Source organism: Sceloporus occidentalis, unplaced genomic scaffold (genome assembly GCF_023333645.1).
Source record: "Sceloporus occidentalis isolate IW3139 unplaced genomic scaffold, rSceOcc1.0.p SCAF_6, whole genome shotgun sequence".
Taxonomy (NCBI): Eukaryota; Metazoa; Chordata; class Lepidosauria; order Squamata; family Phrynosomatidae; genus Sceloporus; species Sceloporus occidentalis.
Genome location: NW_028316986.1, coordinates 69,620,573 through 69,764,751, shown reverse-complemented (window position 1 = coordinate 69,764,751; position 144,179 = coordinate 69,620,573). Strand labels below are relative to the sequence as shown.

The window sequence follows — 144,179 nt, the reverse complement described above, 5'->3', positions numbered from 1 at the left end:
AACTGCGTCCCTTCCTAGACCAAAAGGACCTTGAAGCAGTGGTATTCGCACTGGTAAGCTCTCATTTAGATTTCTGTAATGCGCTCTACATGGGGCTACCTTTGTATCAAGTTCAGAAGGTTCAATTGGTTCAAAATGCTGCAGCCAGATTGGTCACTGGAACATCTAAGTATGACCACATAACACCAATATTAAAAACTCTTCATTGGCTGCCAATCAGCTTCTGGGCCCAATACAAAGTGTTGATTATTACCTTTAAAGCCCTATATAGCTTGGGCCTGGGTTACTTGAGGGAATGCCTCTCCCTACACAATCCGCCCCGCACTCTCAGGACATCTGGGAAGAAATTATTAGACAGTGCAAAAACTAGGTTAACAACAACTTCCCACAGAGCATTTTCTGCCATAGCCCCCAAGTTATGGAACAACTTGCCGGAAGAGATCCGCCTTATTACCACCTTAGATGCCTTCAAGAAGGCACTCAAGGTAGATCTCTTCTGGCGAGCCTATCCACCTAATTTGCTGTAAAATATCCCACCTCCATTAGTTTTATGAAAGTTAATTGTATTTTATTAACCTTATTGTATTGATAATATGCTATTGTTTTTACTGAATGTATTTGATATGTTTTTATTGCTGGAATAATTTGTTTGTTGTAATCCCGCAGGGAGAGGGGCGGGAAATAGAAATAAAATATTATTATTATTATTATTATTATTATTATTATTATTATTATTATGGTTCAGGAAGCATGGAGTTCCTGACAGGCAAAATCTACCTTCTTTTTCAAGGTTTCAGGTCTGAAAATAGAAGCACTATCTATGGCAAGGATAGTCTATCCTTGAAGCCAGGTCAAAAAGATTTCTTCTCTGCACACTAGGAACTTTGTACCTTTTGAAAAGCAAAGCCTAAGTTTCCTCTTCAAGGGCAACAAAAGAGAGAGAGAGAGAGAGAGCATATAGGTTCATTTCAGCATGTAAACAAACTGCTGATGATATCATGTATAAGGTGCATGAAGAATCAGGATACAAAGCAGTTGTATGGCAGAGCAACAGTCCTGTCTAAAATCGCCTCTATATGAGCTAAACATGTGTCTCTAAGTAGTTGCATTGAATCAGATAATTCACCACACTGTACAGGCTATTTAACAGAACATCTTGATATTATTCTGGGTCACTAGTGACTAACTATTGGCCTGTACCTGATCTGAATCAAATGTTTTAATAATTAAAAAACTGACATCCAATCCTGAGAGCCAAAGATTTCCTCTCAAACCCATTCACTAACCACTTGTTGATTAATTGTCCTCCATTGCATTGCATTTCTTATGCTTCTCACAGTCACAACTTGTAAGAAGCAATAGTGTTAGCATGAGGATGACACATTTAAGTTCTGAAAAGGTCATTCTGCCAGCTATGTCTGACATTTGCAGATTCTTGGATCTTAATTTGATTACTCAAGCCTTTGTTCCCATAAAAAAAGAAGCATGTGCATAGAATGTTTTGCTGATTTTAAAAAACAGCAAGGAAACATATTTCTGGATTTGAAAACATCCAGCCATGTGGCATATCTTTTTAATGAGGCTCAGTTGAAAGAAATATCTGTCTTTCATGTGTGACATGTACCTAGAATGAGCAACTGTAGGAAAATATTTTGGAAACTTGTAGAGGAAAGGGGCACTTGGTGAACATACCAGATTCTCCTATACCTATAGACCAACAGGTATGGAATACTCAACTGGAATATATTTGGTGTGAGCCTTAGACCTGTTGGTATCACATTTTGCTTCCAATTATTATGCATATTCATTGGTATGTAAGTCCTTTTGCTTCTAATGGGACTTATTTCCATCGGTCCATTCTTAGGACTGTGGTCTTACTCTGTTTTATTCTACTGAAAAATAACATCCTCTCTTCCTATCAAAATGGGCTGTACACGCCACTGAAGAAAGAGCACATCTGCAGATCAAGGAGTATCCAATAAAGTGAGAGAGTGACAGGGGAAAAAAACACTCCTCTTTATATCCATTCCATATAGCAGCCTTCCCCAACCATGTGCCCTCCAGATGTGTCAGACTACAACTTCCAACATCACCAGAAAGAGTAGCCATGGCCAACTAACATATCTGGAAGGTAGCAGGTTGAAAAGGACTACCTTACCAAATTTCACAAGTTTCCCAAACTGCTGAGAACTGGTATCTTTTTGTGGGACAAATTCTAATGGGCTATTTCAAGTATACATCAGAGTTCATGCTGGTGGGCATTTTCTGGGAGTTAGAATCGAAAAAAGCAAGCTGTGTTTAAAGTTACCATGGGAAGAATTAAACCAGAGAACTACTCATCTGTGGTATTTTTAAGCTTTGAATGATTTCTGTGTTTGCTTGTTTGAGTTCCTGGGAAACAAAGCTTGGAATGTTGTTTTTAAGAACTAGTTACTTTATTTATTCTCATCACTTTACAGTTTATTACATGCTGTTACTGAAATCCAGAAGGGCAATTCATTGATATATCCATTACTGTTATTATAGTACTATTGGAAAATATAGGACAATATTCTCTCACTTCCCCAAGGGGCCAACTCAGACATTGCACATTGGAAATTCTAGTAAAAATGCAAAAAGATATCACAATGCAATCTTTCCTGGCTATAGCAGGAGGCAGACATCCATGCAATCTTTCCTTTTCCTTTTAAATTGTTCAGACTGATGGAGCACATACTCTTAGCACACACAGGCAGACAGCATTCTACTTCCAATTGAAAAATAGTGAATCACAGCCCTGATTATTATAAACAAGAAAAGTAACTGTTCCAGCTGATTATGGCAAAAATGGAACTAGTTACAAACCAGCTCATTAGATAAGTTACATTCTAGCTCTCCTGGGAGATTAGATTAAGGACGACTAAACTACCATTATTCATGCAACTTCACACGTAACTATATATAACTGCTACATATGGCGTCCACAGCTGACAAAATCAGCATGTGGCTTAAATCATGAGAGCAAAACAATAAAAGATGTTCTTTTTAAAGCAAACATGCATGTGCAACCAAGCAGCAATGTGACAAGAGAAGATGTCAGTGGAAGACAACTTGCAATGAAAAGAAACATTCCTGACAGGAAAAAAAAATATTTTATGTGTATGTCTCCAAGACTGAGAAGCCATGAAGCACTCCCAACTGTATAATAAAGAGAAATAACAAACATGGATGTTAGAAAGCAAAGTCCCCATCAAAACGTGACCGTGGTGTACTTCCAACTCACAATTGCAGTAGCCAATGAAACTAGAAGAAAGTCTGGAAAGTTACTCTTTAAAATAATAAATATAATGGCATACTAAAACCATCCATAACAAAGCAGTTCAATGATAATGCTTCAGGTCCTAGAGCATCATCCTGCCCTTGTCCAGTTAAGGATGGCCTCAACAAATAATTATATTCACTCTTCCTAGGGCTTAGCGACAGTACTAAAAGCACAAAGAATTCAGCATGAAAAGACCTGCGTAAATAAAATGGTGTTTGCTTGGCCCTAGGGATACAGTAAAGCAGGTACCAGGAATGTGTGTGTATGCGCCTTCAAGTCACTTGTCAGTTTATGGTGACCTCATGATTTTCATAGTTTTCTTAGCCAAGGAATACTCAGAGTTTGTTTTGTCAGTTCCTTCCTCTGAAATATTATTATTATTATTATTAACCTTTATTTATAAAGCGCTGTAAATTTACACAGCGCTGTACATACAATCTTTTTAATTGGACGGTTCCCTGCCCTCAGGCTTACAATCTAAAAGGACATGACACAGAAGGAGAAGGGAGTGGTGGTGGGGAAGGGGCCTGTCTAGTAAGATAATACATATAAAATACATAGCAATACAGGAAATGATTCAGTAAAACAGACAACAAAAGAATATCAAATAGCAAGTGACAATTATGCAATGCCTGGGAACGCTTCTCTGAACAGGATGGTCTTCAGCTCAGTTTGAAGCTGGCTAAGGAAGTGATGGCTCTTGCTCGTGGGAGAAGAAGGTTCCAGGAGTGAGGGGCAGCAAGTGAAAAGGGGTGAATCCGAGATGGGGCAGAGGAAATCCTGGGCTGGGACAGCAGACCTTGACTACCAGAATGGAGGGCCCTAATGGGAAGGTATGGGGAAATAAGGTCAGATAAGTAGGGAGGGACCAGCCCATGGAGGGCTTTAAATATAGCCTATAGCATCTGGTATTTGTTTGTGGTCTCCCATCCAGTTATTAACCAGGGCTGACCTTGCATTGTTTCCAAGCACATATGGGATCTGGTGCCTTTAGGGCATACATTTCTTCCATATGCCCTACTTCTTAGAGGCAACTGAACACAGCTTTGAGAGCACAGCATCTAGACAAGGCTTCTGAAGATGATATAACTATTCATGCATGTAGGGAGAGGAAAGCCTTTGGACACCCAGGTCTTAATATGTGCTTCCAAATGGGCAGTGATGCTGCCAGGACCAGACCAGGGATCTCAAGTCTAGGACCTGATGGTTTAGTGGCATGGACAACCCTTTGACAATGGTGCCATGACAATTGTGACCAAGATAACTCTCTTCTATGACCTGTCAAATAAAAACACAGCTGTGGCACCAGTTTGTAGAAGCCAGAGCCCCATATAGCACCATTTTCAATTAAAATATTTTTTGGCTAGGTTTGGCCAGTGTAATGAACCAATGGCAGTACCTGGCCCATGGATTGACTTCAACAAGAGAAGAGCATCTCATCATCACTCTGGTCCCTCCTCAGGTATGTGTGTGTATGTGTTGTGTACCTTTAAGTCCTTTCTGACTTATGGCAAACCTAAAATGACCCCATCATAGGGTGTTTTTTGGGTTTTTTTGGCAAAATTCTGTCAGAGGAAGTTTGCCTTTGCCATCCTCTGAGGCTGAGAGCATGTGACTTGCCCAAGCTATACATTTATACAATAGGACTTGTGCTCACAAAAAAGGGATTCATCTTCAACAACAATGTACAGATGGATTTTGAGTGGTAACAAAAAGAAATCACAGTGAAAGGACATCACTGCAATAAAAAAAAAACCTCATTTATTTCAGCTTAATCCATTTACAAAGCTAAGAGCAGTCTGACCCTAATAAAATTTCTAACATGGAAAACCAAGGAAATTCCAAATAGTTTTTTGAGATGCTTGCCTTAAAATAGAAGTTTCTATGAATCACCTTCAAAGTATCTCTTGATGGACTTACAGCTGAGGAGTCATTGCCAGACAACCATGAAGAAGGACTTTTGAGTCAGACATAATCACCTGACATATTTGGAGCATGATGCACAACGTGGTGGAAGACAAACTGAATACATAGGAAAATATTCCATGTAGCATCTATGTGTTTTTGAATGTTAAAACCTCATTATACTGATGTATGTTTAGAGTTTGCTGTGATGGATGAATTGGGTATTATCTGCATAATGATACATTACTGAATTTATATTCCATGGTGAGTGATAATGAAAGTTACTGTTGTGCTTAAGTTAATCCAAATAAATAAATAAAATTGGTAGGGCTATTTTCTTCCTATGCTTTATTTCCAATGGGTTTTTACTGAGCCAAGGCCTTAAAAATACATCTGTCTTTAAAAGGATTCCTGTGAGAGGTGTTTGTCAGCAAATAGTTTTCTCATAGTGTATCTTCTCCTTTTCATATGCCTATAAGTACTTTACAAGTTCATTTCCAAATTTCTTTCTACATTAAACATTCACTGTTTCCTAAAAGATGATTTCCCAAAAAAGGATATGTCACATAACTATTACAACAAACTTTCTAATAAGTCTTAATAATATCTCTATTTGATGAAGTACTTCACTGTGTTCAAATCACATTGCATAAATTATCTGTCTCTGCAGAAGGCTCAGTTAATCATTTGGCAGAAATAAGTCATGAGTCTGAAAGATTTCAACTGAACTTCCTTATTCATAGTTCAGGCTTCACCACTATACTGTATTGATTCTTAGAAATAGGACTAAAATGAAATAATAAGAAGCTTCAAAACATTTTTAGGGAAAAACTGTAAAAAGATCAGTAATGTGGAGAGATCTCCTACCACTTTTGAGACTAACTGAAAGAAAGAAATTGGCAGCATGAGCTTTCGTAGACCCCAGATGCATTTGGTGGCTTACCTCATAGATGATTTTCCTGATGTCTGAGAAATTATGTTCATTGATTTGCTTGAGAAGAAGACTGGTTCCTTACTCGTGCTTCTACACAGGATATTTCCCATTTGATCTTTTCTTGTTTACTGTACCTAATGCTTATCGGATGTTTAAGTAGTTTCCTGGAAAGGATTGTGCACAATTTGTTACTGTAGTCTGTGTGGTAGGTAGTCTGTAGAGTGTTCTTCACATGCATACATAATATGGATGTGTGAAGGAACGAAATGTCAAATTGCAAATAGATTTTTTTTTTTACAATGTGGCTAAGGATGTCTTACTTTTGTGTTTGATTGCTCTAATGTCTCATATATTTGGCTTTGCATCCCAGAAACAAAGCAAAATAAAAAGTGTTTGAATCAAGTGCAAAAAAAAAATTTAAAAAAAAATCAAATCCAGCTTAATTCTGCTTGCTGGGTGTTATTTTCAGCCACCCACCAAGTTATTGTCCACAGGAAAAGTGACTCTGTACCTTCGTGATGGTATGAGAAAAGATCTGGGCTGCTGTTTTGCTCTAATAAACTTCCTGCTTGTGTACTGTGACTCAGGCAAACCTAGCAGTTATATTCCAGTATGATCATAGCATTTCATTTTTAGTTTTAAGAAAGTTTTTAATGTGCAAATGCTAGGTACCTTTGACTTTATGTGCAGCTGCCTCTATCACTGTTCTGTCTCTTGCTTTCTATACCTTTTGTTTTCTGAAAGATGGAAAGACCCAAAAATGAACATGAGAAACATAGTTAAGGTTTCTTCTTCTTTTTAAGAATTCAGAGTCAACATGACAAAAGATTAAAGGTAATAAATACATTAAACTTAGTTTCACAGCCATGTAAGTGAAGTCTCAAATGGCAGCCAACCCTACTCTGGTGTTCAGTTGTAGTGATGGGCATTATATCAAACACTAACAAATCTTGTAAACACTTGCCATCGCCAGCCTTAGTGAATGGATCAGTTTCTCCCTGGCTATTAATTGAACTGGAAAACATAGCCAGTTATAAAGTGAGGGAGGGGTGGATGAAGAAATTTTGCAATAGCATTGTTGCATGTTCCCCACTTCCCCAAACAGTGGGATGTTCCAAGGGCAGTGCCTAAGGGACTTAAGTTTCCTTTTGGATGATAAATCAGAGACATTATTTTGCTGATTTACTGCAATTCTACCAGGCTAATAATAATAATAATAATAATAATAATAATAATAATAGGATTTTTTATATACCGCCCAATCACTGGGAATCTGAGCGGTTTACAACAGAGGGGATAATAGATGACGGTTCCCTGCCCTCAAGCTTACAATCTAAAAAGACATGACACAAAAGGAGAAGGGAAGGGTGAGGGGGGGAGGGGATCAGGTCCAGCATTCTTCTCTCCCTCTGAGGCCTGGATCAAGGCAGATGGACTGGAGGGAGGGCTCTTCTTCTTCTTCCAGGCAGGCCTGTTGGAGCTAGCCTACCTCTCTCCCCCTCAAGATGGTGGATGAAGGGAGGGCTTTCTATTATTAACACCATACAGTCTCAGCTTGCAGGATAATATTTAATATTTCTTAATTCATTTAAGAATACTGTCAATGGAGTGTTCAGGATGACCATACTGGATAGAGAGGTCACTTTTATTTTGAACAACTGAAGAAGGTAAAAATCAAAATATTTTGCTAATTCACTGATAAAGGTTTGGGTTGTTGTTTTTTAAAATACATCACAGGGAGGGAGGGAGGGAGGGAAGGAGCTACAGTATACAGGGGGCCCTTGGTATCTGGTTGGGTTTGTTTCCAGCCCCCCCCCCCCCCCCCCCATGGATACCAAAATCCATGGATGCTCAACTCCCATTAAATATAATGGCATAGTGCAATGGTATCCCTTGTATAAAGTGGCAAAAACAAGGTTTGTTTTTTGGAATTGATACTATGTTTGAATGTTTACAGGCCGTGAATTGTTGAATCCGTAGATTTCAAAAATCTGTGGATAGAGGGCCAACTGTACATATTATATACAAAACGCAAAGAGGTTGCTGAGATCACAACACATATTACTCCATATGCACATGCACACATGTACATACTCTAGTTAATACTGGAGGGGGAAAAGAAAAACTTAACATTTTCTAAGCTTAACTTCAGCAATGCAGGTGGATTTACTGTTGGGATGGAAAGGATTAGACCTCCTCCACCATATAGACTCGAGTCCTGACTCCCTCCTCCCCAGTGTAATAAAATGAGAAAGAATGATAGGAGCACAGTGCAATTAGTACCATTTCTAGTTAGACCCTGACTGTCTTTTGAGAAACAGTTTGCACAGCTTGAAAGTATGCACAAGACAGAGCATCTTCCAACTCATTTCATTTCCACAAATACATACATGCTGGCTTTTGGGAGTTGGCTATTGGTGAATTGATGAACTTTTATTTTCGAGAACTAATAGGAATGTTAGTTAATTCAGTATTAGTGTTTTATTGATTGTATTTTGTATTATTGTATCATTTTTACTGATGTAATCCTGCCTCGATCCTTGGGAGAGGTGGGAAATATAAATAAACTTTATTATTATTATTACTACTACTACTACTACTACTGACATTGCAGTAACCATTGGCAATAACTGGAACCATGTGTCCCTACTATCCCAGGTTTTCAAAATTGTAATAAGGGACAATCAAGACTGGTCAGGACATGTGGGGCAGGCCTATATAGGTCACCCGAAGTCCCATGAGAGTAAGGCCTCTTGTGAAGTGTTCCAGGCTCTTATGAGATCTTAAATCATGTAGGAAACCTAGGCTCGGTACAGACCAGTGGCATAGCACATCCTGGTGACTTGCTAGGGTTGCCTCAGGGCATCTCTTACAGATGCCCCACAACCCTAGTACAGTGGATCCTTGTTATACGCTGGGGTTTGGTTCCAAGATCCCCCGTGTATAACAAAATCCGTGTATGCTCAAGTCCCATTAAGTATAATGACATAGCAAAATGGTGTCCCTAATAAAAAATGGAACATAAGGTAAATTTATACTTTTTTGGAACATTTTCAAACCGTATATGCTTAAATCCGTGTATAAAAAATCAGTGTATAAGAAGGACCGACTGTACGTCTTCCATACGTCAAAATGGCGGTACCCTGTACAGATGGGCACCGCCATTTTGACATGACAGACACTTAGCGTCCGCACGTCGCGGCACCATAATGATGTCGTGAGTGCGCCATTGGCGCACTGTGGTGTCATTATGGTGTTGCAAGAAGAACCTGATTTTGGAGGGTTCTTTTTGCTCCACAGGGAAGTCCCGCAGTCTGGAGGCTGCAGCTTCCCCATGAAGCAAAACCAGGCACCAGCAGACCACCTTTTTTGGGTGGTCTGTACCAGGCCCTAGATAACTAGATTATCTTGTAATGACAGGATAACAGCCATAATGAGGGGTAATTTTATTATTGCAAATCTGAATGTGCCGCTTAGATTGAGGAAAAAAGAAGCACCAGCTATGCTTATAAAATTACAACATCAACAATAACAACAGCAACCTCCCACCCAATATTCAGGCTGATGCCTGAAAAAAAAGCTGATGTCTTATTTAAGGCTTATGTGGGACAAGGGTTTCCCGGTGGCAGTGGTTAAATGCCAGTACTGCAGCCACAATGTTTTGAGTCGATCCCAAGGCTCCAGATCCCAAGGCTTCAGCCTTCCATCCCTTTTGTAGGTCAGTATAATGAGTACCTACTGCAGTTTGTTGGGGCAATTGGCTTACAGACTGTAAACCACTTAGAGAGTGCAGCAATATAGAAATGTAAATGCTAAATAAGCGGCATCCTTTACAGTAAGGGACTCTTGATAATCCTAACTATGAGGTAATTGAACCTATTTCAGCCAGTGGAACAGTTCCTTTCCAAATGATTATTGACCTCTTAGGACAGAGTGTTCCACCTGTGGGCTCTTTTCATGTGGTTTCAACAGTTACCAGAGCAGCATGACCTGACTCCACAGATGTTGTGTCGTAATATTTAAATGAGGACATAAATGTGTTGGATAGGCCACACCTGGAAAAATTTCCCCGCTCCCAGAACCCCTCAGCTTAAATGAAGAATCTAAGAGTTACAGTCTGGAAAAGTTATGTTTCTATGCTCTGAACAGGTGCCTGGTGTTCTTTGGACTGCATATGACGTTGTGAGCACTAGTTCACATCTTTTCACAGTCATTTATTCTATTTGAAATATTGCCCAGGTTGCAGGTAGATGGATGTGTAATGCATAATAGTGACATGTGTGCAAATGTCTAAAATGTACAGAGTTTGCAGGTTTTCATCTGCTTTATTCCCCTTTGGTTTCATCTCATTACACAGATTTTTTGCTCCAAAAAGCTGCCTCCACCCAAAATATATGTTCTCATGACACATCACTGGAATGCATATAATCTTCTGTCCTGGTCCTAATTACAATGCTCAGGGCTCTACAAGAGCTAGGAACAGTGATTTTCAAGAGAATGGAAAATGGCTAGGAAGGGGAGAGTTCACTGTCCAAGTTATACAGAAATGACGAAGGCATCATTCCATATCTTAGTAGAGGCAGTGAGATCTTCATAGACCAAACCTGCAGAAGCAGTCACCCAAACCAAACCCATCCAAGTACAACTGCTTTTTTGGTTTTCCCTCAGCATGATACTGAGCATATGCCTGCTTTATTTTCATCAGTACAAGATAGCACCAAATTCTGTCCCTGTTGCTATGGTGTTTTCTGATAGTGTTGATTGCTGAGGGCGCTTAATCAAAATGGCCACAAACTGATGGAATGGTTTGGACTTGGAATTTGACAGACCATACCAACTTTACTAGTCCTATGACCAGAAATATGGCATTTGTTGTTGTTATGAACAACTATAAACAGCTATGAAGCAATTGGACAAGATCCTGAAGGATTAAAATATATCATTGAATACTAAATTTAGGATTGTCCATGCCATTCTGTTTCCAATTTCTATGTATGGTTGTGAAAGCTGGGAGAAAGAAAATAAACTCATCTGAAATGAGCTGGAGAAGACTTCTTTGGATATCATGGACTGCTAAAAAGACAAATGGCCTAGAACAAATCAAGTTTGAACTCTTCCTAGAAACCAAGATGACTAGACTGAGACTGTTGTACTTTAGCCATATTATGAGAAGACATGACTCTCTAGGAAAAACAATAATGCTCAGTAGGATAGGACGCAGTAGCAAATAAGGGAGACCACATTACAAGTGGAGATATAATCAAAGAAGTCATGGCCCTGAGTCTGCAAGACTTGAGCAGGGCTGTTGATCATAGAGTGACTTGGAGGTCTCTCATTTGTTCATGAGTTGATGTTCAAATCATTTGACAGACTATAGAGTTCCCATTCCTGCTGTAGAGTCACAATTCTTCAGAATCTTTTGTTTTACAAATATGATGCAACACGTTTATTATAGCCATTTGGAATGAATTGTCAAGTGGTGTCCCTGTCCTCCTGTAATATATTGACAGGACCTAAGCCTCATATGAGTATTGGTTTCTCATGATCAGAGGCCAAAATGCTCATAGCAATTTATTGAAATAGTAGAAACATACCCTACTAAGGGACTTGATAAGGAGTTATGATAAATTTGGCATTCAGGTCAGAGTAAAGGTTCCATCTAACAAGGCACTTGCTGGAGAGCACTTATAGGTTTGAACAAATTAATGTAGACTTGCATTTAGCAGTAATCCTTCCCCATACACAAACACACTGATATACAACTGTTGCTATTTATAAGGCCTGTAGGTCACAAAAACCAAATAAAAGTCCATCTGCTCCAACAGTGGGCTTACCATCTGTGGTTCTGAGCACCTCTGGATGGTCCAGTGCATTCACCCCAGTGGTGGCACATGTATGCCACTGCCATTAAAACTAATGGGACTTTAGAGAACAAAACATATAATAATAATAATAATAATAATAATAATAATAATAATAATAATAATAATGTTTATTTATATACCGCTTTTCCAAATTAGATCAAAGCGGTGTACAACAGGAAGTACAATACAAAGTCAAAATAAAACATAACAGGCCTCTCTCCCCCTCAAGATGGTGGTCAGAAGGAGGGCTCTTAGTCTTTCAGGGCAGGCCTCTCTCCCCCTCAAGATGTTGGTCGGAAGGAGGCCTTTTTCTTCTTTCAGGCAGGCAGTTGGAGCTAGCCTGCCTCTCCCCCCCCAAGATGGTGGCTGAAGGGAGGGCTTTTTTTCTTTCAGGCAGGCAGTTGAAATGAGGAAAGGTTGAAAATGCTGGGCATGTTCAGCCTAATGAAGAGAAGATTGAGGAGAGACATGACTACACTCTTTAAATACGAATGAGTTGCCACAGAGGAGAGAGTGTAGGTTTGTTCTCTGCTGCTCCATTGGATAGGATCAGGTCTAATGGTTTTAAGTTACAAGAGAGGAGATTTTGATTGAACATTAGAAGGAACCTTTTGACACTAAGATCTGTTCAACCAATTATGTAGAAAGGTGATGGGGTCTCCTATTCTGGAAGTCTTCAGAAAGAGGCTATGCAACTACACTCTGGAGATACTTGAGATGCAGATTGTGCATTGAGCAGCAGATGAGATCCCTTGCAACTCTACAGTTTTGTTATTCCAAAATTCTCAAACTAGGGATTGTGCACAAAAAAATGTATGCATGGCAAATGCTAAGACGACACCGGCTTCTTATTGCTTTAGTTAAGAATTCTAGGGAATATGTTTGAAGATAAGCTATATATCAGCCCTTTCTATTCTTTTTCTTTTCTTTTTCTTTTCATCAAGCAAAGAGGAGGCTGGAGGGTTTAACTTTTGACTAGATCCCTGAAACTTTCATAGTACGCTGATGACACCCAAATAGTCTTTTCTATGTCTCCGACTGATGCAGTGACCAAGGTTGGCATCTCTCCTCTCGTGGAATGCTTGGAATCGGTAATGGGCTGGATGAGGGAAAACAGACTCAGCCTGAATCCAGAGAAAACGGAAGTACTCGTGATAGGTTCTCCTTGCCCAGGGATGGCGGTGTTTCCACCTGTCCTGAACGGGATCACACTTCCTGTGAAGGACTCAGTACGCAGTCTGGGGGTGCTCCTTGACTCGTCGCTCCACCTTACATCTCAGGTGGATGCGACGGTCAGGAGCACCTGTTATCAGCTTCGGCTGATACGCCAGCTGCGTCCCTACCTGGGCCGGGGGGACCTTGAAACAGTAGTACATGCTCTGATAACCTCTCGTTTGGACTTCTGCAATGCGCTCTACATGGGGCAACCCTTGTACCATACCCAGAAGCTGCAACGGGTACAGAATATGGCGGCAAGACTGGTCACTGGTACATCCAGGGCCAGTCATATAACACCGGTCCTTAAGGACCTTCATTGGCTGCCTATTCGCTTCCGGGCGCAATACAAGGTGTTGGTTATTACCTATAAAGCCCTAAATGGCTTGGGCCCAGGGTACTTAGAGGACTGCATCTCCCCATACAATCCGCCCCGCACACTCAGATCTGCCGGGAAGCATTTGTTGAAGGTTCCAGAGGCCAGATTAGTCACCACCTCTCATAAGGCTTTTTCCATCTCAGCCCCTAAACTCTGGAAATCGCTTCCCGATGACCTCCGCTCGGCCACCTCCTTAGACCGCTTCAAGAAGGGTTTGAAAACACACCTTTTCGAGCAGGCATACCCTGACTCCTGACTCCTATAGACCTCCCCTTCTCCTCCAGACAGCATTGTTACGCTGTCATGAGTTTTTAATTGTATTTTATAGTTGTTGTAGTTGCTGATGGTTTTAATGTTATTGTTGTTATGTTATTGTATGTAATATATGATGTGAACCGCTTTGATTTTTTAAGAAAAGCGGTATATAAATAATTTTTTATTATTTATTATTATTTATAGTTTATTTGGATCCAGTATTACTTTTGACCTTACTGTTTAAAGACCAGCTCACAACAAGAACTAGGGATGCTCTGCTCTTGACAAATAGCAGTAAAATGTTTTGTTTTGCTTCCCACCATCACTTTATGAGGCCAGGCTACCAGTGTTCATTTTCCTTGTAAATGACAGATTGGCAAGGAATTAAAAATTAACCATGTCTGGAATTCAAATAATGTTCAGAATATGGAAGTTCTGTGCCATTTCAAAATTGAAACAAGGCTAATTCCCTCACACTTCTCTGTTATTGTTATTAAGTATCTGCAAAACAAGTTGAAACAATTTGCTCTCTGTAAATTGCTGCACACAGGAATTAAGCATTCCATTCCACTGAAAGTCTACAGCCTTTCTTCTGCTAATTCAGTTGTTCTGAAAAGCATTGTGCAAGAACTACTTGACTCATAATTAACTTGGCATTTTCTTAGATTTCCCAGAACCTAGAAAAAATCCAAGTCTTTAAAACAAACCCTTGGGAAGCTTGCCCCAGACTTTACTGCAGATTCTTCACCACCCAGGAAAGCTTATCCAGGAAAGGGGTGGGATGGAGAGAGGAGTGGCTATGTATGTCTTAACCTTGATGTAAGTGTATAGCCAAGTATGCTAAAAAGAAAAAGAAAAGATACTTACTATTAGGATGTATCATGCATAAGATAGATAAATTATCCAACATGTCCCTGTTCAATGAAGCACAAAATAGTAGACCAATACAACTTGGAAAGAAATGATGCCGTGTCCAAGATTTTGGGATGAAGCTTATCAAGCCTGTCCTATGTCTTGCCACCTCTCCCCAAATCTTCTCCCATCCCCAATTTGAAAAGAGAAAGGGATGGGGGAATTTCTGGGGAGGTTGGTGGGTGGCATAGTTAATTCACAAATTGCTCAACTTCAGAGAGGGTCCAAATTACATTTTTATAAAGAGTGTGGCTTCTGAAGCAAGAAAGTTCAGTATCTGAGTTATTTTTAGAAGTAGTGATCTTTGAAATGGAGCATTTCCCTCTCTTTTATAAATGAAAGGACACAGATATTCAGTAATGGAGAAATGCTTTATCTTGGAAGAACACTGTTGCCTATTTTTTCTACAGCCCTTTGAGAAATTGCAGCCCCCTGAAAAGTGCTACGTGCAAGACAGTACAGAATGATGTGTAGAGAACGTAATCACAGAAAGTTGCTGTTATTTTGTTCCACAAGAATACCCAATGAGTAATGTGTTAACTTTGCCTTAAATCAAGCTTTTGAGTTACCAGATCAACTTTTAGACTTACATAGTCTGAAAGGCAGCCTATGTAATCTTCATCCAAAGATCAGTTAGGGAAGCGCTTGGAAGTTACCTTGATTTTAGATACCTTCTTGTTGTACTGATATGAAGGAGCTTTCTCCTGTGTTGCACATATACATTTTCTGGAACTGTGATAGGTCACCACTCTCATTGGAGAGGAATTACTGCACTGCCCCTCCAAATTAGTATTTTGCCACTTCATGAAATTTTCCTTCCGTCCCCAAATTTCACAGAATCATAGAGTTGGAAGAGACCACAAGGGCCATCCAGTCCAGTCCCCTGACATGCAAGAATACACAGTCAAATCACTCCTAACAGATAGCCTCTGTTTAAAAACCTTCAAAGGAGAAGATTCCTCTACACTCCAAGGCAGTGTATTCCACTGTCAAACATCTTTTATCATCAGGAAGTTCTTCATAATGTTTAAGTGGAATCTCTTTTTCTGTAGTTTGACTCCACTGCCCCATGTTCTAGTCTCTAGAGCAGTAGAAAACAAATTTGCTCCATCTTCAGTACGATACCTTTCAAATACTTGAACTGCAATTTAGGAATTTGTTGGACCTTGAATTTTTGGCAACTTGACTTCCAACAAATATTAGGATAGTTGAAATTCCCAATTACTACTACATCTCTTCCTTCTGAATGTGTGGTTATCTGTTCCAGAAAACCATCTTCCAAGTCCTCAGTCTGGTTTGGAGATCTATAGTACAGCCCCACAATTGCATTACTGTTGTTTCTCTCCCTCTTAATTTTTACCTAGATATTCTCAACCTGGCCTCCAGAATTTAAGTCATGGATCTCTTCACAGGTGTAAACATTCCTGATATGTAATGCTACTCTTCCTCTTTTTCTGTTTGGTTTGTTTCTCTGAAATAGGCTTTACCCCACTATTAATACTATTAATAATCATGAAAAACATCCCACGAGATTTCAGTGTTGCCTATTATGTCATATTTGCATTGCTGGGTTAAGAGTTCCATTTCTACCACTGCAAAGAAAACCCTTCATACTTAGAACTCTCATATTTCTTTGTTTGCCTTCCCTTGATAACTTGGCTTGCCCTCCTTTTCTTTGGATGTCTAAACTGTATTTCTAAATACTCAACTAAGGGCCAAAACAGACGGCCCAATAAAGCCAGCTTCTAGCCAGCTGAGAGGCATGGTGTTTAGACATGCCATGCCTCCAAGTTTCTTGGAAGCCATGCCACTGATTACACACCAGCTGGCTTACGGGCAACTCAGGGGTGTGGCATTTAGATGCCACTTGCCCTGGAGCTGGCAAAAGGCCTCTTTGGGGCAGAAGCTGGTTGGATTGTGGCCATGGTGTTGCCATGGCCCCCATCCAATTTTCTCAGGGGCAGCTTCAAGCTGTCTCCTCAGGGCCGTTTGTTTCAGCCTTCAGTTTTTAAGTTACTGCAATGATAGAAACTTGAGAAGGGAAATTTTATGTGTGAAGGTAGAATTTTTATTTGGTGAGACAATGCCCTAATTCCCCTGGTAGTTACAGCCCGGGGGAAACATGCTCTTAACTTATCCACTCTCCCTCCAGAGGGAGCTGGTCATAAATGCATGGCTTTTGCCAAACAGATTTTTCCAGCAGGACAAAAGCCACACATTTACCATTGTCTCCCTTGGCAGTAGAGTAGAGGTGCATCGTAGGCATACAGGAAGGTACATAAGCCATAAACTGCTTCTGTCTCACTCACTGCTTTTCATCTTTCTTTTGAAATGCAATAAGGCCTTTTGACTTTTTAAAAATAATGTTATACTTTTAATTGATATTTATAGTTTATTATATATTTATATGATTGCTATTTTTAAAATGTTTCTTATATTTCTCCCTTCTATCTTTTCTCTGTTGTCACAAAAGTAAAACCAGTTTGTTGTCAAGTGCCTGGACACAGGAGATATAAGAAAATAAGCAGTTGGTGAAGTACTTCCTCTTGTTCTTAAAACTGGTCCCCCTACTCCATGTATGGGTTGGGTAACTATCATGTCTAGTTTGGTCTTGGAGCAATACAATGATTTTCAAGTTGGTTGTAGACCAGGAAAGGGAACATCAGCAGAAAAAACAAAATTCTAGCAATGGACATTTTTAACCAAAAGCTTGAAAGTCAGTTTGCTATAGCCATACTACCAGTGGCACTGAATAACTCTGGGAAAGACTGGAAATGTGAAACAAATAATTTATTAGAGCAACATACAAATCATCTCAAGCTTTCCCCTGAAAACATTTAATTACAGAACCACAGTGATTACTGCAAGTCTGCCTTACTGAAAAAAGAGCATACCAAGGAGCCAGAATAATAAACTGCTGTCAGTAAATTACCAGTTCTGTAATATATTCAGTTGACTCACGAAGACTGGGTACTTTCCCTAAAGTTTCCTATTTGTTCTTATGATCGCATAGACATACAAGGTTAGATGCATCTGTCTCTTAGATGGCACATGTTCCTGAGTAGCACATGTCAGAAGGGTTTTTTTTAAACCCAAGATGTGCTACACAGGAGAAAGAAACTGGGTGTCCCAATAGAGAACAAGTAACAGAGCAGAGCCTACATTTTTAATCTGAAATGGGGAATTAGCAGTGAAACAAGAGGCAAAGCTTGAAATGATCAAAGACTCATTCATTAAAGGAGATATAAAAATATTTATATAAAGATCACACACACACACACACGAATATTATATAAAGACATTATCATAGGCAATTTGCCTGCCATAAAGTGTTGGGAATTAGTGGTAATGTTGTGATGTTACTAAGTAGCTTTAATTTTAGACACAGGCACTGAGATAATACTAGAAAGGAGGCAAGCAGAAGCCAAGCCTATTCAAAGTCATTACTGTGAAAGAAACTGGTTGTAACAACAATGAATTGGATGGTAAGGGAAGAGAGAAGTGTGTTTATTAATTATAATGAATTAAACCAGCCTGAAACTTGAAATAGTGTGTAATTTAATTAGGCAGTCTTAACACTCATTGGTCAGTTCTGACAATGAACATCACTAAAATTTTAATGAAGGTTTTCTGAGTTTTAACCACTGAAGCCTGATTTTCTGAACTTGGAATCCTGCTGGACTTAACAGATATTTACAAGAGCAAAAGCTGGAAATAGCAAAAATGTTTTGTCAAGCCTACAGAAATAGCTGGTGAACAGATAGATGGACTGAGATAAGTAGAAAGATACTGAAGGCACAATCCCAAACTGTTCCAACAAGGAGGAAAAATGGGAGGTGTCTCAAGATGACTAAAGAAATTTCAACTGAACTAAGTTTTAAATGGGAGATGTATAAGAAATGGAAGGGGGGGGGGGAATACCAAAGAGGAATTCAAAGAAATAGCTAGCACATGTCAGAAAAGCTAAAGTGCAGCATGAACTCAGGATTGCTATAGAGGTTAAGAACAATAAAAGGGGCTTTTTTGGATATGCCCACAGCAAAAGGAAGAAGGAAATGGTAGGGCCACTGCACGGAGAAGGTGGAGAAATACTAACAGGAGACAGAGAAAAGGTAGAACTACTCAACACCTTCTTGGCCTCGGTCTTTCCTTTCTCACAAAAGGAAAAGGGTGTTCAACCTGAGGAAAATGGAGCAGAGGACACAATAGGGGAAATGCAGCACAGAATAAGTAAAGAGGTAGTACATGAATATCTGGTTAATCTAAATGAATTTTAGGGGCTGTATGCTGCCCCTTTCCTAGCCGGATCGGGGCCATGGCAACCTCACACTGCAGCCCCAATCTGGCCTTTCGAGGTGCAAAAAGGAGCTGGGAAAAGTGGCTCCTTTTTGCGCCCTCGAAAGGGCAAAATAGCCAAATTGCCATAGCTATACAGCACTCTTTTGGTGCCGTGTGGAACAGTGTGTGGCATCAGGGTGCCCTGGGGGGTGGAGTTGGGTGGGCGTCATGAGGATGCTATGCCCTGACTCCACCCCCATGCTGGCCTTTATGGCCAGTGTGTACAGCGCTAAGTCTCCGGGACCAGATGAACTACATCCAAGGGTATTAAAAAAAATGGCAAATGTAATCTCAGAGCCATTGGCAATAATCTTTGAGAACTCCTGGATAACATGAGAAGTCACAACAGACTGGAGGAGGGGAAACATTGTCCCCAGCTTCAAAAAGGGGAAGAAAGAGGATCCCAACAATTATCGTCCAGTTAGTCTGACATCAATACCAGGAAAGATTCTGGAACAAATATTAAATAAAGAGTCTGTGAACATTTAGAAGGGAATGCCATAATCACAAAAAGTCAATAGCGTTTTGTTAAAAAGACATCATGTCAGACTAATCGGATCTCCTTTTTTAAAAAATAAAATTGCATGCTTGGTAAATGAAAAGAATGTAGTAGACATAGCATATCTTGATTTCAGTAAGACCTTTGATAAGGTCCCCCATGGTATTCTTGCAAACGAAGTAGTAAAATGTGGGCTAGACAATACAACTGTTAGGTGGATTTGTAATCAGTTGATCGTCTGAACCCAAAGGGTGCTCAGGAATGGCTCCTCTTCATCCTGGAGAGAAGTGACCATTGGGATGCCACAGGGTTCTGTCCTGGGCCCAGTGCTGTTCAACATCTTTATCAATGATTTGGATGACAGAATAGGGGACCTGCTTATCAAATTTGTAGATGACACAAAATTAGGAGGAATAGCTAATACCCCAGGGGACAAGATGAAAATTCAAAATGACCTAAACAGATTAGAAAGCTGGGCCAAAGCTAACAAAGTAAGGTGCTGCACATAGGGCAAAATAAATAAATAAATAAATAAATAAATATGAAATGCATAGATATAGGATGGGGAACACCTGGCTTAATGAGACTGCATGTGAAAGGGATCTAGGAGTACTAGTAGACCACAAGTTGAACATGAGTCAACAGTGTGATGCATCAGCTAAAAAAGCCAATATGATTCTAGGCTGCATCAATAGAAGTATAGTGTCTAGATCAAGGGAAGTAATAATGCCACTCTATTCTGCTTTGGTCAGGTCTCATGTGGAATACTGTATCCAGTTCTGGGCACCACAGTTCAAAAAGGATGTTGACAAGCTGGAGCGTGTCCAGAGGAGGGCAACCACAGTGGTGAAGGGTCTCAAAACCATACTCTATGAAGACAGACTTAGAGAGCTGGGTATGTTTAGCCTGCAGAAGAGACAGTGAAGAAGTGATACGATAGCCCTGTTTAAATATTTGAAGGAGTGTCACATTGAGGATGGAGCAAGTTTGTTTTCTGCTGCTTCAGAGAATAGGACCAGGAACAATGGATGTAAGCTACAGGAAAAGAGACTCCACCTCAACATTAGGAGGAACTTCCTGACAGTGAGAGCTATTTGACAGTGGAACACACTCCCTCGGAAAGTGGTGGCTTCTCCTTCTTTGGAGGTTTTTAAGCAGAGGCTGGACAGTCATCTGTTGGGGATGCTTTGATTGCGAGTTCCTGTATGGAAGGGTTTGGACAAGATGGCCCTTGTGGTCTCTTCCAACTCTATGATTCTAGGGCTGCTCTGCATGTACTGTTAGTGCTGCTTCCTAATAACAAAAGAAGATGGTAGTAACAGCTAAATAGAGGTGGGTAAAGTGTGATCCTCCAGATATCACTAGACCTAGCTTTTAGCATTCCTCACTATGAGCTGTGATGTCTTGGACAGGAGGGAGCTGCAGTCCAACAATGTCAGGAGACAAGAAATCTGAGAAAACTGAAACTTTGCCTATCCCTCAGCTAAAAGGCCATGTGCAGAGGGGGGGAATTAGACTGAGAGTGAAGGTATGGGAGAAGTAAATACTTGCCCTGTGGAAACATGAGTAGTAGTTCTATAATGGAGCACTGACAGGAAGACAATTAGAGAGAAAGAGAGAGAATTAATGAGAAAAAGATTGATATTACTCCTTATGTATGGGAGGGACAGGTTCTCCAACTGAGGGATTGCATTGTTGTTGTATCCTGCATTTCTTACAAAATGGGCTCAAGGCAACTTGTATTTGGTGGTTCATCTAATTAATTAGGACACTAGGATTGTGGTTGGAGTTCCTTGTAAATCATGGATTTATTTTTGCTCCAACAGACTAATACAGATCCCCAATCTTTAAAGGTAACTCTTTACATTCTCATTTGTCAAAGGTGTTTTACAAAAAAAGTGCAGGCCAATTCTACAAGCCATTAGGCTTTGGTGCAATACACTCTCTTTTCAATCCACCTCCCTGTTGCTTCACCACCATAATAGAGCATGTGGAAGAAGCATGAAACATTGCTTGAACCAGCACTTGAACCATTGAATATTCCTGCTTCATTGTTTATTAAGGCCACATCCTGTATAAAATAAAAATAACCTAAAAGTTACAGTTATACTCCAAAAGGTGTGAAGCTATCCCTTATATCATTACATTTCTAAAATAATGTAGTTATTGCCTTTGGTTTCAGGAAAATGAACTTATTACTAGTAACTAGCTTTTTGTAACCAGTTACTTCCAGCTCTGGTTCTCAAAGTAAACATGAACAAGTAACATAATTGAATGTAATTAGTTAATTCCAAACTTTGGTTCTCAAAGTATACAAGTGGAGGCTCAAATATGTAATGATGGGCAAATACCTTGTTAGGACTTCTTGATTACTAAGCCCAGACCTGCCCTTTTTGGACGGTCTGTTTTGCCCCTAAATAGACGAATAGAACAGAACTGAAAATGAGGTTGACTGAGGGTGGTGATGCAAAGAAGGAAGCTTAAGTTTAGCAATGCGTCTCTGGTCAAAATCCAACTGGATACATCTGATGGCGGGACATCTTCTGTGAGCAGAATTGAAAGATGATCCCTTCTTTCCTGCAGCCCATATGCAGTTCTAAAACTATCCCCAATGTGCTGGGCAATCTTTGGAGTTGTTTTCCAGGTGGCACTGAGGCTTCCATGGGGGAGAAGAAGGAAGCTCCACAATGACGTTAGGCGTAGGCCTTACTTTTATTTCCCAAGCCTTGGCTTTGGGAGCAGATTTCACCCAGTGAGACAGGAGAAGGGAATTATAGGGTGTGGTGGTGTTTCTGTCCCCTTCCCTACCCATACAAGTATAGAATGCAAGGATTCTTATGTGTATACCTTGTGTGGAGCTTCCTAACATTTAGGAATTCTAATGAATGTTGATGTATATGCCAGAGTATTTCTCTTTACTAGGCTCTGGATAAGTCAATTAGTAAGGCATGCCTCACTGGATAGAGTAAGGCATGTCCCTTACATACCCAAAGATCTCACACCATCACAAATGAAGACAACCATGTACATCAGGCTTATTGCCTCATGTATTTTACCCTGGCAGAATAGATATTTCAGAGTCAAGGTATTTTTACAATCCTTGGCGGGATACATACCGCCATTTAGTACGTATAGAATACGTACTAGGGTTAGGAAGGGGCGGTGCTTCCGCACCCCCCTAACCCTAGTACGTATTCTATACGTACAAGATGGCGGTGCCCCTTCCACATGGGCGCCGCCATCTTTGCGTATCGGACGCTGAGCGTCCGTACGCGTCGCGCCGCTTGTGACGTAGCGAGCGCGCCCCTGGCGCCTCGCTACGTCGCAAACGTGACGGTAAAAGAAGCTCCATTTTGGAGCTTCTTTTTCGGTCCGCGCGGGAGTCGGGCCGTCTGAAGGCTCCGGCTCCCCTGCGGACCTACTGGCGGCGGCGGCAGACCGCCGCAAAGCGGCGGTATGTACCCCGCCCTTAAAATAGCAGAAAGGCTAATCTCTTTTTAAAAATATGTTTTCATACAAAATTTCACTGATGAAAACTAATTCATGCTTGTAACACCCCTACACTAACACCATGCAGCACTGATTACACAGAGAGATGTTCACACCCCTCCATACAGAGAGACCACCATTACAGTTCAGAGACATAGCTCTGGTGCCACAAACTATATTTCCCAGAATTCCATAGCATTGCGCCTTGGCAGTTAAAGTAGTGTCAAACTGGATTATTTCTGTAGTACAGGTGCAGCCATAGCTGTATTAGCCTGCAATATCTTGCTGTACCTTTGAGGTTAACTGTGCAAAGGAAATTGTAGCATGAGCTTTCTTAGACTCAGGCCCGTTACAAACGGGCGTAAAGTACGTCCTGGGGATGTACTAGGGTTAGGCAAAGTGCGTGCCTTAAGCACGCACCTAACCCTAGTACGTCCCCAGGATGTACAAAATGGTGGTGCCTGTTCCACATGGGAGCTGCCATTACAACGTCAAGAACGCGCCACCTCCAAACTGGGAGGCGCAGACATGACGTCTTTGCGCCACGCGAGGGCACATAGAGTGCCCTTTCCGCGGCGCACGAAGGAGCTCCGAAACGGAGCTCCTTCCGCAGTTTGTGTAGCTGGCGCAGCCTTTAGACGGCTGTGCCAGCGACACATTCTCCTCCTCCCCGCCGCCGTCGGGTGTCCTTGGGGCATGAAGCCCCAAGGACACCCCTTTCCAGGCTGCGGGGAAGCAGCCTTTTGCTGCTTCCCCGCAGCCTGGAAAGTGGCAGATCGGGGCCTCGGAGGCTGCCGTTCTGACAGCTGAGGCCCCGATCTGGCGGGGAAAGGAGCGCCTACAGGCCACCCCAAACGGGCGGTCTGTAACGCGCCCCAGTCTACTTCCTCAGATTCATGCAGATGTATGAAGTAGACTAAGAGGTGAAACAGATGGGCAGGAAGGAGCATCCAAAGGCCGCTCCCCAACCTGATCACACCAGGATCACGACAACCCCATGCTGCGGTCCCAAGGGCGCCTGCTGCAATGGTCCCAAATGGAACGTGTAAAGGAGTGGAAAATATCCGCTCCTTTTGGGGCAGTTTGGGGCTGCTTTAGGCACCCCGGCACAACCCTAGTGTGGCTTCCAGGGGCATTTGGTGTCTAAACGCCACACCTCCAGAACAGCCGGAGGTCACTCCTGTTTGCCCGTCTGTTTCAGGTCAAAGTCTATAAAAATTCATGCTAACACTTCTTTTGTACAGTGCTAACACTTCTTTTGCATATTTCTATTACAGACAGTGATACCTTCACTTCATTTTCACTTTGCTGTATTAATTTGTTGCAAAAAAAGGTCCAATGGGCAGTTTTAAAAGCAATGAAGTATGAGGTGTGTGTGTGTGCGCACGCATGCATGTATATGTGTGAGAGAGCGTGTGTTAAAATGATTTAGGGGGTCATTCACACATTGTTTTTAGCATAACTATGCAAATAATCTCACTTGCGTATTCCAGGTTTGTTGTTCACACTATGGAACTGCATCTCTGCACATCTCTCTCAGTTCTGTTACTCACACGTGTCACTCAAATGAGTGTCACTCAAATACATGCGAATGTATTCAAAGCATGTTCAAGGCATGTAGAGTTTTATCCCAGTTCAACCCGGGTCTATTCGCATTGATTATTCACACAGCCAAGAATGTAAATCTTTTAGAAAAACTTGGAAAAACCCCCAACATCAATCATCTGTATAGCCCCACAATTGCTATCACATCCATTGAAACCTAAAATATTTTAAACGTTTGCTAGTGTACCAAAGCAACATTGCAGATAGTTCATAAAGTGGAATTAACGGTCAAGAAAATAAATGACTAGAATATAATTTTATTATTGAGGATTGGGTGTTGTCAAAAGTGTTACAAAGTAAGCTGCTGTTCATGTGCCAAGTTTTTTGGTGCTCAAATATTGCATTTTTAAAGGACTGGTTGTGAAGGCAACCATCTCAAATCCCAAAAAAATATAACAGAATTGTAAACATGCTGCTAGCCATGAGCTTTCTTAAATATAATTTGATGTTCCCTGATATATTATAGATTGCTCTATCATAGCTAACGCTAATGAGATCCAATTGGATTTAACTGCCTAACTCATAGCACTGATGAAGTTAAATTTCAAGGTAATGTATGCTATAATGCTCTGCTATAGAAGAGGCACGAAGTGTTCACTATATTCACAAATGAAATTACTTGCCAAATAAGTTTACCAGCAATAAGCCTTTAAGACGACTTCCTGGGATAAACAGAAAACAGAAAGGATTTGGAAGACCAAATTTAACCAAATACATTGTAGCTTGCCCAGTAACCAATCTTCTCCTTTTTTCAGGGAGATCTGTTTTCAAATCAGCAGGGCAAGGATGTCAAAGCTGATGGTCTTCAGGGTAAGAACAAATGCAGTTTCCCATCCAAAGTGGCTGTGGTGAGCTGTAATATAAAACAGAGAGTATATGACTGACATATAATGAATTGTTCTTGACAGACTCTTGCTGTTTTCTTAAAATAAAATAACAAAAAACAAATCAATGACTTAAAGATGAATTGAATGTATTGATAATACAGTTGGCCCTTCGTTTTCGCAGGGATCCATTCCAGACACCCCCTTCCCACGAAAACGCAGGCTTGCACTTATTAAAGCCCCTTAGGCTTGAATGGAGTGCATGTGTGCGTGGCAAGGGCATGCACGCCATTGCAAATAGCAGAGGTTGCCCCTCCATGTATATTCAAGGGCGCGGATCCCAGATCCGTTCATTTAGAGGGGCAACTGTATATTAAATTTATTAGTACAAGTTTTCTTTTTTTTCTTTTCTTTTTATTCAGATTTTTGTTCAATGTAATTAGTTATTATTACAGTGGGCCCTTGATTCCAAGGCCCTTCATGGATACCAAAATCTGTGGGTGTTCACATCCTATTATATGTAGTGGCAAAATATTTTCAATTATTTTTCAAATATTCTCAAATATTCATTGCAGTCTTATATTGCCAAACTAGATCTACCATCTAGGACAGAGTAGTTAAAAAAACTTTGAGGAGCATTAAAGTGAATATCCTGACTCAAGATAAGGAAGGGAGACTGTTCAGAAACTGAGAAAATGTTAAAGTACACGATGAGGTCCACACATTGATATCATTAAACATTTTATGAACATAAAGTTGCAAATATTTCTCCCAACCTTTCTCTTTCTCTTTCAGTGAGCAATAGACAGCTGAAAGTTTCTTTTGTAGGAATCACATTCCCCCCCCCCCCAAAAAAAAAATTGTTAGAAAAGAGCAAAAGGGAAAAATCTTCTTGGTGAAGGTAGTTGATATATATTTGCATGCATTCCAGAAGCCACTAACTCATCAATTATGTACCCACCACATTTTTTTCACTCCAGACTTTGGCTCTTATCACTCTTATGGATTAGAAAATTAGTTCAAGTACATTTTGAATTAATTCACATTTCCGATTCTTGAAAAAAGGGGCAGTGTAATGTCTTTATGCTTATGTCTGTGACTGTGCTCTAGAGTTAGAAACATTGACAATAACAACTGGAAGCTAGCTTCTTATTGCTGAAAAGAATTATCCACATGGATTTTTCATTGTCTCATGGAGATAATAAAAAACAGAATACAAGGAACAGTGGAAACATCTACCACAAATAAAATAGCTAGACAAAGGGAAAGTGAAGTATATCAGGAGTGAGAATCATATGTCCAAGATATGCTATGTGGTCTAGGCTGTTTCTACAGCCATCAGACTCCTCCTGGAATGTCACAGAAATTCCCCCATTGATGTTTTTTCTAACCTCCAAATGAGAATTGATGCTGTTTGAAGCTTCAGAAGCAACAATTCCTCTTTAAAGCAAGACACAATCCTCCAGTACCTAATTCTATCTGAAAACGTTTCCAAAAATGGATTTTACAAACTTAAAATGAACTTCCAGCTGATATGGCCTTGGCAGGCCCAGGAGGCACAAAAATGACCCTCACAACTTGCTCATCTCTATCAAAGGCCCCATTACCACTGGGCTATAAAGCGACAAATCTTACTGCAAGACACACTCTCCCAGCCTCGCAGGGGAAGGTAAACACAACCTCCCCCTGAAGAAACTTGCCAGGGAAACTCTGCAGGGTTGCCATAAGTCTGAAAGGAGTTGAAGGCATACAACAACAACAACAACAACAGAAGAGGAAGAGGAGGCACAGGGGAGGAGAAAGGAGGAGGAGGAGAATAGGAGAAAGAAGATAAAGAAGAGGAGGAAGAAGACAGGAGGAAGAAGAGGAGGAGGAGGAAGAGGAAGAGGAAGAAGAAGAGGGGAGGAAGGAGAGGAGGAGGAAGAAGAAGAAGAGGGGAGGAAGAGGAGAAGGGGGGAAGGAAGAAGAGGAGGAGGAAGAAGAACGAAGGAAGAAGAGGAGGAGCAGGAGGAAGAGAAATAAGAAGGGCCCAGCCGGCCAGCAACAAATTCCAACTCCCAGGACTCGGGGCAGGGAAGTGCGCACACACCAGAGAGAGAGAGGCTGCATCCACATTCTTGACACCCCCTTTCACTCTTTTCTGGCTCTAGGCTATGGAGTTCTGGGAGTTGGAGTATGTTGTCGGGCCCAGAGTGGAAGAGGAGGAGGAAGAAGAAGGGAGGAAGAAGAAGAGGAGGAGGAAGAAGACAATATACAATATTGTTCTATGACAATATACAATAGAAACCAGTCCAGAACATATTACTGAAGTGAGTCGTAATGCATCCCCCCCTTCCAAAAGACTCCAAATGCTTTCCTTACATACAAACCCATGGGAGAAGGAGTTCTGAAAGGGCCCTGGCTGCTTGAGGGTCTTGTTCTCCTGCTATCAAATAACTCCCTGAAAGCTTCCAAGACTCACTTTTCCCTCTTTGCTTTCCCAAACACAGCCATTCTTCTGTTCTACAAGCTCAACTATTTGACCTAGTATCCAGCAGGTTCTGTCTCCATAGCCCTCCTCCTGGCTGTCTTCTCAAAGAAATCACACAGATTACACTGCTTACCAATATGGTCATGTAATTCTAATACAGGGAGACCTCTGTATCCGTGGACTTGCCATCTGCTCATTTAAGCATCTGTGGACAACAAGCTGCCCATTGTCCCTAATGGAGGTGCATGCACATGGCTGCACCATCATTAGGGACAGCCCCCACTATCTGCAGTGGTGATGCGTGCATGTGGCCACACCACTATTAGGGACAACAGGGTTTCAGGTAAGCCCTCATCCTATTGTTCCTAATGGCGGTACAGCCACATGTACACACTACCATTTGGGACAACAGGACTTGAGTTTTCATAGATTTTGGTATCCGCTGGGGGATCCGTTCTGGATCCCCTGGCAGATACTGAGATCCCACTGTAATTTTCTCTTGAGACAGTAGAGCTTCTAGTTTTACTGATTGTGACAGAAGGAGAGACATCCACATTAATGAATTCCAGTTATCTAATTCACTAAAGCATATTTTTAATTTGAGTGTCAATTGAGGAATCTATTTTTTTCTTCTTTCTTGGCTTTACTTCGTGAATGAAGATTCAGGAAGGATTCATCCGTGCTTTCTACAAGCGTTTTGATGATGTTGGATGTATCCTTCGAGCCTGTGCAATGGATTTTTCTGGTGGAGCGCAGCGTGCACAGAACTGGCCTCACCCTTTAAACCAGAGGTTCATCTGCTGAGGCCTTGACAAGCATGGACGGTGGCAGCGAGGTCCTCGGGTCGTAGGTTTGATTAGAGTTTCCTTCTCATAGATGGTTGACCTTACAGGGTTAGACGAGCACCATCTGCCTGGGTTTAGGATTAGAGTTTTCCTTCTCCTAGGATGGTTGCCATAAGGCTAGAGAGCCCATCCTGCCCTTTGGCGCTCTTGGTCAGACCCTTCAGTTGTGACCTGTCGGGAGGCCCTACCGGTGGCTATTTTACCACCGCCAGCATAGCTCACAACTTCATTAGGGTACGCAAGCCTCTCTCCCACAAAGTCAGAGCATAGCTGGAGGGGAATAGGAGGCCGGAAGATGACAGTTAAGGAGGGAGGAGTCTCTTCCTTTAGGCTAGCCCTGGTGGAGCTGGGTCTGCCTGATCACTCCCTCTCAGGCCGAAAGATCACAGTTAAGGAGGGAGGAGTCTCTTCCTTCAGGCTATCCCTGGTGGAGCTGGGTCTGCCTGATCACTCCCTCTCAGGCCGGAAGATGACAGTTAAGGAGGGAGGAGCCTCTTCCTTCAGGCTATCCCTGGTGGAGCTGGGTCTGCCTGATCACTCCCTCTCAGGCCGAAAGATCACAGTTAAGGAGGGAGGAGTCTCTTCCTTTAGGCTAGCCCTGGTGGAGCTGGGTCTGCCTGATCACTCCCTCTCAGGCCGAAAGATCACAGTTAAGGAGGGAGGAGTCTCTTCCTTCAGGCTAGCCCTGGTGGAGTTGGGTCTGCCTGATCACTCCCTCTCAGGCCGGAAGATGACAGGAATCTATAAAGTTAGGTGAAACTGCTAGAAAAATTAATGAATTAGTAAGATAATGATTTGGCTCAATGAATAAATTCCAAGCTCTGCTCCTCATGGGCTAAAAATACATATTTCCTGAGATACAATATCTATACTGTAGCTCATGTGAGCTAGAGTGGGTCATAGAGAGTATTTGTGTTTCTTTTTCTTAGGCATTTTAATAGATATTGCTCCACTTATTTCCTTATAGTCACATCAGAAAAATACTGAAAAAAGGTCTTGTATTTGTTTAGCACATTAAACTGATAAACCAGAAAGAATTTAAAGCACATACATACACAACCTCTCTCATAAGGACTAGAGGAACAATTATGAAATTACACGTTTTGTCATTTTCACAATCCTAGGGCATAATTAGGGCCGGAGCAAACAGGTGCAAAAGAGTGGCTTGAGTCCACTCTGTCTATGACTGGGTTGAAACCTCGCCAACCACACGGCCCACTTCCAAAGCAGGCTGCGGCTGCAGGACCCAGCCGATGCCACCAGGAACTGAATTATCCTGGCTTCTTTTTGCTCCAGTCCAAAGGACTGGAGCACAGCTTCAGGTCAGCTTTGAGTCTCTTTGAAGGTGTGCATTGTTTGAACACCACAGCTCCAAAGCAGCTGAAACGAGTGGCTCCTTTTTGCGCCCTGGAAAGGGCATGAAAGCTGCGGCGGTGCGGCTTTACAGTGCTCCTTCAGCACTGTGTCATATGGATGCAGCACCAGAGGAACACTGTGACGCTGTGCACCATGTGGAGCGGCATGCATGATCACAGCACCCTGGGAGCAGAGTTGGGCAGTGTGTCATATGGACATGATGCCCCAACTCTGCCTCCAGGCCAGCCTTAATAGCTGGTCTGAACAGCCCCTGACATGTCAGATTCACAAAGGGAAAAGACACTCGCTTTAGGCAGCGGCGATGGCAGGGTAGTTTTGAAACTTTTGTGCAAATTCCAAAAACAATGATGAACTCTTGAGAGTTTTGAAGAATCCACAAGGTATTGTCTTGCCATATTAAGACAACCAATACTAACCCAAACCACTCAGTGGTATGATTTTATAATCTATCCCCTTGTTATTATCTGCCTTGGACAAATGCTTTCAGATCAATGCAGTTTGTCATCTTAAGGCACATGTGAGTTATCTCAGTCATTTTATGCACAGTTAGAAATGGAACAATAGATACTTTTTCACTTCTATGCTTCAGCCATGCAGACTGTGTAATCCTTGCATATCCTACAGTGCACCAGATGCCCAAAATAAAAGTTATGTAGATGTACCTTAGATTTATGCCTAGCAGCTATTCTGTTTGTAGCTAGAAGTTGAATCAACTCTGCGTTATGCAAAAAGTAGCTTTTCATGAAGAATCTTGTAAGAGAGAAGCCAACACTGAGCACAATAGCTTGACTGCTGGCAGAATTGCAATGCCAAGAGCATAATTCATAGACACAGCTCAAAAGTGTTGGTCTCACCACAAGCTGTTTCACATAACATATAATTAATGTACACATGCCATGAACATATGCCTATTATATAGGCATTCACACAGAGATCTGATGTTCATCATAGCTCTGTGGTGGCATAGACACAGTGGCAAATGTGTATTATTGTTGTTGTTATTATCATTATTAAAGTTTATTTATATAGCACTGTAAGTTTTGCACAGCACTTTACATAATCAACAAAACAAAATACAGTTAAAACCTGCCTGCGGCGTACAATCTACAATCAAAAGCAGCAAAGATTATAAAATAACAGTATCATTAAATAACTCTAAAACAGTAAACTGTAAAAGCAATACACACTTACACTTATCTAACTATCAAAATTAGGCTGGTAACTGGAAAGTTTCCCAAAACAAAATAATCTTTATTTCAGACTTAACATTCACTAAAGAAGTAATTGTCTGCAAATGTTTGGGACGAAGGTTCCAGCAGTGAAGAGCGAAAGGGTGAATTCAAGCCGAGAATGAGGAAACCCTTGGCTGGGTCAGGAGCCCTGAGCCAATGGAACATAGATCACGTGCAGGATGGTAGGAGGAAACAAGAGCAGACAAATAAGAGGGGAGTGGAATGTTAGAAAATTTATGTACTGCATTCTCCTTTCCTTCCTTAGATAGACAGGGACTTCCCTCTATCTGTCTCATTCTATCTATACATGTGACTCTTGTCACTCAGACCTAGAGGCTGTTTAACAGTCTCTCTCTCAAGATTCTAAACAGTCTCCTCTCAGTCTAAGATGGAGTAACAGTCTCCTCTGAGTGAGGTTAACAGTCTCTTCCTGCTATATTAACACCAGTTAGGATAGGATTTAGTTTGTTACGTATTTATTTATTAAAGTCATTATTAATTATTTTAAAAGTTGAAATAAGGAGCTTATAATGAATCCTAAAGGAAACAGGGAGCCAATGATGAGATGACAACAAAGGGATGATGTGATCATAGCAAGGAGCTGAAAATATAATCCTGGCAACAGAATGTTGAACAGAAATCAAGGGGCTGAAGTGGGAGAGAGGAAGCCCTGTCAACAGAAGGTTGCAGTAGTCGAGGCGAGAAATGACCAGGGAATGAACCAATGTCTTAACCATAGATACTGAAAGAAAAGGTCTGATTTTAGCTAAATTATAAAGAAAAAATTGCATGACTAGGTTGCAGCCTGGATCAGAGAAGTAAATGATAAAGACGAATCAAAACCAATGCCATGGTTTGTGCTTCCTTCACAGGGTGGATACAAATGTCTTTAACTTTAATTGAAAATGAATATTGTAAAGACAGCTTAGGTGGAAAAATAAGTAATTCGGTTTTGGCCATGTTAAGTTTCAGATGTTGATGAAGTATCCAAGCAGAAACAGTTGGGAGACATGATGAAACTCTCTGTTCAAGTTCAAGGAGAGTTCTGCAGTAAAAAAAAAGTACAGTTGGGTGTCATCGGCATATAAATGGTATTGGAAACCATAGGAGCTGATAAGGTTACCCAAGGACTGGGTACAGAGGGAAAACAACAATATGTAACCATCTCGTGTATGGAGCAACTGTAGTAAAAGCTATAAGTAACTTTTTTTTAATGGACTCTTCTTCTAGGTCACTATTCTAAAATTACAGAATTCCCAGGTTACTTTCCTTAAGAAGCCGCCTCAAAATCTTTATTTGTAATGGGTTTGGTGTGTGTGTGTGTGTGAGAGAGAGAGAGACAGAGACAGAGAGAGACAGATACAGAGAAGGTGCAGGAATGCAATCTCTACATTAGATGTTTAAAACAAATCTTTATAGAGGTTACAATAACCTGCTATTTTGATGGTTACTTTATTTCTCATGTTTCTGATGGAAAAACATGGATCACTTAATTAGTGGAATGATCATTATTATTCTGCATTGTTTTTGTTATGCTATAGCGCCCTCTGCTGAACATCCAACAGGCAGAGGTATAAATGAAATGTACACCAACTAACTTGGAAAAACAAAAAGGAAAAAGAAAAAAAGGAATAAAAAACAGACACAAAATCTTTTGACTTCTGCCTCACTCCCAGCCACCCCTCAAACATGCACAATGGATCTGTCTTTGTCCACTTCTCTGTCTCTTTATCTGAATAAGAAGAACAAGTGGGTATTCATTCTTGTTTTCAGTCTTAATTTTTTATTGTTATTTTAAGGTTTTCATTAACTATTCCTTCTTCATTTTTGTGTGATGTTGCTGTTCATTAAGGCTTTTCTTCTTGGTCTGTTGTACTTTTTTAAAAATACATTGTTTCCTTTGGCTCCCCCCCCCCATTCCATTTACAGTATTTCTTTAATGCTAGCAGTCATTCAACTGTATTATGATTCTTAGCTCTCTTCTTTAAAAATGTGGCCAACTGCCTCAATGGCATTTCCTCACAGTTGAACATGCAAAATCCTGAAGATTGATCTCTTCACACTCCCAAATCTCCTTTGTGTTCTTTTATCTCACTGTTTTTGGATGATTCTTTACTTCATTCTACACATGGTAAGTCTGCAGTCAGGTCTGTTTTTTGTTTGTTTTACATTTCTCACATTGTACACATTTTTGTTTGTTTTACATTTCTCAATATGCATTCCTGGCCTGGCATACTGTTGTTTGTTGTTTGGCCAATTCACTGGCTTTGTTTTAGAATTTGGACAATTCCTTCTTATACTTGGCCAGGTGTTAAAGAAAGTTCAGAACTATTCCCAAAGTCCAGTTAATAGTGTGACATATACACAAGACAGCTACTAGCTCTGAGGCTCAATGAACAAGCTTTTCAGACCATGGCATCTAGTATTCTGCTCCTCTTCATCTATAAGGGCTCTGTACGACTTTCATCTGAAATTCCCCAGACATAATAGAGTTAGGGAGGGTGCTGACGTAGAAAGCTGCAGTATTCATCCTACACTTCATAGAAAATCTCCAGGAAAGATTCTAGAGCAGATCATTAAACAGAGAGTCTAAGGCAATTCCATAATCACAAAAACATGGGTTTCAGAGAAACAAGTCATGCCAGACAAACCCGATCTCTTTCTTTGATAAAATTACCAGCTTGGTAGATGAAGGGAATGCTGTGGATATAGTATATCTTGATTTCAGTAAGGCCTTTGACAAAGTTCCCCATGACATTCTTGCAAACAAGCTTATAGAATGTGGGCTAGACGAGGCAACTGTTATATGGATTTGTAATTGGTTGATCGGCCAAACCCAAAGGGTGCTCAACAATGGCTCCTTTTCATCCTGGAGAAAAGTGACCAGTGGGGTCCCACAGGGTTCTGTCCTGGGAACAGTGCTATTCAACATCTTTATCAATGACTTGAATGACAAAATTAGGGGCATACTTATCAAATTTGCAGATGACAGCAAATTAGAAGGAGTAGCTAATACCCCAGAGGATGGTATCAAAATTCAGAATGACCTGAATAGACTAGAAAGCTAGGCCAAAGCTAACAAAATGGAATTCAACATGGAGAAATGAAAGGCACTGCACTAGGGCAAAAAAATAATAATAATAAAAAATAAAAAATAAAAAATGAAATGCACAGATATATGATGGGGGACACCTGGCTGAATGAAACAATGTGTGAAAGGGATCTAGGAGTCCAAGTAGACCGCAAGTTGAACATGAGTCAACAGTGTGATGCGGCAGCTAACAAGGCCAATGCGATTTTAGGCTGCATCAATAGACATATAGTGTCTAGATCAAAGGAAGTAATAGTGCCACTATATTCTGCTTTGGTCAGGCCTCACCTGCTTTGGTCAGGCCTCACTTCAGTTCTGGGCACCACAATTCAAAAAGGATGTGGAGAAACTGGAGCGTGTCCAAAGGAGGGCAACTAAAATGGTAAAGGGTCTGGAAACCATGTCCTATGAGGAATGCCTTAGGGAGCTGGGTATGTTTAGTCTGGAGAAGAGAAGGTTAAGAGGTGATATGACAGCCCAGTGCCACAGCAACAATGCAGCCCCAATCCATCCTGGAGCCGGCCCAAATAGGAACAGGAAAGATCTCCTCCTATTTGGGCCAATAAAAAGGCACCTTAGGCAGGCCAGCCACACCCCTGGGCAGCTTCGGTGGCATGCGGTATGTAAACACCAGACCCCGAGAACGTCTTGAAGCCTCCTACATGTGGTCAGCCAGGCTGCCTTCCAGATGTCTTGGGGGTGTGCGGCATCTAAACACCACACCCCCAAGCCATGCGGAAGCCGACTATACTGGCTAGTCTGTTCTGGCCCTTAGACACCACTCCTAGGGGTCATTCACACTACAGCATTTCAGAGTTGTTCACACTGTGTCCCAAACACACCTGGTGCGGGGGATGGTGTGGTGATGGTCTTGCTCCTAGAACAAAGCTAGGGTGACTGGTTACAGCATGTATGTTTAATAAAAGCTTTCACAAATCACAACTGTGTAACTTATGTCCTTTGCCCAGGCAAAGCAAGTGAAGTGCTTGCGTGTAGGGTACAATGTACTCTCACAAACAGAGTTGTTGTTTTTTCCAAAAAGGGAACCCTAGATGACACACAGAAAAGTGAAGACCAAAAGAAGAAGAAGAAGAAGAAGAAGAAGAAGAAGAAATAGAAATAATGACGCAGTACAGACCTCCCAAAAAGGGAGGCCTCCTGGTGCCTTCCCTCCCTCCCCTTGCAGGGAAGCCGCAGCTGCCAAACTCATTACGCAAGTACCGCGCAGTGCCGTGTGGATGCTGTGCGGTGCTTGCATAACAATGGTGGCACCCATGTGTACAGGGCACCGCCATTTTGATGCCCTCAACATGTGCTAGGGTTGAGGGACGTCTGGAAGCGCCACCCCAAGGCAATTTCCTTGCTATGCTATCTCCCATAATATCAAAGGGATTCTTGTATTCATTTACATTACTGTCACCTAGAGGCATTCATATTACCTCAGATAATTTGTTGTTGTTGTTATCTACCTTCAAGTCAATTGACTTATGGTACCCTATCAGAGAATTTTCTTGGCAAGTATTTAGAGGAGATTTGCTTTTGCCTTTCTTTTAGGCTAGAGAGTGTGACCTGCCCAAGGGGATTCTGGAGGTTTCCATGGCTGATGGGAATCATACCTTGCGGTCCAAAAAACCTAGTCCAGCACTCAAAGTCTATACCACGTTGGCTCTCCCTGGTAATTTACCCACTTAAATATTTCTTTTTGTCATCATAGAAATTTGTTTCCTCTGTGCTACACAATATTTTTTGTCTTCATACAGCTTTATATAGGCTTTATAAAGTATGCTTAATATATATACTGTATATTTAAGAAACCTACCCTAATGTGTAACTTCTACTAAGCTAGCCTGAAAAATGAATAATGGTTTTCCAGCCACATTTGTAATAGACATTTGTAAGTTTATAACATATATTTAAAATTCACATGGCTGAAAGAGTGAATGTGGGTTCAGTTTAGGTTTTGTTTTTGATTTTTTTTTTTTTAAAAGACGATGACTTTAAAGAAATCTAATACTGTTATCCTCTTTTGGTAAAAAAAAACACTGGTATGGTCATGCTGTTACTATGACATCATTCTCTTCATGACAGTGCCTTCTTAATGAGAAAAACAGGGAGAAATTGTTTCTAAAATGAAGGGGGAAGTTACATAAATGATATAGAATTTGTACGAATTTTGGTTCTTAATATCCTATGCTTGAATGCCAGTTAAAACTAAATGCCGAGTAAACGGTAAACTCTTTGAGGTCCAACTTGTGTAGTTCTAAAACTACTATGATCTAATTACCTAAACAGTAAATAATATTATGATTATGGATAAAGAGTCTTGCAATAAACTGTCCCAGTGTAGAGTGGGATTTTAGCCACTCCATTCTTTTCCTCCATCACATTCCAACTGGGCCTGCTTTTTCATCACTGGATATATATATATATATATATAATCTCCTTCCATTTTAGGGTTTCTTCTCAAATTTGGGTTTTAGGGAAATTGGGAGAATAGAGTGTCACATTTGTGTAGAATGCCAGCTACATTAGAACATTTGATTTTTCCACTGATTTCGATGGGAAGCTCACTTCAGTTTCTGGGAATATTCTCAGTATAAACTAGGAGACTGTTGAATGAAACAACAATATATTTCTGTCTACTTTTAACATTTCTATCTGTTTCTTTCTCCATCAGCCTTCTCCACCAGTGTTATGTATGTGATTCTTTTTGGAAACTAACGTGGTTCTTTCAGGTTTGTTGTAATAGAGAATATTGCAGAAAAAAATGTAACAGTTAAAAAAAAAGTAGCTGCCTTCAAAGATGTAGTCATTTAGATTTTACTTTGGGGGAATGTATTTAAATCTAACCTACCAATTAAAATTTAGAAGTACTGTATAAGCTGCAATTCTAGACCAGTGGTGTATTTTTACCAAAGAAAGATTTATATACTGCCCTATATCCATAGGTCACAGGACGGTGTACAATAAAATTAATTTAAGACAACATATAACAAAAGCTATAAATCAGAGTGAGCCAGGGTGGTGCAGTAGTTTGGGTGTTGGACTAAGACTCTGGGAGAACAGGGTTCAAATGCCCATTAGGCCATGGAAACCCACTGGGTGACCTTGGGCAAGTCACACTCTCTCAACCTCAGAGGAGGGTAAAGACAAAAGAGTCTCTGAACAAATGTTGCCAAGAAAACTCCATGATAGGTTTGCTTTAGGGGTGCCATAAGTTGAAAATGACTCGAAGGCACACAGCAACAATTCTAAAAGAGTAAAAATATATCAAATTGTTTGTAAATTTAAAATTAGAAAATTTAAAAACAGTTAAAATAATTTAAAATAAAGCCAACCATAGTACATGTGCAGAATGAATAAAATCACCTAGGCTGCAAGCAAATATCTGTGGTATGTGACTGGTACCACCCCTGAATAAATCTGACAAAACCTTTATAGGTAATAGTTTAATATGGATCATCCCCATTCCACATATGAGTCTTGAATATCAGCTTGTTTTCTTTTTTAAACACACACACACACACACACCACATTTGAATACCAATATGGGACTGAATTTTCAATTAATTTTCCAAACTAAAATGCTATAATGGGGTGGGGAAAGCATACTGCTATTCATACTGCAATTTCAATTGAATGGACTTTAAGACATCAACCTCCTCCCCCTGCACAATACTGGACAATATCCATACAACATCTCTCATTCTGAAAACCTAGGTCAATTGCATTTTAAATAGACATTCTTGCTGAATATAAACATTTTTATTATCAGACCATTTTCCTGAACATTTTTGGTAATGTTACTGATATTTAGTGGTTGCCTTATAACGTCATCTAGTAAAATTGAAATTTTCCTCAAAATACGATGACAGACATTTGGACTTTAAAACTGCTAGTTGGTGGAAGTGTACATTGAAAACTGCATACAGCAGCAGAGTTACATTGGTATAGGAAACCACAATGATCTACATTAACATATAAAAGTCATTTTATGCTTTCCTCAGAACTTACATAATCTTTAAAAAGTCATAGTTTTAGAAGAGCATAGCTCCACTAAACAACAGGATGATGAGGTGGTCTTTAAAACAAAGGACCTTTGCTTCTGAAGTTTGGTTTAACTTGGATTCTCAAATGAACAAACAAATGTGCTGCTTTATGCCTTTATCTCTGTACTGAATCCAGAGAAAACAGAGGTACTCGTGATAGGTACCCCAAGTCCGGGCAGGGAAATTTGCCATCCAGTCCTGGAAGGGGTCACACTTCCCCTAAAGGACAAAGTTCGCAGTCTGGGAGTACTCCTGGATTCATCCTTACAGTTATCATCTCAAAGTAGATGTGATGGCCAGGAGTGCTTGATACCAGCTTCGGCTGATACGCCAACTGCGTCCCTGTCTGGACCGAAAGGACCTAGAAACAGTAGTACACGCACTGGTAACCTCTCGCTTGGATTTCTGTAATGCGCTCTACATGGGGCTACCTTTGTACCAGGTTCGGAAGCTTCAATTAGTTCAAAACGCTGCAGCCAGATTGGTCGCCAGAACCTCAAGTGCGGACCATATAACACCCGTATTAAAATCTCTTCACTGGCTACCAATTCGCTTCCAGGCCCAATACAAAGTGTTGGTTATTACCTATAAAGCGCTACATGGCTTGGGCCCGAGTTACTTGAGGGACGCCTCTCCCTACATAATCTGCCCCTCACTCTCAGAACAACGGGGAAATTGTTGCTTGAACACCCCAAGGTGAGATTGGTAACGACTCACCAAAGAACCTATACAATGACTGCTCCAACTCACTGGAATGCACTCCCGGAGGAGATTTGATCCAGTTGTACATTGGAAGCCTTCAAGAAGGCATTAAAAACTTATCTCTTCCAGTTAGCATACCCTCCCGATTCTTTGTAGAAAGTATTCCCCGACCAGATTGGACGACTACTGATAATTGATATCCCGACTATCCTAGTTATATTGTTTTTAAAATTGAATGTTTACAATTGTTTTTATAACTGTTTTTAATATTGTATCTAACATGTGTCATAGAGTTTTACCGTATGTACACCGCTTTGATCTGGAGGAAAAGCGGTATATAAATAAAAGCTTTATTATTATTACCTGTAAAACGGGAACAGTGCACAGTATCCCTTGGCACATGTGTGCTGCCAACATTGCTTCTTAGGATATCTAATGAAGGATATTGTCAGTTTTCCCCCCTAGTGTGCCTGGGACCAGTACCATATTTGTGCACATTGGCTACAAATGTTTCTTTCCTAAAAATTTGCATCAGATAGACAGCTTATGGTTTCCATTCCACTGGTCTCTACTTTCAGTAATGTTATGTTAGCAAAAACAATAAGGTGCATTCCAGCCATACCCCCTAAGCATTTGTTCTGAATGGCTGGGTAACTTTTTGGGGTGGGTTTTGACAAAACTGAGCTGACAAGAGAGCTGCAGGGGAGAGGAAGACAGGACAAAGCCTTGATACAAGTGTTAGCATTATGCCCGGTATTGTAAACTATGAGGATACGCATAAGCCAATGTATTAGATTTTCAACTCCTAGTGTATCAACCAGGATACAGACTGAAATGATAGGCTGATTCCTTCTCAAGGAAGCCAACTCAGCGATTTTGGACACGGCAATATGGAATGAAAAACAGAATATTAAAGATGTATTTCCTTCTAATACTCAGTGGTACCTCTTGTTTATTTATGGTAATTTATCAATTCTTCAGTGTTGATGAACACCAGTTCTTCATGTTGAAGAACTGGTGTTCATTGCAGTTTGAGTAATATATAAAAGGAACTTTGATTAATAATCTCTTTAATTTTTATCAATAAACTAAAAATCCTTTAACCACTTCGGCAGCTTCTAAGGTGCCAATCCCATACCTCAGAGTAAGCCCCATTAAAAAAAATTGTTATCACAACATAGACAATCAGGGATAGCAAAAAACAACAACATAAACATAAACACAAAATCATACCAAACATAACCAAATATAACACTACTATCTAAACAGAACATTAAACACAATTACTGATCTATAGATACGAAACCTAACACTATTCCTTCCTTGCTGTTTTCAGTGAGGTCTCAGATAGAAGCTAATAGTTAAAATATACCCTTTACTGCATCCACTCAATATACTTTTCTAGATACCTCTATCTTTTATATACCTTGATTCATAAAAGACTGATGATTTACATGGTTACTCTCTTCAACTGTGTTATAGGATTTGTTGAGTTTATAGCACAGTTATCACATTGTCAGGTATTATAACAGTACTTACAATTTCCTACCTATATAAAACTGGTATAGTTAGTTGTCCTGATAAAATGAATATAATGGGTCTGGATTTTCTATCTCCTTCCTTATGTTGAGTTCAAATGGTTGTACAACATGCCCCAGTCTTTTTTAAATTTTAAAACTGGTGCATCTCTTAGTATTGTGTTAGTAGTGTTAATTTGTTCCATTCCATACAGTCATACAGTTTCATCTTTCAATCAGGGATTTCCGTGTCCTTCTATCTTCTCACGTATAATATCCTGGCTGATGAGATCATGTAGTATAGAACTTTTCAGAATTCATTTTTATGTTTTTTTGTCTATCATTCCCAAGAGGAGGGCTTTTGGGTCTTTCTTCAACTTGATCTTTAAAATTTCTGGAATGGCGTCGAGAATGGCTGACCAATATTTTTGCAGGTCCACCACATATGAAGCATCGTCCCTTTCTCTTTTTGGCATTTCCAACATCTATCGTCTGCATTGTTATAAATTTTGCCAAGTCTTTCGGGTGTCAGGTACCATCTGAAGTGGATCTTGTAATAGTTTTCTTTCAAATCTGAAAATAGAGTATATTTTATTCTTCTTTGCCAATTCTGTTCCCATTCTGATAGTTGAATGCTTTCTCCAAATTCTTGGGCTTACTTGACCATGTAGTCCTTGACTAATTCATTCTCCATTTCTTTTTTAAGTATTGTTTTGTATAATTTTAAAATAATCATATCATTTTCCTCAAGTAATATTTTTTCCAATTCAAACTTATCTTTTGTAAATCCTTCTGTGATGCTGTCAATTTATATCTTTCTTTAATTTCTCTGTACTGAAACCAATGTACATCCCATCCTTCTTCATTTAAAACTTCTCTTGTCTTCAGTGTAGCTCTTTATCCCTCTTCTAATATCAAAGTGTCTGCATACTTTAACCATTTTCCTTCTGAGATACTTTCAGTACGATGAACTGCTTCTGTTGGGGATGCCAAAAGGGGTATCTTTTGTACGATATGCTTTTTGTACTTGTTCCACACTCTAAAAAGGGCTTTTCTTACCACGTGATTTTCAAATTCTTGATTTGCCATTACTTTGTTGTAGATTAAATATGCATGCCAGCTGAAGCAATTGCCTGTGGCCTCTAGTTGTAATAATTGTTTGTTTTTCAGCAATATCCACTCTCTCAACCTCATTAGTAAGCCTCATTAAAATTAAAGGGGCACTTCTGAGTAGACATGCGTAGGTTTACACTGTAAGGCCCATATATGATAAAAGAGTCTCACTGAAGCAGACAATTTAAAATATGAGTAATATTTGAAAAGCACTGCTAAATGATTCAGTGAAATATGCTCCTGTAAACTGCAAAGAATGACTTCATAGATTAGCCAATGGAGGAAGACACAGAAGCTATTAAATCAAGTATTAGTAATGTCTTGCAAAAACAAATGGGGTTTTTAAAATGAAAACAGTACCATCTTCAGCAGTCAAAAAATAAACAAACAAAAAAAAAAGATTGATTCAGTCTCACGCTAACCAAGAATGCATGGACACAGAGTCTTTTTAATACAGCTCAGTTGATGTGTCTGGAACCACACTGTGGTCTGGTAAAAGTGAACAGCACTGGGGCAATTGTATAAAAGAAATATTTGCATACAATGTATATAAATATGTAAAGCTCAGGTTTGCAATTTAGTTGGTTTCATGTATTTCTGAAGTCCTTACTCACTCATGAGGGTTTGAGCGACTTACAATAACACGATTACCATAATAGAATGTAACCAATCTGAACAAAACTAAACCGATAAAATGAAGAATATTATAATAAACAGGAAATCTTTGAAATATATGGCGATTGCCTTATTCTCATCTTTGTACTGGTGTTTATTACATTCAAAATCTAATAGCTAAATAAACAACAACAAAAATGATTAAATCAATGTTAGTGACCTCATCTTTTGAAAAACTGTGTGATATGCCAAAACTGACCTCTGAAGCTTACATAAGTCATGGTAAGCTAATAAAGAAAAATGAAGTGTGCCTGCCAGGCTAGCAGTTATATTTAAAAGAGAGTATCATATTTTGCAGTACTAACAAAAGATTTTGTAGGGATGTCATTTATGCACAGAGACTAGATTGAAGCTTTACATTCAAGATAAGACTATATCCCAGAATTATTGAGAGTCTATAGTTTAGTGAGAAACGTAAAGCCAATTAAAATTATTGAACTGTTGCAATATATACTAATAAGAATAAGGCAACTTAGTTATAGAGAAAGTGGCACCATACTGTTTAGAATACACTGATAAAATAGAGTCACATCATTTTACTATGAGCAAAAGTACCTGTGTTTGGTTGCAACAAAATAGGCTATATAGGAGGGTATATGAAAGGCTTCAAGTTACATTTTTGTAGCTATCAAAGCTAGCGACACTGTCTTCATCTGGTGTAAGTAAGAATATGTACAATGAGACCCATGTGCCTGCTGTCTTTTCAGGAGATATTCCTCACAAGAGGGGTAGCTGTTGATTTTGGGCCATTGAACCTTGCCTTAATTGCAGCAATCAAGTTATTCCTTCCTATTTAACTACATGAAAGTTTGTGCAAAAAAGTTTCTGTTATGTCAACTGTAATAAATGGATCAGAATTAGAATCAGCATTGAAGCCTGGATTGAAGAAGAATGCTGTTTCCTTCAGAAGTGGTTCCTAGGTTAGTCATTGCTACCCTGTTTCCTTCTTGTTTTGTATGTTTCTGTTCTGGAGTGTCAGGTGCTCTAGAAGCAACTATTCCTGTTCTCTTTTCTGTGCTGAAAGTTGTTACTGTGGAATCCCCCTTAATTTGGAAGCAATTATTGGTGCTCAGTTTGTCTCCTCCCTTGCAAGTTCTTGCTTTAGAGCCCCAGCTGCTCTGGCTGCTGCCTCTCCTACCTTGTCTGATGTTCCGTGTTCTCGATTACTCTTGCTACAGCTTTGGCTAATTTTTTTTTTGGTAAGATGACTTCTTACAGAATCCCTCTAACAGGATCCATTGTTGTGAAGAACGGCTATGTTGTGGTTAGGGGAGTGTGCCACATAATAATAATTAATAATTTGTTTTATTTATATACCGCTATTCCAAAGATCATAGCGGTGAACAGCAAGTAAGCTAATTATCAAGTAAGCTAATTTGCCCCCCAACAGTCTGGGTACTCATTTTAGCGACCTCGGAAGGATGCAAGCCTGAGTCGAGCTTGGGCCCTTTTGCTGGTCTTGAACTCGCAACCTTGTGGTTTTGAGTGAATGGCTGCAGTACAGGCATTTAACCACTGCGCCACCAGGGCTGATTGAAGATGGTAGTGTAGGCATATAAATGTATTAAAATTAATTAGAATATTTTAAAATCCAAATATCTTAGTTGTTTTTTTTAGAATCCATGCCACATGTTATGGTCTTGGAGCAATGGTGGAGACTGTTGTTGGAGACCCCAGACTCTTAGTTTTGGGGGACTTCAACATCCCGCTCGAGACCAGTTTAACAGGTGCAGCTCGGGAGTTCATGGAGACCATGACAAACATGGGCCTATCCCAATTGGTCAAAGGGCCCACACATTGTGCAGGTCATACACTCAATGCGGTCTTCAGTACGGAACAGGAATATCCATGGGCGGAGGTGGTAAGTACCTCCGCATTGTCCTGGTCAAGACGAAACTTAGAGCCAATATCTGCCCCACTGGGGGTTGCGGACCCATTAGAATGGTCCGCCCTCGAAGGCTGATGGAGCCCATTGGATTCCAGACAGCCTTAGAGGGTTTAATGGTTGGGAATGCCGGTGATCCTGTCGATGCTCTGGTCAATACCTGGAACATCGATCTTACCAGGGCTATTGACACGATTGCTCCCAAGCGCCCTTGCCATCCCGCCCCAAATCAGAGGCCCTGGTTCACGCCAGAGCTGAGGAAAATGAAGCGGTTTGGACGACGGCTAGAGCGCAGGTGGCGGAAGACTCGACTCTTATCCGATAGAACTCGCCATAGGAACTTTCTTCGTTCCTATCGGGAGGCAATACATGCAGTGAAGAGAGCCTTCTCCTCTGCATGTATTGTGTCTGCAGAGTCCCGTCCAGCAGAGCTGTTTAAGATGGTGAGGGAAATGACGCAGGTGCCCCCTGCGCCAAATCCCTTACTTAACCCGACGACGGCCTGCTGTGACGCATTTAACAACTTCTTTGCAGACAAAATCTCTCAGATAAGAGCCGACTTAGATGCCACCATTGAAACAGAGTCGACAGGTGAGGCGTCCAGTGACTCCGCCGATGTAGTCATACTGGATCAGTTCCAATCTGTGAGTACTGATGACGTGGACAAGCTGCTTGGTAAGGTGAGGAAGACAACTTGCCCTCTCGACCCTTGCCCATCATGGCTGGCCGTCCAGGGGGGGGGGATGCATTGATGAGATTCCTTATGGATATCATCGGTGCATCCTTCAGGGAAGGACATATTCCATCTTGTTTAAAGGAAGCGGCGGTTAGGCCACTCCTGAAAAAACCTTCCCTAGATCCCCTGGATATGAGGAATTATAGGCCGGTGTCATTGCTGCCATTTTTGAGCAAGGTGATCGAGAGGGCGGTTGCCCTTCAGCTCCAAGCTGTCTTGGATGAAACCGATTATCTAGACCCATTTCAAACCGGCTTTAGGACAGGCTTTGGGGTTGAGACTGTCATGGTTGCCTTGACCGACGATCTGCGTCTGAGCATTGACAGGGGGAGTGTGACCCTGTTGGTGCTCTTAGACCTCTCAGCGGCTTTCAATACTATAGATCACGGCATCCTCTTGGACCGCCTGAGGGGGTTAGGTATCGGAGGCACTGCTTTGCAGTGGTTCCGGTCCTTCCTCTCGGGCAGGTCTCAGAGGGTGCTACTCGGGGACTGTAGCTCCAGTAAGAGGTATCTCACTTGTGGGGTTCCTCAGGGGGCTATTTTGTCCCCGATGTTATTTAACATCTATATGAAGCCGCTGGGTGAGATAATACGGAGTCATGGTGCTGGGTGTTATCAGTACGCTGATGACCCCCAAATCTATTTCTCCGTATCTCGTTCGTCGGCCTCGAATTCCGATGGCATCTCTTCTCTCATTGAATGTCTTCAGGCGGTAATGGGCTGGATGAGGAAAAACAGATTGAAACTGAATCCAGACAAGACGGAGGTGCTCATGGTAGCAGCCCCGAAACCAAGAATTGGGTTGCAACCTCCAGTCCTGGATGGGGTCACACTCTCCTCCAGTGACTGTGTTCGCAGTCTGGGGGTGCTCCTTGACTCGTCGCTCCTGATGAAAAATCAGGTAAATGTGACGGTCAGGAGTGCCTGTCATCAGCTTCGGCTGATACACCAGCTGCGCCCTTTTCTGGAAGTAAGGGATCTCGAGACGGTTGTGCACGCACTGGTAACCTCATGCCTTGACTTCCGTAATGCACTCTACATGGGGCTACCCCTGTGCTTGACTTGGAAATTACAGCTAGTTCAAAACATGGCAGCCAGGCTTGTCTCAGGAACATCTAGGAGGGACCACATTACTCCGGTTCTGAGGTCCCTCCACTGGCTGCCTATCAGCTTCCGGGCCCAGTACAAGGTGTTGGTTATCACCTTTAAAGCCCTAAATGGCTTGGGTCCAAGCTATCTCAGGGACCGCCTCCTCCCGTACAATCCTCCCCGCGCTCTCCGGTCCTCTGGAAGGAACTTACTGCAGCCTCTAAAATCTAGGCTTGCGGCGACCTCCCAGAGGGCATTCTCTGCTGTCGCCCCCAAACTCTGGAACGACCTTCTGAATGAGATCTGTCAGATAACATCATTAGACAGCTTTAAAAAAGCGGTCAAGACGGATCTCTTCCGGCAGGCCTTTCCAGATTAACCATCCCGGCCCAGGTTCCCTGATTCCCTCATTCCTCCTGTGGCCCCATCTTAGTGATGGTTGAGGATCAACAGAGGGATATCAGGGTTTTTAGTTTTTAATTGTTGTTTTTATGCTTTGATATTGTGTTTTTAATATGTTATACTGTTTAATACTGTCTTAAGGGGGGGGGAGGGATAAAGTGTTTTTAATTGTTATATTTTATATTTTACTGTTGTCAACCGCCCAGATTGGTTTGCCATAGGGTGGTATACAAATAAATATTATTATTATTATTATTATTATTATTATTATTATTATTATTATTATTATTATCCACACTCAAATTGCTATTATTACGCATTCTCACCAGTGTAACTTAAAGGAATGCAAGAAATATAGGTATTAATCGTTGATCTGCACCTTCAGGTTATTTCTGACATATAGTGACCCTAAGATGAAGACCCAAGAGGTTTTCTTGGCGAGATTTGCTCAGAAAGGGTTTGTCATTGCCTTCCTCTGAGGCTCAGTGCAACTTGCCTAGTGGTTTTCCGTGGCCTTGAAGGGATTGATCATACAATGCTATTAAAGTAGGTTTAAAGCTGGAAAAATTACACCGCTAGATAACAAAGCAGAATGAAATGTTGGTTAGGGATGAAAAGAATATTTCAAAATATTTGAAAAATTATTGAAAAACATCTTTTATGACTGCTGAGAACCCTTGAAGAAAAAAAATCCTGGACAGACAAGATTTTTCACAGGCCAGGTCTCATTCTGTGCAAAATTCACCACATGGCTGTTTTGTGTAGCAAATAGCATTTGCTGCGTAGGAAACAGTGTTCTCTGACAAAAAAAAAAAGATATTTTTGTGTAGAAATATTTAATATGCAGAAAATCACACATTTCTTTACAGAAAATGCTGTACTTGGCAACTTATTGTGTGGATTTGCATAGAAAACAGCATTTTCTGCACAAGAAATAATTCTATCCAGGAATATTATTTGTCTTTGTAGGACAGGAAAGACACAGCATCATCTTCTGACCTTACTCTCCCCAGGAAGGATCAGCAGGCTTAGAAGGATACCACTGAATGGATACTGTGAGACATTGGCTGACACTGACTGGAATACCAATAGCCACTGCACATCTTTGAACATATTCATCAAAAATGTTTGAAAACTCTTGCTGTGCATCATTTTGCACCATAGGATCATTTTATGCCCCTCCCCCAGTGTTTTACTTAGTACAAATATAGCTGGAAGACTCCAGACTGTAAATACTGAGATCATATCCCCCCTTTTTTTTCTCAATTAAAATATGTTTTTTCAAGAAAATTGTATTCAGACTGTCAAAGAAAAGTAATTTGTGGCAAAAGTAACAGCATCATTATTAGCAAGCAGCTATTTCTGAAAGAAGCTGTATTCATTTCCTACACCATGTACTCTTTATATTATATTTCCTTTAATAAATAAGATGATTTAAATTATTCAACCCCAGTTGTTGTCTGGTCAAAATACAAATGTTTATTTTATTTTTGTTATTCTTTCTGACAACTTGGTTTGCTGAAAGACTTTGGCCTGAAATGCATGGGCCAAATAAAGCAACTTCCAGCTGCCTTGTGATGTGTGGTATTTACATGATGTATGCCCTCAAAGCAGCTGGAACCCACACCGAGGCTGCACTAGGAGGCTAACAGCTGGACAAAAAAGGATCGGAGATAATCTGATTCCTGACAGCAACTAGCTTGGGACTGTGGCAGTGGCCTGGTTTGGAAGAGGGGTCATACAGTCGCCACAGCCCTGGCATAATCATGGCCAGAGCAGCCTCTTTATCAACCGTCTATTTCACGCTTTTGAGACCAAGTGCTAAGCACTGAAATTTAAACAGTAATATTAAAGATAATAAAATGTAATTCATGGGATATGGAACCGCAGACTGAAATATCCTAGGATCTGTGTTTTTGTTTTTTTTACAATGTCAATATCCTAAAACACATCTTGTGCTATATCCCTTACTGAAGATACTTCAAAGTATTTTGTGTTTGCCTTCTTCTTCTTCGTGGTCTCTGTGCCTCACACAACTGGGTTTTGAGCCCGTGCAGAGAGTCCATTCAGAAGCTGAAAAGCTGAGCAGATTGGCTAGAAGCCCCACCCACTCTTGTGTATTGAGCATGCCCAATCCTGCCAATCTAGTGCCAGCTTTCATCCGCCGCACGAGAAACACTCCTTTGGATTGCTCTCCAGCTGTGTCCTTTTGTGTATGGTAGAGTTAGTTTATTCTTTGATTCTCATTGTGCTTGTCAGCTTTGCCCTTTCAGAGCTTTAAGTGTGGGTCTTTTTTCTTACTCACTGGATTATGTCATAGAGTTTATAAATATTGCACCTCTTGGCATTTTTTGCTCTACTCCATCCTCCCCTCTTCTCCCTTCTCAACAAAGGTGCCATTCAGTGTATCCCGGACAGATGCAAGATGGATGGTTACTTCTCCAAGTACAGTATTTCATGATGCCAAAAAGAGATGGTGATCTCCACCCCATGCCTGATCTATAGGGTGTAAACCACAACATCACACCATGCAAGTTCAAGATGGTGACCCTTCAATTCATCCTCCCTTTTCTCCATTGTGGGGATTGGTTTGCACTGATCGACCTGAAAGATGCGTATTTTCATATTGCCATCTGACCTCACCACTGCATGTTTATTCACTTCGCCATTGATGGAGATCTCTATCAATATACCGTCCTGCCTTTCGGCATCCTCACTGCTCCCATGTTTTCACGAAGTGCATGGCAGTGGTCATCTCTCAGCTTCGTGATCAGGGAATAAAGACTTTTCCTTATTTGAACTATTGGTTGTTGGTGTCATCCTCCCATGCACAATTGTTCCAAGACATCCACACCACTCTCTCTCTCCTCACCAACTTGGCCCTAAGAGTGAATCCCTCCAAGTCCATCTTAAAACCAATCAGAGTGATTGAGTATATAGGTACGTTTCTGGACTCTGTATTGGCTTGAGGCTATTTTCCCACCAGAAGGGCAGAAGCCCTTTGGGCCCACCTTCAATCCATTCTACGCATGAACCATCCTACAGTGAGAGACATTCAGTGCCTCCTAGGCCTTATGGCCTCGACCACAGTCATAACCTACTTGGCATGCCTAAGATTTTGACCACTACAAGAATGTTTTTTGTGTGTGCGTGTTCAACCACCTCAATGGCAGATAGTCCAACAGGCTAACACTCTCTCAACATGTCCATAACTCTCTTTGGTGATGGTTGATTCCCAAGAACATCCTAAGGGGAATGCCCTTCCATCCTCCTGAACCCTACAGGATGGTCACAACAGATGCATCCATGAAAAGCTGGGGGGGGGGGGGGACTTTAAAGACCTCTGTATTCAAAGCCATTGGTCCCCTTCAAAAATGGAGATATACATCAATTCCCTGGAGTTCATGGCTGTCATGAAGGCCTTCCGAGCCTTTGAGAACCACCTCCATCAGAGGGCTGTCCAGGTTGTAAGAGACAATACTACCACTATCTGTTATATCAACAAACTCACTCCTCTGTCCTTCATTTTGCACAACAACTCTGCAACATTCCATCCACCCCGTGGCAGTTCATCTGGCTGGCAAGTCCTAGCAGACTCTCTCAACCGGGACAAGCTTCTTCAACACAAGTCGACCTTGTCACAGAAAGCCTTCCATCTCATCACTTCACGATGGGGGACACCCTATCTAGATTTCTTTACCATTCCAGAGAATGTGCAGTGTTCAATGTTCTGTAAGGCGGTGATGTGGTCTCAACCTTCCACATTTTTCAGGCACTATCAGCTTGATTCCAGGTCTCATCAGGATGCCAGCTTTGGCTGTGCCGTTCTCTCTTCAATTCTGCAGTGACCCTCCCACCTGCTACAGGTAAGCTTTTTAGTCACCCCATTGTGTGAGGCACAGAGACCATGAAGAAGAAGAACAGGCTGCTTACCTGTAACTGCCAGTGGTCATATGTGCCCTCACACAAACCCGCCCTACCTCCTCTCGGTCAGGTCCCTGCTAAATTTATTGCGGCGGACTTGAACTAAAGGAGGAGCTAGATTGATGGGATTGGGCATGCTCAGTACACGAGAGTGGGCGGGGCTTCCTGCCAATCTACTCAACTTTCCAGCTTCCGAATGGACTCTCTGCACAAGTGCAAAAGCCCATTGTGTGAGGGCACAGACGACCACTCAAAGAACCACAGTTACAGATAAGCAATCTGTTCTTCCCAATCATCCCGTAATAAACACCAATACCTCTTTTCACTACCATCCCTCTCCCTGCTACACTAACCAGTAAGGAAATTGCCATTTCCCTTTCTTTCACTTATTTTGGTTAATTTATTTGTTTTAATTTGTTATGTTTTATAAACTCAAGGAACACAATTAAATACTTTGTACCCATATTCAAAATTCACAGAATTTAGGGCTGCTATTAAGACACTATCAATAGACCTCTGTCATAAAGAAATTCTACTTTGCAAGTTCTGCTGTGCATTACTGCAATCACAACACAACCTTGCGAATCATAGTTGTGGGCTCTTGTCTTTTCATAATGAAATCTGTAGTCACAGTCAACATAATGGAAAATAGAGAACTGGCACAAGAGCCTAAGAGTGATGTAATCCCAATGCCAAATCAAAACCAAAATGTGGTAAATGATTTTTAAAGAATTTTTTCTATCACAGAAAAGCAAACTTACTTGTGGAAAATTATGTGCTACTGATGATTAAGTGAACAGGTGGCAGTGACCCAGTATCACAGAAGAACAGTGTTTTTATATGTGTCTTTCTTCATAATTCAGTTTTCCAGATGTGGTCACTAGGGAAAATAGGCTTTTCCTTATAGCCAGTAAAAATTCAAATAACTCATATTTTTAGACCCATTCAAAGCTACTTAAAGCCAATTCTAAATAAATTTTAATGACTTCAAGTGCTTAAAATTTTGCTGTGTGGGAAACTCTATCTAAATTTCCCTATTGGCCAGTGAGCAGGTATCTTCATGTAGCATATCATCATAAAAAATCAATATAAAGCTTCCTCTGGATGCAATGCAGTCATATCTGGCTCCTCTATCTAAGTGACAGTTAAATTTAAGTGTACTTTTCTTGTGACAAATGTTACATTAACAAGTTGGTCATTTTCCAATTTGTTAGGATAAATAAATAAAATATGTATTTGATTAAATTATTACACCCAGGTTCTCATTCACACATCACTATCACCATTATCAGCAGCAGCAGCACTACCACCACAATTATAATCTGGCATTTATATATAGATTGTCACAAAGATAGTGTGATCTTTTTCAGAGGTGTGATATGCATATGGAAGACAAGGCACTGTACCTAGTCTAACTGGATGAACATCATTCATGAAGGTTAACATACTGAACATATAGGTTTCATTGTACTACAGAGGGTTGCAGATTATTTTGTTTGTACAAGTGAACTGGCAGACTATTCTGCTGCAATTGGCATCAACAGTGATCATATGATGGGAACACAGAGAGCTTCACTTCTTGGCTGGTCGCAATCATCTGGAAACTCACAGGGAGCAATGGCTATGCAGGCTTCTTGGGGCTACTGGGTTCAGATTCACAATGCACAATAGGGAGATAAATATGGGCTACAAAGCTGCAACATGTACTATGGTCTGTGTTCCTAGTCAAAGTCTAATCATGGGAAACTGATGGCTGACTAAATGCTGACTCCGATACAAAAATAGAATCTGGAATTGAGAGCAATAAAACAATTCCTCCCTTGGTTCCTGGCTCACTCATAAAAATATAGACAAAAAATAACAACCATGGAGAGAGGCAAGTAGGCAAGAGAGAAAAGCTAGTTAAGTGATGGATGTACCTGGCCACATGGCCCATGGAAATTGTAGCATAACATCCTCACTTCTGAAGTTGAGCAAAGGAAGCACAAACTTCTAATCTGAAATCCTTAACAAGAATACTGATTATTTCAAATGTCTCTTTGCAGTAGCATCACTGCTGTTGGGGTCACTCAGTGTGGGAGTCTAAAAGAGCTGAGGGATAGGGTGGTGGACTGCCCCACCCACCTTTCTTTCCACTGCTTTGCTTGTCAGAACCCTGGCCAGCACTTAGCCAGATTGCTTCTGCAGGGTGCAATGCTGCGGTCTCCGGAGGGCCCATTCAGGGTATGGCACAGGTAGTTGCCCAGAAGCCATAACAGACTCTGAATGGATGGCACCCCCTCCCCCAACAGCCACTGCTGGGGGGGGGGCAATGCTGAAGCCTCTGGATGGCCAGTTCAGGGTCTGGCATGGATGCTGGACAAAGAAGGGAAGCTACACCCTTTCTTGCTTGCCCAACAGCTGTGTCAGTATCTCCTTCTTCTGCAGTGTCACCTGGTGTGGTCCGCACCCCCCTAGAGATGCTTCAGCTTCTTTGAAATTTGCAAACAGAGTTACTAATATAAAGAAAACATAGATATATTTGCAGTGAATGATAGAAAATAAGAATGTAGAAGGAAACAATTAAGGAAAATGCTACACTAATTAATATTTACAACAATTAGAATAAGACCATATAAACTAGAAACAAAGAAAAAAGTACCTGGGGAGATGATGGGCTAAATGCCACATTGATTACAGATTCTGTGTGTCCTGTCAACTTATGGGAATAGGTGCTTGAATGCCTCTCATATATGTAAGCCTGAAATAGAATACATATTTAAATATATATTGATTTACCAAATTCCCACTGATTTATTGAGTATATTATAGTAGGCACTGGCTAATAAATTCAGGACAGAACCTTTGATGGGAAAGGACATTCTAGGTACTGAGATACTCTATCTATCAGTAAAATGTATATTTCTAAAAAGAGGCATTTATAGAAATAAGAACAACAAACATGCATTGGGAAAGGAGATAATCTATCATTTAATTACTGTCACTTTTTATGACCTGCCAGCCTGTATACTGATATCGGTGGGAGGGGAAATTAGTTATAGCAGCTCCAGAAAAGATGTAGCTCCTCTCCTTTTTCAGGACACTGTCAGAGGACTGGAGACAATATTTATTCTTGACATCTACTAGCAAACCCCTGAGATATACTGCTTCCCATTCTACCACTGTGGGACCACCGCTAGCAGCATTGTGATATCATCACCACCACAACAGGAAAAAGTGGACCTAATTTACTGTCTTGAGACAGAAGTCTGCCCATGGAAGAGAAATTCCACAATATCATATGGCCCTTCTGTCAACCCCTGAAGTTTCATAGGAGTTTACGAGGAGGTGCTGAACAGTTCTCTGTCCACTTCCCAAAATCTGAACATTGTTTTGTCTCTGCAGATTGAAAGAGTGATTTTAAATACTTTTGACTGTACATTTGCAGGATAATAGCTTTAAGTTATGATTTTCTTTCAGATCATTGATAGAATAATGTGAATGAAAAATGTGGAATTATCAAGTGCAAAACTCCAGGTCGTCATGAAGTTCCTGCTCCTGGAGAAGAAAATTTCAAACGATATCCATGAATGTATGAGGCAAAAATTGAGTGATGAGTAGCTGGCATACTCAACAGTGAAGAAATGGTCTGCCAACTTTAAGCATATAAATTTTGAGACTAAATATGCAACAAGGTATGTAAGGCCTTCAACAGTATCAACTCCTGAAATTGTTGAGTGTGTTCATAACCTGATTTTGGCAGATCAGTGAATTTCAGCTAAAAACAATTGTTGATACACTAGATATATACCAGAACACACTGAGGTAATAATTCATTAGCAGTTGGCTATGCAAAAGCTGTCAACCAAGTTGATGAAATGTTTGAATGCTGACTAGAAATAAAATTGCGTGGGTACCTCTACAATGACTTTGCAGCATTTTGAGTGATCTAGTGGTAACTTTTTGGAATGGCTCATCACTGTTGATGAAACACAGTTATATCATTATGATCTGGAGACCAAACAATCCTTGCAGTGGCAGCATTTATATTCCCCACAGCCAAAGAAATTCAAGACTCACAGGTCAGCAGGAAAGGTCATGACCACAGTTTTTTGGGATAAGGAAGGAATTTTGATGACTATAATAGCAATAGCAAGTACATTTCTATACCATTTATCAGTGCACTTAAGTACTCCCTAAGCAGTTTACAAAGTGTAACCTAATTGCCCCCAACAATATGGGTACTCATTTTAGTGACCTTGGAAGGATGCAAGCCTAAGTCAAACCTGAGCCCCTGCGCTGGTATTGAACTCACAAGCTTATGGTTTGTGAGTGAGTGGCTGCAGTACAGGCATTTAACCACTGTGCCTCCAGGGCTCTTCAGAACAGCCAACTAGTTAACACAAAATTCTATTCTAACTTCTGTGCTAATTAAAGGAAGCATTAAAAGAAAAACAACAAGCAAAGCTGTAAAAAGGTATTCTTTTTTGCAGGACAATGAACTGCTCATAGGACTGGCAGGGTGATGGATGTTTCAGAAGAATTGGAGTTTGAATGCATACGCTCTCCACCACCTTGCTCACCAGATTTTGATCCACTTGACTATTTACTGTTTGCAAACTTTTAAAAAAAATGAAAGGAAGGCTTCAGCAGGGATAGCAGCAGCAGCATAGAGTATTTCAGTGACCAGACATCAGAATTTATTTTGGAACGGTTAAAGAAACTCAAGAAATGATATGCCAAGTGTGTCAAACTTCAGCATGGATGTGTGAAATAGCATTTAAGTTTCACAGCTCTAGTTCATTCCGTTCTTGGTCAAACCAAGAACTTTTCAACACCTCCTGGTATTCTTAATAAACTAAAAGAAATCATATTTGGTCAGAATGAAATGCCTATTTTCATTATATTTTAGTTGTAATTACAAGATAAAAGCATAATTACATATAATGTCAGTCTTTCAATGAACTCCAAAAATAAAAAATTCTACTGTTTTGTATGAGCCAACGTCATGTAGTGGTTTGAGTGCTGGACTATGACTCTGGAGATGAGTGTTCAAATCCCCAATCAGTCATAAAAACCCACTGGGTGACCTTGGGCAAATCACACTCTCTGAACCTCAGAGGAATGCAAAGGCAAACCCCCTGTGAAAAAATCATGCCAAGAAAACCATGTGTCTCCATAAGTTGGAAACAACTTGAAGGCGCACAACAACAATTTTTACAATTGGTATTAAATGTTTTATAATAAGCGAAATAAGCTACTCTGTCTATGAAATCCGTTTTGGTTAAGTTTGAATAAAAAGTCATTGCTTTCTCTCAACCTTTATAAAATTATATTAGCTGTCCAACAACAGACAGCAGTAAGGCATTATGAAAGACAAAGAAGAAAATAAAAAGGTTCCTGCAGCCCATCTGCCAAATTGTTCCTTTGATTATTTCTCTGTCTCTCATAACTCACAAGTAGATTCTGAACAAAAACGTTTTAATATCTAACAAAGCAACCCAAATATATTAAAAATTATAAACTTTAAAAAGTTCTCTTCAAGGTCATTGTCTGACTCATTGGATAATACTGTGACAAGCACACTTTGTTATGCCAAAAATATATATGTTTATAGTGTTATGATAGCACCAATAGTATCCAGATACAGTAAACTTGATTTTTACTTTTTGATGTAGTCAAGCTGAACCACACCTTGTGCTTAAGCAGATTGGTTTATGGAAAATGTAAACTATGCTGGATGTTTCAATTTCATGTTTTACAAGGCAAATGCAAATACGATAATAAATTACATTGCTCCAAGTAAATGAAGCAACAGTTTTTTTCCACATCATAGAAATGTCAGTACATACTGGATCCAAAGTAACATGCATCTACTTAGCAGGAGCAATAATAAATAATAAATAATGCATAGCATAAATGAATTTCACAAACAACTTTTGTTTATTTTATTTAAAAAAACTTCCCAAACAAATAACCAAATAAAATGGTTGAGTGTGCAAGTATTTGTGAGTTACATAATTGTGGAGCCACTGTACTGAATGACTGTACTGTACTGACAGACCTTGCTATTTACCAAGATGTGTCAGTATGAATATTTTGTTTTAATATGAGACTTTTTTAATCTGGTGGTTTTAAATAGTTTTCCTGGTTTTATCACTCTGCTCAGGCTTTTGCTGTTCTGTGTTGTTAATTTTTATTGGCTTTCGGATATTGTATTTTTTTTTTTAGCAAAATTCCACCCTGAAACTTTTGGCATGACAACATGACAATGTTTTAAACAATCAAATAACAAAAAAGGGCATCATCAAGAAACACAGGGGTCTTTAAAATAAAACGTATCAGCCTGAAATTTATAAAAGAGGTATTATAAGTCAAACATATTTTCTTGAAATTCATCTACAGGTATATAGGCTACAGAGGGACAGATGGTGGTGCTTTTCAAACAGATTTCAGATTTCTCATCATGTGAAGCTGAAAGGAGGCATTCTTCATTACTGCTATCATCTATATGATATTAGATGAGCCTGTGTACTTACCATCACTAATTTAAAATATTTATATAATGATTCCTCTATATTTGCTGGTTAAGTATTCATGGATCTGATTATTCACAGATTGGTGTCTACTGCTGCCCTATATGCAACGGAAAAAGAATTTTCTCTCTAGACATTTATAAGTCCTTCAGCATGATTGTATGGTTAACCTCTAGCAGGTAGTGAGGTAAAAAAAATAAAAATTAGCAGACCTGCATTTGCAGTTTTTCCACTTTCATGGGGATCCTGCACCCCTAATCCTCACAGAAATTGAGGGCTGACTGTATTACATTCCAGTTGCATTCAAACATCTTTAAAGTTATTCCAGAATTATGAGTGACCAATAAGAAAGGTTCAAATATCCCCCCCCCCAAAAAAAAAATACTAATTCAAAGTCAGCTATGTGAATTTGTGAAAAAGTCAGGTATGTGAATTTTAACATTAGAAAATCAATGAAAGTACCCAGTTGCATATAGGTATGGGTCATTGCAGCCAAATGTACATCCTACTTTCTCCTGTTTGAACCTATATCTAATAATAAAAATTATTGTAACTCACATTGATACTTTCTTTCCATCTTCACCTCAGTTCAACTAGATATAATTTACCTGATCTATTCACATCCAACATGGTTTTCCTGTGTCCGTAACCATACACCTACTTCTGTTTCTTTTTATTGGAAATCTTTCAGCACATTTCCAAAAACAGCTTCCAAAGGAGATTTACTAATGTAACTATATCAGGGCTATAAAAAGTTCTTTTACAGAGGTTTGTTTTTTAAAAAAAACAAACAAACAAGAAATACACAATCTGTTTGGGCTTCTGAAGGAAACTGCCACATGTTTCAAGATGTGTCCAGTTATAATTCCTGATCTAATTTGACTGTTTACAAACATGTTGAAGACAGAGGTGTATACCAATATAGAGAGAACTATGCTTGCACATTCCTGAGCATTAAGAACAGATTTTCCTCCTTCCAGCACATTTCTGAACACACAGGGAAACCCAAGAGAGAAAATTTGTGGACTTTTGTCTTTTAACACACACACATTCCAAGTATTTTTCTAGTCTTATCAAATGTCTTGTTTTCCTTGAAAGCCATTAAATGTTTCATCTGCATTAAACTCCACATAACATTTCACTTTAGAAGAAACTGAACAGATTGTGCTGAAACATTTGAAGTAAAACATTTAATGACCCAGTAGGCTTATAGCTGTAATCCTGTATATTTAACACTCCCTAAATTCTTAACTTTCATCCACATAGACTGGAAAGAAAAAAAATATGGGGTATATTCTGATCAGATGGGAATTCTAGTGCATTCCAAGGGATAAAATTCTCCGTGTTCTGAGGAGTGTTCCTGGACATAGAGTACAGGGTAATTTACTATACAAAGGCACAGAGAGACAGAAAATGCATGTTCATGGGGTGGGAACATTTGTTTTGAATATCTGACATTTTTTTCTTAAGAAAGTGTAGGCAATAACATTTAAACTTCCTAAAAATATTAAATACATTCTAGCTGGAAAAAAAGTTGTGTGCCCCTCCCCAAGTAATTAGGTCACAAGCATAAAAGGATGTTTATAAAAAGGTTTTTTTTAAAAAAAATACTCAGCAGGTGACTTAGCATTAATAGTACTGTGGAGTAATTTTTTGTGCCAACCCCAGTATGTCATTTGGATGCTCAGCACTCCTTGCAAACACATTTTCCCGACACTGTACATCATTTGCAGTTTGTTTGTTTGGTTTTGCTGAAGAAACAAGAGGTACATCAAAACTGGTTGTTACATTAGTCTTAGCCCATATACCAACCATCTTTTGAGCATCTTGAGATGTGTCTCTTGTTTCTTCTGTGGATTCCAATGGATACTCCACAATTAGCAGTGGTAAGGATGATGCAGGAAGGAAAGAAAAGATCAAGCATTCTCCTATCACACGCTGATCTCCCACTTGGAACCATACCCAGACCACTAAATTACAATGAATTGGTGGTAATTAATAGTTGAAAACATGGGTCTCCTACCATGTGTAAGTTTGCTCTAAGCCTTCAATTATCTATCTAAAAAGAGGCAGAATATTCTTCCAGACAGCTAATAGAAGTATACTATCATAGTCATGACTTGGCTATTCTTTTTGGTTTCTCCTGATGACTGATTGTATTCTCCATTCTCATTACTCTGGCCAGAAAATATAATATTCACTGCCTGTATGTCATGGATAAAATTTTCACCATCTGGTCACAGTATAAGTTGCAAGTAATCTAGAATGTTCATTTTTTCAATATATTGAAACATTTGTAAATTATAGTATTAGATACCATATCATCAACTAAAATTTTTGAGAACGGGCCAAGGGTACATGATACAACCACCTAGGCAAATAAGGAGGCCAGGGTCTGGTCAATGGAAGATCTTGCAGAAATTATATTATTTGAATGATCTTGATATTCTTAAAGGAAAAGTGATATGTGTTTATATAATAGAATAGCATTTTCCCCTACCCTCCTCCCACTTTTTATTTTCCCTTTTTAATATAAAAAAGAAAGAAGGGGAAAAGAAAGAAAGGAAAGAGAGAGGCATAGGATTTAATTGTGAGGTAGGCATATACAGTATATTAATATAATCTGACCCTATACAAAAAACAAAATATGCACTAATGCCTAGTTAAAAAATAAGAGGACCTTCTGACCACTGAATATTGAATATTTATCTTTCCAACCTTGGTAGAGAAGTCTTAATAATAAATAATAATATGATTTATTTGTATACCGCTTTTCCTACAATCAAAGCGGTTTACAGCATACATATGCATATACAACAACAAAGCAAGTAACAAAAAAAAAAAAAAACCAAAAACCTCTGCTCCTCTCCCCTCAAGATGGAGGTCAGGGGGAGGGCTCTTCAACTTGGCAGGCAGAGGCCTGTTGTTTCTTGCCTGCTCCTCTCCCCTCAAGATGGAGGTCTATAGTAAGATATATATATATATATATATATATATATATATATATATATATCTTATAGCTATAGTAAGAGCATGCTGTGTACAGGACCCTACCATGGTGACCACCAGTTAAATTTTAATCCCAGGAATATAGTTTTAAAGTATAGTGCGCCATACGTGGGTGCACTATATGTGGCTTTGAGCTTTTGCTGAAGCCATGTGGCAATATAAAGAATGACGCATGTGTGATGAACTGACTCACAAACCAGCCAATGAGAAGCCAGAGACCCTAAGCCAATCAGGTGCTGGCTGAGGAGTTTGAAGATTCCACTTGGCAGTTGGGTTTAGTCAGTTAGGGTTTGGAATCCTGAGGGATGAAGCTGGTGTTCAGTTGGGGAACAGCAGAGTCCAAGAGAGGACTGTGTTCCAGGAGTTCTTGAGGGAACAATAATTTGGCAGAGTGGGTTTTGATTACAGACCAAGAGAGGGTCTAGTGGTCTCAGGAAGGAACAGTAGTCCAACTGAGAGTCTTGTAGTGAGAGACTCAGGGTTAGCCAGCCTCGGGAAGAGGGGTCTCGGTTGATTAATATCCTGAGGGATATCATAGCCTGAGTAGCTGACTGTCATGGCCAGCCAAGAGCAGGTCTTGGAGGATGAGGAGGAGGATGGGGCTCCTCCAGAGCAAGAGGTAATTGAGGCTACACCAGGTGCTAATCCTGCTCCAGTGCAAGAGGTAATTGAGGCTACACCAGGTGTTAATCCTGCTCTGCCAGAATCCAGCCCTGATCTCCCAACCCCAGAGGAGGAGGCTCAGCCAGGTCCTAGTGCTGGTGGGATTCTTCTGGTGGTACAGCAGCCTAGTGGTGACTCTGGGGAGGAACCAAGCTTGAAGGTTCCCTCCTATAGACAATGTAGGGCTGAAAGTGCTGGCAGACACAGATCCCAGAGAATTGCTGAGAAGCAATTAGCAGATCAGCCTCAGGTGGCACGGGGGAGAGTTTCCCTTACTTAATGAGCAGAGAGACACCAACTCAGTGCCAGAGTTTATTGCATGATCCTTTAGTGTGACTGCTGCCTGCACTGGCTCCCTGTATCTTGACTCCTTGTTGCCTTGACTCTTAACTTAGGAACGGACTGGACTATTGCTACCTTCTGGATGACCTGACCCTGGACTAGAATGACTATTGTGACCTCTGTTATCCTGACTTCGGCTTGGCTTTTGGTTTGCTTTTTCTCTCTCTCCCTGTAAGGTTTGTGGACTACTTCCAGCTTCATAGTTAATTGCCTTCCTTAATGGCATGTGTCTGTGGGTGCTGGCCACAGGACATTGACTTGGGTTTACTACTGAGAGAGAGTAGTGAAATATCTGTAACTAATTTGCCAAGTAAAGCTACAATAACAACTGTACCTCAAAGTTACTTAATATATTTCTGTTATTCAAATAAACATTTATTGTTTAAAAAAACTGCTTGGCCTGAGTGTTCAAAACACCAACACACGCTACTGTATGTTAAAGACCGGAATAGGAGAAGATTGTGGTGTGGCATATGTCACATAAATTGGTGGCAGTGGTGGGATAACAAAAGTCCCAAGCGCCTGCCACAATAGAAAGGTTGTTTGTCACAGCGTGCATGCCACCTCACCGCTACAGCCAAGCCCCATTATACTGAATGGGGCTCAGGCATATGCATTTTTCGGCTTACGCAGGGGGAGCCTAAAACAGATACCCCGCAGAAGAAAAGGCTCCACTGTATATATGCATCTCTGAATAGCAAAGATGGACCCCAAAAGGTTCCAAGAAGCCTTAGAAGGGCTTATGGTTGGATCTGACGGCGATTCTGTTGATGCCCTGACTAACATCTGGGACAACGATCTCTCCAGGGCTATAAACAGTATCGCTCCTAAGCGTCCTTTCCGGCCTGCTTCCAATAGAAAACCATGGTATACAGAAGATCTCCGGGAAATGAAGCAGGCCGCGCAATGACTAGAACGCAGCTGGCGGAGACACCAGCGCTTATCCGACAAGACACTCCATGAGGCTCTTTTGAAGTCATATGGAGCGGCAATGGCCGCAGCAAAGAACTCCTTCTATGCTGTGCGTATTGCGTCTGCGGAGTCATGTCCAGCAGAGCTGTTCAGGGTGGTCAGGGAGCTGACTCAGCTTCCCCCCACCCTGAACCCTATTTTAGAACCAACTATAGCCTGCTGTGACGATTTTAACAACTTCTTTGCAGATAAAATCTCTCGGATAAGGGCTGATCTTGATGCTGGCATTTCAACAGAAACTATAGAAGAGGTATCCAGAGCTTCCGTGGACTCTATTAAACTGGATCACTTTGAGTTTGTTCATACCGATGAAGTGGACAAGCTTCTTGGAAGTGTTAGCAAGACGACATGCTCTCTCGATCCCTGTCCTTCTTGGCTGACCATTCAGGGTGGTGATGCTGTAACATTACTGTTACAATGTATAATCAATGCAACATTCAGGGAGGGAAAATTTCCATCAAGTCTAAAACTAGCAACAGTTAAACCGTTGCTTAAGAAATCCTGCTTGGACCCCCTGGTAAGGAATAACTACAGACCGGTCTCATTGTTGCCATTTCTAGGTAAGGTGATCGAGCGAGCAGTCGCCGTCCAACTCCAAGCAGTCTTGGATGAAACCGATTATCTGGACCCATTTCAAACTGGCTTTAGAGCGGATTATGGAGTTGAGACTGCCATGGTCACCTTAGTCGATGATCTCCATCTGGGCATTGACAGGGGAAGTGTGACCCTGTTGGTGCTTTTGGACATCTCAGTGGCTTTCGATACCATTGACCATGGTATCCTTCTGGAACGCCTGAGAGAGCTGGGCATTGGGGGCACTGCGCTCCAGTGGTTCCGTTCCTACCTCTCGGGCAGATTCCAGATGGTGCAGTTGGGGGACACTTGCTCCTCTAAAAGGGAACTGACATCTGGTGTCCCTCAGGGAGTTATTTTGTCCCCCACTTTGTTTAACATTTACAGTGGTACCCCGGGATACGAATGCGCCGCCTTACGAAATTTCCGGGTTACGAAAAAAATCCATTTAAAAACATTTTTCCGGGTTACGAAGGTTATTTCGGGTTACGAAAAAAAAATTGGTGCTTTTCGGCGCGATTTCACACGGAATCGCGGCTTTCGCTATTAGCGCCTATGGGCATTTCGGCTAGCGAAAGTTTCCGGGTTACGAAAGCGGCGGCGGAACGAATTAATTTCGTAACCCGGGGTACCACTGTACATGAAACCGCTGGGAGAGATCATCCGGAGACACGGGGCACGGTGTTATCAGTACACTGATGACACCCAAATATGCTTCTCTGTGTCCCCGACTGATGCAGTGACTAAGGATGGCGTCTCTCCTCTGAATGCCTGCCTGGAGTCGGTAATGGGCTGGATGAGGGAAAACAAACTCAGCCTGAATCCAGAGAAAACGGAAGTACTGGTGATAGGTCCCCCAGGCCTTAGAAAGGAAATTTATCCACCTGTCCTGAATGGGGTCACGCTCCCCCTGAAGGACGAAGTTCGCAGTTTAGGAGTACTTCTGGACTCGTCTCTGCAGTTGACATCTCAAGTAGATGCAACGGTCAAAAGTGCTTGCTATTGACTTCGGTTGATACACCAACTGCGGCCCTTTCTGGGCCAAAGGGACCTTGAAACTGTGGTACATGCTCTAGTAACCTCTCAATTAGATTTCTGTAATGCGCTCTACATGGGGCAACCCTTGTACCAAGTCCGGAAGCTTCAGTTAGTACAAAATATGGCAGCCAGATTGGTCACTGGTGCGTCCAGGTTTTACCATATAACACCTATCTTGAAAGATCTTCACTGGCTGCCCATTCGCTTCCGAGCGCAATACAAGGTGTTGGTCACTACCTATAAAGCCCTACATGGCTTGGGCCCAAGTTACTTGAGGGACTGCATCTCCCCATATGATCCGCCCCGCACACTCAGAACATCTGAGAAGAACTTACTGGTAATTCCGCCTTCCAAATATGTTGCCACATTCCAGATGCCCTTTTCAGTGATGGCCCCACAGATGTGGAATGATCTACCCGAGGAGCTCCATCTGACAACCCCCCTAGAAACATTCAAAAAGAGGCTTAAAACTCTTCTTTTTTGTCAAGCTTTCCCCCCGAAGAATGAAGTTATCTACCCTGTTGCCATCGATTCCCTGCTTACCCTTGAAGGCAAATGATTGTGATTAAAGTTCTGTAATTGTATGGTTTTATTATGGGATTTTATCCTTTTATGAAATGTCTGTATGAAAATATTACAAAACAGTGTAAATTCCAAATAGCAAACCCTGATTTTCCATTTTATACAAGGGGCACCATTTTACTATGCCATTGTGATTAATGGAACTTGAGCATCCCTGGATTTTGATATCCATGGGGGATCTTGGAACCAAACCCCAGTGGATAACAAGGGCCCACTGTATAATCAAAACAACAATCTTTCAGCGAGCCACACATAGTTTTAAATCTAAACAAATTTTAGATACTGAGGCCAGAGCCACTATATATAGTTTCCTCACAGGGTGCTCCAATTCTTTCCCATACTCCCGATCCCTGTAATTATTCCTCAGTCCTAACATAGCCTAATTATGATTAAATATTTTAGCACATTTTTTGCAAGACACATTTTGGGTTGGATGATAATACAGTCGGCCCTCGCCTTACGCGGGGATCTGTTCCGGATCCCTCCACGTAAGGCGAATTCCGCCTATGCTCAAGCCCCATTGGAAACAATGGGGCTCGTGCACGGTGGCGCGGCAGTGCGGCGGCGCGCAATGGGCGTGCATGCCCATTCAATTGAATGGGACGCACCGCCCCTTCTGCCCCGTGCGCGCCCCACGGCTTGAGCGCATAAGCTCAAGTCCACATAAAGCGTGCCCACGTATGACGCGGGCACGCTGTACAGGCTGAATCCAGAAACTTCAACTGGTACAGAATATGGCAGCCAGATTGATTACAGGATCAACTAGGAGTGACCATATTACACCTATATTGAAATCACTCCACCAGCTGCCTATTCGTTTCCGGGCACAGTACAAGGTGTTGGTCATTACCTTTAAAGCCCTCCAAGGCTTGGGCCCAACCTACTTAAGGGATCGCCTCCTTCCATATAATCCGCCCCGTACCCTCATATCCTCTGGGAGGAATTTGTTGCAGTCCACAAAGACCAGATTGACAGCGACCTCCCAGAGGACTTTTTCTGCGAATGATCCAACTTACCCCTTTGTACTCCACTTTTTTATTTTTAGGGAGCTTGGAATTCTATTCTGAATGATCAGTGGCCAAAATCCCCAACAGAACTCACCATATCAGTGTGGAATTCTATTCTGAATAATTAATGGCGAAAATCCCCAAAGAACTCACCATTTCAGCGTGGCAGCCCACCCAAGATGGCCATTTCCTTCTAAGTGAGTGTAGGGAGCAGAGAAACATCCAGTTTTTTCCTATAAGTGGGTGGAAAGCAATGACATTATCCTCAGGAACTGCTGGAGGACCCCTGAGAAGTCTCAGAGAATACCTGTTGCAAAGCAACCAGATAAAAGAAAATGGTTCGACACATCTCTGCTGCCACTCCTACAAATGCACTCCACCAATACGGAAACAGCCATCTTGCTGCAATTGCCACACTGAAAAGGCAGGTTGGGGTGTGCACTGGGAGACACATCATAATTACTTCTATCATAGATATATTGGAAAATGAACTTTTTGAAACTTGTTATAAATCTTGATCCCAAACATACACCCTCTGTTGTGAAACCAAAAATAGCCAGACAGTCTTCAAAAGATTCAACTTCAGTCTCCTCATCTCCAACATTCCTATTCCTGCTACATTCCCAAATTGCGTGTATTTAACTGGCATAGGTGCAGATCCACATTAACCAATATAACATGTATATAGCTATCTTGAAAAATGTGTAGCAAAATCCCATACTGCAAAATCCAAATAATCATGCAAATATGAAAGAATCTTTGAACATGGTCCAGGAAAAAAAGGTGCCTGTAACATTCAACTGAGTACTCTACGGGTTCAAAGATTCCAAAACTCAAGACGTTCAAAATGCTATGACAACAAAGTCAAAATGGGAAGTTGACCAATTTGGACAAGAAAATATAATTTCATGCCAAATCATTGACAGAAACTTCAGATTTCACCTTCCTACTACTTCTTCCAAAGTTTTATAGGGAGTCTTTAAGCAAATTGATCCAGGCTACTTTATGAAAACAATTTGGACAGCAGCTGCAAAACAGAAGCAGCAATTCTGCCAAGAACCTTTATTTGGCTTTTAATTCTTCTCCCAGACCTGGAGAGCAACATCATGTACAGCCTGCTCCATTTCATATTGCACTCATTCACTGAATCTCCATTGTCCATTGGCTCAGAACAGATGCAAGTATGCAAAATTGTTTCAATAAGCAAAAAAGCAAGGAAGCAAACACACAAACACAAACCTACACCCACACAAAAACAAACAAACAAAAAACCCTACAGTATTAAGAGCAACAGCTCTGCTGTTATTATTATATTTATTTATATCCTGCCTTTCCCCCAAAATCAGGACTCAAGGGGGCTGTGTGTGCCTGTGTGCCAAATTATATACCTATTGAAGTGAGTAACAAACAGAACTGAGAAATGTAACATGAATAAAACATGTCAGCTTCTGCCTTATTCAGTTGCTATAGATGAAACTAAGGGCCTTATTGCATGAGAAAAGAAAGTTGAAACAGCTCAGCAGAGTTGCCTCCTTGCCTCTCCGCATGCCATCAAAGCACTTCCATCATCTTTCCAAGGGAGGTGGTTGTAAAAATATGTCTTTTGTCATCTGGCAAAAATCCAATGGCAAAAGGGATGCTTTTACAAACTCTATGGCCAGAATACTATTTTCCCAGCATTCTTCAGTTGATTATGGTATTATCCTTTAAGTTGAGGCCATGTGATATTAGGGTCTTAAGTCTATAAATCCAAAAATTCTCCCTTTTGTCCAAAATGCCTGAAGGATAGGGCAACGCAATACCAAGCAAGGTAAAATCAGAGAGGCTGTGATGTTCTGAGTTAAAATGCCTGGCCACGGGTTCTTCCTAGTCAAGACTGCAGCCTTATGGTTCCAGAAGCATGTGGTTATTTTGCCCACTTACTGCAGATGAAACCCTATGTGTCTGCATCCGGGTGTGTGCATGTGTGCGTGGTATTGTTTTATACAAAATCATTTTTCTAACCAAAAAATCTCATTACATTCTCTCCAAGGCTTATGTCAAAATAAGATATTTATCCTTCTAATTGGTACCAATATTTTCCTCTCTTATGGACCTATAGGCAGCCTAAAATTAGTAATTTAGTAAAATATTAAAATAATGTTGATTGTCTAAACATCCAAATAGATAACAAATCAAATGAAAGATTCTGAAGAAGGGACGCAAAAGAATATTGCTAAGTGATTATGTGGTTAAGTAGAAATTAATCTTATGTGTGAACAGACAGAGAAACAATAAGAGGCATGAAATACTTTTATGAACAAATTATACTAAAAGATTAACTCAGAAGCCAACAATGCAAGTCTTAATTTTGCCAGGAACATCACTGATGGGGCTAAGCTACTTGGATAACATGCCATCAGATAATACTTTGGTTTTGTAGCAGATGAACTCAGATTTCCTTCCAAAAATGCTAACTAACAGGTAAGCTAAAAAGCTAAAAGAGCTTCAGGACCTCTGATTGGTTAACTGGGAATATTGTGGCTGCTATGGGTTGAATTTAAAAGTATCTATTGTCCCCTGCATATTGCCTCATACTCTGCAATAGAGTGTTCTGGTCATTCTGACTCCATGAAGTGTTGCACTCTCTATGCTCTCTGTTTCTGTAGTCCTGGATCTCGTTTAGTTATTTTAACCAAGTTGTTGTTGTGTGCATTCAAGCTGTTACTGACTTATGGCTGTCCTAAGGTGATCCTATCATGGAGTTTTCTAGTGGTGAGAGTGTGTGTCCTGCCCAATGTCACCCAATGGGTTTTCATGCTGAGTATCCTGATCTCCAAAATCCTATTCCAATGCTCAAAATCATACCTTGTCATTTTTTCCTGCCATGTTATATTTACTAGTGTGTATTCTGATTTTAAATAGTTATCCCTAAGCCCATCATCTTAATTTGATAGTGTGTCTTGTTCTGGTAACTGTCTGATAAAGTCTAGTCTGACTATCTATTAAATGCTATCGATATTCATCTAAGCAATGAAACCAGAGGTTGCTAATTTAGCCTCTTGGTTATTCAATTTTTTGGAATGTAATTTTGGCCTGGCCTCCTTAAAGTCAAGCCATGGAATGTATAGCATGGTGGCACTATCACTTTGCAGAGCAGGTTTTGTCCCAAGAGGGAGATCTGAAGACTTAAGTGAGCTGGACTGGAACTCTGGAGATCATGACAACCCAAACATTTCTGTTACAAGGCAAGCGGAATCAGGCCAGAATCTCCCATGTTCCAGTATGGCTCTACTTACTCAGGAAGCCCACTGATTCCCTCAGGCTGGCTTCAAGTCTTTTGGCTGGAAAGTACACAGATTTCGGTCTTGTCAGTGTAGCTCACTGGATGGTTTCCATTATTTTCCCCTCACTACTCAGTCTCTATGTCAATATGATTTTCCAGCTTGCAAGACTGGCCATATATTTAGTTTCATTACATTGTGATATGCACCTCATACAGATTATGCTTCTAACTGGCCACATTTCAAACCTGAAACCACTTTTGTTTAAGAAATAAAGCAGAAAGATCAGAAAACCACTACACAGCTGCAAAGCAGTTACAGACTGGGTTTCTAGTACAAAAGTATAGAAAGGTAAATTTGGCAAAATACAATAGCAACAATGCAAAATCTTTAAAAAATGAATGGGGTTTCCTCATATGTAAAACAGATAAGGCTCAAGTACAATTCATGATACAATTATGGTGTGGTAACTGTCAAGAAATCACTCTGTAGTTAAACTTCACATCACCTCAGTAATCTATGAAAGTCAGTTTCCATGATGTCATCCTAACCACATTACTTCCTTTACCATGATCAGCAGTTGACTGAGAAGGAGGACTGTCTTGTGTGGGGGTTAACATGATAAGGCAAACCTCACATGATGTACCCTTTCACAAAATACCCAAGTACATTAACAACTATTACATACACATTTATCTTCAGATCCACTGGCAATGAATCGTCCACAAGGAGAAACAGCAATTCCACAAGGATGACAGTGGCTGCTATGACCTTCAAAACGGCGTTCACACCTTCCAAAAAGAAAGAAAGAAAGAAAGAAATGTTTAAATATTTTTTTAAATGAAGAAATTGCTTCTAGGTTTAATTATTTATTTTGAGACTTTTCTACATTTACTTTTTATCTACTTAAAAAGAAAACCTCAAACCCTAAAACACCATAGCATCCATATGTTGAATCCCCAATGATGAAAACACAGAGAGTGCATTACAGTGAAGACAAAAGGCCAAATGCAAATCGTGTATCACAAAGCAACAGTGGCTGGCTCCTAAAACTAATAACTATGATTCTCTGCTGTAAACTGCAAGTGAATTATTAAGACTATTGTATTTCTTCTGTATATTCAACTTAACAAGTCAGGACACAAATGCTCTGGGTGGAGAAAGACCAATTCATTTGAGTAACAAGCTGAAGTTAGGAACACTTTCACTACAACCTCTATGGTTGGAACAATTTTTAACAGCCTGCTTATTTTATTTTATTTTAAAAAATCCATTTAGAATTAGCATGAAAATGTTTTTTTTCCAAATATAACTGTATTTTTTTTAAAAAAGAGAAACAACAGTTAAATGAAAACATCTTGTAACACTATAACAAAATGTGCCTTTTGTATTATGAAACAAAATGGTAATAAACCACATTGCTAAAATATTAGTAGCCATAATTATGAAGATGAATGTGTGTTGTGATATAATACATCACTCCCCAAATCAATTGCATCAAAAAGAGGAAAGACTAGAGTTAAAGCATCTAAAGATATAAAGTCAAAACTACTCTTCCATTCTGAAAAAAGCTGGACTTTCTGGCATGTGAAAAAAGAGAGAACCATGGGAGAAATAAAGGATGAAAATTACTGAATGATGAATCATATGAATGCTCCATTTTTAAATAAATGAAACAAACTGAAAATATTGCAACAATACCTTATTTGGCTAATAAAAAGGCATAAAATAATTCACACTAGGATTTGAGGCCCACTGGATTCATTAGGCAAAGATGATTTTAAAAATCTACTTTATAGATAAAAGACAGTGGTGGGTCACAGGACTGCATCTTGCTAAAGATGCTTGCTTAAGGTGGTGTTTGGGAATGTTTTAATGCAGATAGAAATCACATCCATTCCTGACCATAAGGGTTCTGGAAAAAAAGGTAGTAAAACAAATGCAATAGCATTTCTTTCTTGCTGGGTGAAATATCTTCAAGGCTACAATTCAACATTTCTTACTTTAAAATTGCAATAGTAATGATATTTCCAAATACACATACAATTTTTGGACTTTCATTGTTCCAAAAGAACATAAACCAGTTTCCAAATGTTCAGTTGAGCAAATGGGACCTGTATTTCTTACAGTTCTTAGCATGCTGTAATTTGACCTATTAAAACTGCAGACTTCCATGTCCATTTTCCATTTCCAGCTAAAACAGGAGCACGTTCCCTTGTTCTAATTTGCTTTCTTTTGTTGGATCCTCTTTCAGTATAGTTTCCAATCCCATATTAATTTTCTTATTCAGTGAGACTAGTGTTAATTTTTTTGAAACAGAGCCAACAGCAAAATTGATTAAACATATATGTGTGTATATGTATTTATTTCAGCAAGTCTTCAACACAATTCCTCATGATATTTTCATGAATTAGAAGGTGCTAGCATAAGATGGGTAAACAGTTGATTGGAAAACTGCCTTTTGTAGCAAGCAATTAATGGATTACATCCAATGTGAAAGAGAATAGTAAGTGGTTTTCCATTTGGCATTACTTCCAGCCCAGTACTGTATAACGTAGCCAATGGATCCCAAAAAGCAAGCAAATATTCCTGCTACAAAAAAAGAAGAGGCATTCCTTAATAAAGAAATTCCTCTTTCCTTCCCTTCAGTTTGATATCTGATAAAGATGGAATTCTGAGCAGAGCTCCATTCAATGAGCATGACCAATCAAGGAGCTTATTATAGGTACAAATCCTAAGATATATGGGATCCAGAGCTTAAAAACAACGAGCTAAAATTGTGCCTGGAGCTAATTAGGAATCCAGCATAGTCCTTTCCTTCTTCAGGTTATATTTTTCTAATAATCAGCACCAGTCCAAAACTGAACCACTTCATGTCAATAACCAAAGCTTTGAAACTGTTAAGGGAAAACCTGGACAAGATTAACTTTGGCCCACTTAAAAAACTGATCAAAATTAATTTGTTACATTGCAATAAAACCACTACTTGGATTTCCCAAAGTTACTTGTCCCTAGTTTATCAAATCTCATTTAAAGGAAATATACATTTAGCCGTTTAAGAAGACATGAAAAATTATTTGAAATGCTTATAAGACATATTCACGACAAAATGTAAAGTATCATTTTTTAATTATCTCTTTTTATGATCAAAATCTTTACTAATAAACCATAATTGTATCATAAAAATCATACTGTATCATTTTTTTAAAAATCTAGATTGCCTGAGTCACTTCAGAAATCCCCCCTCCCCTTTAAGCTGCCTGATTTCCCTAAAACAGCTCTGTAATGGTCTGTATGGTGGTCTGGGACTTAGAAGATCCAGGTTCAAGTCCCTATTCAGTGGTGGAACTTACTGGATGGCCATAGAGATAGATCATTTTAAATCTGCCTGACATAACTTACAAGGCTGGTGTGAGAATGAAGTGGGGAGGAGGAAAGACATGTACATGGCCTCAAGCTGACTAGAGGAAGGATATAAATCCATAATAATGAAGAAGGATGTGTCTATTTGTATGCGTGTTTCTACCATAGTTTCAGGCTGAACAAATACTGAGGTGGAAAGAAAAAGTAAAGAGTTGGTAGTGGGGGGGCAACAGAGAGCACATAATAGGATATGGGAGGGAGTAGTGGGTTTCTAATGCTGGGTATTTTCTCTCACCAATAATACTAAAACAGAATATGCATTTATGTTCACTGTAACTCCATGGCTATGAAGCCTAGACACATAACACTTTGCTTGGATCCTAAAGGGACCCTATGGGTGTGCACATCAGGGTTTTTTAAATGTTTCATTTATTATTATTATTTAAAATCTGTCTGTAGCCTACTGTGCCATCTTCAATCTCACTAGGGTACAGAGTTCCCCAACCTTCCAAAATGAGAGATGACAGTGCAGGCAGTAAGGGTTGTTCGACAGTGGAACAAACTCCCTTGGAGTGTGGTGGAGTCTCCTTCTTTAGAGGTCTTCCAACAAAGGCTGGATGGCCATCTGTCAGGGATGCTTTGATCTAGATTTCCTGCATGGCAGAGATTTGGATTGGATGGCCCTTGTGGTTTCTTCCAACTCTGTGATTCTATGATTCTATGTTTCAGGCAAGCCTGGGTTTCTGTATGGTTTCTGGACAGCTACATATATTGCTTCACTCTGTGGGGTTCCCAAAGTCTACATACAATTAAAAACATAAATACATACAGAGAGCAAGAGAGCAGGGCATGCTTCCCTAAGTCTACATAGAATTCAAAGACATAAATACATATAGAGAGAGAGACAGCGAGTCAAGACAAGAGGAAGTAATGTTTGTGCTGCCTGGTAAACAGGGAAAAGACAAGATAAGGGAAGAAGCACTGGAAATAAGGGAGCACAGGAAACTTAATGAGCTTTGGAAACAAGGGAGAAAAAGACCATCAAGAAAGAACAAGAGAAGTAAAAGAGCATAAGGGGGAAAGGGGGACACTATTATGATGCTGGGGACAAAGAAGTTTCTGGCATATTTGCTAGCTCTTCATACAAAGGCATCCTGTCTTATAATCAGCCAGGAGGCAGAGTTTGCCTATGGTGAAAAGTTCTGAAACAATTCAATTGATTTTCTCTTAGAACCTTTCATCAAAAAGCCAGCAGGAGACCACCATAAATGGGCGGGGGTTAGTATTTTCACTTGGAATACCCACACAATTTATGTCACTTTCTAAGATCCTCAAGAATCCCTATGCACTCAGCATCCTAAGTTGAAATTGATGCGGCTACTATTAACATTAGATCCATTATGTCCATGGTAGGTGGAGCTATGATTCTGCCTACTATTACTACTGTTACAATCCTACTGGGTCATCACATTGTATTTATCAGTTCATTCTAGCTTCTCATCTAGAGAAGCAAGGCAAACAAATGGAAAGAGAAGTACAGGAGGAGAAGACAAAGTGGAGTGAGGAGAAAAAAAGATTTTCTGAGGAAGGACTGACAGTATGGCACAATGTTTAGCTGAAATATTACAGTGTTTAGTTACAATACAGTTAAACTGCTTACCCAGATTTTACTTTTAACTGTTCTACCATTCACCTTCTCTGCTTAAATTAATGTTTTAAAAGGAGACAGCAGATAAGTAGTGATCTGTGAAATGCTTTCAACTTTTTCATTATTTGTGAGTTGTAGTTAGACAAGTTGATTGTAAAAACATAAGGACACAACATAGTCGAAATCCCAAAGTCTCTCATTTTATTATGTTTTGACATTTGGTACAGCTAATAAACCTCTACAGTTTGGCAAGATCTTACGAGTTCTCCCCAAAAGATAAAATTAAAGCATAAAGCAATAAGAAACAAAAACTAGTAGTAAAGGTAGCTACCACATTCTTTTAAAGCAGTTTCCCCCACAACACTTCACTTGGATAGTCTATCCATTTTAGAGATTTACAGCAATTTCCCCACATATGCTCTTTTGTGAATTGCTGCCCCAGTTTGTAATCTTATATACTCTATGTGTTTTTTTCAAGTTAAGCAAAATGGAATAAATTTTCAAGGCTATTACCTAATTTCTTTTTTTTTTTTTTAATTCTATTGATTTTAAATTGATTTCACCTCCAGATGTTTTTTTATTTTAAAAAGATACTTTCTGAGTTCTGGCCATCTCATGCATTACAAAAGAGGGTGCATTCAAGAATCAATTGTAGTCCCTGGTATGTATATATGTTTAATCTGTGCATCTGTGGTGGAACCAGAGGACAAATTTTTGTACCCAAAGACCCTCTGGGATCTTCAGAAACTGCCAAAAATGCAAACAAAACAAGAAAACCCCCCCAAAAAACAACAAAAAACCCCCAAAATATAAAATCTCTGAGTGGTGGAAAAACCACTTGGCTTTTTAAAATTAACTTTTTATTTTTGCTGAACAGTGTCAGGCAAGGCTGTAATCTATTTAAAAGGTTATTTGCCACTCCTAGAGGCTTCTAGGAAAAGCAACTCACTGCTGTTTTGGAGGGGAACCAATGCAAGAGCATTCTGGTAATGGGATAATAATAATAATAATAATAATAATAATAATAATAATAATAATAATTTGTTTGTATCCTGCCTCTTCCTTGTGAGGATCAAGGCAGATAACAGCAAAAATCAGATACATACATAAGCAAATGGTAAAAACATTCCCTAATATTTTATACCTGAAGATGACAAAAACATCCTCAGGGACCATATGTAGCCCCAAGGCTTCACTCTGCCTATCCCTGCTCAGTAACATACATATTTACATTTTTAGTACAGCACCCATTGTCACCTATTTGCCAATGGAACCCTCCCCTTGTGCCCACCACCCTCTCTGCTTCTCCTCATCAAATAATAATAATAATAATAATAATAATAATAACAACAACAACAACTGGAAGGCTGACACATGATAAAATGAAACATGAGCTTCCAACACTGCTATATCTTTCTTTCTAGGAATGTCTTTTGCTACATACTTATGGACTGTAGAGGCATTCTTACGAAAATTAGATTTGTGGTTGTCTGCAGCTGAGTACTTTTTAAAAACCAGGAAAAATGCTGTATATGTTTAGAGGAAGTTAGGGAACACTCTAAATTAGGTGGCGCAGTGGTTAAATGCCTGTACTGCAGCCATTCACTCAAAACCACAAGGTTGCGAGTTCAAGACCAGCAAAAGGGCCCAAGCTCGACTCAGGCTTGCATCCTTCCGAGGTCGCTAAAATGAGTACCCAGATTGTTGGGGGCAAATTAGCTTACTTGCTAATTAGCTTACTTGCTGTTCACCGCTATGATCTTTGGAATAGCGGTATATAAATAAAATAAATAAATAAAAAAAAAGGAGTGATGAGAAGCAAGGAGGATATTTTGCCTGTGCTGTCTCTTGCAGTAGAGTGCCTAGATTCTTCTTGTTGTCTGAATGCAGTATTTGTGTAAGCACCTTTTTCCTGAGCTAGGCAGTGGGGGAAATATACAAGTGCGTTTTCCCAGTACATGTGTTTTCCTGAGCGTCACCAACTTTTGTGAATTTAATCTTCTGTTGTGACTAGTGAGGTAAATATGCGATTCAGAATTTGGAGCTCAGAACCTACTTCTACCATTCAGTTCAGTTTCTTAGGCAAATTACTTATTACAGTACTCTGCTTCATCAGACTGGAGGAAGGAAATAGGGGGTTAAAATGTTTTACATTTCCAAATACAGATTCCACTTTGTTATGTACTTTGATGAGACTGAAAGAAAAATAAGTTGCCCAAGAATCTCTTTGTCTTCTTGATAATGGGTATTTTGTGTTTCACCAGGTGTACTAAAGTAGCCATTTTTCCCCATTAATCTTTATTGAAATTTATTTCATTTGTACAATAATATTTATAATTAATTCTGTACAGCGATCATCATAAAACTAGATCTTACAAGTCTTGTATCTGGCTAATTTCTTACGTTATTATCAAAACAAGGCTATACTGTAATTTTCCAATAATTGATTCCCTCTTATTGCTGTCAATTCTTTACTCAATTTTCATATATATATAGCGGGGGAAATATAACACAACATTAAATTAACGCTGATCTGTAATAACCTAGCTACTTTAGAAATTTAACCTTTATGTTATAATTCCTCTATATCTTTTCATGTTTTCTTTTCTTGTAGGTATCGTCTCTCTCCCATATTCCTTTGTGTCTTTTATCATTCTGTAATTCCCAATGCTTAGCTATTTATATCAAATCTTCTTTCATCCTACATTTTTTAAATCAGTATTTTTCTATTGGTTCCCAATCCTACAGTAGCCATTTTTTAAATCCTCTTCATGCCACCTTCTGGTTAGTGCCCATAATATGCTCTTAAAATCTGCAATATACCCTGAAGCCAAAAATGTTGGAAATTCCTGGAACAGAATAAACTGATCAAAAGTAAAGATGGTAATGAAGCCCATCTCAGCTGTATTTGACCATGGATTTATTTTGCCATTCCCTATTTCCAGAATGTTTTTGTAGTTCTGTACATTCAACCTTATAAGATGTTTAACTGAAACATAATAAAAAAATAAGAAACATTTCAGAGAATTTGCATGTTGCATTGTTTAGTTAAAAACATTTATATGACATTTTATCTCTAAAGAGTTCTAGGTAGTTTTGTCAAAGCTGATCCATTCAAAATGAGATCTGAATCTTTTAAAACCAGAATCCTACAGGAACTTCCTAACTATATAAGCATCAGATATTTCAGAAAAATCAATGTGCTAAGAATCACCACTAAATTATTGGAAACTGTTGAATAGGGAAAGGAGATCAGATTATATTCACATTCAGACTATCCAAAAATACTTTGCTTAACACACACAAACATTTCAAAGCAACACCTAGCCTTTTCGCATTTTAAAACAAAGAAACTGTTGATACCTTAATGTTCTCAAATCCCAGAGTTTGATGCCATCACCAATAGCTGTTGTTAAGAAGAGATTGTAATATTCACATTGCTGACTGCTAAAAGCTGATCCCTGCAAGACAAAATGTTAATTTACAATTGGTGAATATGTAGGAACAGAACACCATATTTATAAAAGGGCACTAACAGTCAAGTTAAATATTAATCTGTTACTTAATGTATTCAACATTCTACATCCTAGAAATGTAGGGCAGCATATAATTGAAATAAATTGAAAAAGTTTATAACAATTTAAATTTTAAAACCATAAAGACTAGTTTAAATAGATTAAAACATATTAAACAAGTTAAGAAGTTAAAACAGTTTTAAAAACTGTACAGATTTGGACAAAAATATTAGACCCCAAAGGCTTTCATAAAAAGTCGTATTTTAAACTGGAGCCAGAATGAAGCCAATTGAGCCTCCTAGGGGAGAGAAGTCTACAACAAGGATGCTACAGCAGAGAAAACCCTCTTGCATGTCCTCACACAGCTTATTCTCCCACTGGTGTGCCACAAAGGACAATCCAATCAAGTGTATTATATCCTCCAGGCATTGATCCAGCACTGAATGACTCCAATGAGAAGAAGAGGTAGATTTCAGTGTCACCAGTATACTGTGTTGAATGAACTCATCCCATGACTTCATATAGATATTAAATAGCATGAGAAAGAGCATAGAATCTTGTGGCACCTCACAGCTGAATCATGGGGTTTAACATTATTGTGTGATAGACTACCAAATGCAATTTCAGGCAATGGGAAGTCAGTCCGAACACAATCATGGGGTTTCACACAATTTCAGGCAATGGCAAGCTATTTTCAGGCAATGGGAAGTCAGTTCGAATGCAATTCGAATTCACGTAAATTCGCTGAACTAGCGAATTCACGTGAATGCGTTCTGGCCCCACTTTCTTATCATTCGAAATTAAGAGAAATTCCTCCCATGTGATAAACTCCTAAGTGTCGTAGCTCACTAACAATCTACATTCTATTTTGTGTAAGCTTTCGTGAACTCCAGCTCAGCCCATCAAAAGCATGCATGCATTTGATAGAGAGGGCTGAAATCCATGAACACTTATATCAAATAAAATACATTAGTCATTAAGGTGCTACAATATTATTTACTGATTTTGCTGCAACAAACTAACATAGGTGCAAAGCAGATGGCTGATAAAGAGTGGCCTTTGGCTGCTCCAGCCACAATTGTGATGGGACTGCAGTGACTGGATGGCCTGCTTCCAAAGCAGGCTGCCACCACAGTCCCAAATTGGCCGCTGCCTGGAGGTGGATTATCTCCATTCCTTTTGGGGCCAGCTTTTAGCTCCTAGCACAGTCTCAACACAGTGTCCAGCCACTTTGGGGGCATGTGTCATCTAAACACCACGCCCCCAAAGCATCTGGAAGCCACTTTATTTGGCCTATGCATTTTGGCCCATAGTTACCTTAAGCTGAAATTCCCATCTATTACAAAACCCACAAAATTAGATGGACTTGCCAAACAACTTCTAGAATTCTCTTCAAGATTGTAAGGCTTCATCAAAAGAGATAAATGTGGGTTTATTTAAGATGGTAATTCCAGTAATAGCAGCAGCTGTCCTATTCATCGGGTACTGCTGTTCTGTTAATCAAATACTTATCATTTGTAACTAGCAGCATGGCTGCAAAGCATGATTTGCACAAAGTTTTTTTAAATTAAATTTTATTGATAAAATATGCATGCATCAATACAAAACATACAAATATATATATATATATGTACACATACACACACACACACACACACACATTTATACACACAAACATAAAAGACACATGTATAAAGTATAAAGTTTCTTCTTTTCTCCAACCTATAAATGTAACTTTCTGATATATTATAGACATCCTGCTTAATAAAAAATTCCTTGGTTCTCTCTGTTTTAGTTAATATAAACAGGCCTCTAAGCATATATAACACAATTGTATATTCATAATTATTCTGCTATTTTTTTAACTCTCTTTCCTATTCCGTCCCATAACTTTATAAAAAACACTCCCAGTATATCACTGTAACCAAAAGAAAAAAAAAATCATATCATATTTATTCCCTCATAATCTTATGTGCTATTATTTTGTTTTAATCCTTCTCAGAGGTTTTCCAATAATTTATAATACACTGCCATTTTTTCCTATTTTTTTTATTTTCTCTCATAAGCGTGGTCAAAATATCCATCTCCATTGCTTCTTTTAATTTTAAGATTTTAGATTTGCACCAAGTTTTGAAATAATTATTTCTTTAAAAAGGCTCTTTACCAAATAATGTACAGTTCCAGCAACAGCCAAAGTAAATTATATCCCTATGTGTGATAGCTAGCATTTTCATCATATAGCAAGTAAAATAGTAGACAAAATAATGATATATCTTTTGTTATTGTTAACCACCCTCGAGTCAATCTCAACTCATGTTGACCCTGTGGACAAGACACCTCCAAGATTCCCCATCCTGCACTATTCTTCTAAGCTCTTGAATATCCATGGCCTCCTTGACTGGGTCCATCCATCTAGCATGTGGTCTTCCTCTCTTTCTACTTCCCTCCACCTTTCCTAGCATTACTATCTTTTCTAATGATTCATGCCTTCTTATGATGTGGCCAAAGTACAACAGCCTCAATTTAGTAATCTTTGCCTCCAGGGAAAATTCAGGCTTGATCTCTTTCTAGGACCCATTTATTTGTTCTTTTTGCTGTCCACAGTATCCTCAACACTCTTCTCCAGCACCATATCGCAAATGAATTTATCCTCTTTCTGTCCATTTTCTTAACTGTCCAGCTCTCGCATCCATACATGGTAATGGGGAATACAATTGCTAGTACAGTTCTAACTTTCATGCTTAATTGTATATCTTTGCTCTTTAAACGCTTTTATAGTACTTTTATAGGTGCCCTCCCTATTCTTAGGCCCGTTACAGACGGGCTCTTCCGGTGCCCCCGTCACGTGCTAGGGGTTGGCCGAGGGCCTAGCATCCACACCAGCCTCACCCCTAGCACGTGACGAGGGCGTAAAGATGGCAGCGCCCTATACACACGGGCGCCACCATCTTTACATGCTGGATGCATAGCATCCGCACGGCGTGCACTGGATGTGACGCCGCGAGTGCGCGAGTAGCGCCTCGTGGCATCTCATCCGAGGAGGAAGAAGAAGTGCCATTTCAGTGCTTCTTCTTTGCTGCGTCCAGGAACCGCATGGTTTGGATGCTGCAGTTCCCGGACGCAGCAACCAGCAGCGGCACGAGACTGCCCCTTCTGGGCAGTCTGTAACGCGCCTTAGTCTTCTTCTGATTTCATGACTGCAGTCCTCATTCTGATCAATGCTTGAATTGGATTGAACAATTTTACTATTTCTATATCCTCATTGTCAAGGTTGAATTTGTGAAGATCCTCTGTGGTCATTATTTTTGTTTTCTTTATGTTCAACAGTAAGCTTGTCTTTGCACTTTCTTCTTTGGCCTTCCTCAGTAGTTACTCTAGGTCTTTGATGTTTCCTGCTAATAGTATGGTGTCATCTGCATATCTTAGATTGTTGATGTTTCATCCTCCGCTCTTCCTGCTTCTCTGTTCAAGCCTGCTTTTTTGATAATATGTTCTGCATAAAAGTTGAAAAGATAGACTGAAAGGATGCAACCTTGCCTGACCCCTTTGCCAATTGGGAACCATTCAGTTTCTCTGTGTTCTGTTCTAACAGTGGCCTCTTATCCTAGGTACAGATTCCTCATCAGGACTATCAGAAGTGTTGGCACTCCCAAGTCTTTAAGGGTGTTCCATAGCCTTTTATGATCTATGTGGTCTATAAAGCACATGCTGATTTTCTTTTGGAATTCCTTGGTAGGGTCCATTAGCCACCATGTTTGCAATGTGGTCACTGGTTCCTATTCCTCTCTTGAACCCCGCTTGGACCTCTGGGATTTCTCTCTCCATGTATGATTGGAGTCTATGTTGCAGAATTTTGAGCATGATTTTGTTTGTATGGGAGATTAATGCTATGGTCCTATAGTTGCTACAGTCTTTTGTGTCTCCTTTCTTGTGGATGTAAATTGATCTTTTCCAATCCACTGGCCACCGTTTTGTTTCCCATATCTGTTGACATATGTTTGTTAGGACTGGACCTGATTCTGCCAGTCTGGATTGTAGTAGTTTGTTTGGAATGTCATCTGTTGCTGGCATATCTTTTCCTGTGTACATAATTATTCCAAGATGGCAAACTGATATGTCGATCCTTTGGCAAGCAGCAGATATCAGCTGACTGTTCTCTTGCTAAGCAGTTAAAGCTACTGCTGATTCCTACATTCCACATTCCAGCCATCTGAATTTTCTTGCTTAAGATAATTTTTACTGTAAATGTTGCAGCTAAGACAATAAAGGTTTATTATTTTTCTGAAGATATTCAGGCAGCCAAATGTACAACCTAAATGCCTCAGAAGCATGCCCTAATATACATTGGGTATAGTGTATCTGATACATTTGATTGTGTATTCCTACATGTAAGTGGGTTGGACTGGATAGATCTTGTTGTAGCTTCCAACTCTATGATGTTATGATTTTACATATAATTTATATTGTTGAATGTTCCTTCTCCTTAGCTTTAACAATATGCCCATAAGCTATAAATATATTATCATTGTCACTAAAGGTTTGAGAACCCGTTTAGAATAAGGTCATAATCAATATCAACAAGTAAAACAGGAACAACTGAAATAAGGCTATGCGGCAATTGCTGACATTCAATTACATTTGAAAGAAATTTGAATATCTTGAGTTTTGGAGATGATTAAAGAGAGCATCCATGTAAACATTTTTCAAAAACTTTATTTATAGTCCAGTTAATTTATTTCAGAAAAAGTGTGATCCAGTGACTAATGCTGGGCTGGGGAAAAAGGGGGCTGAAGTTGTGCTTAGAATTTATATCACTTCTATCCTTTAGACTCACTTCCTCTTATCCAGTATTTTGATCCAAAGTTACCTCTGTATACAGTGGCCCTGCCAGTGACCACCAGCAACAAGTCAAGCAACTATAGGAAGAACACAGATTATCATCTCTAATTAATGTATGCACTTTATAATCAAAGCCAAGATCAAGAGGCTTAAGAATGCACTTTATTCCTTTTCAGACTGTGACTTTGGTATCTAAGGGGCAAAAATCATGAATTTTATATTTAGCATTGAAGTACCACATTGCACTCAAAATGAAAATGATTTTTTTTAAATTAATGATGAACCTTTATATAAGACTTCAACTGATATGTTAAATATGATTTCAATGATTATCTCACATCTGTCCTGTCAGCATGTTCTTGTTATAGGCTATGTGTATCCAGTAGGTGTCTAACTTTTTTTAAAAAAAATCTCTATCAGCAGCTTTGCAAAGCCTTTTTAATCTAAAGGGACTTTCTGGATTGTGGCCTTGTGTTTTACCACTATGCATAATACATTAAAGGGTTACAAAACTATGAAGGTTGATTTAGTATTATAATCTCCAGTTTTCCAGAAAAACCAGATCCCATTTCTCTCCCCATGCAAAGGTATGTCCACTTCTTCAGAATATGCCCTGCTTAAGTAACTTGAAGTCACTTTGCTGACAAAGCAAAAAGAACAGCCAAAAAAAGTAAAAGCATCAGTGTGTTACAAATAATACTGCAGGAGTTTAGTAAAGTGTTATACCAGACCAGTCTCTCAGTAAACCACACACACACACAAAAAAAAAAAAAAACTATGATCAAGTCATTTTAAGGAGCTGTTTCAAAACCACAAAAGAAAAGACGTTCAGAACTAAAGATGGATTGCTGTCTGTAGTTGAACCAATGAGCTCAAGCACAGCAGGGAGTCAACGCTGGGCACGAGGTGACTACAATATCCCAATGTGTCTGTAATCTTTAAAATAATGATATAGATTACAGAGGCAATTTTAAGAATTAGATAAATGCTGTGAATTCTATGTCCTCTGCACACGAATTAAGATGAGGAGCAACCCAACCCAACTCTGGCCTTTTGATATAATTTATCACTTTGAGACTGAAATTTATGTGGAGCCCTGATTTACTTGGGGCCCAGTGGCACAGGGAATTAATGTAAGAAATTGTTATGATCGTTACTTTGCTTTTCTCTAGCTGCCATTTGCTTTCATTTGAGTTTTCTGAACATTTAAATCAGAATATTATACATCACACAGCTCTCTAAATTAGTAAATATAACACATACCATTTCCCCCCTACCCAATTTCTTTTTCCACATGCAGAAGCATCTGGATTTTTGGCATATGAAGTAGCTTATATGCATAGCTAGTAATTCATAAAGATTCAATGGTTGAGGAAAAATGCTTTTCCAGTCTGATGTCCTTATCTTATGCAGTGGTGCAGCTAGGACTACACTATAGAATTGCTATCCAATTTTGGTATTTGTAACCCTGCCTGCCTCTCCACTTCCATTGACCATCCAGAGAACAGCAGATGATGGTAATGGCTCCTTTTCATCCTGGAGAGAAGTGATCAGTGGACCCCACTGATCACTTCTCTCCAGGATGAAAAGGAGCCATTACCATCATCTGGTAATGGTTCTGTCCTGGGCCCAGTGCTATTCAACATCTTTATCAATTACTTGGATGACAGAATTGGGAGCATACTTATCAAATATGCAGATGACACCAAATTAGGAGGAGTAGCTAATACCCCAGAGGACATGATCAAAATTTAAAATGACCTGAATAGACTAGAAAGTTGGGCCACAGCTAACAAAATGAACTTCAACAGGGAGAAATGTAAGGTACTGCACTTAGGGTGGAAAAATAAAATGCACAGATATAGGATGGGGGATACCTGGCTGAACGAAACTACGTGTGAAAGGAATCTGGGGGTCCAAATAGACCTCAAGTTGAACATGAGTCAACAGTGTGATGCGGCAGCTAACAAGGCCAATGGGATTTTAGGCTGCATCAATAGAAGTATAGTGTCTAGATCAAGGGAAGTAATAGTGCCACTATATTCTGCTCTGGTCAGGCCCCACCTGGAATATTGCGTCCAATTCTGGGCACCACAATTTAAAAAGGATGTTGAAAAACTGGAGCGTGTCCAAAGGAGGGCGACTAAAATGGTGAAGGGTCTGGAAACCATGTCCTATGAGGAACGACTTAGGGAGCTGGGGATGTTTAGCCTGGAGAATAGAAGGTTAAGAGGTGATATGATAGCCCTGTTTAAATATTTGAAGTGATGTCATATTGAGGATGGAGCTAGCTTGTTTTCTGCTGCTCCAGAGACTAGGACCCGGAGGAATGGATGCAAGCTACAGGAAAAGAGCTTCCACCTCAACATTAGAAAGAACTTCCTGACAGTAAGGGCTGTTCGACAGTGGAACACACTCCCTCGGAGTGTAGTGGAATCTCCCTTCTTGGAGGTCTTTAAGCAGAGGCTGGATGGCCATTTGTCGGGCATGCTTTGACTGAGAGTTCCTGCATAGCAGGGGATTGGATTGGATGGCCCTTGTGGTCTCTTCCAACTCTATGATTCTATGATAAGAAACCTGTTGAGCCTGCTGTGCTTTACAATAAGCTTACCAAACCTACCAACTTATTCCAATGAGAGAGAGTTGTAAAACCCTCCACTGTACAGATAAATTACATTGACAAGACATGGAAGCAAGAAGCTCAAGGCTATCTAAAATACCTAGTAGTGGAAGGTGGGCAAGTGTGGAACATCAGTGACACGCATTTTAAAAATAATCATACTTTTTCCATAACCATGTTACATACCATACAGTCCTAGATAATGTGTAGCTATAACAATTCTGGATGCACAGGGATGGAACCGGATGAGACATTAGCAGAGGTATCCCTGGTTTTATTACAGGGTTAGGAGAAAGTGGTCAGAGAAGGACAAAGACCAGGCCAGAGAAAATTAACTCTCTTGTTGGATTATCCCAGAGTCTGGTTCCTGTATAGTAAGGCAGTTTATAAAGCATTGGGATAGAAAGGTAGCTGTACAGCAGGGACGTAGCCAGGATTTTGGGAAGGGGGGGTCCAGACTAAGTGCCACCATTATAATGGGGCTTGGGTGCGGTGGCGCGGCAGCACGCACCATTCATTTTATCTAACGGAAGGGGGGGTCCGGACCCCTTGGCTACGTCCCTGTGTACAGTTGTGTATCTAGTCCCCCAGGTGGAAATACTAAGCTTTGTCCACCACCAGGTCACAGAGCCATGCTCAGACTGTTGACATAAAGGAACACTGGATTTCACTCATCTACTATGTGGATGTTTCATTTCCTTGGTATCAGGGACCAAAGAGAGTCATTGTGGTATAGTAGTTTGAGTGTTGGATTAGGACACTGGGAGACAAGGGTTTGAATTCATGCTCAGCCACAAAGTGATCTTAGGAAAGTCACGTTTCTCAGCCACAGAGGAAGGCAAAGGCAAACCCCCTCTGAACAGTGAAATAGAAAAAGCCTTTACTGCCACTTCACAGGCCTTGTCTTTACTCCAGCTAGAAATGAGTTCCCTCAGTGAAGTTATCCTCCAAAACACAGCATTGCATGCCATGACAGCAGCATGAGGGAGGGCATATGTCATGCTGAGTGAAGGTTGATGCTTTTATGTTAACAGATCAGGAGCTGTGGTGAAGGCTAGGAAACAAATAAAAGACGCAGTCAGAATAATACACAAAATACAGGAAGATAGCAATAATATGTGGGGTATTTGGGGCTGGTTGGCTAGTATGGGATGGACTTCCACATTGTTCAAGTCAGTCATTTCAATAGTTGCAATAGCTTGGAGGGGGTGAAGTAGTAAAACAAAACAAAACAGGACAGAACCAACCTTCAGGTTAGATGCAGGTCCAGGGCAACATTTTGTCCATTCCTGATTTACAGGCATACTTAAGGCTAACAGGTCACAAAAGCTGACAGTGAATATTCACGAAATGTCAATAGTCAATGGCAACCTTCAAAGAAATGCCCATGGCCTCATGCATTTCCCAATGTGTAGTAACACCTAGTAGCATCTTGAGCATTTAGCTATATGCATAAATTTCTGTTAATTTCATATCCATGGATTCAGTGGAATACTTAAGTATCATTTTATAATTGAAACAGTAGTTCCAGTGTTTCACTCCTGAAAATATGTAAATATGTAATACATAACCATCCATGTCAGAAGCATCAGGGACAAGGAATACCTATGTGCCTATCAAATAAATAACAACAACCTATGTCTGGCTTAAACATTGTACTTGTCTACTGCAGGAAATTCACCATAATTACAAAAAAAAATTAAAGTGCAGAGCAACCCTTAGGGCCATTTCAGATATTACATTTCCTTGTTTGTTGCTGTGTGCCTTCAAGTCGTTTCCAACTTATGGCGACCCTAAGGCAAAGCTTTCATGGGGATCTCCTGCCAAGATTTGTTCAGAGGAGTTTATCATTGCCTACTCCTCTGGATGAGAGTATGTGACTTGCCCTACCTCATCTAGTGGGTTTCATGGCTGAGCTGGGTATCAAACCCTAGTCTCCAACACTCAAATCACTACACCACATGGGTCATTACATTTTCCTTACAGCTCACTAAATTTGTGTACAACAAATTTCTTTTTTTTTAATTTTTATTAATTTTGCATAATTATTATATACATTGTTACTATTAAATTATTTACTGTATTTATACACCAAACATATTGAAAGCAAAGAAAGGGAGGGGGGAGAAAGGGGGGAAAGGAAAAAAGAAGAAAAGAGTGAAAGAGGTAAAATTAAATAGAAAAAATAGTTATAATAATAATAAAAATGATAATAAAAAGAGGTGAGAAATGGGGGGGGGGGGGATATGAAAAGGAAAAAAACTTCCTTCCCAACTGAGTCTAGAGCTTCCTCTGTAATTATATACCTAATGTCTTAATTGCATCCATATAATATTTGAAATAATAGATCCCATCTTAAAATGTCCAATATTATAATCAAATTTTACCATTCTCTTCTCTAAATTGTTATTCTAAGATACTTAGTACAATCATCCTCTAAATCCCCAAATCATAAATTCACCCCATTCTTTGCTAATATAATTAACAACCTGTTCCCAACTTTGTATAAATGTTTTCAACTTGTTTTATTTAATAAGACATGTTAATTTATCCAAGTTAGCCAATTCTAATAATTTAACAATCCAATCTTGTATTGTTGGTATGGTTGTGTTTTTCCAGTTTTTAGCGTATTCTAGTCTTGCTGCTAATATCTTATAATATAACATTCTTTCTTTAGATTTATTTAAATTGTCTTCCATCATTGTCATTAAATATAGTTCCGGGGTCATTTGTAATTTTATATTAACAATTTACTCAATTTCTAAATGAATTAAACTCCAATATTTCTTCACTTTTCTGCCTTTCTCCTCAGAACATTTCCAACACAAGGGATTCATATATACATACATTTCTGACAACTTTGTCGGTGTCATATACCACCTGTAATGCATTTTTAATATGTTTTCTCTTATGTTTTGTGCCAGAGAGATTTTAATTGTTTTTTTTTTCAAACTTTTTCCCACTTGTTTAATCCAATAGTATGTCCAATATTTTGGGTCCATTGAACCATTGAATGCTTAACTAGTTCTCCCTCTCCTATTATATACACCAGGGGTAGGCAACCCTTTTGAGCCGGGGGCCGGGTTGATGTCCCTCAGACAACTGGGGGGCCGAAGCCAAAAAATAAATAATTATTTTTTTAAAAAATTAAATAAATAAATAAACCGAGACAAATGTAGGACAAAATTTTCAAATGGAGGGCACTTTTTAAATAAAAAATGGAGGACACGCAAAAAAATTTGCTGATTTTTAAAAAAATGTTAAGATAAATGCATGTTTCTGAGGCTTCTATAGACAACTGCCCCACCATGCCCCTCGCGCGAGACGCCAAAGGCCCCGGCGGCAATCGGCGGCAGGACCGGGCTGGGGCCGGTCCCAAGACCTCGCCGGGCCACATCCGGCCCGTGGGCCGCAGGTTGCCTACCCCTGATATACACCACTGTAAGCAAAGTGAGGCTTCTGGTTCACATGCCCCTCCAGGTCATTTTTGTGGCTCCCAGGCCCACCCCAGCAGTCAAAAATATTTCATGCAAATGTTGTTTTGTTCCAGAAGGCCCCCAAACACACTCTAGAGGATGGGCATGGCATTTCTACCACATTTGGAAGCTCCTGAGCTAAGGGCTTTCTAAGGAACAAAAATAGCTTTGCAATGTTTTCCAAATTGTTGCAACCAAACATTCCAAAACATCCATTAGGGACATGGGGCAAATTTTCATCACAATTAAGCCCACAAGGAGTCTCTTTTGAAATCCAAAACATGGTGAAAATGCCCCCCACGTAGATTTGGCCTGGAGTGGACAAAAACTAGTTTTGGGTTTGTTTTTTTCGTGATGGAAGCAAGTGGAACTCCCCAAGGTCTTCTAGGGGACTAATGTGCTCACCTAGCTTTCCAGTTGCTCACCTCTGATACACAGAAAATACTCATTTTGCTAGGAAACTTGCAATATCATGAAAGTGAGGATACATTCATAATTTCCATACACTGAGGATGTTGCTGTGTTCTTAGCTGCATAGAAAACACATATTCTGAAGTGACCATATGAGGAAAGGTTGAAAAGGACATGAGGATGGATATTTCCCTCCAACATTTTGCCACAGGAAGATGTGGTTCTGCAATGTGCCTTTTCCATGCCATATTTGTCACACTGTTTTAAACTTGAAAATTCTAATGCATACCAGTAATATAGAAGGGTTAGAGGTATTAGGGAAAATCTGCAGAAAACTGCTATTTGGATTGACTCCCTGCAATGTGACAGATTATGTAACTTTTAATGGTTAAGAGAACGATCTAGTTTCATGTCATTAAAATAAAAAATAAAGTCTAAAATAATAGCTTAATTGGCTTTTGAAAACATCTTTAAAATTTTGATTTATGGATGAACAAAAATATCTGAAACCACAAGAAGTGTTTTGCAGTACTGAAATGTAGAATGTGGAACTTATTCAGACTAAATTTGGGGAGCATTTCCCCCCTTCTGACTACAGCATAACAAGCTTTATCCAAGAGTGGATTTTATAGTGGTTGTGTAAATATTAATAGAAAATCAGCATTAAAATGGAACTGCTGACAGATTATTTTTTATAATAATTATGTTATTTTAGCTCTAATGATGCCAGTCCAATATAAGAAAAATATTTTAACCAATACTGTGACCTAAGCATGAATACTTGGAAACAGGATTACTGTATATACTCAACTATAAGTGAACCTCATGTATAAGTCGAGGGCAGGTTTTGAGGCTAAAATTGTGAATTTTGACATGGCCTATGGCTAAAGCAAGAATAAAACCTAGGGGATGTAACAAAGAATCTAAATGAAGAAGCAAAGGAAAACAATGCCAAAGAACTTTAAAAATTCCAGTAGGCCTAACTGTTTGAGCTCACCCTAAAGGCTGGATGGATAAGAGAAGAGTGATGTCAGTGCTTCCAGGACAGATTACATTCTTGCCCTTCATTGGGGAATGGTTCCTTTTTAAACAAGAATTAAAGTACAGTACTTAATGTTCAGGGAAAATTTGCTTTTGCCTTCCTCTGAGGCTAAGAAAGTGTGACCTGCCCAAGGCAACCTGATGAGTTTCCATGACTGAGCAGGGATTCAAACCCTGGTCTACAGCAGCATAATCCAATGCTCAAAAGTCTATGTCCCAAAACCCATGTGCCCAAAGAAGCAGATTCTGGCCACTTTGAGGTGTGGCATTTACATGACTACACCCCCAAAGCAGCTGGAAGCCACTCTGAGGCCATGAGCCAGTCTTTTGGACCAGATGAAAAATGAGTGGAAATAATCCAGTTCCTGGTGGCTGCTGGCCTGGGAATGAGGCAGCCCACTTTGGAAATGGCTTGTGCGATCACCGTGGCCGAGGCCCGATTGTGGCTGGAGCAGCCAGGTATTGGCTGTGTGCTTCGCCCCTATGTCACACTAGTTCTTGCTGATGATAATACTGTGCCACATGCTTATCTGCACACACTTAAATTGGATTTTTGGATTTCAACGAACATTTATCAAAAACAAACCTGACTTAATCAAGCACCTTAATTGTTTTAGTTCCAGCTAGGATACATTTTCTTGAATCAATGGAATGTACTCCCTAAGTTCCCATTGATTTAATGGGTCTACTCTAGCTGGGACTACTGTATATACATGTCAATAAATCAACAAATTTAAGCCCAAAAATGGGCTCCAGAATCCTAGGTAGACTTATATATGGGTCAATACAGTAATACTCCTCCATAAATCTTGGGAAAGGGTGGAGAGAGAGAAGAGAAATCGGAGGTCTGTGGCCTCCTTTTTGCAAGGCATCAGTCTTGGGGAAAGTTGTGGGGAAAGGAGGGAAATTGGAGGTCTGTGTCTCCACATTTGCAAGCCATCAGCTTTGGGGAAAGTTGTGGGGAAAAGAGGGAAATTGGAGGTCTGTGTCCCCGCTTTGGCAAGCCATCAGCCTTGGGGAAAGTTGTGGGGAAAGGAGGTAAATCAGAGGTCTCTGTCCCCCTTTTTGCAAGCCAGCAGCCTTGGGGAAGGTTGTGGGAAAGGGAGAAAAATCAGAGGTTTGTGTCCCCCCTTTTTTTGCAAGCCATTAATCTTGGGGAAGGTTATTGGGAAGGGAGGGAAATTGGAGGTTTGTGTCCACATTTTGCATGCCCAGACTGTGACCCTTGGGAGAGGTCCAGATGGGGAGAAGGAGGGAGTGATGTTTTTCCCCTCCATTTAGATCCTTTGTTACATGCCCGTGAGTTTGACCCACGACTTAACCACAGGTCATATCAAAATCCATGATTCCCCCCCCACCCCCCAATCCGCCCTCAACTTATATTTGGGGTTGACTTACACATAAGTATATATGGTAATTGGATTTAGGCCATGATATTCAAGATTAAAAATAAGGGAGTATATGTGGAAATTATTATGTTTTCCATGTATCTCTTGTTTTGGAGTAGGTGTGCAGGCAAAACATTTGACAAAGCAGATATTCATCATCCGAACATCATTAAGACCTTAAATGTGTGTAATAGGATTTTAGCATTCACATTCTTTTTCAAATGTCTATCCTCATGAAACCAAAAATGCCATCCACATATGAAAAGCAGATATCAGCCTGCTTTGGTGGGAAAAGAGTCCCTGATATTTTCACATTTTCAGAAATATGTATAAAAATGGTTTACAAAAAAATATCCTAAGTTTGGGAAGTGGGGGGATGGAAAAGCAGACTCAGGAGGACTACACATGCACCAAAATCTAAGAATGCTGACTGGATGTTTGGAGGAGGGAAAGTTTCAAAAAGGCTGATAAGAAATGTGAAAAAAGGTTTGGTCAGCTAACTGAAAACCTGAACAGGAACACTCTACACTGCAAATTTTCTTCCAGATCTCACTTGTTCAGTGAGGTCAGTGTTCAGTGTCAGTACTCCAACTCACAATACCCTCACTATACAGTCTTTTCTGCTGAACAATGGTATTACTTCTGTCTGTGATACAATGCATCTGCTGAACATACCAAAGAATTATGTAAATTGAGAAGCAGAAGTTGACGCTTCCTTATACAATGGCTAAACAAAGTATAATGCACAAACTTTATGAGGCCCAAGGCCATTTTTGTGGCCTCCAAGGGTCCTTGTCCTCATTTCACATGGGAAAACCTCTTAAGGACACATTCTCAGGGCTCCTTGCCCCTTTAGGTCCTTAGCAACCTTCTTTTACCCTTTATTGAAATCATAAAAGGATGAGACCTGTTCAGACAACTTCCTGTTTTGAAGACAGGCTTGTATAGGTCAAAGGCAGGCCTCTAGAGGCCTAGTAAAGATGAGAGTACCCCCAAAACAGGGCAGAGTGGCCAGTTGCTTGGGGGATGGCACTACTGGCTATTTTGCAATAAAATAAATCCCCTTCCAATGTTGGGGAATGGAGTGAGGGAAGTGAGGCTCTCCAGGGTCCATAGGGCACAATACTGTCCCAGCATTAGCAGTTGCCCACCCCTGCCTCTCTTTCTGTGTGTGTGTGTGTGTGTGTGTGTGTGTTTAAGTCAGCTGTTGATTTATGGCAATCCTGTGAATTTCATAAGGTTTTCTTAGGCACAGAATAATCAGAGGTGATTTTTCCCAGTTCTTTCCTCTGAAATATAGCCAAACATACCTGGTATTCATTGGCAGCCTCTCATTCAAGTATGAAGTGGGGCTGACCTTACTTAGGTATCAAGAGTAGACAGTATCTGGTGCCTTTACTTTTACATCCATTGTATCAGGTGTGCCAACTTTTAATATTTCCAACACAGGTAGAATCATTCTAAATATGAATCTTTTCCTCCTAGCAAAAAATTGAGGTATAACAGCAATCACAAGATCATTTTCCTTAATGTGCTTTTGAGGTCATTTGTACTTATAATGGAAATGTTAATATTAATAAAAGATTAATGAATCTCATGCCTACCTTATTTTGGCAAATTTGGTGAACTGATCTAGAATGAACATCTGTTATTACTGCTGCGCTACAGCCAGTATTGAGGTCAAACACTTCTAGTGCTCGGTTACTACCAGCTGCCAGAACAATATCTGTGATATCTGCAAGTTAAAGTTCTGTCAAAGCAACTGTGCAATTGCTATGACAAAAATAAACATTTTCAAACTTGTTCATAAATACATATTTTAGCATATAAAGAAACATATACCACATTCAAATAACCTGAATTAGGGGCATAAAACTTTACTGAAATATTTTCTTAATTTGTCTTAATAGTCATGTTCTAACTAAACCATCAACAGACAAACATATTGTTTAGCACTAGTGCATCCAATGAAATCATTTTTCTAGGCAAAAGGATGAACTATCAAGCCTGTAACAATATGTCATACTCTCAGTCTATGGCATTTCTTTTCTTATCTTTATATACAAGGAAACAGGCATTTGGTGGGGAACACCACAGCTAGCACTATGTAAGCACATGCATGTTAAGTTCACAAGTGCCTTGATGACACCATCAGACCCTTCTTGGACCAAGGACCATGTACTCATTCAACCCTGTGCTTGCATGGGCTGGATAAAGCACCTTGCATTTCTACCTTTGGCTCCCAGTGCTCAAAGTTAATGGCTTGAAGACTCCACCACTATCTTTTTGCACAGAAAAATAGCCAGCAGTTTTGTCTAGTAAACCACCTCACTGGACCACCAGTTCAATATCATAGTGGTAGAAATAACAGATATATTTCTTGAAAAATATTTATTCAATAATTAATTAAATACATAAGCAAACAGACATACACACACATAACCCTCTCTAAACAACACATATTTAGAGAAATCATTAAAGTTTCAATTCTTTACCCCTCCCTTCTCCTAGTTAAAAAGACAAAAGAAGAAAAATAGAAAAAATAAGACTTCGCAGATATTCTCTAGTTGCTATCCTAATTAATAATCCTATTACCCTCTCTTAAGTACTATTATCATTGTTTAATCTACAGGGATATTATTATACAAGGATATTATTATTAAATTATTTTTATCGTTGTTCAATTTAAATATGTTCAATAATAATTTACGTTCCCTTTAGATACAACAAATATAAAGATGTTGTATTATAGTAATGCATATTCTCAGATTTAATTCACTAGTACTTTTGCATCACCAGCTGATTATTAAAGCTGATGGTATGGCTTCTTACTGTTATTTTATTATTATTTTACTCTAATCATTACAGTAAAGAATTATAGTTAATGATCTAACAGCAACTTTTTACAATCAAGTACTTCTTACTAAAAGGATGAACACAGGTAATAATTGATGGAAGGATACAAGAATAGAATTCATTTACGGCTGAAAGACTGGAAATTTCCACTGTAGATGCCATGGCAAATTTCTGTATTGATTTGCAAATGCTCTTACTTCTATATCTGCAGAAATAATATAAATGGCACCAGATAATAATAAAACATATCAGCAGTAGCTTGTTCTTACTCTTACAAATTCAGGAAAACATAGAACAAACATTAACATTCATAAATATCTCTATAGTGCTAGTTCAGCTTGATATTTCATTCTAATGTATATACTGAACTATGGTTCCACGCAAGCAGAGTTCTGCTAGCACAACATGTCATTTCTTCCTCTTTTCAGGTGGGAAAAACTGCCACCTAATGCTAGGAAATGTCCCAATGTGTTGCTAGGATGCAACTGGTTAATCATTGGGTGGTGACAGCAATTTGTTTTGAATAAAAGGTGGTCTCAAGGGCCTGTTTACAGACTGCCAAAATAAAGCTGCTTTGGGTCTCTTTGGAGGTATGCTATTTAAATGATGCATGGGTCCTAAGAGTCCGGAGGTCGCGCCAAAACCACACTCCATTCCTAAACACTGGAGTGCAGCTTTGGTGCAGCTTCCGGATTCTTAGGATGCATGCATCATTTAAACAGCATACCTCCAAAGAGACCCGAAGCAGCTTTATTTTGGCAGTCTGTAACAGGCCAAGGAGTCCCATTCAGCTCAGTAGAAGTGGAACGAGACCATAGAGAACCTTCACAACTCTTCAGAGAGTACCCTAACTATCCAGTGGGGAGATTTCCAGATACAAATGCACCCTTCAGCTAAAATAAAATTATAGCTGATGCAGGGGCCTAATTATATGGGACCTTATGCATTTTCCCTTTGAGTACAAGGGGCACACAAATTAGATAATGATGCCAATATGGTGAATGGCATGTTTTTGACCTTCACTGCAATCCTGATCTGAATACAGTTCCCATTCACTGCAATATAATTTTGTTCTTGTTGTTGTTTTTGCAGAATAAGGTCCAGGGATGAGGCCCCCACTGCTAAACCACAGTAGGTACAAGCTCCAAAAACCAATTCTGCTAGAGAGTCCTGATATGGATTAGGTTCCCTTATGTAATTCCAGCTAGGATAAATTTTCTTGAATCAATGGAATGTACTCCCTAAGTTCCCATTGATTTAATGGGTCTACTCTAGCTGGGACTACCATATATACTTGTAGATAAGTTGAAAATTTTAAGCCCAAAAATGGGCTCCAAAATTCTAGGTAGACTGATATATGGGTCAGTACAGTAATCTCCATGAATCTTGGGAAAGGTGTGTATAAGGGAGGGAGAAGAGATAGAAGAGAAATCAGAGTTCTGTGTCCTCCTTTTTGCAAGCCATCAGCCTTGGGGAAAGTTGTGGGGAAAGGAGGGAAATTAGAGGTCTGTGTCCCCACTTTTGCAAGCCATCAGCCTTGGGCAAAGTTGTGGGGAAAGGAGGGAAATCGGAGGTCTGTGTCCCCGCTTTTGCAAGCCATCAGCCTTGAGCAAAGTTGTGGGGAAAGGAGGGAAATCGGAGGTCTGTGTCCCCGCTTTTGCAAGCCATCAGCCTTGGGGAAAGTTGTTGGGAAAGGAGGGAAATCAGAGGCGTCTGTCCCCCTTTTTGCAAGCCTTGGGGAAGGTTGTAGGGAAGGGAGAAAAACTGGAGGTTTGTGTCCCCCTTTTTTGCAAGCCATCAACCTTGGGAAGGTTATTGGGAAGGGTGGAAAATTGGAGGTTTGTGTCCACATTTTGCATGCCCAGACTGTGACCCTTGGGAGAGGTCCAGATGGAGAGGAGAAAGGAGAGAAGTGATTTTTTTAGCAATTTTATGGTGGGAAGGGGCAGATATGTACCTAAATGGCAGAACTTTACTGCTTTCCAATGGAGAGAGAGAAGCAGCAACTAAACAATCTAGGCGGTGTCACAGTATTTTTCTAATTAAGGGATTTATCACATTTCTTATGTTTCTCTGTGGAATTCGACAGAGGCTTTTCTATTCAAACATTTTCCCCCAAACATGACACACCAGGAAAAAAAGTGAACAATGAAGAGAAATGAGAGGGCAGAACAGTGGTCCATAAAAAAAGAAGAAATCACAGAAGGGTGGTATGAAGAAAGCCACAAACAAATGTCAAGGCAAATTGAACTTCTTTTCTTTTAAAAATCAAATATGATATCAGAGTAATTTGTGGATGTTGTAATTTTCCCACTACAGCTTATATTGACATTTTTCGCATTCAATACTGAATGAAATCCATAACAATTAATATTATTCTCCTGTTTTCTAAGAATATCAAACCAATTTAAACATGTTGAATTTGCACATATTGCAATGGAAATATTAAACACTTAGAATCATAGAATCAATCAGTTGGAAGAGACCACAAGGGCCATCCAGTCCAACCCCCTTGCCATGCAGGAACTCTCAGTCAAAGCATCCCCGGCAGATAGCCATCCAGCCTCTGTTTAAAGACCTCCAAAGAAGTAGAGTCCACCACTCCCCAAGGGAGTATGTTCCTCCTTACTGTCAGGAGGTTCCCCCTAATGTTTAAGTGGAATCTCTTTTCCTGTAGCTTGCATCCATTGTTCCGGGTCCTATTCTCTGGAGCTGCAAAAAAGAAGCTTGCTCCATCCTCTATATGACATCCCTTCAAATATTTAAACAGGGTTATCATATCACCTCTTAATATTTTTTTCTCCAGGCTAAATATACCCAGTTGCCTAAGTCGCGCATGGTCACCATTTTAGTCGCCTTCTTTTGGATATGCTTTAGCTTCTCAACATCCTTTTTGAATTGTGGGGCCCAGAACTGGACACAGTATTCCAGGTGAGGCCTGACCAAAGCAGGATAAAGTGGCACTATTACTTCCCTTGATCTAGACACAATGGGTCGATACAGATGGGCGCCTCCATGGTGTCCATTTTTGCCTCTCATCGGCACCCTGCCAACCCCACAGCGCGGCATCAATGCACACTCTAAAAAGAAGCTGCCACAATGGGGCTAGCACGCATTGATGACACCGCTTCTGTTTGGGTGCATGGATGTCCGTGTGTCGTTGCGTGCCCCATGTGGGCAGGGCGCCGGCAAGATGGCTTCACTGGAAGAGATGGGCACATATGGACGCTCAACCCTCCGAAGCCCTAAAATCAGCCCCATGACAGAGCTTTTGGCCGTCTGTATTGGGCCTATATTTCTATTGATGTAGCCTAAACTAAGAAGCTTATCACATGAGGCTAATAAAGTGCAATTACAGTAGGATAACATTGTGTTTGGCAAATGAACAATTGCTTTCCAGTATGAAATATAAAGCAGCAACAGCAGAGACCAAAGTCATGTGATAAGTACCTGACAAATTGTTATTATCCTACCATAATTGTTCTTTACTAGCTTCAAGTGATAAACTACTAAACCTCTTCATTTGAAATCAAGGGGATTTATTGTTGTTGTTGCTGCTGCTCCTATTGGCATTATTATATTTGTATCCCACTCTTTTCCCAGAACTGGGACACATAGCGGTTAAAACTGCTTCACTTTAAGATCCCAAATGAATAAGGTGTATGTGTTTCCTTAGTCTTCTCTGTATTAAGAGTCATCCAGTCAATAATGGATCTATACCCTGATGAAATGGTTTTAACTACTAACTGATTTAACTGAAAAAAATCCAGGAGTATCGACCAATTTAATTTTAGTTGTGTTGTTATCTGTATTTTACCTGACTAATCTATTATGTATTTATTTTATATGCTGTAATTCTCCCAGAGTGAGACCCAAGGTGGCTCACAGATAAAATTTATTAAAAATTTATAATACAATTGTAAACAAGTAAAATAATTCCTGTTTTAACAGTATAAATTTACATTTAAATACAAAAATGTATAACAACAAACTAATTAATTACATTTCCGTAAATATACATAGTTCCTGAACCTAAATATAAGAACCTTTTTGAAATACTGAAGAAAATGTGAGATATTTTCATTTATCAAATTATAAAATAACATTTATTGACAGGGGACAATAATTTATTCCCAGATATATTAATAAAGCAATATCAAAATCAAACTAATATAAAAGATAAGTGTTCTCCTATTTCCCAAATCTAACTTAAAATTCTCCTAACTTAAATCTTAAATTTCCTTTCATAATTAAAACTGCACCCCACCAGTCAATGAAAAATTAAATTAAACTGCTTAAGACTGAACTTGTACACTATTCTTACATTATTTTCTCTCTGGTAGTTTTTTTAGATGTTTTATAGGATTTAAAGAATATTTTGTGTTTGTACAATTGTAACATTTATATCCAATAATGTCATTCTGCTTGTGCAAAGCTTCTCCTCATTACAACTCATTACATCATTGTGCTAGATATTAGCTTGCACTAGTTGATCCAGAATGCTTATACAATTACTAGCAGAGCCACTATGCCTCTTCAGCTTCTTCTACTACCATTTATTCTGACACAACCCTGTTTGTTGTTGTTGTTGTGTGCCTTCAAGTTGTTTTACCTACCGTTTAATCTCGTCTTTGCTGGTGTCAAGGTAGTACCTTAACAAGTAAAACTCTGCTCCACAAGACAGCAGTATATATGTATCTATATAATAAAACTGGGCTGATCTGATAGGTTTATGAAAATATTCCTTTCCCTGAAATAAAAATAAATAATTAACACTATATATTGTAAAAAATTCAGATAAAAAACTATAGATTTTTATTTACAGAATGCTTTATTCTTAACATGTTATCTGCTATGATTTGTCCAAGTAAATATAATTTTTCATAATTACAAATCTTCATTACTTTATGATATAACTACTACCAAAAATAACAGCAGAACAGAGTAGTAATTGTCCCACTCCTTGCAACTGCCTACTTGACATTAAAATCACCTCCAGGAAAATTACAGGACCCTCTGGAGTAGATCTGGGGAAAATGTGACAGGTTGCAGGGGTAAGAACATCTTGCTAAGTGAATAAATTTCTCCCACAACACAGGCTTTCACCAGGAGTAGCTGATCTCACTATAACTACCAACACACTCCTGATTTCCAGATCTAAAGTCTTTGACTCTGTAATCATTCTTTTCAACAACCTCTTGAGGAAGTTACAAGAAGTGTTCAAAATGCCTACATTTTGAGTTATGAGAGAAAATTGGTCTGTGGTCTGAAGTTCCTTGGTTTTTATGATATAGTTCCAACCATGATCTTTTGCTTTAAATCAATGGCTTTTGCATTTGAGCAATTTCCCTCCTTTCTGAAATGTAGAAATACATAAGAGAACAACAATGGCTATAGTGGTGGAACAGAAAGTTGCTACAGGAAAAGAAGCTGCTACTGCAATATAAATCTGCCTCTTAAAGAAAAGGTCCTGCATATTACACGATGCTAATTATAATTAACCCCCGAGAAACAGATGCTAGGATCAGGAGTGTTTCTCCCAAAGGTATTTGGGGTGGGTAGGGGAGAGCAGAAAACAACAATTTTTACCCCATAATTGCCATTCTACACTTTGTTAAAAAGCACAGGTAGAGTCTTTAAAGCTTTTAGAAGTTAGCAGGACTGAGGCCCTAAGCAGAGGGGCAGGATAGGATTGGCCAAGAATGGGCCAAGTAGGATAGCATGGGCCAATTAGCTTACACTTTGTAAACTGCTTACTAGATTGGTAAGCAGTCCAGAAATGTACTTGCTATTGCTACTACAATACTATCAACCTACTGTACTGCTGGATCCTACCTTTTGCAATTGTTCTGTTCTGGATCAGTTCCCAGGCCAGCATAGTGATGTGTTTACATACCTGCTCACCCCTGCATCAAGGACGCACTACCGCTGCATGCCCCGTACCTGCCTCTGCCATTGTGTCTGCTGAGAATACACCATCACAGCCTAAAATGGCAGAAACAGAACTCATAGCTACACCCACATGCCCATACACCCCCATTCGATGTCACAGGCCATAACAGGGGTCTTCTCAGCAGATGCAGTGGCAACAGCAGGTATGGGGTGCATTTGGCTATCCAGTCTTCCAATTGTCACTGTGGAGTTTCTTTTTTTAGACGAAGATTAAGGCCCCTTTGGGCCGGGATCAAGCAGAATCCACACCCCAGTCTGCCTGATCTGCCAGAACTAATGGCCTGCACCAGGGGTAGGCAACCTTTTTGAGCCGGGGGCCGGGTTGCTGTCCCTCAGACAACTGGGGGGCCGAAGCCAGAAAAATAATTAAATAATTTAAAAAAAAATAAATATATAAATAAACCAGGACAAATGTAGGACAAAATTTTCAAATGGAAGACATTTTTTTTAAAAAAATGGAGGACACATGAAAAAATTTGCTGATTTTTTAAAAAATGTTAATATAAATGCATGTTTCTGAGGCTTCTATAGACAATTGCCCCCCAAAGGCCCCGGCGGCAATCGGCGGCAGGACTGGGCTGGGGCCGGTCCCAAGGCCTTGCCGGGCCACATCCGGCCCGCGGGCCGCAGGTTGCCTACCCCTGGCCTGCACTGTCCAGACAAAACAATGTGAGACCGGGGGAGCAGGGGCCTTTTGACCTGTGTGTACAGGCCCTGAGAGGTAAAACTGCACCACTGATGAATAACAGCAATATATAAATGGTGCACCAAGAGGAAAAAGCAGCACTCAATATAACATGTCATGAATCATAATTATACAAATAAATTTTCTATAGAACTGCTTCTTTAGTATTTTCATTGGATGAATGGGGGCTTCTCCAATGTGACACACTGAATTTTTGTTTATTGTCATCTCCTATTTTTCTTTACACCTCTGATTACTGACTCATTGACCTGAAAGGTTGTTTTCAGGATGGTAAAAAGAGACATGATATTTCCAGTGTCAGCTCATGTATGTGGTGGCTAGCAAGTTTTCTTGCCAGACATCATGCCTTCCACAACCTTCATTTGCTTCTGGGCTACTATTTCCAGATAGTATACTCTTAGGGCACTGAACAAGGTCCACATATCTGTTATTGTTGATCCCTAGTCTACATATAATTTTAATGTGACCTGATGTCATTCTAACTTTATCTTTAAATTTCTGCTGCTAATTGCCTATTTAAGATGAGGGAGGAGAATTGTTTAACTGGTTGGCAATCCAGGAAAATAAAAATTGAGGAGAGAGGGGTTGGTAATGGGTATTATTTCTGAAATGCATATAATCAGCATGATTTGGAGTCCAAGCAGCATACGAAATACCAAATTTGCATAAACTATTTATTACCAGACATAAAGCAGGTTCTGCACTGCTGACTGACCAGATCCTTAATGTTCGGTCTTCAGAAGATGAAACAAGCCAGTGGTTATCATGGCTCCAGCCAACTGAGTTAACTGCACCATCATGCCCTAACAAATAAAGAAAATACATTTTTCAAAATAAATTTTTGGAAAATATGTTTGTCATAAATCACCAATGAATTATAAAATATTTTTACCCCAAAGTATCACTGTTTATTTTACTTTAAAACAAAACAAAACAAAGTACATATATGTGTGTGTGCACATGGACATAATGAAGCTCTATAGGCTTAAATTAGAATTTGAATACAGTACTAATCTATTTCATACACCCAAAAAGATTTACACAGATTTCTTGTTATAAAAATATAGAAGAAATTAGACTTGTAATTAACTCATAAAAATAAGGTTTTTACAGGCAAATTTGAGTCTGTAACTAAATTGGAGTTAACTGGAGTAATCAAAAGTAAATATTTAACAGAGAAAAAAACTGATATTATGGCTAGTTTTCAGAAACTTGCACATTTTTCCAAAGTGAAAATTAATAATCTTCAAATATTTAAAGGTCTTATGCTGTCCCCTAGTGTACATCACTAACATTTACTTTGCAATTTATTTAATTTGTAGATAAGATTCTCCATTTTAGTCACAACCATTTTCTAAAACCTAAGAATAAATGGTATAAAACTGTTCAGTGCATAATAAAGTTAACCATATATCCCTGTATACACTACTGTGAATGTTCAGGGTGTGAATTTGAGTGTGAATTTACCACTGTGCTAGGTTTTCTATTGAATGCTGCCAGTCAGCTTTACTTTCCTAAGAATGTACCAGGAGTAATTTCATTTTAGGATGTTTGTGGCTACTTTTCTGGGAGTCACGACTTTGCACAGGATGACCTGAACAATAAATTGTTTTATGGCATGTGCGGAGGGGGGAATAGTAACTCTTGAAAGAAAGCTACTGAGAGAAGTACCGCTGTTGCACCACTGACTCCCTTCCTGTGGAAAACAGTTCCCACCCACGCACGCACCAGCCAAACTGGAAATATTATGCTGCCTTGGCTCTGGGAAGACCCTTTCATACTCTTTTAGTGATCCCATCTCTACCTCTTCTCCCTGCTACCAAACATATCCTGAAGTCAAAAGCAGGAAAATCTGATCTTTTAGATTGTCTTTAGCAGAGAAAGCAAAATCTTGCTGGCATTCTTGTACTAAAGAGAAAATTAGGCAAATTCGGCTGCTTTCAACGGATTATCTGGACCCATTTCAAACCGGCTTTCGGGCGGGCTATGGAGTTGAGACTGCCATGGTCGCCTTAGTTGATGATCTCCATCTGGGCATGGACAGGGGGAGCGTGTCCCTGTTAATGCTCTTGGACATCTCAGCGGCCTTCGATACCATCGACCATGGTATCCTTCTGGATTGCCTGAGGGAGTTGGGTATCGGAGGCTCTGCTTTGCAGTGGTTCCGTTCCTACCTCTCGGGTAGATTCCAGATGGTGGAGCTGGGGGACTGTCGCTCCGATAGGAGGGCCCTTACATCTGGGGTCCTTCAGGGAGCAATTTTATCCCCCATGCTATTTAACATTTACATGAAGCCGCTGGGAGAGATCATCCGGAGACACAGGGTGCGGTGTTATCAGTACGCTGATGACACCCAAATATGTTTCTCTGTGTCTCCAACTGACGTAGTGACTAAGGATGGCATCTCTCCTCTAAATGCTTGCTTGGAGTCAGTAATGGGCTGGATGAGGGAAAACAGACTCAGCCTGAATCCAAAGAAAATGGAAGTACTGGTGATAGGCTCTCCTGGCCTGGGTAAGGAAGTTTTTCCACCTGTCCTGAATGGGGTCACGCTCCCTGTGAAGGACTCTGTTCGCAGTCTGGGGGTGCTCCTGGACTCGTCGCTTCACCTTAGCTCTCAGGTGGATGCGACGGTCAAGAGCACTTGTTATTAGCTTCGGCTGATACGCCAGCTGCGTCCCTTCCTGGGCCGGGGGGACCTTGAAACCGTGGTACACGCTCTGGTAACCTCTCGATTGAATTTTTGTTACGCGCTTTACATGGGTCAACCCTTGTACCACACCCAGAAGCTTCAGTTAGTGCAGAATATGGCTGCTAGGCTGGTTACTGGATGCTCCAGGGCCTGCCATATAACACCAGTCCTGAAAGATCTTCATTGGCTGCCTATTCGCTTCCGGGCTGAATACAAGGTGTTGGTTATTACCTATAAAGCCCTAAATGGCTTGGGCCCAGGGTACTTGGAGGACCGCCTCTCCCCATACAATCCGCCCCGCACACTCAGATCGGGTGGGAAACATCTTTTAAGAATTCCAGATGCTCGGCTTAATTCATCTTGGAGGGCTTTTTCAGTCTCGGCCCCTCAGCTCTGGAACTCTCTCCCCCATGAGCTCTGTACAGTTACCACCCTTGATGGTTTTAAGAGGAACCTGAAGACCTTTTTATTCCGCCAGGCTTTTCCCCCATGAGCCTGTTGTTATCTTTCTTTTTCCCTGGCAATGTAATTGGTGGAATCCATCTATTCAGCCATTTGTATGGGGTTGTTTTGCATGGTATTAGCTGTTTTTAACTGTTAACTGTTTTATTATTTTACTGTAACATGATATTGTGTATGTTGGGGTATTTGGGTTATGTTGTTTTAATTGTTCTATTTACTTGCTGTACACGCTATGATCTTTGGAATAGTGGTATAGAAATAAATATTATTATTATTATTATTATTATTACTACTACCACTACTATTCAGGTGGAATTTCCCAGACAGAATTAATGCCACGCACACAGCAATGCAACAATCCATTACCTAGAAAAGGAGACATGCACATACCTCCCAGATGGAAATTCAGTCCTCTCAATTCATGTAAACATATCATGCTTTACAGGAAACCTTTCCTATATACACAGAACAGATGGAATGAGCCAATCTTTCCATCTCAATCTATTAATTTCCGCCTAATCTTGGTGATTCTTATCTTCCAAGATTCTTTCACTCTCCTGGTGTCAAGCTTCCTCTAGTAAATATAAATTCCTAGCTTGCGCAAAGAAGAATCATAGAATCATAGAGTTGGAAGAGACCACAAGTGCCATCCAGTCCAACCCCCTGTCATGCAGGAAATCTCAATCAAAGCATCCCAAACAGATGGCCATCCAGCCTCTGTTTGAAGACCTCCAAGGAGGGAGACTCCACCACACTCCGAGGGAGTTTGTTCCACTGTCGAACAGCCTTTACTATCAGGAAGTTCCTCCTAATGTTGAACTGTTATTATTATTTATTATTAACCTTTATTTATAAAGCGCTGTAAATTTACACAGCGCTGTACATACAATCTTTTAGTTAGATGGTTCCCTGCCGTCAGGCTTACAATCTAAAAAGACACGACACAAAAGGAGAAGGGAGTGCTGGTGGGGAATAGGATATGAATACACAACTAAAGCAATCCTTAGAGATGTTCTTCCAGTACCATCCAACCATTGTTTAAAAACATTCAAAGAAGAGTCCAACAACCTCTGAGAAAGTCTATTCTACTACTGAATAGCTGATACATTAAAGAAGTTCCTCCTAATATTTTGAAAAATCTTTTTTCTTCTGATTTGAATCTATTAGTTTATGTTCTAATCTTTAGAGCAGTGGTCCCCAAACTGTGCGCTTCAAGGGACCTCGGACTTCAGGTCCCAGAATCCCAGACTATTGGCCAACATGGGAGCTGACATTCAAAATCTCCTAAAGAACACAGCTTGGGGACCACTGCTCTAGAGCATCAGAAAACAAGCTCATTCCATCCCCTACCATCTCAGGTGTATGTCATACTGTTATTAAAATTGCTGCCTTGTTGCTTATAATCTTTTCCCGAAATGTTAGATTATGTAATCTTTATGACCAACTTTAAATTTTAAAAACATAATGTACAAACTATTACATTATTTGTACAAGTACAAATGTACTAGTACAAGAGAGGTGATGAATTGTTCCAAATGTTTTAGCTTACAACTCCCATCAACCCCATCCAGTATAGCCAATGATGAAATTACAGGTTGTAGTCCAAAGTGTTTGAGAGCCAAATATTCCCTATCTCTAAGCAAATATATATGAATTACATGTGAATTCTCCCTAGAAGCCACAATGACTGGAATCTCTTTTCCTGTATCTTGCATCCATTGTTCCAGGTCCTGTTCTCTGGAACAGCAGAAAACAAGCTTGCTCCCTCCTCAATATGACATCCCTACAAATATTTAAACGGGGCTATCATATCACCTCTTAATCTTCTGGGCAAGGCCTTCTGCTATGAAGTTTTAGACCTGCACTCACAGGAGGTTGTTTAATTCCAGCATGCACAACTGGAGAAGGATATGACAGTGAGCCAGAAGAAGCCAAGCACTCATGCTGGGAGGGGGATGCACATGTGGCAGTCAGCAGCACTACACAGCTCACAAAGCAAGCAAGCATGTGACCATATTAGAAACTTGCTGAAATGGACCAAGCACATCCTGACCCCAGCCTATATATAAAGTTACATAGCAAGTGTCTACTGTAAGGAAGTATTTGATAGAATCTCTTTGACCTCTTAAACCTTATGCAACTTTCCAGTTTTCAATATACACTGAATTGATATCAAAGCTAAAATTGTGTGTATATATTGTTTTTCATCACGAATGTAAGGACAAAGGGATGATTCAACTACTATATTGACATTTACCTGAAAAAACAGTTGGTGGTCCTGTGAGATTTGAATTGAATGCCAGCAGGGTGTTGTCAGCTAAACCACAAGCCAACAGATCTCCATCTCCTATAATTATTAGCATAGGAATTTAACAGAATCATGGTAACACATATACCAAAGCATTTTTTAAAACAGTGTATTTATATATACTGTATTTAAGGATGGATGGATGGATGGATGAATAAATAAATTTGGCGGGAAGGGGGAACATGTTAGTAGTTTAGTAGTCAAAGGGCTAGTAGTCCAAGGGTGGGGAAAATGTCAATGCCTTAAAACCGGCTTTGTTTTTAATAGAATCTCAAATTCCACAAAGCGTCAGAGGCAAAACACAAACATTTGGAATTAAATAATTCTGACCCCAGAAATGTATTTTGAGATATGAAAACTGAGTGAAGCCTATCCTCCTTCCATCTCTCTTCACTAAGAGGCCAACTCTACCATTTGGTAGATATGAGGTGGCTGCTGCAGGGAGTTAATTTGAGATAATATGGGAGAACATCAGATTACTAGGTATATTGCTATTGTATTTGTAGCAACAGCAATAGCAAGTACACTTCTATACCGCTTTTCAGTGCACTTAAGCACTTCCTAAGCGGTTTACAAAGTGTAAGCCCCCAACAATCTGGGTACTCATTTTAGGGTCCTCGGAAGGATGCAAGCCTGAGTTGAGCTTGAGCCCTTTCGCTGGGACTGAACTCGCAACCTTATGGTTTGTGAGTGAGTGGCTGCAGTACAGGCATTTAACCACTGTGCCACCAGGGCACCAGGGAGAGAAACTTGTGGATTTTTTCAGCATCAGGCATGAAAATAACTTTGCAGCTCTTGACTCTGATTAATGCTCATTCAATGAGAGGGGGATGCATCCTTTAAACAGAAAGCAACATGCCAAAATTCACTCCTGCTTATTCCAAACTCTCTTCATTTCAACAGTTTAGTTTAATTAGAAATAATTCTGTTGCTGCTTTTTTTCAACCATCAAGATACTCGAAGCTATCCTGAAAAATCACTCCAAGATCTACCTTTCACACTACACAGTTATAGCACTATGATTTCACTTTAACTGGATCATCCTAGGATATGGAAACCTGGGATTAGCCATTTACTCAGTCAGAGAGATCTAGTACCTTACCAAACTATAAATCCCAGAATTCCACAGGATGCAGACATGGCAATTCCAAGTGGAACTATAATTCCATCATTGTGTAGTGTGAAAGGGCCCTAGCACAAACTTATCTATCATCTGCCTACACCTACTTTAGTCTTGGAGACATAGGGGCGGGACAGACCGCCCGAAAAGGGTGGCCTGCCGGTGGTCTAGTTTCCTCTGGAGCGAAGCCACAGCCACCAAACCACACAGCTTCGCTCTGGATAAAAAAGAACCCGCAAGGTTCTTTTTCTGCCACGCCAGTTACGTCCAAGTGCGCCAATGGCGCACTCGTGACGTAGCTGGCGCAGCGTGACATGCGGACACTATGCGTCCATTATGTCATAATGGCGGTGCCCATGTACACGGGGGACTGCCATTATGCCGCCATCTGTACATGCTAGGGTTAGGGACCGTGTGGTTGCTACGCAGTCCCGAAACCCTAGTATGGCGGAGCACGGCGCTTTAGCACCATGTGTACCACATCTTTGGCTCAGTTATAGGTGTTAAAGTGAAAAGGTTCAACAAATCAGAACACATACTTATTACTAAATACAAAATATGAGCAAAAAAAATGCAATTTGAAAGCTAGAAGCTGGTGCCATTTCTATAGATTATTAAGGTGATAATTAATTATTAATCTAGGCAAGAAATACCTCATTTTGCCTCAGTAAAATTATTTTACTTTCCTCACTTGGGCTGCATTCCTAGATGGATTTATCTGGAACTAAGTCCCATTGAAACTTTCAAGAAGACATGTATGGAACTGTGCAATCAGGGTAGAATAAGTGTGGCTTGTGGCCTACATGTGCCCCCGTGATGTTTTTGTGGTTTCCATAGCCCCCCAGGGTCCCACAAATGCCCCAAAATGGTTTCTGGGAGTTGTAGAGGCCATTTACATCACGTTTGGAGGCTCCCTGGACCCCTGGGATAAAATCCCTCTAGGTCAATTTATGCCCAGGAAAGGCTTTCTTTTTTGAAATAGGAAGTGAACAGACTTCTGCTCATTTCCTATTGTTAAAAATGGCCTCTCCCCTGGAAATTGCAAAAACATGGTGAGAATGTCCCCATGCCTGCGAGAGGGCATATGAGGCAAAAAAGTCCCCCCCCCCCCGGTGGCACTGAGTGGAGGGGTGTGTTTAGCCCTCCAAGGTCTCCTGGAGGGTTAATGAGACTCCTTAGCCTTCTACAGTTGCCCACTCCTGCCTTAAGTTACAGCAAATGTAATGTCTGAAGTAACATTATTGAGCCCTAGGTGGATAAAATATATTTTTAATATTTAAATACTGTAGGCATCTAACTGGAAATCTATGGAAAAGTGGTTTGTTTTTTTTCCTGTACCTGAATACTGAATACAGCATATAGAAGTGGATTTGCCAGCTACGGTAACCTGCCTCTCAAATTTGTTTGGTGGAGATTTTATAAGCGGATATTCTTCATTTCTTCTTCAAGAAGAAATAATACAGGAGAAATGGAAAAGGACAAAAAATAGTTATGATGCATAATGAAAATGATTAGCAAAAAAGCAAATGTAATATTTCCACAAATTCATATGCAGGTGTATTGCATATTACTCACTGCTGAAGGAATTACAAAAGACTTATTTTGTTTTTGGTTCTCTCCCACAAAGAAATAGCAGGATAATGCTAATACTGATGTGGTGTCATAAATATTTTTTTTCTTCATGGATCCACTCACCGTTTGACTCTTCTCTTGCACTTTGAATTGTTTTGCTTTGCATTAGTCTTCGGAGAAAACATTGTCATTCTGCAGGAGCAAATAAGTATAGATTTCAGCACTTAGGACCAAACTAGACCTGACCTAAAGTGTCAATATGGGAATTTCCCCGCAGATGAAATCTGGATTTAGAGGAAGGACTAACGTCAGGACTATAAAAGGGAAGGAAAGAGTTAATTTTCTTTCCCATGCTTGCTTTGATCTTTCCAATTATCACTCCCATACATCCATCATTTTTAATATATATTTATTGATTTTTTAAAAACAACAACAACAGGTAAATATTTTTTAAAAATACTATTTCTTGGATCTTTAGTACATTGTGTTGACTTCCATTCTGAAGATTATACCATACAGTTTTATATTTATAACTTAAATATCCCGTTTACTTACTTGATCACACTCTTTCCTTCTACAGAGTTAATTATAACATGTCTAAACTTAACCTTTCCTTTTATTTTGTAGCTTTGTCCCTTTACATTCTGTAACCTATTTTAACCATTCTTCTCTGATTCACTGTAACTATTATTTTGTTTACCGTTTATTCACCCTTACTGGATGAATTTAGTTTCATATTATCATATTTCTATTCTCCAATCCTGATTATTTTTTATTACATTTAAACATATACATCTGAAGTTGGAAAATTATTTTGTTACCAAAGCCTGCTACTTATCTCCTTAATGACTCAATAACTCCTTTCTGATTCCAAGTGTGTCCTCCTAATACTGCAGGATTGATGACCAATCTTCTTCTAATTTTCCTTTAGGTTTGTTTTGGTCAAGCTCGTTAATCTATCTATTTCTCTTAGGCCGTGTATTTTTTGTGTCCATTCTTCTATATATGGGGCTTCTTCACTTTTCCATTCTCTAGCTATAGTCAGTCTGGCTGCTGTTATTAAATACAGTATCACCCTCCAGTTTTGGTTTTCATCACTGTTTTTTAAGGCAGACGTTATATTTAACAAATATAACTCTGGGGTCATTGTGTACTGGATTTTAAATATATTTTGTATTTGCATATATATTTTGACCCAGTATTTTTAAATTTTCTTAGAAGACCATCACATATGGTGTAGTGAACCTCTTATCATTTGATGCAATTTTTGTTTTTAAAAAACTGCAAGACAAAGGAACATTTGCTATCACATGTAGTCTGGCCTTTAGACAGCAACACAGAACATGCCCAAGTTAATATAACATTAGCAGATTTTAAATCCCTCCAGCACCGGGGAGGGGGAATAAAATAAATAAACAACTAAGCAAGATAACAGAGCTTTTTCATTTTCTATAGATTATGGTTTAATTATAACTTTTTGTCATGTGATTTCAGTACTGAGCTGCAGCGGAGTTGAGGTCATGTAAAAGTCAACCTCATGTATGGATTTTGCCATGACCATGGATAGGTCAAGGGTAAAACTTGGAGGCTCCTTTAGTGTGTATGTGTGCGTATGGCAAGAGGGACTCTCAGTGAGCCTTTTCTTCATCGTTTCAGTTTTCCTTTCAGCCAGACATGCGGGTGGGTGGGAGGGGGACTCTTAAACAAACAGCAATAAATCAGTCACCCAGGACTCTTTCAGCTTGGCCCTTTCTTGCTAAACTCCTCTCTGCACAGGATGGGGAAATCTGGAAGAGCTGCTATCATGCTTCCATAGTAAATAAATCAACCTGGGATATTGGGGTCAATGTTTGGGCATAAATTTTTAGATTTATAGATAAGTATATCTTTCTCCTCTGATAGGGTTGCCATAACCCGGCTGGGGGTGGGACAATCCCAGGTTTTGACCACTAGGGGGCATCCCTGCACGGTTTCCTCCTTGTCACGGGTCGAGGAGATTGCCTTTGCTGGCCCTTGCAGAGCTGTGCGCAGGGCTAATGAGGAGGACTTCCTCCTCCTGAGGCTGGGGCTGAACAGCCCGCCCCTTCTCCAGGCCTGAGCCTGTGAGCACTGGCAGGGGGCGGGGCTGTTCCAGCCCCAGTCTGCCCCCATTGGCCAGCCAGGCTCCGGAGGAGGAGCTCTTCCTCTGTTGGGCTGGGCTGCAGCCAGAGGGGAAAGGAAAGGGCCATTTCCTTTGCCCTTTTTTGGCGCCAGGGAGGAGGAGGAGGAAGAGGAGGAGGAAGTACTGTATGTATTTTTAAACTGTATTTTTAAAGTGCATTTTTAAAGTGTATTTTTAAAGTGCATTTTTAAAAATGCATTTTTAAAGTGCCTTTTCTGTGTATTTTTGGTGCTTTTAATGCTAACAATTCTCCCTTGCTTTGACAATGATAGTGTGGTGGTGATGATGATGATGATGATGTGATATGAGTCAGCTTCTGAAGCTGAGAGAGTGTCACCTTCCAAAGTGTGGTTTTGGTGTATTTTTTGTGCTTTTAATGCTAACAAGTCTCCCTTGTTGTGACAATGATGGTGGTGATGATGATGATGATGATGATATTGATATCAGCAAGCCTTTCAGGCATGGCCAATGTTAGTTGCTCTGATTTTTACAAACTCATGCGCAGTGAAGAAAAACCAAAGTCTCTTGACCAAGTACACACTTCTGAGAAGTACACTTGGTGCAAGAAACCTGAAACAGCAAATCCACTTCTTGTGAAACCACCTTGACATGTTCAATATGCATAGCCATGTTAAACCATGCTAAGTGTTAAACCCAAGGGGTTTGGTTATGCAATAAGCCTCTGAAATATGCAAGAGGCCATATTCATTAAGGCCATGTGAAATGCCCAAATGTGCTGTTGTGTGTGTTTTGGAATGGAGGGAGGGTGCTTTGGGCAGAAAGGGAAGTCCATTTCTGCCATCTGTCCAGGAATAATGCCAAAATGTCCTCCATTTTGAGCATGCCTAAGAAACATGCATTTATATTAACATTTTTTTAAAAAAGCATCATTTTTTTTTCATGTCCTCCATTTTTAAAAAGTGTCCTACATTTGAAAATGTTGTCCTACATTTGTCCTGGTTTGGAGGTCCTGACTTATGGCAACCCTATCCTCTGAGAAAATTTCTTCCAAGAAGCCACTGAAAAAGCTCTCTGTCACTCTTTCTCTCTCTCTTGTGTCATCACCAAACAGGCATGTAATGGTGGCGGGACTGAGAGAAAGACTTCCCCTGTAGATCTTAGGAGATACACTCTTTCAGACAGTCTGGACCTAAGCCATTCAGGCTGGTCTTTAAAGGCCCTATGTGCTTTTTATAAGTGGCAGCCAAATTCTGAATCCACTGAAATTTCCAAAGGTAGCTCTACATAGTGTGTTATGGTAGTCCAAACAGGATATAATCAAGAAATGTCTCATTGTAGCCAGATCGATATCTTAAGGAATGGGCGCACCTGATGCACTAGTTTTAACTGTTCAAATGTACTTCATACCACTGCTGAAACCTGGGCATCCAGGTTCAGAGTTGAGTCCAAGAAAACACCCATGTTGCGAACATGAGACTTCAGGGAGAGTGTAACCCCATCCAGTACAGGCAAAATCCCTATTCCCTGATATGCTTTTTGACTGACCAGGAGCATCTCTGTCTTGTCTCGATTAAGTTTCAATTTGTTTGCCCACATCCAGTCCATTAATGACAACAGACATTTGTTCAGAACAGAGACAGCTTCCTTAGATGCACTCCCCCACCACCCCTTGGATGAACTTTTGGATGCAGTCTACTGAGTTCAAGAATCCTCTAAAAGATAGAACATTTAAAGGAGTCTCTGAAGTAACTATTCTGTACATTACAACATCTAAATTATACAGAAAAGCAGGCAGAGAGTAAAAAATGGGAGGCCAGTGTTCGTTTACTTTTTAATGGAAAAAGAGTCAGACGTATAGGAGAGGAATGAGTCAGGAAATATAAAGTAAGTTTAAGGTAGTAGTGTCTCCTGTCGGATATTGATACCAAGGTAACCTATAAGGTGTCATTGTTTACCTCAGCAGCAATCAAAATTTGGGCTAGAGTCATAGCAGACATTGCCATGGGGACGATCTTATCTAATCCATCAAGTTGTTTTTAATGATGTTTTAGCTAATCGTTTGGAATTGTTTTTTTAAATCTAAAGTATAAGATTCGGATGTTAATTATTTAATTAACTGATGTAGTATTTTGTAATACTGAAATTTTGTGATTGGTTTTAAATATATGTTATGTGAATGGCCTTTGGCTTAAGCATTAATAAACTTATATATAAGTAGTAGTGAAATGATAGCATCTAGCTGTCAAGGCAGGACTGAAAAAAACTAGAGGAAGAAGTGGAGTCAAGAGTAATAACTGATAATTAGGTGACCTCTGATGGTGCATGAATATATAACCCAGTTCTTTGTGGATCGCTCCTCTGCATGCTTGAGAATGTGCAGAACATAGTGCTGGACATAAAATCTCAACTTTCCTTTAAAAAAAATGTTCGGACCTTTTTGGTTGCGAAGTTATGATTAATAGTGTACTCTGTAGGTAGTGGTTGCTGAATCTCAAAAGGCAGAAGTGTGGATCTGTTTAAAAGGAGGACTTAATAAGTCAATTACCTACAGTATTTCCTGACTCTATCCATAACTGACTAAACCCAAAGAAATTATGCAGCTATAGAGATTTTGCTTAATTTATAGAATTCAGTTGTTTTGAAACAGAATTTAAACAGACTGAGCTGAAAATGTTAACTTTTATTTAGCATAGTATACACAAAGCCCTGTATAAATCCATTTAAAATTTTGACAAACAGGAAATTACAGTGCGCCCACGTCACACGCAGGGGCACCTTATGCGGCTTTCAGTATACGCTGAAAGCCTCACTAGGAAAAGGGGCGGTGCACCCCATAGGGGGTAATGGTGCACGTGCCCTTGGTGCACACGCACCTCCACACCACCGTGTGCACGAACCTCATTTATTTAAATGGGGCTTGAGCATATGCGGAATTCCTCTTATGGGGGGGGGGGGGGGGTCCAGAACGGATACCCGCATAAGGGAAGGGTGGGCTGTATTATAGGAAATGTGCCAATTCCCAAAACTGGCATTTCTTTTCTTCTTTTCTTCCAAATACTTTTAAACTGTTCTACACCTTTTTTTTCACTATTTTTTTTATTTATAAAAGCATTTTATATACAAAAACAATAAAAAAAGTTTCAAGTTACTACATAGTATCAGAAAATATATTGAAGTTCACAAATCAGTACTTCCAAAATCACTTTAAAAACAATTCCCAAACACTATACCCATACATTTCAATATTCTCTTTTTTTTATATCAGTTTCTCTTTTTACTTCCTGTTACCTCAAAGTATATTCCCCCAAATCGTACAATTTCTTAAATGTTATATTACAAATAAGTTGCTTATAGGTTATCGTGTCTGCATTCTTATGTCTCTAACCTGCAATTTTTCATTATCTGGTCCCACTCTTCCTCTATTAGTGTAGTGTCTTTATTAGATAAACGGCCAGTGAGAATGTCCATCTCTCGAAATTCATGGTTTTTTGCCCACCAAAGATCCAAATCAGGTATTATTTGGCTTTTCCAATACTGAGCTAATATAATTCTGGCGGCAGTTATTAAATATAGTATTGATCTCTCATGTTTAATTTTGATTTGCGCAGGAGCTTTATCTAACATATTCAGTAAATACATTTTTGGTCTCATTTCAAAATTCAGTTGAAAAATGCGTTCAATTTCTCTGTGTATGTTTTTCCAGTACAACTTTAGTTTTGGGCATTTCCACCAAACATGGAACCAAGTTCCTGGTGTCTTTTCACATTTCCAACACAGACCCGGGCCTATTTTGTAAATTTTTGTTATCTTACTCGGCGTTAAATACCATCTGTGTTCCATTTTCCAATAATTTTCCCAGAGGTTTTGACATTTAGTGAATTTTTTAGTCCTTTCTCTTGGAAGAACGCAAGTAAACTGTTCTACACCTCTCCAATGCATCCCATATAGTTTTGTAACACATAAAGATATCTACTTTTTGCAATAAAATGAAAAGAAAGCTATTACTGAAAAATACTTGAAATAACTTTACCACCAAAGTCAGTACTCACTGTGGTGCTGACGTGTAACCTGATGATTTAATTTTGTTATGGAATACCAGTGGCTGGTCTTTTACTGAGTTCTTCATATCTGAGTTTAAGAAAAATCAGTAGTAAGCATGAAAATGAACACTGTAACCATTAAATTAGTGAATAAATATATTTAACAATCCAAAGACCATCTGGGAGTGAAGGAGAGGGAGTTTGCCAGCTACTCCAGATGACATCTGCCACCTTTTCCTTTCCTCTGGGACTCTTCCATCAGAGCAGAGTTGTCTCTTTGCAGGACTGAGGCCCAGCCAGCAGCCTACAGTAGGTACCCCAGTTAGACTGAGTTAGATGGGGAATAAAAATTGGACTACTGCAGGGGAGGGTCCGCTACCAATAAGGTCACCAATGAAAAGGTTGGCATAAAGAAGGCTCACCTGTTAGGGGAGCAACTTCAAGGCAGGGCACAAGGGCCTATCTTGCAGGAAAGAAATCCTTGACTGCTTACTGACACTGCCTTATTGAAATAAATAATTGACCACTCTTGTGAGGAGGAGAGATGTGTTGCTAACAAAGAGAAGGAAGTAACAGTATTCAGTGAACAGCCATTCAAGTTAGACAGGATAGAGGGGGATACTGTTCTATTGTCATAGACAGATCATTTCTTGTTCAGGTTTAGAATGGATGGCACTCAGAGCCTCTCCAGGGGTTGGTGGTCTTCCTGGGGCAGGCCATGAAGATGGTCTGCTGCAGGAGGCTCAAGGATTTGGATGGATTCCTGATGGCTCTTGGGAAGTTTCTTGCTGTCTTGGCAGATGATCCTGTCAAAATAACATGGTAGTAGACACAATTGCTGCTTCTCGTGAAGCAGAGATAAACCACCCCCTGATTTTCTAAGGAGCTAGCAGCAGTGAAACAAGTCTGATAGAGACTTGAGCAACAGTAGCAGAAACCCCAGAGTGTGTCCAATTGAAAACATGCAAAAATCTATCTGAAGACAGATTCACAGGTAGTAAAAACGGCTTCCTAGACTTGGCTACTGCGGGAAGTATGTTTGCATCACAGTACAACTAGCTAGCAGCTGGTTATACTGATTCTTTCCTGCCAGTGTGGTAAGGAAGTGGATAGTTTGACCGTGTTGTTAGTGAAATACAGCATCAAAGTAGCCTTTTCACACAACTTTATCTCCCTAGCGAGAATCATAGAATCGTAGAGTTGGAAGAGACCACAAGGGCCACCCAGTCCATTCCTCTGCCATGCAGGAACTCTCAATCAAAGCATCCCCAACAGATGGCCATCCAGCCTCTGTTTAAACACCTCCAAAGAAGGAGACTCCACCACTCTCCAAGGGAGTGTGTTCCACTGTCGAACAGCCCTTACTGTCAGGAAGTTCCTTCTAATGTTGAGGTGGAATCTCTTTTCCTGTAGCTTGCACCCACTGTTCCAGGTCCTGTTCTCTGGAGCAGCAGAAAACAAGGTTGCTCCCTCCTCAATATGACATCCCTTCAAATATTTAAACAGGGCTATCATATCACCTCTTAACCTTCTCTTCTCCAGGCAAAACATTCCCAGCGCCCTAAGTTGTTCCTCATAGGGCATGGTTTCCAGACCCTTCACCATTTTAGTCGCCCTCCTTTGCACATGCTCCAGTTTTTCAGCATCGTTTCTGAATTGTGGTGCCCAGAACTGACACAATATTCCAGGTGGGGTGTGACCAAAGCAGAATAAAGTGGCATTATTATTTCCCTTGATCTAGACACTATACTTCTATTGATGCAGCCTAAAATTGCTTTGGCCTTGGACTCCTAGATCTCTTTCACATGTAGTCTCCTTAAGCCAGTTGTCCCCCATCCTATATCTATGCATTTTGCTTTTCTGCCCTAAGTGCAGTACCTTATATTTTTCTGTGTTGAATATCATTTTGTTAGCTTCGGCCCAGCTTTCCAGTTTATTCAGGTCATTTTGAATTCTGATCATGTCCTCTGGGGTGTTAGCTACTCCTCCTAATTTGGTGTCATCTGCAAATTTGATAAGTATGCCCCCAATTTTGTCCTCCAAGTCATTGATAAAGATTTTGAATAGCACTGGACCCAAGACAGAACTCTGTGGCACCCTACTGGTCACTTCTCTCCAGGATGAAATGGAACCATTGTTGAGCACCCTTTGGGTTCGGCCAGTCAACCAATACAAATCCATGTAACAGTTTTATAAGCTTGTTTGCAAGAATGTCATGGGGAACCTTGTCAAAGGCCTTACTGAAATCAAAATATGCTATATCCACAGCATTCCCTTCATTTACCAAGCTGGTAATTTTATATATATATAAAAGAGAAATCAGATTTGTCTGGCATGACTTGTTTCTCTGAAACCCATGTTGACTTTTTGTAATTATGGAATTGCCTTCTAGATCTTCACAGACTCTCTTTTTATGATCTGCTCTAGAATCTTTCCTGGTATTGATGTCAGACTAACTGGACGATAGTTGCTGGGATCCTCTTTTTCTCCCTTTTTGAAGATGGGGACAAGGTTTGCCCTTCTCCAGTCTGCAGGGACTTCTCCTGTTCTCCAGGAGTTCTCAAAGATTATTGCCAATGGCTCCAATATTACATTTGCCAGTTCTTTTAATACTCTTGGATGTAGATCATCAGGTCCTGGAGACTTATATTCATTTAGATTAAACAGGTATTCCTGTATTATCTTTTTACTTATTCTGTGCTGAATTTCCCCTATTCTGTCCTCTGCTCCATTTTCCTCAGGTTGAGCACCCTTTGCTTTTTCTGGGAACACTGAGGCAAAGAAGGTATTGCCTTTTCTCTGTCTTCTGTTATCATTTTGCCATCTTCTCCACGCAGTGGCCCTACCATTTCCTTCTTCTTCCTTTTGCTGTAGACATATCCAAAAAGCCCTTTTTATTGTTCTTAACCTCTCTAGCAAGCCTGAGTTCATTCTGTGCTTTAGCTTTTCTGACTTTACCCCTACACATGCCTGCTATTTGTTTGAATTCCTTTTTGGTGATTTCCCCCTTTTTCCATTTCTTATACATGTTCCATTTAAAACTTAGCTCAGTTGAAAGTTCATTAGTCATCCATCCTGGTTTCTTGAGACACCTCCCATTTTTCTTCCCCCCCAGTACTTCTCTAAGCTTACTAAAATCAGCTCTTCTAAAGCTCTACTAAAGTCTAGAATGCGTGTCTGACTGAGGCGCATTCCAGATGTGCAAAAAGTACGTACTAGGTACGTACTAGGGTTAGGAAAGGGCGTCCATTCCGGACGCCCTAACCCTAGTATGTACCTAGTACATACAAAATGGCGGCGCCCATTCTACATGGGTGCCGCCATTGGGACATCACAACCGCGCCGCCTCCAAATGGAGCGGCGGGGAAGTGACATCCTGTTGCCGTGCGAGGGCGCCTGGAGCACCCTTTCCGCGGCGCAGGAAGGAGCTCCCAAACGGAGCTCCTTCCTGGGTTTGTGGTGCTGGTGCAGCCTTTACACGGCTGCGCCAGCGTCACAAAACAGAAAGGGGCCAAGTAACTGCTGTTGGGGTGTCCTTGGGGCTTGAAGCCCCAAGGACACCCGTTTCCAGGCCACAGGGAAGCGGACTTTTGCTGCTTTCCCGCGGCCTGGAAAGCGGTGGATTGGGGCCTCAGAGGCTGTCACTGTGGCAGCTGAGGCCCTGATCCGGCGGGGAAAGGGGCAGAAACAGGCCGCCCCAAAAGGGCAGTCTGTAAACCGCCTGAGAAAGGGGAAGTGAAGCAGGGTAGTGGAGTCAGGGGCTATCATGTGACTGAAAAACAGCATAAAAGACACTCTGGCAGTATGTGAAGTGCTCCATCATATGGAGCCTACTTCCCTTGGCCTTGACCAGGAATACTGCAACTGAAAAGGGAAGTTTAAAATGAAAGACTTAAAATATAAAGCAATGGAAGAGCTCAGAAGCCACAAAGAAATCTGCTGGTAATAGCAGGCAGAATAAGGATAGTAGAAGAGTCCTCCTTTCCAGAATTATGATTTTTCTCCCTGGTTGGAAAAAGAGCCAATTTCTTTGAATTCCTGACTTTTAACTGTGCTGGTTATTCTCCTGCCTATTGGCCAGTAAACATACAAAGTCATATGTTATCTCATGCCCTTTGAAGAAATAAAGATGCACCAGATGACCTTGAAGTTAAAAAATGTTTTTCAAGTTCGAACTGAAAGGTTAATATACAGAGCAGAAACAGCAGAAGGTTTCTGACCAAAAACCAATAGCTGTATATAGACAGTGCCAAATGTATTTAGATTTTACCGAGTTTACCTTTCTTATTTACAAGGTTGGTTTTTTCCTTCTTCAGGCACAAGGGAGAGGTTGATAGGAGGCAACACCTAAATCAACAAATAACAGATATAGCTTAGATGTTTAGATACACAGATATTCTCACTGCAATTCACACCTCATTTATATAAGAGCAGTACCAGTGTCTTCACAGGACTTCCTCAGGATAAAGTATTGGGACAAACTAAGCCTCCCAGTATTGGGAAATATACAGACTGGGCATACCCGACATCACAGCCTACTAAAGTTCTGATGATAATGTGTAAATTACTGAATGTTGTTCTCACAAAGTACCTAATGCTTTCCTGTCTACTACAAATGTATGCCTAGATTAGAACTGCAGGAGAATGAAGATACATTTTTAATGACCTCTCACAATTTAGGGCCACCCTTCCCTGGGAAGTTTTCAGTTTGTACCTCTCCTGGAAGAATTGTAAAAGAAACGTTGAACTTATCACAAAATCTCTTTGTCTAAAGTAGATAGCTAAAAGTCTAGTACAGATTAGCTCTTCCTTCTTTTGAGAAGTAAGAATTCAAGTGAATTTTAAACACTTTTCCTACAAAGAAGAGCAACTCATCCCCGTTTCAGGATAACCAAGCACTGTTTAATTAATACTAAGAGTAAAAAAGAACTTGGAACTTTGGAAAATCCAAACAAAGCAAAGTAAGCGTGGTACCAGGATGAGGCTTTTCCTTCCCAATACAGCAAATATCTTTTAGGCTGGGTAGATAACCAAAGCAGAAAAACAAATGACGGAGGTTGCATCTGAACTGAATAAATAATCCAATTTGACATCACTTTAACTGACATTGCTCAATAATATGAAATTCCAGGAAATATAGTTTAGTGGGACATTTAGCCTTCTCTGTCAGAGAGCTCTAGTGCCACAACTACAATTCCCAGAATTCTATAGCATTGAGCCATGGCAGTTAAAGTGGTGTCAAACTGGATTATTTCTGCAGTACAGTACAGTAAGCAAGTTTGCTTTTTCTTGCAGTGGAGGACAGCCTAGTAGCATTACAAATTGTGGAGCCAACTGTGAAATATTGTTTTCCTGCCTTTATTGGGTCCCTCCAATAATGCCAGGTACCCTATTACTTTCCAGGAACTGAGCTCTTGAGGATGCAGCTTCAGTGCAGTTGTGTGGGGCTTTCAGGCATTTGAGGTCAATTTGCTTAGTTCTAGCATAATCTGCAGCTCCTTCTCATCTGTGTCTGTAGACCATCTGAGTTTGAGAGAACCTCCAATATGTTCAGAGATAGCTGGCTTCTGTTTTCAGCTAGACACTTATACATATTTTAAAGTGCAATCTCCTTCCTTGAATAGGAGACAGAAAAGCAAATCTGACTCTAAAACAGGCTGAAAATGCAGACCTGCCAAGTGATTATGGCCCTGTACAGACCGCCATTTTGTGCCGGCCTGTGGGTGGAGTCAAGGTGCAGCGTCCAGATGCTGGATGCCCTGACTCTGCCCCTAGGGCATCATGATGACACACACCATTCTAGATGGTGTGCAGCATCATGGCACACCTCTGGTGCTGCATCCAGATGATGCAGCACTGAAGGGGCACCATACAGCCACACTGCCATGGCTATGGCATCCTTTGGAGGGTGCAAAAAGGAGCCACTTTTTGCGCTCCTTTTTGCACCCTCCAGAGGCCAGATCGGGGCTGTGGCATGAGGTAGCCACAGCCCTGATCCGATCAGGAAAGGGGCAGCTGCAGATCACCCCTTTGGGGCAGTCTTTCTAGCCCCTTTGTTTTCCAGTGCAGACCATAACAGAAACTGGGAGGGGTTCCTTTCTTTATCCAGAAAGGCACTAAATATTCCTTGCTCTGTGTTCTGAAGCATTAGTAGAAGCTAACCCATACTCGACCACTCTAGTACACAGTGCAGAAATAACAGACTTTCCATTCTCCTTTTAAAAATTATACTTGACAGTCAATAAAACAGCCATTCTATTTTTACTCCCCACCCCCACCCCGCAAATATTTCTCATCCACATGAAGTCCACAGCAAGTTCTGAGCAGGTAACTAGTCATCAACTTATATTAGTATTAAAAAGTTTAACCTGAGTGCAGTGAAACCAATTTCTCATCCATTCCCCAACATCACTGCTCCTGTAGTGGCACTAAAATAAATGTAGCCTGGAAAAAAAATTGTATTTGCTTTGTCTGGGGCAAGAAACAATGACACCCCCATGAAGATTGGCCACAGGACAAGCATCCTCTACAACATTCAAGGGCAGCAAACTAATTTAAATGGTTCATGGTAGGATATGTGACAGCACCAATGCTGTCTTCCAAAAGAGGAGAATTGTCAGAGGGTCTCTAGAAGAATGGCAGGAAGGGGGCTACTCCTCCTGCTTCCCAGCACCTACCTGTTTGAGGTTGTTAACTCACACTGCTTAACAGTAGAGTAAGACTTGATTTTAACCTGTTACTCAGGTTTTGTAGTAAACAGGAGAAAAAAAATCATATGTAATAAAGAAAATGTTAGCTTAACTGACATGAAATGAAACTTTACCTAGCAACAACTGAAAGGCCTTTTCCCTCTCCACTTAAAAGCAGTTCATTTTTTTGGGATCTCAACAGGGCAGCAACATTAATCTCCAGTAAGGCAATTCTATTCCCAAATATTGAAGTTAGCACACAACAAACCTGCAAAAAAGTGTCTGTGAAATATCTCTTCATTCAAATCAAAATAACACAATAGCAATCAACAAAACATTAGTGGCTTTTAGCCAGGGACCAGAAAGCTGGTCATTGAACAGGATTTGCCCATTCCCTGCTTTCTACTACAGCTCTCTGAACCCTTGTAAAACCTGTAACTCGGATATCTCTCTGAAGCATTTATGTGGAATGCAGGGCTGCATCAAGAAAGGGAAATCTAGAAAAATTTGGGACCCTCACAAAATACATCTTTATTGTTTTGCTATCATGCATGTGGCTTTTAGAATGTCACACCATCTTCAAAGGGCATTCTGTCAGATCTGTGTAGTGCTAGTTTTCACTTCATTACATCTTCCAGTTTAGGAGATCCCACAATGCCAATGACTTTGTTTGACTTCCATAATTCAGTCACTCAGTCAGCCACCTAAATCCCATATCTAGAGTTGCAGACTTTCCCAGTTCCTGCCTGTTTTCTGTCCAAACCACCATTAGAAAAGTTAAGAGAAAGACAACTGCACTCTGTGTTAGAAAATTTATCTGGTGTATGGGAAGCCATGAATTTCATTATTTGTATTTTGAGATAAAGGACCTTAGACAGCAATGTTAGGAAGGATTCCTGCTTTGGATAACAATTTTAGGATTGACAATACTGAAAAAAATGGTATAACAGAACAAAAAACAAAATCATGTCAATGGTGTGAAGTTTTACATCATAACCATCACAGTACCAGTGTAGTGGAATTTTCTTTCCCTCTTTTTCCACTGAAGCCCTTAATTAGAAGCTCTGAAGGGCTTCTAAGCTATCCAGACCATGTTTTTGGGATGCCCTGGTGAAATGCACTGGGAAGTAGAGATCACCCCTTCCAGTTTCAGATGGAAGCAATTCCACTTGCAAATGTCCGCCACTAGATTTAGGCCATCATACCAATATTTAAAATTGTTGATAGCATATAGTGCCATCTATATATTATATTTTTTAAAAATGAAAAACCTCTCCACATTTACAGTTTTTAACTGAATATTTTAAGATTAATACTGGTACTCACCTTACCATTGACTGCTTTCCTTGTTAATGCACATGATCCAGCAAACTGAATGCTGAGGGCACTGAAATCTTTACATACAAAAAAAAACCCAACATAATAAAATATATAATAAGAAACCATCATATGTCTAAATATTAGACCCATTTCAACAGAACTGCTATGAAGTTTGAATTATGTAAGAAGAAAGAAATCTGTAACATTAAGGTTATAGATCCATGAATTCTGCATCCAAAGATTCAACCATCCATGGCTTGAATAAAAAAAAAATTCAAACCCAACCTTGATTTTGCCATTTTATATAATGGACACCATTTTACTGTGCCACTGTATATAATGGAACTTGAGCATCCACAGATTTGGTATCCACAGGGTGTCCTGGAACCAAACTGCAGTGGATACCAAGGGGCCTCTGTATAAATAAAGAGAATTTAAAATAAAAGCCTTTACATTTTTATTATGTATGGAGAAATTTACCCAGTGTTACCTACCTACAATTTCATTTATGATTTGAATGATACAGAGGCCTGACTAAAAGCCCTTGTTGTTCTGTGCCTTCAAGATGTTTCTGACTTATGGTAACACTACAACCAATCTATCATGGGATTTTCTTGGCCAGATTTGTTCAATGGTGGTTTGCCATTGCTTTCCTCTGAGAGTGAGAATGGCTTGCCCTAGGTCATCCAGAAGGTTTCTATGGCCAAGCAGTGATTTGAACCCTAGTCTACTGGATTCCTAGTCCAATATTCAGACTACTATACCACACTGGCTCTAGGAGCAATTCAGTCCCTTAAAATGTGTTTTACACTATGCTTTATGTAAAATGGACCAAAACCACTAATGTTCTGGAATAAAATACAAATATTACTCGTTATTTTTGGACTTGCATAAAAATGTTTGAGATGTCAGTTTAAGTTTACATATCAAGTTTAGTCAACATCAGTGTATAAATGTGTGTTCTAGACCAACATAAATGCAAAGTGTTTGAAAGATACCCAAAGTAACTGAGAAATCAACTTAAAAACTTTAATATGGTATTCATTTGGGTCCCATTAGATAACATCCCAAGTTTGGTGACACTGTGGTCAAAGTATATGGATTTATATAGCATACAAAATAAACAGATAATGATCAGATCTGACCTTGTCAGGAATTAATAGTTCAATAGCTGATGGTCTGGATCCAAAACCACACTACAGTCTTCCCTTTGTTCCCTTTAGATAACCAACCATGTTTGGCTACTGTCAACAAGCACGTGGATTTGTAAACCATGACAAACAGGCACACTTCAGATTACAGTATGGATGTATGTTTTTGTGTGTGTTTATACACAAAATGCACATGCACACTGTACTGTAGTATGGTTACTAATCAATTTGCAAAAAGAAACAATTATACCTCTGTAATGTAGAACTGCTTCCAATTCAAAGTTTGCCATGTTAATTATGAATAAACCAGTAGAGCTTCCTATCCATAAGCATCGGGCATTTGCACAAGAAAAACTGAGAAAAAACAGAGAAAGAGGATTATCTGTTTTTTAAACTCATCAACATTTTCAACTTCACTGATACAATGAGGTACTTTTAAGTTTCATACTGTTGATGTAAGGAGCATCTACAATATAAAATGGAGACTGTGTACACAGAAGTAGCTATTTTTCTTTACATTTGGCCTAGACAGTCTGCTCCAACAAGTAGATAAACCATATCTTAAACCTCATCTTAAAATGGGAAATGTTCAGTCAATGACCAAGTGTGAATAAGTGAAGGTGAAATGGAATAGCGGTACATGGTTTGCCATTGGCCTAGATCAGGGCCAATGAAAATACATTGGTTCAAATCCTGTTGAAGTTTTGTAACTAACATAATGCCATTTTGGCAGGATCCACAGAAGCAATGGGAGAAGTCAGAGAAAGATGTTGCTATTAGGAGGAAGCTATCCTGTCAGTTCTTGAGAAGCTTGGAATGCAAGAGGATACCTTTATCTTCTGATAGTGCTGGCTTTCTCTTTCTTTCTCCCTCATCACTGCACCTATAGGTATTTTTCTCCTGCAGCTGTGCTGCTATCACTAACAACACTGACAACAGAATCATGGTTATTGTTGTATTAGGCAAAGGGCAAGGCAATGGATTAGCGCATCCACAACTCCAATTGTTAAACCAACCATAATGGTAGTCAGATCTTATCTCGAGACTGGTGACAGCACATTATTCACCACACTGAAGGATAGCAGGTTGGCTTAGATGGTACAGGGCACATCAAGGGACACATAAAGCTCTATCTTTTCTAATCCCACCCCTCTACTCAGCATCTGATGCCTCTCACAAATGCTTCAGTTTGCCTGACCCAAGTGGCACAGCCAGAAATGGCTGAGGCAGAAATAAATTTAAGATTATTTATATAATCATGTTTAATATGATTGGTAATTAGCTTCTTTTGTATTGATTGGTTTAATACTAATATTTTTAAAATAACTGGATGCCCTCCATACAGGTCAATACATTTTTTAAAATCTACCTTCTGTAGAACATTATATACAGCTTGCAATTCTCTTTTATATAACATAATATACCAAGCTGTCAATGAAATGTTATTTCATCTACCTGGGTTCTTCATCATCTAAATTTGCAGATTTGTCACAGTGTTCAATTTGGAGAACTGGAAAGATGGATTCAACTGCTTCTTCATTTCTTAAATCATTTGAAGAAGAGGACTCAGATATATTCTGAAACTTATCTGGGGAAAACAGACAATTGTTATCATATCAAGAACAGAATGACAGAGACATTCAATTAAAAATAGGAAAAAAAGAATTTAGTTTATAATTAGCTTTCTAATATTTTACAATGAGATGCATCCATGTTTTCTTTTTACTGTCCTGTACCAGAAAAAGGTTTAGCACCCGTTCAAGAAATTTGGACATGTTGCTCAGTTTGCTAGTCATCTGCTCCATCTTGCCATGTTTGCATCATGGAATAAATAAATGGGAGTACACAGCTGCCTGGCAGAAACAACAACTGGGGTGGTAAAACACAGCTTCCAGTTAGCAGTTCTTCACCATAATGAACAATGAATACAAGATGATTTTGTTAAAGTTTTACTCACTGCTGAAGCAAACAGAAAATACAATTATGCTGTTAGCTGAATAAGATTTCTTTCACTGACATACAAAGGAGATTCATTCTCCTATCTTCATGTTATAAGTAACAGCAAATATAGCATTAGGATATTTTTATTATTGGCTTCATAAAACTTAGCATAAAACTGCTAAGTGTCTATACTCCTCCATATTATTATGTATTGGTATTCCTCTACGTTAACATATTATCAAAAGTAGCTTATAAGATTTTGTTAACAGAAAAAATAGTACTTTAAAAAGAAGAAAAGCTCAACAGAAATGCCAGTTCAAAATAGTATTTATAATGTAATCCTTGATCATTCTACTAATAGTTAAGTCTCACTGAGTTCAATGGGCCTCACTCTCAGGTATGTTTGTACAGGATTGCAGCCCTAAAACTTTATTTTAAAAATATATGTCAAAAACGTACTGTTTAGGACATTATATTAAAAATGGAAAATGAAGAGTGATATATACAGTACCTCCTTTTGAAGACCATTTTCTAAACTGGGTACCACAACCTTCCTCAACTTTCATATGTACTCATTAAATTTTAATAGTGTAAGACAAAGACCTCAGAGGTAACTTTCAAGAAAATTCATAGGTAAACAAGTGATTCCTGAACTTTCCTGCTCCTATGTTTTTTAGGGCTTAAATATTAAAATAGTCCATTTGAATTGAATAATTTATAAATCAGCCTAGTTAACCAATGACTGCCATATTACAATTGCTCTGATAGCTCTGAACAAAACCCTGGTGGCCACATTTTGGATGAAATGACCTTTTCAGACAGCCACACGTAGAAGTGACCAGCTTATGAATGGCTGTCTAATGGCCTCATTTCTCCTACAAAGGATATATGTGGGTATACCAGATGGTATGATGAAGGGTCAGCTGATCAATGCTGTTGATTCCCAATTTGTTTTTCAGATCAGTAGAAAATGCTGAGTTTAAGCTTTAAAACTTGCTTTCACATTTAAATAGGAGTACGTCCCAACAGAACTCAGTGATAACTATGAGAAGAAACACACAGGACTGTGATATAAATGGCATGCTGTCAAGATATCTCAATAATTATTTCCTTCTGTATCCATCTGCTTGAGAACTCTGCTTCCAAAATGCCATGTAGATGTGAGTGCAATTGCTGTAAACGCATATGACAATCAAACATAACCCATATTGATCAAAAGCCTACTTTTGAAAAGTATATTTACTATTTAATAGTAAATATGTAATATTTTAAAATGTTTTCTGGAAGTGTTGTGTTACCCAAATGTACAGATTTCCTTATTTTGTTGTAAAACTTCTCTCTCTCTTTCTTTATGTTGATATGTGCCACACAACGATACCGATGCCCATTAGTCAAGCTGAAAGTCCACAGCTGAAAGGGAAAATATAGTAACTGTCATCTACTTTATCCATTTTTCCAAAAAAAATTAATATATTTCTGGCACTGTCACCAGAGTTCAATGGTTAGTTGTTGGAAGATACAAAACCTACTCAATGTACCATATATACTCAACTATAAGTCAAAAAAAGTATGCCCAGAAAAATTGACCATACAATCCTGGGTCAGCTTATATACAGGTCAATATACTGCTTAGAAAGGTCCTGAAAGAAGCACCACCTCGTGCACCTCGGCAGTGATTCTGAAAGAGCTGCGATGCAGGAGTGAGTGAGTGTGTGCGTGCGTGCGTGCATGTATCTGCATGTGTGAAAGAGCTGATTCCCTTCTCAAGCCAATGTTAAATCCTTCTCTCCCCCCAACCACCTCCTCCTCCACTTCCTCTGGGTGTCTCTGTCCACCAAACACCCATTTAACTCCCTTTCCTTCCCAATCTGATGTTAAAACCTTCATATCCAGCACCAGCGAAGTGGTGTTAGGTGGCCGGGAGAGCTCCAAAGAAGGAGGAGGAGAAGGAGAAGGAGGAGAAGGGGAATGGGAAGGAGAGAGGGAAGTGGTGTTTTCCCCTTGTTATATGCTCCTAGGTTTTACCCTCAACTTATCCACGGGTCATATCAAAATCCATTATTTTGGTCCTAAAACCTTCCCCCAACTTATATATGAGGTTGACTTGTACAGATGTATATATGGTAATAATATCTCAAACACAACTGTCAAATGTGAGCACTTTGGTAAATAACTATGCATGTTGTCCTTCAAACTGACAATCTTTGATTTGAGCTAAATAAACTGTACTACAGGTAAACTGTTTTGACTTGCTAATAAAGTGTGTCTTTTGTTTATTTTATAACTGTCTGTTTTAAGTAGTTATTAATATGAAAAAGAAGTGAAACTTCAATTTCATTTACATTTAACCATTTCACAACTTAATAGTCTTTATTAGGTGTTGAAAACCTATCTTTTTTGCCTAGCATACCCTCCTGACTTTTTATAGAGAAAGTTATCCCCTAATTGAAGTGTACCTCAAGATGTTTAACCTGCGATTGTGATATTTTAAATTGTTTTTATACGATGTTTTATGGAAATGTATTTGTGATTGTAACTGTATTGTTATATGATATGATGCATACTTTTTCCTCGAATCTGTGAACCGCTTTGATCTCATTGGAAAAGCGGTATAGAAATAAAGATTTTATTTATTTTATTATTTATGAAGAAACACTATCAATTGTGTGACAATTAAATAAAACCGTGTTCAATAGTTGCCATTCTTGACCATAATTCAATGACAAAAACAACTTTGAACATATATGGTGTAATGTCTTGCACCTCCAGGTAGAAAAAAATCTCAGAATTTATTATAATATGGCTAATATAAAGTAAAGATATACTGTAACTCTGAACACCAAAGTGAGAATTAAAATAAGACCAGGATTGGGAAAATCAGCTATGAGAGAATTGGACAAGATCCTAAAGTGTAAAGATATAACTCTGAACACTAAAGTGAGGTTCATCCAAGCCATGTATTTCCCATCACCAAGTATGATGTGAGAGCTGGTCAGCGAAGGAAGCCAATAGAAAGAAAATAAACTCATTTGAGATTTGGTGCTGGAGAAGAGTGATGAGAATACCATGGACAGCAAAGAAGACAAACAAAAGGATTCTAAAATAGATCAAGCCCGAACTATTCCTGAAATCCAGGATGACGAAACTGAGGTTGTCATATGTCTGCCACATTATGAGAAGGCATGAATTATTTAAAAAGACAATGATACTACGAAAGGTAGAGGGCAGCAGAAAGAGAGGAAGACCAAATGACAGATGGTTGGATTCAATCACAGAGGCCACAGATCTGAGCCATAAGGACCTGAGCAGAGCAATGGAGGATAGGGGGTCTGGAGAGTTCTCATCCACAGGGTCGCCATGAGTCAAGGTTGACTCAATGGAAGTTAACAATATAAAGAGTGTCTTATATTATATTGATTATTTGTGGATTTTTAAAGGAACATTCAGTCTAAAAATACAATATAATTCCAAGCCAGGAAACCAATTCATCCAGTTTAATATGGACTACATCACCATGCAGTAGATTCCTTGGAATGGATGAGCCCAACCATACCCCAAGATGCTAGGGACTGAATCTGAGAAAAGCACATATTCTTCAGCTGAACCATGTCTTTTTCCTGACATCACTCATTAGTAAATCAGTTTTTTAAAAAGGTACTATATACCCCATCTTTTCTTCCAGAACTCAAGGTGCATTACAATTTTTAAAAGCAGATAAGATTGACAAAGAGGCAGATAAAAATATTACAATTAAAATGTAATCAAACTATCTAAAAACTATTTTAAAATGTAAAATATCTATTAAAAATAAAAAGGAATCTAAAACAGGAATTTGCTATTTGATTTTTCAATGTTTAAATTGTAAATAATCAGACTCTATGTATGGCTTACAACCTGTCCATTTTCACATCCAGTGATGATCTGTTTATTTTCTTCATCAATGAAGAGACTTAAAAGAGGAAATGCTGTACAAAAAAAAAATTGACAGTACCAGTTCAGTTCTCTGTACCAAGAATGTGCAACTGCTATAATACTTTACTTACACAAAACTTTTCTGTAAAAGTAAATGCTACATATAAATCTATAAACCTGAATCCAAACATTTATGCAGTATGCTTCCACAACTCTCAGCTGTATGAGGAGTTGCAGATTTTCTTAGCTTGCACAAAGAGGCATCTGACACCTGCTTATATGAGAGGTTCTGTACACTATCGAGTCTCTCTGTTTGCCTAGCTGATATAATGGACTGTTTTAAATACTAGTAAGATGCTCAAGACAGAGCAGGTCTGCCCCTCCTCCATAAGCCAAGATAAGAGAGTGCCAGAAGTTCCCAGCTGGTTTTGCAGATGCTGATAGTGCCCTTCTTTTTCCTACACAAACCTGTGATATCACAAATTCTCTGTATATGGGGCTACAAATTATTTTTTTACTGCTGATACCAGCAGAAATACATATTTCAAGACAAACACACATTTTAACCTCATGTGGAAGCTATTTTGTGGAAGAGCAGTTTTCAGCAAAAAAGTTACAAACAAGAAAAGGTTTAAGCAACTACGCATTCTGTTTCTCCATTTCAAATTTCTAGCATAGATTTTAAAAAGGCAGACAATAAACAAACTATAAAGAAGGAAAAGAAACAAGTGACCACTCTACTCGAACCCACTGGGTTTCATGACTGATTGGGGATTGGAACCCTGGTCTCCCAGAGTCCTAGTCCAATACTCAAACCACTACACCACACTTGCTGTCTGTGTTCTCACTAGAAACAGAAAATGGCATCACTATGGTTGGTGTCACCAGTGCGATAACCCCTGATGTCACCCCCCACTGACTTCCTTCCAGACCACACCATACATAATCCTTAGTAAATTTTTTGTACTCATGTTACTCATAAATCATCATTCCCATATATCACCAAATGTAACACTGGCACAATTAAAATTTTACTTTTAAACTACAATAATATATGCACAACTTAAATGTATTGACATATACATAGTGACACCACTGGAAATAGACATTGCTATGGAGATAGCAGACGCATGTCACTATTCCTTTGCAGATTCGCTGCTTTCACAAAAATAACAGGGCGGCACACTGAATGAGAAATTCCATGTGTGCATTAGAATATACTAGAAGACACTGGAACTGGGTAACTATAGATACAGCTCCTGTCAATGGAAGCCACATAGAGACTAGGAGTAATAGTGTTAACTTGAGTTTATTTTGCCCTTTCTCTCCAAACAGTAACTTTCATAGGTGAACATGCTCATTTCTTTTTTCAAAAACTGCTTTTTAAAAACAGGCACCAGTTGGTTCCTTTAGTTTCTAAAACATACCTGTTATTACTGCTGATTGATATACTAACAATCCAGTACAATAATCCCATACCTTTAAAAAAAATGGTAACATTCAAACATCAGTTTACACAATAATGAAAACAATTAGAATTATATGTGAAACTTGCTATATACCTCAAAAACAAGATTATATATTCCAAAAACAAAATTTCATTTAATGGAATTCACTGTGTCTGTTGCTTACTGTGCAAAATAACTTGTACCTGGCCTTTAAAACATGGGCAAATCCTAACAGATTTATCACACTAAATTCAATATACCTTATTTTCAATAATGTTTATAATTGTTGTTTGTATTAGAAACTTTTATTTGAATGACAATGAAACAAGTTCATGAGCAAAAATATTCAGTGTCCTACCATCAACAAATACAAATACAAAATGGGTGACAAAACTTTAACACAGGCGTGTTACAGACTGCCCAAAACGGGCGGTCTGCCAGCGCCATCATTTGCTGCGCCAAGGAACCCCAGCGGCCAAACCGCGCGACTCCTCGGCACAGCAAAAAAGAAGCCACAAAAAGTGGCTTCTTTTTGTGCCCCGGAAGTGGCGCCGCAAGTTGCCAATGGCGCACTCGCAGTGTCACTTCCGCCGCGCAACGTGCGGACGCTAGGCATCCGCGACGTCAAGATGGCGGCACCTGTGTAGAATGGGTGCTGCCATTTTGTGTGCGCTCCGCGCATACTAGGGTTAGGGGTGTCTGGAAAGGACGCCCCTTTCTAATCCTAGTACACGCGGAGCGTGTACTTTACACCCATGCAGAACGGGCCACAGAAACAGTCATTTTAAAATGTTTGATTTTTAAAAAAGAAGAAGCGGAGGAGAGGGGAGGAGGAGGGGGAAGTATAAAATCTAGACTCATGTACAATTTTCTGTTGATGTCACAGGATGGTGTTTGAAGCCAGAGATGATGAAGCAATAGAGAAAATGGAATTGTGACTCAACAGTGATGTTTAATGTTGTATCTGAGAAAACAGATTTGAATGCTACATAGTTTATTCTGTTTTCAGTTTTAGGACACAATTAAAAATATTCTATCACAGTTATGTTTTACAGTGGAACCTTATTATACGCGGGGGATCCGTTCCGGATCCCTCCGCGTATAAAAAAATCCGCCTATGCTCGAGCCCCATTGTTTCCAATGGGGCTTGTGCACGGCGGCACGGCGGCGCGCGAGGCACAATGGGTGCGCGTGCCCATTCAATTGAATGGGACGCACCGCCCCTTCCGCCCCGCGCGCGCCGGCAGCTTTGAGCACCTATGCTCAAAGCCGCCTATAAAAAGACCGCGTATGCAGAGGCTCCACTGTACTATTAATTCCACTGTATAATTCCCAAGTGTTTCTCTGTTTTATTGTAACATTGTTTCTTGTACCAAATGGAATGTATTTTTAAAAAGAGGGAGAAGAAGGTGGGAGAGAAGGTGGGAGAAAGAACTTGCTTGCCTTAAAACTTCTGTCTTCAGAAACTGATATCAATATATTTTTCTCCCAAGTACAAAACTCAACAGCAGTTACTGGAGCCAGGTGGCCCTCCAATTCAGCAAGTATAGTATTGTTCTGCAAATCAGTTCAAGAATATACATAAAGTTTTTAAAATATATTTTTGTTTTGTTCAATATTTCATAAATGCCATTCCATTTGTATAACAATTTCTGGTATGTTTTTAGGAAAGTGACCCATTCTATCTCCCCTGTTGTCCTTTAGCACAACCGATTAATAATGTCTCTTATTTAAGATCTACTGGAGTGAATGAGAGCTATGGAAAGGCACAGTTGTGTTCTGATGCCATTTTTATTCTTGTCAAAGTTCCCATGAATCATATCTGGAGCATTCCTTAGCATTCACTGATTTAAAGATGCTTAACTGTCTATGATGCTTAACTATCTGTGTGGTCATTGAAGGATAAATTCAGTTGAAATCAATTTAACATTGCAAAAAAGAAGAAGAAGAAAACAAACAAACAAAAAATCCCAGACACTTAAAATACAACAAAACAAGCCAGCAATTTGTGGACTCAGCTGTTTGATTACTAGGTATAAACGTGAGAAATTTAAACTATGTGCTTGCCTGAGCACTTCTAAAAAATACAAACATGTGGTAAAGAGGCTAAAAACTGGTTTCAACTGACTTATAATACATTTATGGCACAACTAAATGTACCTACATATTGAATTAAAATTTTAAAGTTAATAAAGCGTCTTTGCCTTCATATCCTTTCTCACCTTTGCATTTAGCATATATATTCTATTGCCAGCACATACTGCCACAGTCTGATCATCTGGACTAAATCGGACATAAAGTACCATTCCCAAGAGTGTTCCTATAACAACACCTTGTGGCATTAACCCTGTAGTAATTAAAACAAAATACACAATTATTAAAATTATTTTATAACATTATATTTCAACTTCTATGTGAAAGCCAGTCATGTCATAACAAATAGCACATATTAAACAGAGTACATGTCAAAGGTAATCTACAGAATAGTTCTGAACATGCCTGTTCAAAAGTAATACCCACTGTGTTCAGTCAGACTAAATTAAGCAAGTGGTGTAGTATGTACCAACCATAAGACTGGGTTAATACCCCAATCCAGCAATTCTGAAAACAGTCTGATTCAGAGGCCACCCAATTTTACTCAGCTCTGAATCAAAATTCAGAAATCCAAATCTTTATGTTTGCCAATAACAATCACTAACAATCAACAAACAGCTGTAATCTTTACTGTTAGAACAGGATGCAATCTGCAGTCATAGCAGCCCTTTAAAAGGGGGTGGTGTGTTTCCAATATCAGAGAAATATTGGAAACACAATATGCTGACAAATTCCATTCATTCATTCACTCCATTTAACTGCATCCTATTTTAAGTGCTTTGAAGGCACATTGGATCCTATATAAGGTGAAAGGTGCATTGCAAATAAAACAACTAAATGTAATTTTTTAAAGTTACTACCTGCAAAATTTTGCAGGAATAGTTGGCCCTTCTGAGAGGAGTGATCCTGAAAAATTTCTTAGGAAGAAAGATAAGTTATTTCAGAAGAATGGATGCAGAGAATAGCAAACTATGTAGGATGGGTTTAGCCAATGCTATACTCTCTAGGATTCCACAGACACCACTAAAATATTTTAAATATTTCTGCATTGTATGTGTGTACAAGCAAACAGCAATGAACATGTAATCAGTCCTGAAATATGTTATTTTAACAAACCTTCCACAAATCACTGTTTTGGTAATGCTATTAACTGTGATTAGAAGCTCGAACTGCCAGTCACAAAGCTATGTCCCCCCCACTCTGCCCTTCTCCCCACCTTGATGTCTTCTTTCTATGGAGAGGTTAGGAAAGACTCTGTGAACTTCCTGCCTGTATCTCTGTATCAAATCAAAAATTGAATCAAATCAAAATTGCTAACAAATCTTCAGGACTACTCAGATTCAGACTGCCTCAGAAGAGCTCCTGTTCAATTCAGATAACCCCTTAGTACGTCTCAGTCACATTGTTTCTGGGGTTTGTTCAAAATTGAAGCACACCCCAGTAAGCTGGTATAGGTTTGCTGCCAAAAAGCATACAAAATTCTGTTCCTCTTTTGACAGCACAGCATTAAAATTCAGTAAGACTTCCAAAATAAAAGTTTCACAACATATGAAGAAAAATTTCACTTCCAATCCTGAAAAACTTTAGAGATTGATTACAAAGATATAGCTTCATATGGAAATAAAGAACATGTTGCATGGTCATATTTATGATAGCTCTGCTTTTAATGACTGTATTAAGATGTCATAATTGTTTGGGGCATCCAAAATGCAACATATGCAAGTATTCTGTTTCATCCTTACTTCCCTCCTCTCCTTACATAGTCAGATTAATAAAAGTTCACAATGGCCCAAAACAGACAGACCAAAAGGAGAGGCTTCCAGCCACTTCAGGGGCATGTTATGCAGATGATGCACACCCCCAAAGCAACCCACTCCAAAGCCGCCTAAGGTGGCCCAAAGCTGCCAGCAAAAGGAGCAGTAATAACCACTCCTACTGGTGGCCCATTTGGGAGCGGACCATCCAGTCACCACGGTCCCAGGCCGATTGGGGCCTGATCACAGCTGGAGCTGCCAGAGGCCGCTCCTAGCTACCCATGTGCTTCACCCCAATGAAACCCAAACTTGCAAACTGAGACCCTTTCAAGAATAATTTGTTTATTCCAAAATTGTGGTATTTGAAATGGTTCGTAGACTAATTCAATAAATCATTCATTCATTCAGTGTTATGGCAAACTACACTAAGAAACCAGAAAATATTGTACTAAGAAAGGTTGCCAGAAAATACACAGGCAAAACTTGTTTTGAATGGTCAAACCAGTTTTGAAAGCTTGCAAATGTAACATACATCAACTTTTCTGTAGACTAATTATGTTACACACATTTTGTTTAATTCACAAGTTTAAATAATACAAAATATTAAAGCATTCACCTTCTAGCACCTTCTTCATACATTCATCCAGATCCCACACTATCACATAGTCACTTGAAGCAGAACAAATAAGAAGTGGATTGACTTTGCTCCCAAATGTGAGCGCAGTAATTGAATGGTGATGACCTATTAAGTGTAATGGCTGACAAAAGACATTTTAGATAATTTGAAACACAAATAAAATATACTCACAGAGCAGCTCAATTTGTTTTAATTGTACAATTTATCCCTTGGTATCAGAGTGAATTATATTATACAGATAACACATATTTTTGATGAACTCTAAAAGTGCTTTCCCAAGCTATCCAATGCGAGAAATCAACTATCCCCCCACCATGTACCAGTGTCCATATTTCTGTCCACTGGCTACAGTTGTTTATTTCTTTCCTGGAAACTTTTCAAGGATCATCAACGGATGGCTTGTGTACCAGCACTGGCCCCATGGATCACCACTTTGAGTAGCAAACTGCTCTAAAACATAAATATATATAGTTATATGCAATTGGCCAGGGACAGCTTGTAGATCTGTTGTCATGGAGCCATGAATCTACGTTCACTTGTACAGCCACTCCTCCTCCACAGGCTCCAGGTTTACAGGAACCATCCAAGTGATGGAACCTATTCCTAACAGAGGTTTGGAATCAACCTGGAGCAGCTGAAGGAAAAACTGAAGGAGAAGCAACTATAAAACTAATAATAGATTTACTACTCCCATGATAACAGGTCCATCCGATGCCCTGCAACCAAATACTCTGCTGATATAACACTTCCCTCCAGCAGAACAGGGCAATTTTCTGCAACAGCCCCTCCACTTTGCAGTTCTCCACACCACTTCAAATTTGCGCCAGGGACCTACTGAAAAAGATTTGAGAGAATGCACAGTGGACAGCCGGAGAGAGGGGTAATCCTTGAAGAATCCTCCCCTCATAGTCAACTAGTAGGCACCATTCATCAGCAGACCATCTCTGAATGCAATCGTTTGATAAAATAACACCAGCCTAATTGCCAGTTGTCAAATATCTGACAATATTTAAATGAGTTACAGTAATTCAGAAAAATGTTCTCATTTGGGCTTCAGAAAGAATAACATTCTTTGGGGGGATAATATCTTGTTTTAGGTAAGGACAAGGACATGGAAATAAATTTCTTTATCTGAATTACGGCAGGATACAGACCGCCCAAAAAGGGCAGTCTGCCGCCGCCTCCATTTCCACCGGTGGGAAGCCTCAGATGCCAAATGGCGAGGCTTCCCGGTGGCGGAAAAAGAACCCTCAAAAAGTGAGTTCTTTGTGCGTTGCACTTGCGACGCCCGAGTGCGCAAATGGAGCACTCGTGACGTCGCAAGCACAATGGGACGTGCGGACGCTATGCGTCCGTCGCATCAAAATGGTGGTGCCTGTGTAGACAGGGCACCACCATTTTAACGTACTGAGTACGTACTAGGGTTAGGGAGCGTCTGAAAAGGATGCTCCCAGGCAACCCTAGCACGTACTCAGTACGTGCTTTTTGGCCCATCTGGACAGGGCCTACATGAACTTAATTGTTGCTGTTGTATACCTTCCAGTCATTTCTGACTTAATAGTGATTCTAAAGTGAACCTGTCACAGGGTTTTCTTGACAGAATTTGTTGGAGGGGAGGGGGTTGCACTTGCCATCCTATTAGGCTGAGAATGTTTGACTTGCCCAAGGTCACTCAGTAGGTTTCTATGGCCAAGCAGGGATTCAAATTCTGGTCTTGTGTCCTAATCCAATACTCAAACCACTACACCATGATGGCTCTCCCTAAACCTAATAGTGATAGCATTATTGAACAGACACCATTTATGGAACATAGAAATTGATTCAAAAGGCATAGAAGAAAATAGCCATGAATTTTCTTAGATAATTTTAGCTAGGAAACTTGACAGTAACTATCAAGCTGTATACTCTACTTGCCAGTTACCACAATAAACTTGGGATGTCGATTTTTGCTTTTTCATTCACATTTTTAAAGAAATTCTGTACTGTGTGAAAATATGAGAGTTTTTGTGAATTTTTCACATTTGGGGAACTCTTGTGAAAATTTTATTTGGGCAAATACATTGTTGATGTACTCTTTCTTGTCAAAGATAAGAAAACTTGTGTTATTTGTTTATATTCAGGTATGAAAATTGGAACCTCAGAGTGGTCTCATATTTATTGTTACTGGACATAGGCCCAAAATAGATGGACAAGAACGGCTTCCAGCCGCTCCGGGAATAGGGCGTGCAGACGACACACACACCCAGAGCAGCCGGAAGCCGCACAGACAGCATGCCCGGCCAGGAAAAACCAGCTGGAAAAAGAGTAGTGAACGTCCGCTCTTTGCCGGAGTCCCATTCGGGACTGTGGCGGTGACCCAGATTGGGACCAGAACATGCGGTCAACGCAGTCCCAAGTTGACTGGGGGGTGAATTAGGCCAGAGGAGCTTCAGGCCACTCCACACTGCCAGTCTCCATGACTCCATAGTCTCCTAACCACTGTTTCCATTCATTTCCAAAGGATCTGTATATAGATAAGCGTGCATGGACTTCATTCATTTTAACATGAACTCAACATCTACAAAGACATAAATGATTAACCTGGTGATCAGGATCATCAGTGATTTTCAAAATGCAAAGCTCATTTCCATTCAAAGGAAAAGCACAGTAATGGAGGCTACAAGCAAGCTGAACATGTGATTCGGGTACTTGGGATATAAAAACTTGTTTTTCAAGAACTATGCTGCTGCTACATCCTTCTTCAAAGAAACGGAGGTCCTCAGGGCTTTCCATAGCACAACTGAAAGAGATATCAAATAAATATATAATCTGAAATGTGTCTTCCATTACGTTTAGTATCATTATCCATAAGAATCACTCAACACATTTATAATTCACCACTTTGGAAAATTGTCAAAGGTTGTATATTTCCATTTAAACCTAAGTTTGAAAACAGTTTACAAATTATTTCCTGAGGATCAAATAGGCCTCATTTACTGAGAATTTTAAAATGAGATATGCAGCCATCCCTCCATATTTGTGGGTTAAGCATTCACAGATTTAATGATTAATGGATTACTGTATTTGCCACTGACTCCACTACTGCCCTCCGCCACTTTTAACAGGGACTTTGATAACACCACTGTCATTGTGAGGAAATCAAACTGGTAGTGGTTCACTCACTCACATGAGCATGCAGGAAGAAGAGGATGGGATGGGGCACAACGAGGGGGCACACACTTTCTTGTAATTTTGGACCACAGCTTTACTAAAACACATTTAAAAACAAAAATAGCTATGCTGGTCCATGTGAAAGAAAGAAGTTATAAGGGGAGATGATATCAGAGGATGATAGAACAATTTGAAACAGTAAGAAATAAAGGCTAGATGTTTTTGACCAGATGTAGGTCTGTTGTTTTGACTCTCTCTCAACGGGCCAAAGCAGACCAGTGGCTTGGAGCGGCCAGGGACTGCAGCAATCAGACAGCCCACTCTGAAAGCAGGCTGTTGTGGCAGTCCTGAGCAGATTTTTGCTGCTCCTGTTGGAGGTACCCTCAGTTCACCTTAGGCAACCTCAGGGCAGTTTCCGGCTACTCTGGGGGCATGCGTCACCTGCACACCATGCCCCCAAAGTGGCCGGTAGCCACTCCTTTTGACCCATCTGTTTCAGGTCAAAGCGGAGATTTGCAGGCTGGATCAATCACTGTTCAGTTTTGTAGGTATCAGATTACAGTGAGCAATACACTCTGGGATAAAAAAGAAATGGCAGAAGAAATCTATTTCTGAAAAAATAAAGTCTGGCTGCTACTCAAATCTGTGTATTTTTTACCAAATATGCTACCATATTTTTAGACTTTTCTGGGAGAAGGACTTCCTACAGCTCCTGCATTTTCCACCACCTAACTGTTTAGTAGTTCTGGGGAATTTGAAAGCTTGCACACTTTTGTAACAGCTTGAGTTTAATACAGATATTGCCCAGTTGTGTATTTTAAGAATGCTAAATCTTTCTCTCAGCTTGGGGAAATTAATTCTTTCAGGGTGTAAAATCTTTTCCAGTTTTTTAGTGATAAAATCACAGAAATAATCTCCACATTTCTGAAATGTCTAAAGCACTGCACAATGGAAGAGCTGCTGCCTTTGTAACTGAGAACAACTACACAACACATATAGGAACATGGAATGTGAACAGCATGAATCAGCAGAATCTAAACACTATAAAACAAGAAATAGAATATATAAATACAGTGGACACGTGTTACACGCTGGGGTTTGGTTCCAATATCCCCCGTGTATAACAAAATCCGTTTATGCTCAAGTCCCATTAAATATAATGACATAGCAAAATGGCGTCCCTTATTAAAAAATGGAAAATCAAGGTTTGATATTTGAAATGTATACTTTTTTTGAACATTTTCAAACCATGGATGCTTGAATCCATATATAAAAAGTCAGTGTATAAGAAGGGCCGACTGTATTGCAATACTTGGAGTAAGTGAGCAAAAATGAACAGGTACAGGGCATTTTCAGTCAGATAACTACAGAGTGTTTTACTCAGAAATTAAAATCAAAGAAGTAGAATGGCATTAATACTAAAGAGAAATGCAACAAAAAACAGTTAAGAGATATAATGCAAAGTCTGACCAACTTTGCATTATCAATATCATATCAATAAGACTTTTGGGAAAATTCATCAATAAAACCACAATCCAAGTTTATGCTCCAATCCCAGAGGCAGAGGGAAAAGAAACTGAGAAATTCTTTATTGGAGTTCGGGAGAAATTTGATCATGCACCAAGACAGGACATGTTAGTTAGTGATTATAGGTGATTGGAATGAAAAAGCTGGAAACAGAGCCAAATCAAAGACTGCAGGAAAATTTGGCCTAGGACCAAGAAATGAATCAGAACAGTGACTGATTGAATTTTATGAAACCAAAAGTTTGTTCATTCTAAAAACATTTTTCAGGTAACCAAAAATATATAAGTAGACATCACATGATGGCCAGTATAGAAACCAGGTCATATAACTGGAAGCAGTAGACAGAGAAGCTCCATTCTCTCTGCAAAAACAAGACTGTGGCAGACACCAACTGCTAATATTGAAAAATAGAGTAAAGCTAAAGAAAAACACCAAATCAATCACTGCACCAAAATACACCCTGAAAAACACCCCTGAATCTGCAAGATCTGAGTGTGGCTGTTGATGGCAGTGTGACCTAGAGGTCTCTCATTCATAGGCTCGCCATAAGTTGAAATCAACTTGATGGCAGTTAACAATGACTCTCAATAGGGCTAATGTCTGTATTAGAATGGATAGGACCAGGTTGGAAATTTTTGCATTGGACACACACTCCTTACCTGTTCCTGTAAAGAAAATCAATTTTTCTTCATTTTGGAAGGTGTAATTATTAGGTTTTCCACATCAGCATTACTAACTGCTAGTTCTTCTTCTTTGTGGAATCATAGTCATCCAACTATACAGAACTTTATGAACATAAATAATGAAACTTCACGCATGCATTCTGTTTCTGATGGATCTTTACTGTGAAAGAAAATGTGGGTAAGCTCAGTTTATTTTGATAAAACTGTTTCACTTAAAAAACAGAACTGCTGATGATTAAATTTCTGAGAAGCAAAAATGAACTGGCTACCTATACATTTTCACATTCCATCATCTGCAATGGCAGTAGATACTTGTCACAGATGTGCAAGAATTCATGCCCTTTGCTGCACTGTGACATGTTAAATTTTATGCATAATGTCTAACTGTCATATATTTAATTAATAATAGTCTTCATTTTCATAAAGAAATTTACAAATAGTGATGACTCCTCAGGACAATATTACCTTTGGTAAAATATTGGGGGTGGGGAGAAGGACAAAATGTTGGAATAACTTGAATGAAAAAACCATGAATGGGAGCAGAGGAGCCTGTGGAAGAATATGAGCTTGAGAGGGACCAGGATTTTCTGACATCTTCTGTTGTTAGGAAGGACTGCTATGCAAAGAGATGCTTCAATGCCCAGAGCAAAGCATGGGAGAAACAGCTGCTTTCCCTTTACAGTTTTTCCACCAGGACTCCACTGAAAATAAAATGAAAATGAAAATAGCTTCTGTGGGGGAAAATGCCTTTGAGTTTTTAAATAGTTTAATAATCTACTTCTTCCCAGTTTTTAAATTGTTTCCATTTGCTTGCTTTTGTTGTGAATGGGAAGATCAGGGAGAGAAGGGCACAGGGTGCCCCTTGTGAACTTTGGAACTGGGGCGACTCCTCTAAGTCCATAAACCAGGCAAACTACTACAGAGCTCTCCAATACGTTTTTAGCTCCGGTTGACTGGCACGGCTACCAGAAGCAAGATCAATGGCTGTTTTGTTTTCTTGGTTTTGGCTGAGGACAAACCCAAGAGGTTGGAAAGTTACTTTAGAGAGCAGTTAGTTGTTGTCATGGCCCCCAAGGCAGTTAGCCATGGTTAAACAATATGTTTCAAGTGCCCTCCACTTTCCCATTTCTCAAGGTAGTAAAAGTTACTTTTTAAAACTTACTTTTTCAGAAATGTTCTCATTTCCACCTCAGTGATTCATAAAACTCACAGCAGAGCAGAAGGCAAGGGAGGAAATAGTACTGTAACCATGTGATTTTCCTCCACCACCCTCCCAAAAATAGGAAAGTAACTAAGGAGTTACAGTTATCCCTTGTAACATTTCAGCTGCAATGTATGGCATACATATGTTCATTGCTGGGAAATGAATCAACTTCAGGTAACTGTCTCTAGTCGTGTCCAAGCTCCGACCCCGAAATGTATGCGATTTCTGCCCAACACCGACTCTTCTCCCTGATCCTCCCCTTATTGCCCTAGAAACAATGGCTAAAAACAAATTAAAACTAGTCAGAAGCAAACTATTCCACAGTTTCAAACAGTTTCCTAAATTTGCTCCTGGAGCAACAAAACATCAAAGGCTGGGCTGTCCTAAGCTTTCATTTTGGCCTATTTGAGAGCATCATTTGTCACCTAAGCACCAGGCATCCAGCTAAAGGAGCCGCCTTGCTTTGCGGAGGGTTCAGGGTTGCTGGACAGCTCTGTCAAAAGGTAACGGCTCCTAGCCGAGACAAAAAGGGGAGGTCTGCGCATGCGCGAGGCAAAGACCATCGGCCCGAGCGCCCCCTCAAGACTGTCTTTCTGCCTGTCAAGCTCGCCGGCGCCTCAGGGGCGGGACTTCCTGTTTCGCCGCTAAGACTGAGAAACGGGAGCTGGGTCTTAAAACGACCAACGAAGGAGCCGTTAAAGGCGTCCTCCTGGCCTCCACCACGCATCCCCCGTTCTGTCGTTGGTCCTTACCGTCCTTGGTTGCTGCTGTAGCCCCCGTTGGAGCCGTCTGGCCAAGACGAGAAACTGGAGAAGGAAAGAGCTGCTGCCTGTGGCCCAATTTAGCAGTCGTTCGGTCGATGGAGGGGGGGAAACTACGCGGTTTCCTAGGCAACAGTAACGCCTACGGCAAGCCTGAGAGGCCCATTCCAGCAGTCCTTCTGCTTCGCGTTTAGAGTGTTCTCTCAGGCTGCATCCACACTGGAGAAATAACCCATTTTGGCACTGCTTTAACTCTTAGTCTGGCTCTTTGCTATGGAATTCTGGGAGTTGGGAGTATGTTGTGGGGCCCAGAGCTCCGCTCCGCTCTGGGCCCACAACAAACTCCAACTCCCAGAATTCCATAGCAAAGAGCCAAAACGCTGCCAAACCGGGTTATTTCTCCAGTGTGGATGCAGACCTGGGGTTTTCTTCACAAGACACGGCTGAACAAAAGCTTGAAAACGCTCGTATAAATATAAATGCATGCTTCTTAGCCCAGCTCAACATGGAGGACATTTTGGGGTTCCTCCTGGACAGGAGGCTGAAATGTAGGACGTGTCCTGGAAAAGGAGGGCGGCTGGTCACCCTGCAAAAAGGTGGCATTGGGACTATATTGAGTTTGACTGTATGGAGCATGGCCTCTTTTGCCAGGCCACCAACTGCCATGGCCCCATTCTGTGGAATCCTGGGCTTTGCAGTCCAGGCAGAGGCCCTTCCAGAAGCACAGGGCCATCTGACTCACTGCCACTTAAGAAAATCCATCGAAGGGAGAACATCCCTTCCTGGCTAGGCAGGGAACTGAGAAACTGGCGTGAAGAAGGAAGCAACAATTTAAACAGAAAAGGATTTCAGACTCCTGCCTGATCTGCTGGCACAGTATGGGGCTTGCTCTTGCTCCTCCATGTCTTCCAGAGAATGGATTTCCCCATAGATGCCCCAGTGATATCTGCTATTATTCTCCTATGCAAGTGTTGTGCATAATTGGATTGTTCAATAAAACCCCTGGGACAAACAGTCTTTGCCGCTCTGAAACCAAGTTGCTGGGGAAAATACAGCCCCGGAGTGTGCCCTCCAAGGCAGTTTTTATAACTCTTGACATTTCCAGATGCCACTTTTTTTTCTTTTAAAGAGGGCTCCTTTCACATTTTTAAATTCATTTTTAATGGTATTTATACCCTGCCCTT

The 144,179-nt window shown here is 39.9% G+C and overlaps 1 protein-coding gene across 1 annotated transcript; it reads right to left on the bottom strand.

Annotated features, from left to right (window-relative positions):
* Positions 1-24,944: 24,944 nt before the first annotated feature.
* On the bottom strand, positions 24,945-143,116 carry WDR27 (WD repeat domain 27). The gene is made up of 26 exons (XM_089529977.1): positions 142,987-143,116; positions 141,007-141,190; positions 138,251-138,449; positions 135,650-135,791; positions 133,408-133,532; positions 132,629-132,742; positions 131,165-131,216; positions 129,720-129,790; positions 127,124-127,235; positions 125,340-125,472; positions 124,135-124,238; positions 122,740-122,807; positions 121,548-121,681; positions 119,004-119,071; positions 114,734-114,812; positions 108,686-108,754; positions 108,329-108,432; positions 105,820-105,909; positions 101,090-101,211; positions 98,367-98,500; positions 93,858-93,955; positions 92,499-92,620; positions 76,968-77,065; positions 69,282-69,384; positions 53,271-53,369; positions 24,945-25,549 (listed from the first exon to the last, which is right to left on the bottom strand). Exons 3-26 carry the CDS (start codon positions 138,440-138,442, stop codon positions 25,502-25,504), a joined length of 2,481 nt encoding a protein of 826 aa, XP_089386103.1. The 5' UTR covers positions 138,443-138,449; positions 141,007-141,190; positions 142,987-143,116; the 3' UTR covers positions 24,945-25,501.
* Between the last annotated feature and the right edge of the window lie 1,063 nt (positions 143,117-144,179).

What these genes read in the sequence shown, in the direction of transcription:
- WDR27 (XM_089529977.1), bottom strand. Translation starts at nt 138,442, where the DNA reads ATGGAAAGCCCTGAGGACCTCCGTTTCTTTGAAGAAGGATGTAGCAGC. An exon ending in CAACCTTGTAAATAAGAAAG is followed by an intron (nt 114,813 to 119,003) that starts GTAAACTCGGTA and finishes TCTTAAACTCAG; the next exon opens with ATATGAAGAACTCAGTAAAA. An exon ending in ACCACCAACTGTTTTTTCAG is followed by an intron (nt 101,212 to 105,819) that starts GTAAATGTCAAT and finishes TTTATTTGTTAG; the next exon opens with GGCATGATGGTGCAGTTAAC.